Genomic DNA, 107599 nt, shown 5'->3' with positions numbered 1-107599 from the left:
GGAAATCCCGGGAATTAAATACTGACGAAACTACAAAGAAAACTAGTTAGAAAGCTATTTGTTCACCGAAAAAAGGTGAAATCTCGGCCCTGTCTATACTTGACAAATGTTTATCATAATAATTAATGACGTGTGTTATCAAGACAAAGTTGTCTGAGCAAAAGCACTTTGCCATTATGAAGCAATAATACTAATAAATGGAGACTATACCTGATAATTTTTTTATCTTGACAACCATTTTGAAGTTTATCATGATATAAATTTTGTCAGGTATAGACAGGGGCTAATATACCTCTTATTATTAATATTATTTATTTGGGGCTTTCCGAATAATAATAATTTTTCTAGAATAAACTTGTAGTCCAACTGGTCTGAATTTTTTTTATAGTGGTTTTAATTTTTTGATCGAAGGAGGGCGTTATAGTAACTGAAAAAAATGTTGTAAGTTAATGTCTGAGAGAATTTTTATTGTCGGGAGTTATTAGGGAGGGAAGGAGATATTTAGGTTTATTCATTTATTTTTTTAATTCTACTCGATATTTTTTTGGTTTTTTAGTTATAACGGGTCTATGGAGGGTAGAAATTTTCTTAAAATACCATCTATTTTTGCTATCAAATTCTTAATAAAATCAAAACAATTTTGGCAGAGGAACAGATCAACGCTTGCTACTATCATTTAAAGGAAATAATTTTAAAAAATATGGAAACTGCAAATGGGAATGTGAAAATAGGAATGTGATGTGAAAAAACAATATGTATGTATATGAAAATACTTCAGACACAGATATGTTCATGGTGTCATTTGTATTTATTGTAGGACACAAATAAAGGATATTTGGAAAAATCAAATTCAGCAGACCAATTAAATTTGAATTTAAGATGGAAAAACTCTTGATGCAATTAGATGATCGAATTAGAGATTGACAGCCAGACAACTGAAGTAAGCTACCACTTAGTGCTAACGATGACATATGGTAAAGTAGGCCAGTATTTGACTGACGCAAGTGATTCATTTAGCTGCATTATATGTTTATACAAATATGTGACCACAGATCCCAAAAGAGCATCAGAAATAAAAGGTGTTGATCTTATTTCAAGATTTAAAACAATTGCAATGAACAATCTGATGCTAGCAAATTTGGGAATTATTATAGGGAAAATGCACGAATATATCCAACCTAATTTCCATGGAGAAATATGTCTGCAATAGTTCACAAAATCCTTTATGTTGCAGAAGATGTCATTAATTATATTGAAAACGTTTTGTTCTGTTTTATTTTATTTTAATGTTCTGCGCATCTATAAAAAAACATGTGTGCGAAGATAAAATTAAATTTATTTAGCACAGACATAGACCACATTTTTTAGCACAGCCCATTTTGCAGTTAACAGAGCACTGTTAATCACTTAACTGTAATAATAGAGTACTTGAATTATAATAAACAAATTTATATCTACAATATCTGAAATAATTTCAGAATAAGAAAAAACAATAATAAAAATATTGATTTGAAATAATAGATGGATATTTGAACCCATCTTAATATCAGCTTTCCAATAAATTTTACTTTTTTGAAAAAATAAGTCTGGTGACGATTTGTGGCCATTATGGAAATTAGGAAAAGGGCTCTGATATGACACTATATAGAAATCGTATTCCAAGGGTCACTGGTGAAATAATGTTACAATAAATTTGAGTTTTCAAAAAAAATCTGGAGAAGATTTGTGGCCATTATGGAAATTAGGGCTCGGATATGACACTATAGAAATCACTGAACGGAACTGTATTAGTGGGATATCTGAAATAATTTTGGGATTCCAATAATTTTATCCAGCATTCATTATGGCTTTTTACTATTTATTGATCTCAAATCTTAATGATTACTTATTTTGTACTTTATTTACTATGTACTATACTTTAAATTTAAATATATAAATTTTTGTTAATTGTAGTTTTTATATATAGCTAGTAGCTTTTATTAACCATATAAGGCCGTTAAGGGCTCGGTTATGTAAATGAAGAAAAAATAAATCTGTAGAGGATTTTTTGGCCATTCCGGAAATTAGGAATTGGGCTCGTATATGACACTATATATAAATGGTAGTCCTAGGGTCACTGAGTGCAACCGTAGTACTGGGATATCTGAAATAGTCTTGGGATTTCAATAAATTTAAGTTTTTCTCGCACATCGAGAAACGATAAAATTTTTTGTTTCACACTTCATGTGAGAAGTTTTCCGATGCGAGAAATACAGAAACGAGCTACTGGAGAGGAATATTGAATACACATTTATATTAAACTGAGCTTGATCATTAATTTCGGCTGTGCCGAATCTTATATACCCTTCACCAAATTACACTTCAAAATAAAAATTCTAAATATTTTTAAAGTAATTTTTAAAATTTTTATAAATTCATTTCTTTTATTTATTTATTTTTATATTAAAATTTTCTTTAATAATAATTTCTGTAAAACATTAATTAAAATCAAACAAATGGCGTTATTCTAAAAATAAATCCTTTACAAATACTCACACAAACGAGTACGTTAAAGATTATTTGTCTTTTCTTTTTTGTTTTTTTGTTTTTGCTACAAAATTTCAATTGTATAAAAATATTAACATTAAAAAAAACTTAACGCTAAATCAGCTTGTAATACTTGATTTGAAGAAAATAATACAAGTTTTTTTTTTCATCTAACTAATAAATGTGTAAAGATATCTGGGTAATATGTATGTTGTCATATAAATTTAAAGTAAATATTAAAGTTATTTTTTATATAACTAAAAATATAATAATTTCAGTTATAAATTGAGAAGACTTAAAGCGATATATTTGTATGACATAGTCTCTATGCTACATTAAACTATAAATAGTAAAAAAAATGGAAGAACATTAATCACAATAAAATTTATTAAAAAAAAGTGTTTAGAAAATATGTATATTGTAAAAGATTCGTAATGTTTAACATTAATATAAAATGTTTTTTTTTTTTTTTTTTTTTGAAAAAATAAAATTAATCAATAATAATAAATGTACTTGAATGTATTGAACAATAGTTCCGGTGTTTGTTTAAAAATCTTAATTCAATTTGAAATTTAACAGAAGGCCTCAATGTGTTTTTTTTTAAATTTTATTTTGTAGTATTATTTACTAAACACTTTTAACTTTTATTGTTTCTGCTTGTTAAATTTATCCCTTAATGGAATTGTGTTTTTTGTGGATTTTATTGCTACGCTAAAATCTAGTCTTATTGCTCTAGTATATTATTATTTGTTTCTGTTGTTGTTGGTTTATTTAATTTTCCAATTCAGTTCATTTTAAAGTTTGAGTTGCTCAAACTGGTGGGTGTTGAAATGTGTTTGTGTATGATGGGGATGTGTAAAAAAATGTATGTGTCATTTGATTTAATGAATCGAGACATTGCACTCATTAGATGTTTGTTAGCAAAACTAAATTTAAATAAAGAATACAAAAAAAAAATAATACAAATTGAAAACAATGAAATGTTTAAATAAATAAATGAATTGAATGTCATTTAATCGGTAACACCCAAATGCACCAGCTGTTGCATGCAACGTTGCAAATAGGTGGGATCTGGAAACATATTAAATTGCGTCTTGTGATCAACACTATTCCAAATGACAACATCTTCCCGTCCCGTGGTCACCGAACGTCCAATCGAAAATAACAGTCTGCGATCAAAGGCGATTTTAAGAAATCGCAAAACCTTACGACCCAATGGACAGTCGGGCAAATAGCATACACGTGGAAATCCTACAGCAAAGAAAGCCCGTCCTGGATGTGGATGTTCTTGATTTTGTATGCCGGAAGCAATGCTAAAAGAGAAAATTAATGATATTAGGCATTTTTTGGGAGTTTTCTAAAAGTTTTTAATGCAAACTTACTCATAGACGATTTGTATGGTGTTTTGACCCTCATGACCGGGTAGATTTTTACTCAAAATACTCCATGACATTGTGCCGTTCGGTTGATTGCCAATTTTCTCACCATAAACAATGCCACAGACGGGACATTCGATAAAGAGATTCTGAAAATAGAAACAAATTTCTAGTGAAAACTTATTTTAGTTTAAACAAGCATCGTTCTACACTTACCTTGTTCAAATCATTTTGTTGTGCTATAATCATGCCATTCAAACACTGTAAATGCATTAAATGCTGGCATCGACTCAAAGCGATTGCCGGATTTTGGGCATTGTGAATCAGCTCCTCCATGCACATGGGACAGGGCTGAGCATTGGGCCACACAGGGGGCTCAACGACTTTAACGAAACGTGAGATCATATCACTGGCAGGATCCACACCAACAATCGAGCCAGCAATTGGCTGCTGTTGCAATTGATGATGCTGCTGCTGTTGTTGCTGTTGCTGCTGATTTGATGATGAGTGCTGAGAAGACGACGTACCAGACGCCGCCACAGTAATAGAACCACCAGCTGATGAGGGTATAGGTGGCGGCGCAGGGGCCCTTTCTGCTGTCATCATCGAGGAGGAAGACGAAATGGAAGACATGGTTGAGGAGGCGGGCAACGAAGGCACGAACACTTCGTCACTACCCAAGGAACAGTCTAACAGATCATTGACTGATATGGCAAAATTACGACTACGTAGACTTTCTTTACTCTCGTGACTGAGATAAGTGGAGACGGTGTCAACGCTGGGTCTACGATGCGATTTCATACTATTCGTATCGGTGTCTGAGGCCCGGGTGCGAGAACGTGAGCGATGCATACTCATGCGACTGCTGCGTTTCGATTGTAATGAACCCTCAGAACAACGACTATGATGGCTGCTCATAGAGGAGGTTAAAACATTGCTGGAATGTGAAAATGGCTGTAAATGATTTGTCTGCGTCTGAAGATGATTCGAGTTGTTGGATGCGTTTGTGGGCTGCGGTGAGATATTGTGGTGTTGTTGCTGCTGTTGTTGTTGTTGTTGGTGGTGATTTTTTGAACTACTGCTACCGAATATATTGAGGTTATTTAAAATTTGCCTTAAATTCGCAGTTGATAATTCACCATTACGTTTAGTGGTTTTACGATTGCTCTGTTGCTGCTGCTGTTGTTGTTGTACAGGTGCTGTATGAGATGAGTTTTGCTGCAGCTGCAGCTGCTGCTGCTGGTGGGTATGTTGGTTATGCGTATGAGTATGGCTGTGAGAATGTGGTAAAGATTGTGGTTGACGACTTGAGCTGCTATTATTAAGAGCAAAAGCCGCATTATTATTTAAACGTTGTAAGTGGGGCTGATGCTGTTGTTGCTGCTGTTTGTTATTGTTGTCAGTATGCGACTTGGCCGCTAATTTGGGTAAAGTGTTGTTTCTTTTGTGGCCATACTCGGAGTAATTTGTTTGTACTGAAAACGGGAGAAAAAAAAGTAGACAAATCTTTATGATTGTTATTCTGTATGTACTAACCACTTAATTGTTGAGCCTGTTGCGGGGTTAGCTTAACCAATGGATATGGAGCTTGTTGAGTACGTTTAATACTTCGTATGGGACCACTTGGTTGTCGTGTTTGTGTTAAATTGCAAAAATTTATGGTATAAGGAAGACTGGAGGTGCCATATAAATCAAGTATTTGTTCGCCCTGAAATATATAGGGAATTGTTTAATGTTATTTGGTTACACAGAATATAAATTTACAAATAATCCCAGTTTAAGAGAAATTAGCTTAATGTTTGTTTTCCAATTTACCTAGCACAGACAAAAACCAAATATTTTAACATTGATCATGTCACAGTCTACATAACGCTGTTAATCACTTAATAATCATGATATATTAATTATAATATATACAATATAGTATGTACAAATCGTAACCTAAAATGCAAAACAACGTATCATCAAAAAATTCGAAATTGATTTTATTATTGATTACGATTCACTACATCATATTACAGATGTGTACAAAATTTTAAACTTTTACTATCAAAAATAACCAAGTTATAACCTAAATTGGAACTAAATTATCATAAAGTACATGATTTTCTTAAACAAAATAACGTATACGCTTTGAGTAATTAACTAATAAATCGTTTTACCTTAATTTAGTATCCTATTTTTTTTTTTTAATAAATTAGTTGCAATTGAATATTCTTTGAAATCTTTATGACAATTTAAGATTAGTTTAAAAAAGTAGTTGTTAGTATTTAAAATAAAAAAAAAATATTTTTATTTAAGTTTTTCTTTTTTCATAAAAATTTATATTGATGATTGTTGTTTCAAAAAACAACAATTCAAAAAAACGTAAGCCACATATCTTAATGTGTGCTTTGAAAAAATTAGTATTTTTTATAAAATTTATTTCTAGTGTCATTGTAAATCAGATTTGAAAATTTTGTTTCAATATCTCAAGTAGTTTTCATTTTATATCGTTTTTTGCTTCTCCCCTATAAACTTATGAAAAGTGATGTTACGTTATTTTGCATTTTAAGTGACGATATGTTGTGAAGCTATCTGAAGTAATAATAGAATTCAAATTATTTGATTTTTTTTTTTAAAAATAGCTTGATTTGTGATCATTTTGGGAACTGGGTTTAATGGTTTGCCTGTATAGATATGTTGTTCCATAGGGTACTTGTTGAAACTGTAATAGTGGGATATCTGATATAATGTTTGGAATGTTTTAAATTTTTCAAAATCAAACCCCAGGTTTCATTTTCATCCGTTTTTTTTTGGAAACTCTACTGTAAAGTTGCAAAATGGGATGTGCTAAAAAATTAGGTTTTTGTCTGTGCTAGTTAAATTTTAATTTATCTTCAAACATATATTATAGTATTCGTATTACATATGTATGTATATTTATTAAACTTACCTTAGACCAGGCATCTTCAATGATACACTGAACATGCATATTGTAGGGATGCCAATCGCCCGAAGCCGTCCCAGCCCATTCCCATTTTGTCCCCTTACCGGCCGGTGATGTGGGTGTATAAAACATACGCCGCACACCCGCCATAGAACGGCTTGAACCATCTTCAGTCTCTTGCGTCATTGTCCTAACATTGACATAGTACTTATCCAATTCGGGATCGGCATCGCTGAGTAAAACACGCGTCAATTTCTTGGCATGAGCACGTTCCAAATGTTGTGATACGGCAGGCGTATAGGGCAACCATTTGCCACCGCGTGATTCAAATTCCCATACCACAACGGCATGAGTATTAAGATTAGATGGAATACCTGCACCACCTCCGCCACTACTAACGCCACCTCCTACGCCTGAGCTACCACCACCTGTAGCCATAGCACCACTATTAACATGTGCCATATTTTAGCCATAGACCATAAAAGGATCTATTTAAAAGCTTTACCAACACAAATGCACTCAAATCATTATCACTAGTTCTGTTTAAGTTTCGTTGTTTTTAATTCTTCATGTTTTTCTATCACAATTAATTGGTATAATTAGAATTTAATACGTTTTCTTTCACCAGATTTCTTTGTTTCTTGCTTTCGATTGCTTTTATAATATTTCAATTCTAGTTTATTTTTTTATTCTTTTCAATTTACCCCATTCACAAAGTGCAACACAGCAAATTTGTGTTATTTGACTTTTTCCCCGTCTTCTGTTTTATTTTTGTACGACGAATGTCCAACAGAAAAAGTAAACAAAAATAAGATGAAAATAAAAAATGGTGGATGTATCTATGATGTATCATATAAAAAATTTCACAATTTTATTAATTTCTTTCAACTTCTAGGCATTTTTCTATCTGGTTCGTGCAAACTCTGCCGTTTTTGCATTGCAATTTGTTGTTTGGCACTTTAATGAACTTTTAACTTAGTTTTATTATGGCCAATTTGTTTAATTGAAAAATTACAATTCTATTCACACACACTCTGGCTCCCGATAAAAAAATCTCGACATACAACACACATACATACAAAATACGAACGAGAAGATGATAAAAGAAGTCAATCTAATTAAACAGAAAGTTCACAAGAAAAAGGAAAATGAAAAAAAATATCTACTAGGGAGAATGTAGGTGTAAAAAAGGGAATGTCAAAAATTTAATTTATGTTAACAGAGTTGTATTTCAGTGTAGAACTTTTAGCCGGTATATGAGATTATTTGTTAAAATTTATATTTATTGCAACAATTTTAAAACAAAAATAAACAGCTTGTATTTTAATAATTTTGTTGGGAATTATACGTCAAAATTTGTGTCTGCTCTCTATTAGTTTAGGCGTTACTTCACTTTGAAGTCGTTATATATAATGTTATATATTTAACTAGCTGGCCGTCCCGACTTCGATCGGTCGCTATTAATAAATATTTACTTCGTATGGGAGGTGCCACACCCATTGAACCTATAACAAAATTTCATCAAAATCGGCCCAGCCGTTAAGGAGGAGTTCAGTTACTAACACACGCACAGAAGTATTATATATACTAGGATCGCCTGGTGGCCGAAATTCGACCAATTTTTAAAAGCTTTTTACAACATTTATTGAAAGAATTTTGAAACTATTTTTTATATTGTGAATATATAGAGCAAATAATCTTTTAAACCATATATGTTTCATCAATATTGGTGGACAATAACATACTTAAAAGTGTACCACAAAAAAACGTGTAGCCTATTAATCTTGATTATTCATATCCCAATTAATTGAATAATTTTGATTGTTGAAGGCAAATAATAATTGATTTGTAGCAAAATTTTAATAATTTCAAATAAATTATTGGAATTTTGTGTAACTTTTGTTTCTTTAACTTTTCTGAAAAAAAAATATTCAAATTTGAAAAATTCTAATTGATTCATTAATCATAGTTTTGATTAATCAATTAAAATTGTTTCGACATTTTTTTACTTTTTGACGCAAATAAATTGTCACTTCATGAGCAGGGGTGCTATGTTATTTAATGGGCTGAGGTGCTAAGTTATGAATATTTTTAATTTTAAAGTGAAGTCTAACAGGATTTCAATTGAATATACGTTTTGAAAACTATATTCCGTAACTTCAGCTTTAAAAAAGATTACCTTTTACCCGATATATACGTATATTTCTAATATAAATTAAAATTGACTGGGGTTTCTATTAAATTATAGTAAATTTCTGCGTTTTTAATCATTAAAGTTTAACAAAAATGCATTTATAAGAAGTACCTATATCCTCTTAGCATTGGCTAAACAACGGAAACATTTAAAATTCTACAAGAAATAAGACAAACTAAAATAATATTTAGAAAACGATGTAAAATCCATTATTTTTTTCCGTTTTTTTCAATACTTGTTATATTTTGATATTTTATTTTTGACATTTCTTTACGCACAATCGAGTTAAGATTTCCGAAAAATTAAAAACCTTAATAATTAACAATTTTAATGCTGGATAATCTGTGATAAATATTTAATTAAGAAATCAGCAGTTTAAAAATTATAAACAAAATTCGTGAGTGAGGTACTGTAGAAACTCAACATTTGGCAGCAGGAGTCGTAAAACTACTAAAACACAATGTAAATTTTCAAAAGTAGCAAGCAAACGAACAAACTAAATTTTTCTATTATTATTAAGCTCTAAATGTGAAAGAAATTTTTTTTATATTATAAATTTATGTTAAAAACAAAATTACAAAAAATATATATTTATTAAATGCTATAATTGTTATCATTTATGCTACATACATATTACACAGAGTTGCTTCTGTTTATATTCCAAAGTGTCACATCAAAAACGACACTAGGTGTCGCCCATGTGGAAGAAAATACAACCCTGTCGCAAGTTTGACATCGGTAATATTTCCGTTTTGCTCAACTCCTTTCCTTTTTGACAAGCAGACATAAAAGCTGGTCTTTTTTTTGACCTGCCGTAAAAATCTGCTTTTTTCATTAACATCTTTTAAAAGAAATAATCCATAATGGTTGTTAAGAAGGTACGTGAAAACCAAATAGTGCATGAATACAGTGTTTCCATTAAATAACAAAGAAAAACTTTTGGAATTTGTGTTTCAATGTTTACAAAATTTTAAGTGAATCTAAACAGATTGATTGAACTGCGTTGTGTTGTTTTTTTTTAGCCCAAGCCAAAGAAGAAGCCAGTGACCAAGAAGGTTGCCCCAGCTCCTTTGGCCGTCAAGAAGCCAGTCGTCAAGAAAGTTGTTAACCAACTTTTCGAAAAGCGCCCCAAGAACTTTGGCATTGGTAAGTAAAAAATAATCGTAAGCCGAGTTGTTAGATGTCCGTACTAAGTTCTAAATTTTTATTTTAGGACAAAACGTTCAACACAAACGCGATTTATCTCGCTTCGTAAGATGGCCCAAGTACATTCGCGTCCAACGCCAAAAGGCTGTTTTGCAAAAACGTTTGAAGGTGCCCCCACCAATTCATCAATTCAGCCAAACTTTGGACAAGACCACCGCCGTCAAAATGTTCAAGTTGTTGGAGAAATACCGTCCTGAATCCGCCATTGCCAAGAAGCAACGCTTGAAGAAGATTGCTGAAGCCAAGGCTGCCGGTAAGGATGTCCAGCCCAAGAAGAAGCCCTCTTTCATCCGTGCTGGTACCAACACCGTCACCAAGTTGGTAGAACAAAAGAAAGCTCAATTGGTCGTCATCGCTCACGATGTTGATCCCCTTGAGGTAAGTGTCAAATGTAAACAATACAAAAATGAAATATATTCGTAAAGCCGGCATGTAATACCAAAATATTAAATGATGTAAAACATGAATTTCTTCAACTGAAGTTGTATTTAATGCCCTCTTGAGGGATAAATAACAATCTTGTGGAAACTTGACAATCTGACTAAATACTGCCAAAAATACGTTTTATTATTTTTATTTTTTTTTAGATATTGAACACTGCTTTTATTATTGAAAATTAATATAATTTTTTGTTTATTCTTTTAGTTGGTATTGTTCTTGCCTGCCTTGTGCCGCAAAATGGGTGTCCCATACTGCATTGTCAAGGGTAAAGCCCGTCTCGGTATGTTGGTCCGTCGCAAGACCTGCACCGCTTTGGCTTTGACCAACGTCGAAGCTAACGACAAGGCCAACTTCAGCAAGGTTGTTGAAGCCATCAAGACCAACTACAACGATCGTCATGATGAAATCCGCAGACACTGGGGAGGTGGTATTTTGGGTTCAAAGAGTTTGGCTCGCATCGCTAAATTGGAACGCGCCAAGGCTCGCGAACTCGCCCAAAAGCAAGGTTAAGACGCTGACTTTGTGTTATGTTTTATTAAAATACACATTTTTTATTTGATAACAATGGCTTAAATCAAACGGCTATATGCAAGAGGAAGAACTGTTTTAAAGTTTGATTCTTAAAAAAAAGTAATAAAACTAAAACTTAGTTTGATATAAACTTTAAATTGCAAGTGTTTTCATTTTCTAAACTGGTTATGTTCCATGGGTTTGATAAAGGAAATCTACAGAAGTTATTTTATTAATTAGCAATTCATTAAAAATGTGTGTTGAAAATGTAACAAGTTTTCAAATCTAATATAGACATAAATGCGTCTATGCTAAAAAGCTATTGTTAACTTTTACAATCGTTTTAGAAAAACAATTCTGCAATATAATTGGAATGTTCTGAAATTCAATTGGAATTTTCTGAAACATTATTAGGTTTTTATATACTTACACATACCACATATACCAATAAAATAATAACGACATTAAGGTTTTATAAAAAATACAAATTTATTATAAAGAAATATTTAACAAAAAAAACTTTTAAATAATAGTTAAATAACTATTATTTAAATGTTTAGTAAAAAAAAGGATAAAATAAAATATAACAACAATTTAATAAAAACAAAATTAAACTAGTTTATTCGCTATGTTTGGTAAAACGAATATATTTTACACCGAAACAAAACATATTCTTCAATATCGAAATCTCGAATATTGAAAAATTGTTATATAAGTTATTTTCATTAATTTTATTTCGGTTAAATAACTCTTTCGAAATAAAATTAATGAAAAATCTATTCGTTTTACAATACATAAGCAAATATTACAAATTAAAAACAGTAAATTTAATAAACATTTTTAAACAAAGCCGAAGATGAACAAAATTTTATAAATTATATTATCATTATGATTTTGAAAGTTTCATCGGCTACAGAAGTCAATACTAATTGTATCGAAAGCCGCAAAATGTAAATAAAACCATAGAGTATGTTGCATGCTATTAGAAACGGCAACATAAACAGTTTTGATCGCACTTCAATGATTTGATTAACATCAACATACAGAAACGTCCATATATTGAGGTTCCCCATAAGGTTATTGCGTTTCTCTAATATTTTGGGAAGAAACCAACCTAAAAGTAAATCCAAATAATGTAGACAGATACAAAAAATGCGACCCATGATTATTGTGAACAGCAAAACATAATTCGCATTCAATTTACGATTAGGAGCTGAATATTTTGATATTGATGAACTTACTTCAGCTATTTTATTTTCACAGTTGTAATTGTTTGAATCATGTTGATGTTGATTTGAATCTAACAATGTTTCAGAATCGCTAGCTTCTGCAAAGTTGGAATTATTTTTATCTTGTTGGCTGGCTTCTTTCATAGTGTTGGAGTTCATTTGAATTGGTTGCATTTGTTTTAATTTGACTTGCTTTTTGTTTCTTGTTTAATAGCTGAAATTATTTGTTTAGTTAATTTTATTCGTCTATTTTAATAATTCTTACCTTTATTTGAATTATATTCTTCTTTATTTTTATTTAAATGTATTCAATACGTCCTCTCAGATTATTATTAATTTTTGAACAATTCTCAGCCTTTATTTGAATTATATTATTTTCTTTAATAATTATTTGGTTTGAAAAACGTCTTCTCAGTTTGTTTATTTATTTTTATTTGAAAATTATTGACATTTGTTTTGACATAAAAAGCAAAGGTTGCTTTTGGTATTTTGTATAATTTATTTTCATAATATTTTCAGAGTCTTCAAGTTTTTTTATTTTTTGATTAAATATAATAAATTGAACAAATCTTTTTCGATTTTTTGTAAATATTTATAACCAATAACTATTATTTCAAATGGAAATCATGGAAATATTGATCGTGGTTTAAATAAGCATTTAACCATGATTTTCATTTTGTAGTAAATGCTATCGCGAGCGGTATCTGAGTATAACAAGAATATATGATGTTACTGCTGATTCTTTCGTTTGGGCCCTATCATGTTTTCAACAGACAGATATACATATCGATGGCTTAATATAAAAAGGCCCTAACTCGTGTTTTTTTAAGTCGAGATTTTTTTGGTTAATTATGATATATAATCGGACCATTTATCGAAATAAACCAAAATCTGGACTTACAAAAAAACACGAGTTAGGGCCTTTTTATATTAAGCCATCGATATATACTTTTTGGTTGTGCGTCAAATATTTTTATATGTTACAAAGGGAATGAAAAAATCAATATACCCCCCATCTTTTTTGATGGTGGGTATAAAAATCAACGAGAACATTAAAATTTATGTAAAACATATAAACAAATCTGATAATTCTGTAATATAATTGGAAATTTCTGAAATTCAATTGGAATTTTCTGAAACGTTATTAGGTTTTTATATACTTACACATACCACATATACCAATAAAATAATAACGACATTATATTTAAGGTTTTATAAAAAGTACAAATTTATTAAAAAGAAATATTAACAAAAAAACTTTTAAATAATAGCTAAATAACTATTATTTAAATGTTTAGTAAAAAAAAGTATAAAATAAAATTTAACAACAATTTAATAAAAACAAAATTAAAATAATAATCTATTCGCTAAGTTTGGTAAAACGAATATATTTTACACTGAAACAAAACTATTCTTCAATATCGAAATCTCGAATATTGAAAAATTGTTATATAAGTTATTTTCATTAATTTTATTTCGGTTAAATAACTCTTTCGAAATAAAATTAATGAAAAATCCATTCGTTTTACAATACATAAGCAAATATAACAAATTAAAAACAGGAAATTTAATAGACATTTTTAAACAAATCCGAAGATGAAAAAATTATATAAATTATTATATTATCATTATGATTTTGAAAGTTTCATCGGCTACAGAAGTCAATACTAATTGTATCGAAAGCCGCAAAATGTAAATAAAACCATAGAGTATGTTGCATGCTATTAGAAACGGCAACATAAACACTTTTGATCGCACTTCAATGATTTGATTAACATCAACATACAGAAACGTCCATATATTGAGATTCCCCATAAGGTTATCGCGTTTCTCTAATATTTTGGGAAGAAACCAACCTAAAAGTAAATCCAAATAATGTAGACAGATACAAAAAATACGACCCATGATTATTGTCAACAGCATAACATAATTCGCATTCAGTTTACGATTAGGATCTGAATATTTTGATATTGATGAACTTACTTCTGCTTTTTTATTTTCACAGTTGGAATTATTTGCATCATGTTGATGTTGATTTGAATCTAACAATGTTTCAGAATCGCTGGCTTCTGCAAAGTTGGAATTATTTTTATCTTGTTGGCTGGCTTCTTTCATCGTGTTGAAGTTCATTTGAATTGGTTGCATTTGTTTTAATTTGACTTGCTTTTTGTTTCTTGTTTAATAGCTGAAATTATTTGTTTAATTAATTTTATTCGTATTTTTTAATAATTCTTACCCTTTATTTGAATTATATTCTTCTTTATTTTTATTTAAATGTATTCAATACGTCCTCTTAGATTATTATTTATTTTTGAACAATTCTCAGCCTTTATTTGAATTATATTATTTTCTTTAATAATTATTTGGTTTGAAAAACGTCTTCTCAGTTTGTTTATTTATTTTTATTTGAAAATTATTGACATTTGTTTTGACATACAAAACAAAGGTTGCTTTGGTATTTTGTATAATTTATTTTCATAATATTTTCAGAGTTTTCAAGTTTTTTTATTTTTTGATTAAATATAATAAATTGAACAAATCTTTTACGATTTTTTGTAAATATTTATAATCAATAACTATTATTTCAAATGGAAATCATGGAAATATTGATCGTGGTTTAAATAAGCATTTAACAATGATTTTAATTTTGTAGTAAATGCTATCGCAAGCGGTATCTGAGGATAACAAGATTATATTATGTTACTGCTGACTCTTTTCGTTTGGGCCCTATCGTGTTTTCAACAGACCTATCGTGCGTCAAATATTTTTATATGTTACAAAGGGAATGAAAAAATCAATATACCCCCATCTTCTTTGATGGTGGGTATAAAAATCAACGAGAACATTAAAATTTATGTAAAACATATAAACAAATCTGATAATTCTGTAATATAATTGCAAATTTCTGAAATTCAATTGGAATTTTCTGAAACGTTTTTAGGTTTTTATATACTTACACATACCACATATACCAATAAAATAATAATAACATTATATTTAAGGTTTTATAAAAAGTACAAATTTATTAAAAAGAAATATTTAACAAAAAACCTTTAAATAATAGCTAAATAACTATTATTTAAATGTTTAGTAAAAAAAGGATAAAATAAAATATAACAACAATTTAATAAAAACAAAATTAAAATAGTTTATTCGCTATGTTTGGTAAAACGAATATATTTTACACTGAAACAAAACATATTCTTCAATATCGAAATCTCGAATATTGAAAAATTGTTATATAAGTTATTTTCATTAATTTTATTTCGGTTAAATAACTCTTTCGAAATAAAATTAATGAAAAATCCATTCGTTTTACAATACATAAGCAAATATTACAAATTAAAAACAGTAAATTTAATAATAAACATTTTTAAACAAATCCGAAGATGAAAAAAATTATATAAATTATTATATTATCATTATGATTTTGAAAGTTTCATCGGCTACTGAAGTCAATACTAATTGTATCGAAAGCCGCAAAATGTAAATAAAACCATAGAGTATGTTGCATGCTATTAGAAAAGGCAACATAAACACTTTTGATCGCACTTCAATGATTTGATTAACATCAACATACAGAAACGTCCATATATTGAGGTTCCCCATAAGGTTATTGCGTTTCTCTAATATTTTGGGAAGAAACCAACCTAAAAGTAAATCCAAATAATGTAGACAGATACAAAAAATACGACCCATGATTATTGTCAACAGCATAACATAATTCGCATTCAGTTTACGATTAGGATCTGAATATTTTGATATTGATGAACTTACTTCTGCTTTTTTATTTTCACAGTTGGAATTATTTGCATCATGTTGATGTTGATTTGAATCTAACAATGTTTCAGAATCGCTGGCTTCTGCAAAGTTGGAATTATTTTTATCTTGTTGGCTGGCTTCTTTCATCGTGTTGGAGTTCATTTGAATTGGTTGCATTTGTTTTAATTTGACTTGCTTTTTGTTTCTTGTTTAATAGCTGAAATTATTTGTTTAATTAATTTTATTCGTAATTTTTAATAATTCTTACCCTTTATTTGAATTATATTCTTCTTTATTTTTATTTAAATGTATTCAATACGTCCTCTTAGATTATTATTTATTTTTGAACAATTCTCAGCCTTTATTTGAATTATATTATTTTCTTTAATAATTATTTGGTTTGAAAAACGTCTTCTCAGTTTGTTTATTTATTTTTATTTGAAAATTATTGACATTTGTTTTGACATAAAAAGCAAAGGTTGCTTTTGTTATTTTGTGGAATTTATTTTCATAATATTTTCAGAGTTTTCAAGTTTTTTTATTTTTTGATTAAATATAATAAATTGAACAAATCTTTTTCGATTTTTTGTAAATATTTATAACCAATAACTATTATTTCAAATGGAAATCATGGAAATATTGATCGTGGTTTAAATAAGCATTTAACCATGATTCTGATTCTGAGTATAACAAGAATATATGATGTTACTTCTGACTCTTTTCGTTTGGGCCCTATCATGTTTTCAACAGACAGATATACATATCGATGGCTTAATATAAAAAGGCACTAACTCGTGTTTTTTTAAGTCGAGATTTTTTTGGTTAATTATGATATATAATCGGACCATTTATCGAAATAAACGAAAATCTGGACTTACAAAAAAAAACACGAGTTAGGGCCTTTTTATATTAAGCCATCGATATATACTTTTTGGTTGTGCGTCAAATATTTTTATATGTTACAAAGGGAATGAAAAAATCAATATACCCCCCATCTTTTTTGATGGTGGGTATAAAAATCAACGAGAACATTAAAATTTATGTAAAACATATAAACAAATCTGATAATTCTGTAATATAATTGGAAATTTCTGAAATTCAATTGGAATTTTCTGAAACGTTATTAGGTTTTTATATACTTACACATACCACATATACCAATAATAAATAATAACGACATTATATTTAAGGTTTTATAAAAAGTACAAATTTATTAAAAAGAAATATTTAACAAAAAAACTTTTAAATAATAGCTAAATAACTATTATTTAAATGTTTAGTAAAAAAAAGTATAAAATAAAATATAACAACAATTTAATAAAAACAAAATTAAAATAATCTATTCGCTATGTTTGGTAAAACGAATATATTTTACACTGAAACAAAACATATTCTTCAATATCGAAATCTGAAATATTGAAAAATTGTTATATAAGTTATTTTCATTAATTTTATTTCGGTTAATTAACTCTTTCGAAATCGAATTAATGAAAAATACATTCGTTTTACAATACATAAGCAAATATAACAAATTAAAAACAGTAAATTTAATAAACATTTTTAAACAAATCCGAAGATGAAAAAAAATATATAAATTATTATATTATCATTATGATTTTGAAAGTTTCATCGGCTACTGAAGTCAATACTAATTGTATAGAAAGCCGCAAAATGTAAATAAAACCATAGAGTATGTTGCATGCTATTAGAAAAGGCAACATAAACACTTTTGATCGCACTTCAATGATTTGATTAACATCAACATACAGAAACGTCCATATATTGAGATTCCCCATAAGGTTATTGCGTTTCTCTAATATTTTGGGAAGAAACCAACCTAAAAGTAAATCCAAATAATGTAGACAGATACAGAAAATCCGACCCATGATTATTGTCAACAGCATAACATAATTCGCATTCAGTTTACGATTAGGATCCGTATATTTTGATATAGATGAACTTACTTCTTTTTTATTTTCACATTTGGAATTGTTTGCATCATGTTGATTTGAATCTAACAATGTTTCAGAATAGCTGGCTTCTGCAAAGTTGGAATTATTTTTATCTTGTTGGCTGGCTTCTTTCATCGTGTTGGAGTTCATTTGGATTGGTTGCATTTGATTTATGTTATTTGACTTGCTTTTGGTTCTTGTTTATTACCTGAAACTATTTGTTTAATTAATTTTATTCGTCTATTTTAATAATTCTTACCCTTTATTTGAATTATATTCTTCTTTATTTTTATTTGAATGTATTCAATACGTCCTCTCAGATTATTATTAATTTTTGAACAATTCTCAGCCTTTATTTGAATTATATTATTTTCTTTAATAATTATTTGGTTTGAAAAACGTCTTCTCAGTTTGTTTATTTATTTTTATTTGAAAATTATTGACACTTGTTTTGACATAAAAAGCAAAGGTTGCTTTTGGTATTTTGTGTAATTTATTTTCATAATATTTTCAGAGTCTTCAAGTTTTTTTATTTTTTGATTAAATATAATAAATTGAACAAATCTTTTTCGATTTTTTGTAAATATTTATAACCAATAACTATTATTTCAAATGGAAATCGTTGAAATATTGATCGTGGTTTAAATAAGCATTTAACCATGATTTTCATTTTGTAGTAAATGCGAGCGGTATCTGAGTATAACAAGAATATATGATGTTACTGCTGATTCTTTTCGTTTGAGCCCTATCATGTTTTCAACAGACAGATATACATATCGATGGCTTAATATAAAAAGGCCCTAACTCGTGTTTTTTTAAGTCGAGATTTTGTTGGTTAATTATGATATATAATCGGACCATTTATCGAAATAAACGAAAATCTGGACTTACAAAAAAAACACGAGTTGGGGCCTTTTTATATTAAGCCATCGATATATACTTTTTGGTTGTGCGTCAAATATTTTTATATGTTACAAAGGGAATGAAAAAATCAATATACCCCCCATCTTTTTTGATGGTGGGTATAAAAATCAACGAGAACATTAAAATTTATGTAAAACATATAAACAAATCTGATAATTCTGTAATATAATTGGAAATTTTTGAAATTCAATGGGAATTTTCTGAAATGTTTTTGGGTTTTTATATACTTACACATACCACATATACCAATAAAATAATAATAACATTATATTTAAGGTTTTATAAAAAGTATAAATTTATTAAAAAGAAATATTTAACAAAAAAACTTTTAAATAATAGCTAAATAACTATTATTTAAATGTTTAGTAAAAAAAAGTATAAAATAAAATTTAACAACAATTTAATAAAAACAAAATTAAAATAATAATCTATTCGCTAAGTTTGGTAAAACGAATATATTTTACACTGAAACAAAACTATTCTTCAATATCGAAATCTCGAATATTGAAAAATTGTTATATAAGTTATTTTCATTAATTTTATTTCGGTTAAATAACTCTTTCGAAATCGAATTAATGAAAAATACATTCGTTTTACAATACATAAGCAAATATAACAAATTAAAAACAGTAAATTTAATAAACATTTTTAAACATATCCGAAGATGAACAAAATTTTATAAATTATTATATTATCATTATGATTTTGAAAGTTTCATCGGCTACAGAAGTCAATACTAATTGTATCGAAAGCCGCAAAATGTAAATAAAACCATATAGTATGTTGCATGCTATTAGAAACGGCAACATAAACAGTTTTGATCGCACTTCAATGATTTGATTAACATCAACATACAGAAACGTCCATATATTGAGATTCCCCATAAGGTTATTGCGTTTCTCTAATATTTTGGGAAGAAACCAACCTAAAAGTAAATCCAAATAATGTAGACAGATACAGAAAATGCGACCCATGATTATTGTGAACAGCAAAACATAATTCGCATTCAGTTTACGATTAGGATCTGAATATTTTGTTATAGATGAACTTACTTCTGCTTTTTTATTTTCACAGTTTGAATTGTTCGAATCAAGTTGATTTGAATCTAACAATATTTCAGAATCGCTGGCTTCTGCAAAGTTGGAATTATTTTTATCTTGTTGGCTGGCTTCTTTCATCGTGTTGGTGTTCATTTGAATTTGTTGCATTTGATTTAATTTGACTTGCTTTTTGTTTCTTGTTTAATAGCTGAAATTATTTGTTTAATTAATTTTATTCGTCTATTTTAATAATTCTTACCCTTTATTTGAATTATATTCTTCTTTATTTTTATTTGAATGTATTCAATACGTCCTCTCAGATTATTATTAATTTTTGAACAATTCTCAGCCTTTATTTGAATTATATAATTTTCTTTAATAATTATTTGGTTTGAAAAACGTCTTCTCAGTTTGTTTATTTATTTTTATTTGAAAATTATTGACATTTGTTTTGACATAAAAAGCAAAGGTTGCTTTTGGTATTTTGTATAATTTATTTTCATAATATTTTCAGAGTTTCAAGTTTTTTTATTTTTTGATTAAATATAATAAATTGAACAAATCTTTTTCGATTTTTTGTAAATATTTATAACCAATAACTATTATTTCAAATGGAAATCATGGAAATATTGATCGTGGTTTAAATAAGCATTTAACCATGATTTTCATTTTGTAGTAAATGCTATCGCGAGCGGTATCTGAGGATAACAATATTATATTATGTTACTGCTGACTCTTTTCGTTTGGGCCCTATCGTGTTTTCAACAGACCTATCGTGCGTCAGATATTTTTATATGTTACAAAGGGAATGAAAAAATCAATATACCCCCATCTTCTTTGATGGTGGGTATAAAAATCAACGAGAACATTAAAATTTATGTAAAACATATAAACAAATTTGATAATTCTGTAATATAATTGGAAATTTCTGAAATTCAATTGGAATTTTCTGAAACGTTTTTAGGTTTTTATATACTTACACATACCACATATACCAATAAAATAATAATAACATTATATTTAAGGTTTTGTAAAAAGTACAAATTTATTAAAAAGAAATATTTAACAAAAAAAAAAAAACGTTTAAATAATAGCTAAATAACTATTATTTAAATGTTTAGTAAAAAAAGAATAAAATAAAATATAACAACAATTTAATAAAAACAAAATTAAAATAGTTTATTCGCTATGTTTGGTAAAACGAATATATTTTACACTGAAACTAAACATATTCTTCAATATCGAAATCTCGAATATTGAAAAATTGTTATATCAGTTATTTTCATTAATTTTATTTCGGTTAAACAACTCTTTCGAAATAAAATTAATGAAAAATCCATTCGTTTTACAATACATAAGCAAATATAACAAATTAAAAACAGGAAATTTAATAGACATTTTTAAACAAATCCGAAGATGAAAAAATTATATAAATTATTATATTATCATTATGATTTTGAAAGTTTCATCGGCTAGTGAAGTCAATACTAATTGTATCGAAAGCCGCAAAATGTAAATAAAACCATAGAGTATGTTGCATGCTATTAGAAAAGGCAACATAAACACTTTTGATCGCACTTCAATGATTTGATTAACATCAACATACAGAAACGTCCATATATTGAGATTCCCCATAAGGTTATTGCGTTTCTCTAATATTTTGGGAAGAAACCAACCTAAAAGTAAATCCAAATAATGTAGACATATACAAAAAATACGACCCATGATTATTGTCAACAGCATAACATAATTCGCATTCAGTTTACGATTAGGATCTGAATATTTTGATATAGATGAACTTACTTCTGCTTTTTTATTTTCACAGTTGGAATTGTTTGCATCATGTTGATTTGAATCTAACAATGTTTCAGAATCGCTGGCTTCTGCAAAGTTGGAATTATTTTTATCTTGTTGGCTGGCTTCTTTCATCGTGTTGGATTTCATTTGAATTTGTTGCATTTGATTTAATTTGACTTGCTTTTTGTTTCTTGTTTAATAACTGAAATTATTTGTTAAATTAATTTTATTCGTATTTTTTAATAATTCTTACCCTTTATTTGAATTATATTCTTCTTTATTTTTATTTGAATGTATTCAATACGTCCTCTCAGTTTATTATTAATTTTTGAACAATTCTCAGCCTTTATTTGAATTATATTATTTTCTTTAATAATTATTTGGTTTGAAAAACGTCTTCTCAGTTTGTTTATTTATTTTTATTTGAAAATGATTGACATTTGTTTTGACATACAAAACAAAGGTTGCTTTGGTATTTTGTATAATTTATTTTCATAATATTTTCAGAGTTTTCAAGTTTTTTTTATTTTTTGATTAAATATAATAAATTGAACAAATCTTTTACGATTTTTTGTAAATATTTATAATCAATAACTATTATTTCAAATGGAAATCATGGAAATATTGATCGTGGTTTAAATAAGCATTTAACCATGATTTTAATTTTGTAGTAAATGCTATCGCGAGCGGTATCTGAGGATAACAAGATTATATTATGTTACTGCTGACTCTTTTCGTTTGGGCCCTATCGTGTTTTCAACAGACCTATCGTGCGTCAAATATTTTTATATGTTACAAAGGGAATGAAAAAATCAATATACCCCCATCTTCTTTGATGGTGGGTATAAAAATCAACGAGAACATTAAAATTTATGTAAAACATATAAACAAATCTGATAATTCTGTAATATAATTGGAAATTTCTGAAATTCAATTAGAATTTTCTTAAACGTTTTTAGGTTTTTATATACTTACACATACCACATATACCAATAAAATAATAATAACATTATATTTAAGGTTTTATAAAAAGTACAAATTTATTAAAAAGAAATATTTAACAAAAAAAAAAAACGTTTAAATAATAGCTAAATAACTATTATTTAAATGTTTAGTAAAAAAAAGTATAAAATAAAATATAACAACAATTTAATAAAAACAAAATTAAAATAGTTTATTCGCTATGTTTGGTAAAACGAATATATTTTACACTGAAACAAAACATATTCTTCAATATCGAAATCTCGAATATTGAAAAATTGTTATATAAGTTATTTTCATTAATTTTATTTCGGTTAAATAACTCTTTCGAAATAAAATTAATGAAAAATCCATTCGTTTTACAATACATAAGCAAATATTACAAATTCAAAACAGTAAATTTAATAAACATTTTTAAACAAATCCGATGATGAAAAAAATTATATAAATTATTATATTATCATTATGATTTTGAAAGTTTCATCGGCTACTGAAGTCAATACTAATTGTATCGAAAGCCGCAAAATGTAAATAAAACCATAGAGTATGTTGCATGCTATTAGAAAAGGCAACATAAACACTTTTGATCGCACTTCAATGATTTGATTAACATCAACATACAGAAACGTCCATATATTGAGATTCCCCATAAGGTTATTGCGTTTCTCTAATATTTTGGGAAGAAACCAACCTAAAAGTAAATCCAAATAATGCAAACAGATACAGAAAATGCGACCCATGATTATTGTGAACAGCAAAACATAATTCGCATTCAGTTTACGATTAGGATCTGAATATTTTGTTATAGATGAACTTACTTCTGCTTTTTTATTTTCACAGTTTGAATTGTTCGAATCATGTTGATTTGAATCTAACAATATTTCAGAATCGCTGGCTTCTGCAAAGTTGGAATTATTTTTATCTTGGTGGCTGGCTTCTTTCATCGTGTTGGATTTCATTTGAATTTGTTGCATTTGATTTATGTTATTTGACTTGCTTTTGGTTCTTGTTTAATAGCTGAAATTATTTGTTAAATTAATTTTATTCGTATTTTTTAATAATTCTTACCCTTTATTTGAATTATATTCTTCTTTATTTTTATTTGAATGTATTCAATACGTCCTCTCAGATTATTATTAATTTTTGAACAATTCTCAGCCTTTATTTGAATTATATTATTTTCTTTAATAATTATTTGGTTTGAAAAACGTCTTCTCAGTTTGTTTATTTATTTTTATTTGAAAATTATTGACATTTTTTTTGACATAAAAAGCAAAGGTTGCTTTTGTTATTTTGTGGAATTTATTTTCATAATAGTTTCAGAGTTTTCAAGTTTTCTTTATTAAATATAATAAAATACAAATGAACAAATCTTTTTCGATTTTTTGTAAATATTTAAAACCAATAACTATTATTTCAAATGGAAATCATGGAAATATTGATCGTGCTTTAAATTAGTATTTAAGTTGCAACTGATTTTCATTTTGTAATAAATGCTATCGCGAGTGGTATCTGAGAATATCAAGATTATATGATGTAATAGCTAACTCTTTTCGTATGGGTCCTATCGTGTTTTCAACAGACAGATGAACCTAGGATATTTAACTTTTTGGTTGTGCGACCAGTATTTCGATATGTTACAAAGGGAATGACAAAATCAATATACCGCCCATCTTTTTTGATGGTGGGTATAAAAATCAAGGTGAAAATTTATTAGGATATCATTTGCATTTAAAATATGATGAATGGATGAGCCTTTTACTGGTCTCGATGTCAAGATTAATAAACATAATGGTCTTTATTGATATATGAACAATTTCTCTTAATTCTTATGATCTTTTATTTCTTACAATTACATGCATAATTAATTAAATTTTAGATTTTTCATTAATATTATTTAACTTCGTACTTTGAATGGCTTCATGCAATACATTCAACACCAAATCGACACGTTCAACTGTAGCATTTTCACCCATAAGACCAATACGGAATACGTGCTCAACTGTTGGACCAAGACCACCACTTATCTCGAGATTATATCTGAATAATACATAAAGAAAACATATTGAGAACAAACAAATTTATAGTTTTTAAAAATTGTAACTTACTTTCTCATGGTATAGTCGGCAACTTTACGCCAGTCAATACCCACTGGCACTTTAACTGTATTAACAGTCGGTAATCTATCTCGGGAATTTGGCACAAACATTTCCAAACCTAGCTCCTTAATGCCCTGCTGCAAACGATACGAACATTGTTGATGGCGATGTATGACTTCCCTCAGACCTTGAGCACAAAATTGAGCTAACGCTTCCCTTAGGCCGTATAAGAGAGTAGAGGAAATTGTATGATGATAGATGCGCGGCGAACCAAAACAACTCCAATATTGGCCAATTAGGAGCACATCGAAATAGTAGACCTTTACTTTAGTCTTGCGTTCCACCACATGTTTAATGGCACGTTTGCTAAATGAAATGGGCGTAATGCCAGGCGGGGCACCGAGTACCTTTTGCGAGCCCGTATAGGCCACATCAATCAGCCACTCATCCATACAAAATTCAGTGCCACCCAATGAAGCCACCGTATCAACAACAAACAGACAATTGTGTTTACGACACAATTCTCCAATCTCTTTCAAGTTCGATTGCAAAATGCCGGTCGATGAATCACCTTGAGCTACAAATAATATCTGTGGTTTATGACCTTCCATGGCAAACTCTATCTCATCGATACTCAACGAACGACCAAAGCGTCCCTCAACATAACGTACATCACCACCATAACGTTTTGCCATTTCGGCGGCACGATGACCCCAAATACCAGTACTAGCCAGTAGAACAATATCACCATCCTCGATTAAGTTGCATAGAGCGGCCTCCATGCCGGCATGACCGGAACCGCTAATGCACATTGTGGCATCATTTAATGTCTGGAAAATATACTTGATGCCCTCTTTTATTTCATCCATTATCTGTTAACGACCGCAGACATAAAACAAAACAAAAATAAATCAATTAATTGAATACATATTTATTTATATAAAAAAAAAGAAAATATTGTACTGGACTTTGATATTGAATTGGACTATTAATTCGAAATGATGGATGCACAGTTTTGGTTCTACATTCGTACATACATACATATGTATGTATGTAAATATGTAGGAATAAAAGTTCAACATGAGTTTTAATTAAATTAAAAATCCTTCATCTAGATTTAAAAGTAAGTAAAAGTTGTACTTTAATTTCTAGAATAAACCGACAAATAAGTGTTTAATCTAAAGTAAGAAATCGAGGCTTAAATTCATCTCAATGTCTAACATTATCAGTGTTTAGTATTTTCACTCACACTGAGAATTTGGGGATATGTTCCTTTTCTTAACCGATTTGCCAATTATATGCCATTCGCAAATAAGAACAATCTTGCAAAAGTGAACTGGCCTGGTTTTAATTAGTTCATATTATCGCGGTTTTCTCGATTTTAAATAGCCACTAGAGAGCCCAAAAAACAGTCAAATATAAAAAACCGGTTCCCGGTTTAACCGAAAAAATGTGTTTTTGAAAAAACCGGTTTCGATTATTGTCTTTAAAAAAACCGGTTAAGCGGTTTCGGTTTTTGTCTTCAAAAAAATCGGTTAACCGGTTTATATTAAATTTTTATTTAATGAAAATTTATCATTTTTGAATTCTTTATGCAATTGCGTTATACATATCTTTTACGAAATGTTGTCAAATGCTACAATTTTCTATAAAATAAATCAATATTTTTAAAAATGGTATCAAAGTTTTTCATAAATATGTTTGAATGAGGCTTAGAAAATATATTTCATTAAAACCGGTTAACCGTCATACAAAAACCGGTTTGTCCAAAAACCGAAAAGTTAAAAAAAACTGAAACCGGTGGAGTTTACAAAGATGAAAAAACCGGTTGACCGGTTTTCGGTTTTGGATACTCTAATAGCAATGTTATAACAAGGTATATCTGATTGATGTATCAATCATGTTTGTAACCCCCCGTCTAGTGCTTTTGCTCAGACAACTTTGTCTTGACAACAAACGTCATTAATTGTTATGATAAATATTTGTCAAGTTTAGACAGAGGGTAAGTCACAAAGAATAACTTTCAATTCCGTAGTAACAAAACCGATCGATTTCATTTTAGGTTCTTCAGATTCCGTGTAATTTATTAATTCCAAAAAAATGTATGTGCTGTTTTTCTATAACGAACGAGTATGTACTTTGAGTGGAAATTGAACATGTGTTTTTTTATTGAAACAAAATACACGTAAAATTTCCACTCAAAGCACTCGTTCGCTATAGAAAAACAGCACATTAATAATTCTGTATTTCTGATTTTAATTTGACAGTATTTTTTATTAATTACAAATTTTTAAAAAAACTAATAATTAAAAGAAATATCAATTCCACTTTGAAAACTGAAAGTGGTTTCATTCCGAAAGAAATTTTCGTTTTATTTTTTCTGAAGAACGAAATATCGATCGGAATGGAATTCTGTGACAGGCCTGTATATTTTTCCAACTTCGTGAAATGTGGCACTATAGAACTTTTGCAGGAAAGTATCACATTGGGTAAATAATTCACAAAATACATATGTGTGACATTTAATTGTAATTTGTATTTTATTTCGGCAGATATATTCTCTATTATCTATAAACGTAGTTAACAGAGCCAGAGTAGATGTTTTGTTTAAAGAATTCTATTTGAAAAACTGAATGTTCATTAGTATGTATGTGGTATGCAAAACCACTAGTCATTCCGAGATAAGAAAGTTTTCTAATAACAATCATGCATAAAAGTGTAACAAAATTAAAAGATAATGCGATTTGAAATGATTTAAACCACAGAATACGTTGCATTGTAAAATAATCGGACTCAGAAAGTATTTTTCCAAAAAGATCTAACCAATATTTATTTCAAAAATAATTTAAAAATTTCGGAAGAGCTTGTGATATTATTTCATATAAAGCAAATTATAGATATGAAAAATATTTAATTAACCGTAATAGAACCTATTTGTACTTTAAAGTATCAATTGGGAATTCTCGCGAAATTTTTCCCGATTAGAAAGCCCATGTGAGTGTCATTTGCCTTTACAAAGTAAAGGATAAGAGTTAAAAAGCACCCAAAAAACTGTTTCCTCAAAACGCCTGAATAGTCCACAATTTAAAGTGCGTGCTCTAAAATTAAGATATCGAGGTTGGCGTATAAGTTTTACGCCTATGACAGTTTCGTACTAAATTAATTAAGCAGGTTACATTTTATATTTAATCTAGTACGAAACTGTGGTAGGCGTAAAACACACACATAAAATTGCTAAATGTCGATAGCCTTTTCAAATCATTTTGTAAATGATTAAAAACTAATTGAATGAAGAAAAAGTATTTTCATTAAATTTGGAATTCTATGGAATGAATTCTATTCATTCCATAGTTTGCATTGAAGCAAACAAATTTGTTTTGATGGCAATGTTGGTTTCAATTGCTGACATTTTTAAATCTAAATTAGGATCTTAATGAATTAAGCTTAAATTTAATTAATTAATTTGAAGATCTGGAGGCCTAATTACCACATTGTTTTTAACCTACACAAACTGTAGATACAGAGTCTGTGGCGGGAATGGAACCTGCAACCCTCAGATTGATAGTCGTCATCGAATCAGCTATCGTATTGAAAAAATAGTTCGATATCGAATTTAATAAAATGTACTTACTACATTTCCTATGTTTGTTATAGATTTGTATTGAAAAAATATGTTAGAATTCAATAAATTTTATAAAGCTAATTTGTAATGGATTTGAAAAAATTTTAGGTTTAAAAAACGAATTTATTCTATAATGAATGAATTATTACAGAAATGAAATAAAACAAAATTTAAAGTATTAAGGAATTGAGCATAATAATTCGTTATTGTCTTAGTAATTTATTATAAATCTATTTAAGAATAAAAATAATTCGTAATGAATAATTTAATGGAATCATTGGGAGGAAATTTAGTTTTTTTTTAACATTGGATTTTTGAATTTCGAAAACGAAACGAATTGAAAAATAATTAGATTGTTAACCCCCTGTCTATACTTGACAAATATTTATCATAACAACAAACGTTTATTGTCAAGACAAAGTTGTCTGATAATTTTTTATCTTGACAATCATTTTGAAGTTTATCATGATACAAATTTATCAGGTGTTATAATTTTATTCACATTTTTTGCCTAAATTATTTAAAATTAGTTGCTATTTGCCATCTGGGATTTATTTAATTGGATAAGAAAAAGCCATTGGATTTTTAGCAAAAATTTGAATTTGGAAGCATTTCTTTTAAAAGTATTATTTAAAATAATTTGTAACTTTTGCATATTTTTCATACAATGACATTTTCGTTTTTAAAATACTCGTCAGGTGGTAAGTTGGAGCAGGATATTATTTTGCAATATAATAGAGGAAATATTCGATTTACTGACATTGAAAAAATGTTCGTAGGATTCAAAAGTTATAGTGTGCTGTGCTTCAAAAACTATTTTTGAAATCGATCGTTTTTCTTTACGATTTGTTTTGACAAACTTTTGAATTAAATTCGAAATCCTTAAAGTAACAATATAATAAGGCGTTCGATTTTCGACTCAATCGATACCAATATCGAGTACCTTAAGCTAAATTATATTATTCAGACATTGAACTATGTATTAAATATTGTGTTGTATTTATATTTTTTTATAATGAATTTATTTTGCATTTAAATTTATTATCTGTATAAGCTGCTTTACTGTAGGTACCTTGCAAATTTACAAGATTTAGCAGCAAAATGAACAATTTTTATTTTTAAATCTAACGTAAACCTAATTTATGGAAACCAAAAATTATAATTGATAAATATTTTCTATTAGCTCACCTGTAAGCATTCCGGATGTAAATGTCCCAAAACTGGATTACTCAAAGAGGACAAAACTCTTTGTGAGCAATTTGAAGGACCTGGTCCCATCAAAGTCTTATTGGGCACATATAATGAACGTTTCAAAACTAATGGTGGTGGCACTTCCATTTTATCGTTTATGTATAATTTAATTTTCTTAAATAATTCTTATTACAGCACAAATTATATTCTACTATATGTATTTTTGACACCGAAATTTTAGTTCAATCACTTTTAAATACAAAATGAATTTAAACTGCACTTGAAATCCGAATATGTATTTATACTATGTTGGAAAAGACAGAGAATATTGTTTGGACAAAATTCTTATCACACACTTGTGTAAACCGCAAAAACCTCAAATAAAAAACTAAAATTTAAATGAACACTTCCACTAACTACTAGTATGTTCTTTAGTAAATGGTCGAGTTTGACTAAATGATTCGAAAACGTTGGGTGAGCCTACAACTTATAGCTTATTCTTATCTCTGTATTTAATCTAAAATGAAAAATAATAGACACACCATTTAAACTCAAAACCATAAAAGCAGACAATTTTTTTGTTGTTTTTAAATAAATATAAAACATAAACAAATTTATATTTGTGTAGTTTATACATCTGTATGAAATGTTATTTTTATTTAACCAGAGAAATTCTATATCATCTCTGGATTATCTCTATAGTCGGTAATTGCTAACATGGCATGTTACATGTTCAAGAGAGACTGATATTTTGAAAAAAAAAATTATATTTGCATATTTGTGCTTAAAACTGTTTAAACATAGAATGTCCATCATGTAATATAAAGGTGCTGCTATTGTAGCATTAAATGATTATCGGTTAATGTCAAAATTCAACAGTTTTTAATCCTATATCTGTACTTTTGTTATAATAAACTTCAAAATAGTTTGTCAAGACAAAATATTATAACCCCATGTCTATACCTGATAAATCTTTGTCATGATAAACTTCAAAATGGTTGTCAATATCATTTATTAGTATTATTGCTTCATTATAACAAAATTGTTAGTGATTTTGCTCAGACAACTTTGTCTTGACAACAAACGTCATTAATTGTTATGATAAATATTTGTCAGGAAGAATGGTATAGTCTCCATTTATTAGTGTTATTACATCGTTATGACAAAATTGTTAGTGCCTAACCCTATGTCTTGACAAGCCATCAATTTGTTTACTTAGCGGTAAATTTCTTGTTGACACATGAATTTTTCGCGTGTGGACAGGACCATAACATCGACAAATTAATATAAAGATGGTGGCAAATGTCAAGAAACCGCTGATTGGTTTATATGGACAATTTTAAAACTTAAAATAGTCTGGATATTTGAATATCCAAATTGCTTTGGATATTTTTTACATTGTACTTAACTTTTATTGATATCAAAACAATAGTTATTACGCCAAATGGCAAGTGGGCGTGCCCAAAATTGGGCTTGACTATATTAAAATTTCTTAGATACTTTATATCAATGAATTGTATGTATTTAATGTAAACAATTCATTAATATTAATAATAATATATAAATCTAGTGTTATTTACAATAAAAAAGATCAAAAGTTTAATTTATGCGATTATATGTACCTATGTACAATATATTTGATTAATTGTTGATTTACATTTTCTTAGAAGTCATCTTTAAGGACGTTTAAATGCACATATAATAAATATTCCGGCTTTAAATAATCTATAATTTAATGTCACAATTTCTTATCAGTTTTAACTGTTTACAACATGTGAGTTTTTGATTGCAAAATAAATGAATATAAAAACAATTGATACAGGTGGTACTCTTTATATATCTTTTTAACTTAATCAAAAAAAATAAACAAAAATTTAGTACCACCCTAACATACATGAGTTTATTATATATTTATATTTATTCACTCAACCTTTTAACATATTGAATCAGCAATTTTTTATCATTTCAAAAACATATTGAAATTAAAGGATTTTGAACTCTATAACCGATTAGAACTAGCTGAAAATAAAGTTTTTTACTGTAAAATTGTAAAAGTACAATTTTCTAAATTAAAATAAAAACATTATACGAGTTACCCCCATTAACACGAAGTCTGGTTATGTGTTAACTAATAGTTATACTGACAGTTTTCATACAAAAATATATAATATATAAATAACTATTAGTTAACACAAAACCAGACTTCGTGTTAATGGGGGTTAGAATTAATTTAGAGATTTTTTAACTTAAAAAATTACTAAGTTGAAACCATAGAGAAACATAGAGCGGAAACTAGAAAAAAACTCAAACAAAAAAATTACTCAAAATAATCACACATACGAGTGTTGTTTTTGTTTTCACATAGTTTTTTCTGCTAATACATTCTCACCACTTATGTTTCTGACAACTGAGATAGGTCTTTGACAGCAGAGTTTCCGCTCTATGTCTATTCTCTATGGTTGAAACAAATAATATGAAAAATCTAAAATCACTCATATATCGTTAATAAGAGGTCCTAGAGGAAAAACGACAATAATCTGTGATCACTCATATATCCCACCAAATATCGATTTTTATATGAAAAAAATCACTCATAAATCCTTAATAAGAGGTCCTAGAGGAAAAAGCTCAATAATCTGTGATCACTCTTATATCCCACCAAATATCGATTTTTATACGAAAAATCTAAAATCACTCATATATCGTTAATAAGAGGTCCTAGAGGAAAAAGCTCAATAATCTGTGATCACTCATATTTCCCACCAAATATCGATTTTTATATGAAAAATCCAAAATCACTCATATACCGTTAATAAGAGGTCCTAGAGGAAAAACGACAATAATCTGTGAACACTCATATATCCCACCAAATATCGATTTTTATATGAAAAAACTAAAATCACTCATAATTCGTTAATAAGAGGTTCTAGAGGAAAAACGACAAAAATCTGTGATCACTCTTATTTCCCACCAAATATCGATTTTTATATGAAAAAACTAAAATCACTCATATATCGTTAATAAGGGGTCCTAGAGGAAAAACGACAATAATCTGTGATCACTCATATATCCCACCAAATATCGATTTTTATATGAAAAATCTAAAATCACTCATATATCGTTAATAAGAGGTCCTAGAGGAAAAAGCTCAATAATCTGTGATCACTCTTATATCCCACCAAATATCGATTTTTATATGAAAAAACTAAAATCACTCATATACCGTTAATAAGAGGTTCTAGAGGAAAAACGACAATAATCTGTGAACACTCATATATCCCACCAAATATCGATTTTTATATGAAAAAACTAAAATCACTCATAATTCGTTAATAAGAGGTCCTAGGGGAAAAAGCTCAATAATCTGTGATCACTCTTATTTCCCACCAAATATCGATTTTTATATGAAAAAACTAAAATCACTCATATATCGTTAATAAGAGGTCCTAGAGGAAAAAGCTCAATAATCTGTGATCACTCATATTTCCCACCAAATATCGATTTTTATATGAAAAATCCAAAATCACTCATATACCGTTAAGAGGTCCTAGAGGAAAAACGACAATAATCTGTGAACACTCATATATCCCACCAAATATCGATTTTTATATGAAAAAACTAAAATCACTCATAATTCGTTAATAAGATGTTCTAGAGGAAAAACGACAATAATCTGTGATCACTCTTATATCCCACCAAATATCGATTTTTATATGAAAAAACTAAAATCACTCATAAATCTAAGATCACTCTTATTTCCCATTAATTATCGATTTTTATATGAAAAAACTAAAATCACTCATATATCGTTAATAAGAGGTCCTAGAGGAAAAACGACAATAATCTGCGATCACTCTTATTTCCCATAAATTATCGATTTTTATATGAAAAATCTAAAATCACTCATATATCGTTAATAAGAGGCCCTGAGGAAAAAGCTCAATAATCTGTGATCACTCATATTTCCCACCAAATATCGATTTTTATATGAAAAAACTAAATTCACTCATAATTCGTTAATAAGAGGTCCTAGAGGAAAAACGACAATAATCTGTGATCACTCTTATTTCCCACCAAATATCGATTTTTATATGAAAAAACTAAAATCACTCATAATTCATTAATAAGAGGTCCTAGAGGAAAAACGACAATAATCTGTGATCACTCATATTTCCCACCAAATATCGATTTTTATATGAAAAAACTAAAATCACTCATATATCGTTAATAAGAGGTCCTAGAGGAAAAACGACAATAATCTGTGATCACTCTTATATCCCACCAAATATCGATTTTTATATGAAAAAACTAAAATCACTCATATACCGTTAATAAGAGGTTCTAGAGGAAAAACGACAATAATCTGTGAACACTCATATATCCCACCAAATATCGATTTTTATATGAAAAAACTAAAATCACTCATAATTCGTTAATAAGAGGTCCTAGGGGAAAAAGCTCAATAATCTGTGATCACTCTTATTTCCCACCAAATATCGATTTTTATATGAAAAAACTAAAATCACTCATATATCGTTAATAAGAGGTCCTAGAGGAAAAAGCTCAATAATCTGTGATCACTCATATTTCCCACCAAATATCGATTTTTATATGAAAAATCCAAAATCACTCATATACCGTTAAGAGGTCCTAGAGGAAAAACGACAATAATCTGTGAACACTCATATATCCCACCAAATATCGATTTTTATATGAAAAAACTGAAATCACTCATAATTCGTTAATAAGATGTTCTAGAGGAAAAACGACAATAATCTGTGATCACTCTTATATCCCACCAAATATCGATTTTTATATGAAAAAACTAAAATCACTCATAAATCTAAGATCACTCTTATTTCCCATTAATTATCGATTTTTATATGAAAAAACTAAAATCACTCATATATCGTTAATAAGAGGTCCTAGAGGAAAAACGACAATAATCTGCGATCACTCTTATTTCCCATAAATTATCGATTTTTATATGAAAAATCTAAAATCACTCATATATCGTTAATAAGAGGCCCTGAGGAAAAAGCTCAATAATCTGTGATCACTCATATTTCCCACCAAATATCGATTTTTATATGAAAAAACTAAATTCACTCATAATTCGTTAATAAGAGGTCCTAGAGGAAAAACGACAATAATCTGTGATCACTCTTATTTCCCACCAAATATCGATTTTTATATGAAAAAACTAAAATCACTCATAATTCGTTAATAAGAGGTCCTAGGGGAAAAAGCTCAATAATCTGTGATCACTCTTATTTCCCACCAAATATCGATTTTTATATGAAAAAACTAAAATCACTCATATATCGTTAATAAGAGGTCCTAGAGGAAAAACGACAATAATCTGTGATCACTCATATTTCCCACCAAATATCGATTTTTATATGAAAAATCTAAAATCACTCATATATCGTTAATAAGAGGTCCTAGAGGAAAAACGACAATAATTTGTGATCACTCATATATCCCACCAAATATCGATTTTTATATGAAAAATCTAAAATCACTCATATATCGTTAATAAGAGGTCCTAGAGGAAAAAGCTCAATAATCTGTGATCACTCTTATCCCGCCAAATATCGATTTTTATATGAAAAAACTAAAATCACTCATATATCGTTAATAAGAGGTCCTAGAGGAAAAACGACAATAATCTGTGATCACTCATATATCCCACCAAATATCGATTTTTATATGAAAAATCTAAAATCACTCATATATCGTTAATAAGAGGTCCTAGAGGAAAAACGACAATAATTTGTGATCACTCATATATCCCACCAAATATCGATATTTATATGAAAAATCTAAAATCACTCATATATCGTTAATAAGAGGTCCTAGAGGAAAAACGACAATAATTTGTGATCACTCATATTTCCCACCAAATATCGATTTTTATATGAAAAAACTAAAATCACTCATATATCGTTAATAAGAGGTCCTAGAGGAAGAAGGACAATAATCTGTGGAAAAGCTAAATAGAGGATTAGTCTTAGTGTTTTAGTGATTAGTCTTATTTCTCATCAAATAATGAAAATCACTCATATATCGTTATTAATGTGCTGTTTTTCTATAGCGAATGAGCGTTTTGAGTGGACGTTTTACATGTATTTTGATTTTGTTACAATAACAGAACACATGTTAAATTTCCACTCAAAGTACTCGTTCGCTATAGAAAAACAGCACATAAGACGTCCTAGAGGAAAACGACAATAATCTGTGATCACTCTTATATCCCACCAAATATCGATTTTTATATGAAAAATCTAAAATCACTCATATATCGTTAATAAGAGGTCCTAGACGAAAAACGACAATTATCTATGATCACTCATATTTCCCACAAAATATCGATTTTTATATGATAAATCTAAAATCACTCATATATCTTTAATAAGAGGTCCTAGAGAAAAAAGCTCAATAATCTGTGATCACTCTTATTTCGCACCAAATATCGATTTTTATATGAAAAATCCAAAATCACTCATATATCGTTAATAAGAGGTCCTATAGAAAAAAGCTCAATAATCTGTGATCACTCTTATTTTCCACCAAATATCGATTTTTATATGAAAAAACTAAAATCACTATAATTCGTTAATAAGAGGTTCTAGAGGAAAAACGACAATAATCTGTGATCACTCTTATTTCCCATTAATTATCGATTTTTATATGAAAAATCTAAAATCACTCATATATCGTTAATAAGAGGTCCTAGAGGAAGAAGGACAATAATCTGTGATCACTCTTATTTCCCATCAATTATCGATTTTTATATGAAAAATCTAAAATCTTCCATAGGTCGTTAATAATAGGGATTATCGATTTTTATATGATAAATCTAAAATCACTCATATATCGTTAATAATAGGTTCTAGAAAAAAACGACAATAATCAGTGGTCACTCATATATCCCACCAAACATCGATTTTTATATGAAAAATCTAAAATAACTTATAGATCGTTAATAAGAGGTCCTAGAAGAAAAAGGACAAAAATCTGTGATCACTCATATTTCCCACCAAATATTGATTTTTATATGATAAATCTAAAATCACTCATATATCGTTAATAATAGGTTCTAGAAAAAAAACGACAATAATCAGTAATCACTCATATATCCCACCAAACATCGATTTTTATATGAAAAATCTAAAATCACTTATATATCGTTAATAGAGAGAAAATAGGACTATAATCTATATATAACTATAAGCAGTTATTAAATGGCAAATTAATCGTTATATTTGAAAATTTGTTTATCTCTTGCCAACATTTGCAACCCTCAACGTTGTAAAATTTAGTACTATTATTTTCCATACCTTTAGCATACAACTCTAAGCTAAAAAACCCACTTTGTTATCGATAGCAAACAAATAGTTACTTACCAACACTAACAAATGCATTTTATTAAAAAAAGAACTGTGTGTGCTTGTGTTGTGTTTTTTTCTCATTAAAAAAACATTGAAATTGCGAATAGAAAACGAAGAAAAATTTTATAGTTTAACAAAATATACAATTATAAAGAATAATACAAATAGTAAATACTTAAAAAATTGCAAGAAAATCAATGATGAATTATTGAAACCCAGAAAAAAGCCTACTACTACAGCTAGAGGAAAATTTCAAAAGAAAGGTGTGCCAGTGTCTGCTTTTCACTACACAAAAAAACCTTTAAAATCGAATTGGAAAGTGTTGTGTGTTTTGTGTGAATTAAGTATTCTTGTCTAGTTGGCGTAAAACTAAAAAAGTGTGAATTTCAAAGATACACAACATATCTATCTATCTGCATAGTATGAATTTGCAATAATAGGCAAACAGCAAGCAATACAAGTTAAAATCTTGAGTGGTTGGGCTGGTTGCTTGCAATCGCCACAGCAAATAAATTAAAATCGAACAATTTCTATTTGACATTTGACCACACGCACCGAATTGTTGATGTTTTCTAGGCAAAATACAACAACACTTTTTTTTCAGATTCGGATGCTGTAGTAGTGATGCAAGTGGGCGTTTAACGAAGGCAAACGAAAAATCTATGATTTGCATTTTATCTATTATATTTCGTTAAAAACTAAAATTGTTGTAGGGTATTTTAACTGAAGAAAAAATACAAAAAAGAAGAAAAAATTAAAAAGGCATTGTTTGATGACCTTGTAATTGCGCATACCATACACATTTTTAATACAACAACACATCATATGCGAGCATACGTACACATATGTATTAAATAATAAAACTAACTAAAAGTGGCCCGTGTTATTAATTTCACTTCTCGCATTTACAAAATCAAAAAAAAAAACAAGAAATAACAACCTTTAAAAGATATTTTTGCACTGTATATTATTCCAAATGCCATACGATGAACAAAAATACTGTGATGCATTAAAAATGTCTCATAAGAATACGTAAACAATTCACAAAAAAAGGGCTGAGAAGAGAGAGTGAGTGTGATACAGCGACTGACAGAGAAGGCAAAAAAAGCAAAACAGTGCGTGACAGCTTGTGTATTGTCAGTTTTTTATTTTTGTTATTGTTTATTATCAAATCAATCCAAATTATTACAAAAGAAAGAAAGAAAAAAATCTCGAATACTTCGAATAATAAATTAAACTAGAGTTAAAGAGACAATTTTTTGTTTAAAGAAATTGAATCAATATTAAAATGAGTGTCTTTAATGATTTTCAACGCTTGTGGATGGAACGTTTTCCCCAAAGCTCTCTATCAGATGCCTGGGAGCAAGATGTTCGTGCTAGTCTAGAACGTCACAAGTTAAAAATAGCTGAACTAACCAAAGAACTGGAACAGGAAACTTTATATGTGGAATACTTGGAACGTTTGTTGTCCGATGTGGAGAAATATCGTGAATCCGGTGGGGATCCCACTTCACTCTTCGAAGCAGCTACAAATTCTGAAGGTGCCAAAACATCAAATATTTCTACTGATTCTGCTGCTGATGGAGAAAATGGGGAAGGTCATACATCGACAGATCGTAACTCGGTAAGTTGTAACATTATATTAATGTGTACCTATAGTGAATATTTTAATTGCTAATAATAGTAAGTTAAATAGATGAAATTTACAATAAGACCTTGACAATGAAGATTGTTGATGACGCCCTTGGCAGGGTAGAAAATGCATTCCAATTTGTCAATTGTCTAAATTTTAGTATTCAGTGATATTCTTTGAAATATTACAAATAAATTATAATAAAATGAACTTTAGCCTAATTAAAAATTTACTTTCAGAAATTTTTTTATAAAATACATAGTAGCAAAACTATTTGTTTAATATACATAGGCCACATAATGCATTGAATTATTTTATATTGACTACAAAATACAGCACGATTTCCAACAACGAAGATGAAGTATATCATGTTATTTTTTTATATTACTTCACCAAATGTTGTCCATTTTTCGAAATACTGCATCTTTCGAAATATCAGCGTTAGAAATAGAAAATTTATTTTTTGTGAATGGTATGATTTTTTCTGCATTTTGTTTTAAAATTACAGATTTTTTCTAAATTATATTTTTTGTGAAAAAAACGAAAAAGTGAATGGTCTTTGCCTTTTTTGTTTATGATATTTGTGTGCACACAAATCATGTTTTTAAATTATAGTACGCCCTACATTTGAGCAACAGCCGATTAACCCAAATCTTTATTTTTATAGCAATATCGAAATTTGTAATTTGTCGCTCTAAAATGCAAATAACCAAATAAAATCGATATTTTATTTTGTTAAAGATTTCAAATATTCAAAAAGAAAAATATTACTTGTATTTTGCATCAACAGTACTTTTTCAATGGCCTTGGATTTTATTGCATTAACTGCTATTTTTTGTGAACTTTTAAACATATTTTCTGACAACAAATCAACAAAATGTTGGTATTATGTACTTCTAAATTGTTAAAAGTCCAATCCTTACTTATTTAGATTGAACTTAAAAACTAATGTAAATGGTATAATATAAATAATCAAACTATTTTGGAGCATTAGAGGTAGGGTTGCTAATTTCATAATCGGTCAATATTAAATTATACATTTATTAAAATATTTAAGAGGTCTGACTAAGTTATATTTGAAAGAAATGTAATAGTTTTGCTTGTGATGACCGAATTTATTGCTAATCGAATGATTCAGCCTAAATGACAGAATTTTTTTATTGTGGCTGAAAAATTTTAGCTGAGGTGACAAAAATTCATAAGTGTCAACTGATTTTCTGTTGCTAGTATTTAAAAAATATATGAATTTAATTGAATCATTCGATTGGCAATAAATAAAAATCTTTTATCTGTGAAGAAAAAATACCATAACTTTATGATAAAAATATCCCGGGAATTTCTAAATAAAAATATTCCGGAAAATTGACTGAACTCATAGACTTATGCAAATAGTACTTAAATGCATCTAAATTTCCCTCGTTTTTAATAAGCATTAGAGGTCATGAACCTCAACAAATTGCAAATAAGTAAAACTGTAACTTTTTAAGTAGAACACTAAATGTAATAATTTACTCTTAGGTCAGACATGATTTGTTGGCAATAATATAAAAGTTTTGAATTTATAGCTAGAAAATTTAGTTTAAAATAAAACTTTTCTCGTATAAATGTTTTAATTTGTTTTGATATACAAAAACTACATAAATAATCAAAATTAATTGATCCACCAAAATTAAATTAAAAGCAAATAATTTAAATTAAAAGTATATAAATTCAACTGTTATTTTTTCTTATGATTTATACATACAAATCATAGATTTTCACATTCAATCATTCATATTGTATCCTTAATGTTACTCAAATACATTGACATCATATGCAGTAGTCTGAAGTAGGATTTATGAGACAATAAAGTAGTTTATTGATAACGCTAGAATTCCTTTCATATTATACAAATGTGTGAATATATAATATTGATTTTTGTTTTTGCACAACTTCAATTACCAGGCCTTCAGCATTTCAAAACGGACGGAGTCTTTATCAATATGTATTGCCATAAGCAAATACCATCATACATATGAACACAACACATACATACATATGTGCATACATATCTACCATTCTGACTATCAACAGTATATAATACTATTTTACCGAATAATGATGGTATACTAAGTTCATGTTTTCATTTGTTTTTATTCGATAAGACTGTAAATTATGCAGTTATTGAATAAATGAATAAATAAAATATTAGTAATATGTTTATTAATAGCTAGTTTCTGGGATAAAGATAATCTACATTCTGCGTTTAAACCTAAATTAAACTAAAAATTGTGTTTCTCACTTATTGTTTATATGCTATATAATCTACGTTTAACTGAGCATCATTGGTGAGTTAAACTTAAGTATAAAATAGTAACATCAATATAATTTCATTTAATATACATTTTATATACTTTAATGTCACTCTTTCTTTTAAAAAGTTAAAATATAAAAAAAAGTAATGCTTTTTCTTATAAAATTTTAAGTATTTATGTGAAACATTTAACTGACAAGTTTAACTGACAAGTAAGAAACTAGCTCTAAGTATATTTTCTCAAGTTTAAACAAACTATTAAATTTTCCAGCTTTCAAATTGTACAACGATTTTTTATCAAAAATTACCCCAGTTCCACAAAAAAGTCTCAGTTAAACGTAGTTTAAACTTGAAATGCTGTTTTTCAATTACAAATTATCTGCTTTATAAACAAGGTTTAACTGAGCAGCATTGGTCAGTTAAACCTATGTAATAACTATTAAAACAAATATCGGTATATTTACAAAATTGCCAAGAGGTAACAAATATTTTACCAATATCCAATTTATATTTAATGTAAAAATGGTTAAAATAAATGTTTTGTACATGTTTCTGAATCCAGGTTCATTTTGTTGTACAAAATTTACACATTTTTAACAATTTAAGGGCTTAGGCATTAACTCGCTCAACCACAAAATTAAAATATTGGTAAAATCGACTTTAAAGGGTAAAAAATAGGATTTTATTTTTACAATTAATATTGTTACGTTTTACCTTTTAAAAACGGGATATTATTTCCATTAATAAATAGTTAAAACTGGTAACAAATCCAGTCAAAATGTATATCAGTACATGCGTCCATATAGGCTAATAGCCCCAGTATACCTTTACCTTCACTTCGTTTTCACTTCAAATATGTTGGTGTATTTTATAACATTTTTTATATTATCAACTGATTTTAGTCTATGATATCATAATATTTTATAAATTAGACCAAAATCAAAGACGATCGGTTTTAAATTTTTAAAAATCGAAATCACGGGTTTTAAATATTTCGGTTTTTGGAAAATCTAGGATAATACGATGTGAAATGTGATCTGTTTTATCTGATTAGTCTGTTTTAATTTCGTTAAGCCTTTCATTTCGAATTGTATTTATTTAATTTTTTATATTCAACGTGAAAACCAATTTAATATTAATCATCTATAAAAAGGTCAATGAACACTTTTTAAGGTTTCAAAGCCCCATAATTAGTAAGACCCCTTTCACACTAGGCAATTTAGTTGCGCAAGTCTCTTGTGTTTGTTGATGCTAGAGGTAATGTGAAACAATTTATTTTATTTAAAAATAAATATATCTACCAGATGTAGCAGAGTTGAAGGAAGTTATCAACGCAACTGGATTTAACATTGACTTTGTTCAAGGCCTAATGGCTTTAAGCAAATTTATTATTAATCATCTATAAAAAGGTCAATGAACATTATTAAATGTTTCAAAGCCCCATAACTCGTAAACCTATTCTAGCAGATGTAGCAGAGTTTTTAGGAAGTTATCACCGCAACTGGATTTAACATTGACTGTGTTTAAAGGTTTATTCTGTTTTTTTTATTATACTCATTCATATTCACACTTTTTTTTAATATTTATTTTTGTTTTTGTAGCTATGTAAATAGAATTATTATAGTAAAGAGTATTAATAAAATTCGGTAATAACATTTGTATAGATGTTATTTTTTTAACTTTATTGTTAATAGCGATTTTCTCTCGCCTGAGATGGGGAGAGTAACTTTTTGGGAATGTGGGAGGAGAAGGAGAGAGAATGTAAATTAAAAGAAAATTAAAATGAAAAACAATAACAATAACAAGTGCGAGTAACAATAATAATAACAATAATACAATGGTATAAAAACAACAAAAATTAACGTTTTATGTACAAATGTATGTAGTATATACTTAAGTATATAAATTTTATCTTATCAGGAATTTGGGTGTGTGAGAGTGTTTTTTTTTTTTTTTTGAAACTTGGACAATTATTGAGACTAGATATGACTATTATAGAGTTGCATATATAAGAAGAGCATAGTTACTCAAATTAAAAGAAAACTATGATATGCTCCCAATAACATACTCTTACTAGGCAGCATTGGCTCCTATATTTTTTGGACCCCAACTAAATAACTACTGGCATTAGAACATTATTCGTTCCTCTCTTGGTTGTTCCTTTTTGCATTTGAAATTGCACATTTCCTTGCTGTTTGTATGCGTGCTCGCGCTCCTCGTTGTTGTCTATACTTTTTATATATTTTTTTCATTCTAGTGTTGTTGTAGTATGTTATCTGCATTTTGTATTTTCCTCACACCAGCGCCACAACACAGAATCGCACGAAACAAATTCTCCAGTTCATATTTTTACTCTGTCGGGTTAACCCGCATAATAAATACGTTTACAAAATCATAACTATACGTTTCATAAATACATATGTAGCTAGTGCAATAAAAATACAAAAAAAAAATTACACAAAAATAAGAGAAATATTGAATATTTAATCAAAAGTTTAATAACTATTACAAAAAAAAAATAAATAATTTATTAACAACCATTCGAGTAAAACAGAGTTTTGAACATTCGCGTTACATTCGTGTTGTTTAAAACTTAAAAAAATGAACGCAATATAAAAAAAGTTTAAAAAAATATTGAAAAAAAAAGTTATTGAACACATGAAATGTTAACCATCTCATCATCAGGGTGGAGTAGTTTGTGTGTGTTTGTATTGACGTACAATTGTTGTACTCTCTTACTTACTTACACTCATACACATACACTTAACGAAATTCAATTAAAGGCTGTCCATTGTTTTTCTTTTCTCTCTTAATGGAATTTTTAAAAATTGAACAAAATTAAAAAAATTTACAAAAATATCTTAATCGGCTGAACTCCTTAAAACGTTTTCTTTAAAATTACCGTACGACATTTTAAATTATTTTTTTTTTATCATATTTGAAAACTTCGTTTTTTACAAAAACAAATCATTACATTTAAGGGAAAAAATAACAAAGAAACATTAAATATACAACAATTGTGGCACAAAGGAATAACAAAATACGATTATTGCTAACACATTCGTTTAAAATAGGTGGAGTAAATAGATCCTAACATAGTGTTGTTACTCCTAGCAGTTGCAGTTAAAATAATAGTAGTATTGTCTTCAATTATGTGAGAACATAATAAACAAACATTTAACTTTTGTATTTGTAAAATAACCCAATTAGATTCTGGTATTCATTACGAATTGCGCATGGTGGTTAGAAAAACTAAAATAAATTTGCCTAAAATTTTATTAAATTTTAAAACTTTAGATTTATTGGAACCCATGGCTTCGAAAGAATTAATTCTTAATTCAATATATGTATATAAACAAATAAAATTTTATTTCTTAGTCATTTCGTTAATGAATTCATTACGAATTAATTCGTAGGCTTAACTCTTTAGTAGTTCATTCTTTTGAAAATACATTTTCTTAGAATTAATTCATTATTGAATCATATATGATTTCTTAAATTCAAGTCCATTACAAAGAGCTATATTTAATTTATGGAATGATTAAATTTTTCTTCAATTCAAATCTATTACAGAAATGAAAACATAAACAAATTGAATGAAGAACAAATATTTTAATTCAATTTGGATAAAATTTTATTATGAATTAATTGCATTATAAATTAATTCAGCAATGAATGAATTCTATTGAAATGAAGATAAAGATTTTGTTTTCATAATTCTCAATTAAGCTAACATTTAAGTAATTATATCCGAAGCTCTGATTGGAATACAGTGTTATAACATGGTCTTAGAATGGAATAAAATTTCAGAAGAAATTCCCCATAACGAATTTATACCAATTGAAAAGAAAACTTTTATAAATTATTCTTAGTCACTATAACTAGTTTTATAGCCTTCACCATGAGTGGTAATATTTTGATTAGTTTTAAAAACTAAAACGTTATCCAGCATTCCTATACCTCGAACCAACTGTATGGACCCAAGTGAGCTGCACTATGATGATCATTATGATATTTAGCTAAGTATGCGATATAGATGTGACAGTTAAAGATTCCAAAAACCGATGTTTTCAGTTTTTTCGGCATTGAAACAAGAAATATTTGTTATTATATAAAAATATTATAAAAACGTAGCTCATATGTTGATTTTGAGACAGTCATAGCTCAATTTGAAATTTAAATGTCAAGATATATGATCAATATTATAAAATGAATAGATAATATTCTTTATTGGAAGCATTGGAAGGTTCATATGCAGCATAGGACTTGAAAAGTTTAAAGTATTTTTGTCCGTAAGTTAACTGGCAGCATCTATAACTGTTGTTATAGTTGTTTTAATAATTAATTCGTTCAATAGTATGATAAACAGGGTATAATTCGAAAATATTTTCTTTCTAATCCTCCGTCTTGTCAACAAATTTTATTCATCCCGAGTTGTACTCCAGTAAAGATTTTCAACTTAGCGGCAGTTGTATCAACAGCAGGCCTGTTTCAACATTCATAAATGTTAAATGCAAATAATGCACTTTCATATTGCAAATACAATGAATACTAAATCGCTTTAAAATATTGACTGACCATTTTTTTTATAATTTGTTAATTTGAATTTGAAACGGAATGTTTGTAAAAATCAACGTTTAAATATAAAATTTCAGATTCACTGCTAGCAATAATTGTAATTAAACCCCTAGCAATAATTGTAATTGTGTACCTTACCTATTCTATTCATTTGTTAATTATAAATACAGCTACAAACAATTTTATTTTCTTTATCTCACATTTTTAAAATAAAATAAAAAAGGCGTTTAAATAGAAACTACTCTACGCCTTTAATTGAATTTCACAAAGTGTTATTTGTTCGTGTGTTTATGTTTGGTGTTTTATAGGAGCAGTTCAATTGGAATTATTTTATTATCCCAGCATACCAGCTTTAAACAAACAACATATCTACCACTAACAGGGTGGACAAAAACATCCCAACAATTTGTTGTCAGATAAAAAATGTCATCATTTAAGGAAAAATTCAAACTGTGGCGCGGGGTAAAGTCTAACAACAACAAAAACACATTATTCTATTTCATTATTAAATTTTGCTATCATTTTTTTTATACATATTATTATTTATAAGTAATAGTTGTGTGGTACTCGAATGTTGGGCCAGCCATGGTGTTGTAGTGATAAAGAAGAGAAGAGAGTTGTAGTACCCCGTTTGTTTTTAAGTATTAGTTATTTGTTTTTTTATATTATTATTATTTATTTCCATTCCATTCATTTTGTAAGAAAATTGTGTTTAGTTGAATGTATGTATGAGTCATATTGAAAAAAAAAAGTTTTCGAAATGTTTGCCAGACAAATGCAATTTCTTTAACCCTTCTTCTTTCATTATTATTATTTGTTTTGTTTTATTTTTTTTTGAATTTCTCTCATTGACAACTTAGACCTGGGTTTCAATCATGATTACATTGGATGTTGACTTGTAGTAGTTGTTAATTAACTTTATTTTTTATTTTCAATTAAGTTAAAGAAAAGACAGAACAAAAAACAATTGACTTGATTCGTTTTAAAATATTGTATTCGTACATGTAAATATGAATAATATTTATTTATTTATTGTTAACATGTTGTTCTAATGGGTCAATGGTTTATTCGGTTGAATGCTCGCTCTTCTCTCTTCAGTAGTGTTGCATCATAGTGCTGGCAAATTCAGTTATAGCTAATTTTTTTTTATATTTATTTTTCAATAACACTTGATCATTTTCATTCGGTTACTTAAAGGAATAATAAATGGAAGCAAATAACATAATTTGTATTAATTTTAGTTAAATTTGTATCTTTAAGGAAATTTTTATAGATTTTATGAAATGAAAACTTAAATTCAAAAATCTATTTTTTGACTGAAAGTCTAAATCGCCTATAAGTTTGTTAATATGCATTACAATGGGAAAAATTATCACGTTATTTTGTGATCAATCATATTTTGCGCCAAAATCCATATGAAAATCTAAAATATCTAGCTTGTTTAATATGCGTTTAAATTGAAAAGGAAGTAATTTTGAGATCAAATTTTATACTAATAATCGATTTTCGATACAATGTTAAAACTTTGAAGTCGGCTTAAATGTTTTTAATTTTAAATTGTTAAAACCTTAAATCAGTCATTACTTTGTTAATATGCGTTTAAATGTATTAAATTGCCACCAATTTTTAGTGAAATCTGATATCGTTAGAAAAAACACGTTATTTTTGATCACCCATATTACCACAAAAATTTAGTGAAAATGGAAAAAAGGTCGTTATTTTTGTTTTTAATACTGGTTTTAATGCAAAATAGATGTTAATTTTCTAAGCTTTCAGAAAAATATAAAATTTTTTAATTTTATTTCCTTCATATTGTTGCCATAAAACGAATCACTGTGGGACGTGGTGAATAGGGAAAATTGATCCTGTACGCACTTCAGTATGCTCTCCTCGTATATATGTAGATCCTTTCTGACATGCCGGTGTAATCACAGAAGGAACTGTTCCGTCTACATGGCGTTGTGTTCCTTGACCGGGAGAAACGTATTCTCCTCGTGATGATGATTTTCGGAGGTTATTTGAAGACATCCTATTTCGGTTCTTAAGGCTCCACTGTGTATCACACAAGGTGACCACACTGACTGAAGCAGTAAAGTTGACCACTGATCAACCAAGCATCTTGTAGGTACCTAGCAAGGTTTCTTTATCTATACCCCAAATGCTGCCGGGTAGTGCCTTGGCGTGTGGTGAGGAGGTAAAAAGTCTATCAAAAGTGACACCCAATATTCTCGGTTCATCTTCGGAGGTTATTTGAAGACATCCTGTAGCGGTCCTTAAGGATCCACTGTGTATCACACAAGGTGACCCCACTGAAGCAGTAAAGTTGACCACTTTACCACTTTATCTATACCCCAAACACTGCCGAGTAATGTTGGTTCACTGTCGGAATTTATGCGCCGACGACCATAATGTGTTAATAGGGTTTTACCTATTTCGTCGAGGTGGCTGTTGTTGTAACAGCGTAAACGATTTTACAATAATCAATTTGAATGTTCTGGGGGTTTTGGATGTTCTGTCCAAGAAATTATGCTACTTCATAAATTAAGGACGGTAAGGTCTATGTACCAAAAGGCATTAAGTCTGTTGCTCCATCCTGATCTAAGTTGTGCCAGAACGACTCTTGCTCCATGCGGCAGAATCTTCTCGGCGTCTGCTATCGGTGGTGGGCGACCTCCAAGTACGACATTCATACGGTATCATGCTACCGCGGAATTAATGGCGTCTCTGTGAATGTCGTTCAAAGGTCCTGACTCCAACGGTGTGATGTTGAAGTTTGGATGATAATGCTAGATTTATAGACATATCTCATGTTCGCTGAAAACATAAATTTATTGTTTTGTGGGGATAGGGACTTTCTTGATTCACATGAGGCTAACCGATTGCGACCTAACCAGGATGGCAACCGAACTTCAGTTGCGTTGCCAGAGGGCAACCAGAAATTTGTGGTTGACAATTCGGCAACAGAAAATGAATGCCATCTCTAATACCATTTTGGAAACTGACAGCTTTAGTTCGGGTGCCATCCAAAATAGACTCATCAAATTAATTATGTATTGAGAAAAACTAGGTGCCATTAATAAATAAACTCAAATTTAATATGGGGAAATCAAAATTGACTTTTGGTTTTGGTACCGAGAATATTTGTTGACACATTGAAGTGCTAGGTGTAACATTCGGAGATTTCGGCAAAAGTGTATTCAGATACGCAATTAGTTCTTTTTTATCTCGTTCCTTACAAGATTTCATAAGTGTTCATGATTTGATAGTTATGTTGGACTGATGAGGACTAAATCACCCAGATTTAAAAACATACAAGGCTCACAAAGTTCATGACAAGGAACTCTTCTAAAAAGTCCAAAAATGTATGTTTCGCAGCTTCCGGGTCAATATTTTTATGTCGCTGATGCTCGAGGGAATGTTGGGAAAATTTATTGATATGGCAAGCAATATGCAGTATGGTTGTTGTGGCGAAAAATACAACAAACCTAAAAGCAAAAACAACAACAGGCAACTTTGACAGTTCACCTACTTTTTAACAAAAACAAAGTACCTGTTGTTTTGTATTGTAGTGATACAGTCACCTTTCTAAGTGTGTCCTGGTCTAGTGGTTTCATTTTTATTAACATTTATGTTAAGATTTTTTCGAACTTACTACTTGGAGACATATGGTTCTAGGCTGACTACAGGAAATTCATTAAACATTAAAATAATAGCATATTACTCGGTATTTATAAATTTATGTACACTTTTTCCGGAAATAAAAGGTTTTGTAGTTGCTTCCGCCACAAAAAAAATCTTTCCCGAATATTGTGAAAAATCTGCCAGTACATAGGATTCATCATTCATCACACTGATGTATTTTTTATACCCTTCACCTTCGTGAGAAGAGTATATACATGTAAGTTTGTCATTCCGTTTGTAATTTCCACAATATAATTTTCCGACCCTATAAAGTATATATGTATATTCTGGTTGCTTATAGATAGTGGAGTTGATTAAGCCATGTCCGTCTGTCTGTTGACATCAACTTTCCGAAGCCCCCAAATAACTTACATACACGATTCATACATCAATATCTCCGGAATCGGCTCGACTGCTATTTAAAATCGAGAAAATCGGTTCACAAATGGCTGAGATAAAAGGAAAAAACCAGGACAAGTCATTAATATAGACAATATGGATATCTAATGATAGATATTTCAAAGACCTTTGCAACAACGTATATAACACCATAGTAAGTTGGTCCTACAATGCACTATAGATTAAATGACTACTATTTCTGTGCTAAATTAATAACGACTACAAAATCATGGTATTTAAAGCAAAACCTGAAAGAATTTCGAAAGTAAGAATAATTCTATTAAAAAAATGGAATTTAACCCACTAACGACCAAAAATTAACCCATTTACAATCATTAATGCAAACTTAATACATTAATTTATTTTAATTATACCAAAACTTTTAGTAATTGCTTAAATCTAATTCATTTTGTAAATTTAAATCAAAAAGGTCCTCTTCGCTTTATTAATTTCAATGTCTTGGTGGCTAAAGTGAAATTCTTCTATGAGTTCACTGCAACATAACAGTTGAATTACTTCTGGTAGAAGTGTGGAACGTTTCCGGTTTTGTAAGCGCTATCTAAAAATTATGTGGAAATTAATGGATCTGAGGTACAGCTTAATATTAATTCGGAGCTTAAAAAATATGTCTTCTCCGCTTCCATTACAGCGTCTTTTTGCATCTCAAAAATTTTTCAGCAATATGAAGTAAAATAGATTGCAAAGAAACTTGGGCAAGAGTCTCATTTGCTTTTAAAATTTCAATAATTTATATTCGTGAGTGATTTTCGGAAGTGGGTTATATGGGAGCTATGACCAATTATGGACCGATCATCATTAAATTAGGTCGTGTGATTATTTTCTTTATGAGAGTTGTATAATTTGATGAAGGGTATATAAGATTCGGCACAGCCAAATATAGCTCTCTTACTTGTTTTTTTTTACCTCAATTTTTTCGCTCATTCTTTTGCTTCTAATTTCTTTACCTCATTGCGATCTGAAACTTTTGGAATTATATATGACTTCAACCCAGCATTATCTTTGGCTTTGCGCACAAATGAAACAGAGGATTTAACTTTACTAGTTAAAGATTTTTCCCTTTTTCACATTTTTCCTATTGAAATTCAGTGTTGAAAATGGGAAAAGAGAAAAAACTCCCTCGGAGTTTTTATTCATGATTGGGCTGAATATCTTACCTATTTTTTTAAAAAGCTAACGTGATTAAAAAAATATTAATTTGTTGGACCAAACAAGGACAAGTTTTGGCTGGAATGATGTGTATAAGTTTTTTCTGACTCACTCTTTATGTGATTTTTATGTACTCAATAAATAATTCAAGTAAATATTGGACAGTTTTTTTTTCTTTTTGTTTGTAATTTACAATTTCAAAATACATGTACACAAAAATATATGACAAATTTTAGAAATCTATTGTATGTTTTTCAAATATCATATTTTATTTATGAGACAATAAACGAGAGTACAGTTTCTCGGAAAAAAGATATATTTACAATATGAATACATATGTTTGCAAAACCTATGACTAGTAATTATAATTTTTTCTAAAAATATCTAAAGAATTTTTCACCAAACCACAACTATAAGATTAAATAAAATATAAATTCACAGTGAAGTAAATGCAATCCAAAAAAAAGTACAAGTTTATTTTCAATATGCCACTTTATGTGAAAGTTGTAATAACTACAATAAAAGTCTTGCAGGACAATGAAGTATAGATAGTTTTTAAAATTAAGAAGAAAATAAATAATAAAACTTATGCATGTGTATTTCTATATGGTTTATATTTACAGAAATCAAGCTTGAATTTAAGAGAATCTAAAAATGGAAATAAAGAACAACAAACTAATAGATTGTCACTGAATACCGATAATAAATATGCGGCTGCCGTTACAACCACCACCACCAGCACAACAACAGCGAATAGTCAATACGGCAATAATAATGGCAATAAATCGAGTGCGACGAAAAATAATCTTCCAGCAACAGCTTCCACAGAGGAGAGAAACAGCAACAGCGAGAAAGAAGACAAAGATGTTGGCACAGAAAAGGATAAACGTAACAGTGACAAGAATGGCGCTTTACATCAGTGCATTAGTGAATTGGCTGCATCCATAGCCTCGAATGAAGACAATTCCGATGGTGGTGTTATAACAAAATCGGTACCCGAAAGGCCACCAAAATCCACCACATCACATTTTGTAACAGTCATAGAAGTAAAGGAGAATAAAACAGAGCCGGGTAATAGTTCGTCTGTGTCTTTAGAACAAAATCAAGATAATGCCGGAGGTGATAGCGTAAATATGATCACAGCTTCCACATTTAGTAGTTTTGAGAGGAAACCATCGGCACCACCATTATCACCATCATTGGCCTCACCTTCACTTACGGCTTCTTCACATGCTCTATTAGACGCAAAGAAAAAAATGCCGCCAAGGTAAGTGGTTGCTAACTAGAGTTTCGAACTAATTAATTCACTAAAATCTTAATTCGTAATTAAAAAAAAAATCAGCCATTCATTCCATAAATACATTCCCAAAATTAAATTCTTTAGCTTCGTTTAAAGGCTTTAAATTGAATTCATTAATCGTATCCAAGTTTGGCAACATAAAATTTAAGTAAATATTTAAATATTTATGTTTTCTTTATTACAGACCCCCACCCAAAATCATACGGCGTGTTGAACCACCCACTGTGCCAGGTTCCATATTATCATCATCGCCCAAACGTGATTCACCATTCATGGGTAGCACCATCCCTTTGCCATCTGGCTCTGGTAGCCTGTCTACCTCAGATAGTCCGGCAAATTCTTTGGAACGCAATATTAAACCTTCAGATATATTGCGACAGAAATCATCAGAGTCTTTGGAGGGTAAATCTTTTACACAAAATCGCAAAACCACGCCAGAAATGAACAAATTTTTAAATAATTCAGAGTTTTTGGAAGAGCTGGGTAGTAAAATCAATAAAACTGAGAGTATGGAAAAAGCAAAGCGACCTGACCTAAATTACACACACAGCCCGACAGGCAGCTTGGGTCGGACACAACAAGCACCACCACCAAGTGGCACAATGGCAAGCGCAACAAATCGCTCACAACACATTTCACAATCGAGGCCAGTTATTAATCCCATCACTGGCTCTTCGCCAACCAGCAGTTTAAACAAAAATGTCAAACTCGCAGCTGCTGACAGCTCATCAACGGGTAGTTTAGATAAAAAGTCAAGAACATCCCTACAACCAGGTGATGCCGAAATTGTTGGACGTACAATTGGCTCTAAAGAGTCTTTATCTTCACAAGGCATATCCGAAATTGTATGTATATATTTCATACTAGTACGCTTTCATAATTTATTGTATTTAAACATAAATTTCAGATCAAAAGCTATGAATCAGTTTCTTCTCTAAGTTCAGATAGTGCTAGGGCCAATCAAATGGCTGATAACGAACAGGAGCACTTGTATGACACCGTGCCTCTAGACAATGGTGATGATGAATATGTCTACATTAAACCTGGCCGCACCGGTTCCTCTTCTAGTCGTGACGATTTATCAACACCAGGCAGTATCATACCCATGTCTTCTCATGGACATTTAAGTAGTCAAACAAGCGTTACAGATCCCGAATCTCCAGGACGCTCCTCCAATTATGCCAACATTAATTATTTTATACAGTATGTAGTAAAACTAGTTTTGTTTGTTTGTTTTATATTTATTAAAGTTTGTTTAAATGTTAACTTTTCTTATTTGTTATAGGAAAAATAATGAAACACGTTCAAGTTCAGTCGACAGCGATGGAGAGTACGAGAGCGGTATGCCCTTAATGCGTACAATATCACACGATGATCATAATACACAAACGCCTGGAGCATTAAGAAAGGTAAGATTTATGAGGCATGAGTAATAAAGAAATAATTAGGGAGTTTTTTTTAATTTATTTTTTTTTAACAATAACTCAAGTTAAAATAACAGATAAAAAGTTTGCAAGTAGATCTCAGTTTTGTGGGTTTAATGTTTCTGATATGTGTGATTGAAAACCACGCTTGCTTATATAAGTTTTTGTCATGGATTGTGATAGCACTTTTCATTATCTACATATATATTCTGGATCATTGTAGATAGCGGAGACGATATAGCTATGTCCGTCTGTATATTGAAATCAACTTTCCGGAAATCCCAAATAACTTACAAACATAATTGATATCTCAATATATCGGATATATAAAATCGGCCCACAAATAGCACGAGCTTTCATATAGAAAGGTTGTGTTGTACTTTCGTTAAAAAGTAGCTTTGAAAAGTATTGAGTGGTGAAAAGTATTTACATTTCACAACTCTAAGTCAGACACTCTTAATGATAATTTTGATTCCAAAAAAGGAATTAGAAATAGCAAAAATCTGAATTTTTCGTATATAATTTTAAAACACATAAAAGGAAATTAAAGAGATTTTAAACTACCGACCATAGATAAACCTGGGAATTATAAATATATTACATAGATCTGGATTTCTTGCAAACTTTTGATCAAAAGTAACAAATAATTTAACAATATAACAATAATTAAAAATGGTTTTGAACAAACAATAAAATAATAGTTGTAATTTAGATGAAAAACTGAAAATTTTTTTTTAACATAACTAACTGTATTATTTTCTCTTTTAATTTTTTTATATTTTGTTTTTCTAATATTTTGAAAATCATACATACCTGAATCAAAACAGAATCTAGTTTCAGCAATACTTGTGAGTACCACCTTGTCATCAAACAATTTAGCCTACCTACAATATTAAAAACATACAAAAATATATAAAATAAACAATACACTTAACAACTTTTTTTTTGCTTAGTCCTTGATTAAATTCTTTGCTTTTTCAATATGTAAATGGTGCTGGTGCTTGTTTAAGTTGAAATTATGTGTGCATTTGTCTATCTCATAAAGTTTACTTCATCCATTTATTATTCAGTAAATAAACTCATTTCTTTGTTTTATAAACATTTAGTTTACATAGAATTTTGAGTTGATTTAAACATACGAATGTACATATTGTTTGTGTCTGTTGTTGTTATGTCATCGTGTTCTTTGTAGTTTAAGAACTATTTTAATTATATTTCGAAATTTACAGGTTTCGGGTAGTCAGCGAGGTAATAAAATACGTTCTATATTGAGCACAATCATACAAAGTGAAGCGATTTATGTGGCTTGTCTAAATACCATGATTCAAGTAAGTTTCTCTTTTTTGCATAAAAATCTAAATATTATTAAGGTAATTTTTATTAATTGCAGTACAAAAAAGCCATACATGCTACATTGGGCACATCACAGCCAGTCATTAAGGAGGATGAAGAAAATACGATATTCTTTAAGATCGATGAGCTATACGATGCACACTCAGTGTTTTTGAGTGATTTAAAGTCTTTGGTAGCTCATGAGGGTGGCGATGTGCTTATTGGTGAAACATTTAAACGTTTGGCGGAAATGTTTGACCTGTACAGTGCATTTCTCCACAACTACAATCAGGCCATAGAGACAGTGAAGAAATGCAGTGCTAGTAATCCGCAATTCAAGAAGATTGTCTCGACAATTGTCTTGAACTTGCAGACTGAGCAATCGCTAACTCTCGAAGATCTACTGCACAAGCCAGTGGCACGCGTACAAATCAATGCTTTGGTCTTTAATGATCTTTTGGACTGTACACCACAAAATCATCCGGATCATCATCCTTTGAAGCAGGCCCACGATACCATCCATCGATTCCTCAAGCAATTCAATGTGGTCAATCAAAAATTCCCCTCGGAATCTAACAAGAACTTGCGACGCATGGTGAAGAATTCATTTATCGTTGAACTGGTAGATGGTCATCGTAAATTGCGCCATTTGTTTCTGTTCAATGATGTTATTGCATGTGCCAAATACAAGGCTTCTGGCCGCGATCGTATAGACTATGAACTGAAATGGTTTATTCCTTTAAAGGATGTGGCGGTTTTCGAAGAATCGGATTCCAGTGCCGAACTTAAGGAATCTAGTCCAGCCAATATATTGCAGCTAAAGACACAGGCTTGTACTGTACGTGATCAATTGCTAATGGAGGAGAAGGACGACAAAGCCCGTAAACCAAACGGCTTAAGAGGTGGTGAAAAATATCGTCGAAAATTGGCAGATCTAGAGTCACAGTTAGTGCTGGCTTCTCCCAATTTAGTGTTTCGCATTGGCAACAAGGCCAGCAATAAAACGGTTACTTTCTTTTTGAGTTCAGATTTTGAGCGTACTCACTGGATAGATTCGATTTTGAGTTTGCAAGTACATCTATATCTTAGTTATTGTTCTTTATGTATTTCGAAACTAAACATTTTATTTTTGTTCTAGCAACAATGTAATATACCCGGCTCCAATATCATAAATGCCCTTGAAATCCATGCCTTTATTGTGGCCATGCAAAAGAGCATGAAAACCGAAATGGGTTCTTATCTAATGCGTAACACAAACGATGAGAGTCTTTTAGTGGGAGATCTACACATGACAGTCAATAGTCTTAGTGGTCTAGACCATCCCGCTGATTTATATATTTCAATAGAAGTTGATTCATATGGTCATTATTTCCGTAAAGCTGCCACCAAAATGATATGTCGCTCCATGAATCCCATATGGAATGAAAGCTTTGTAGTGGAACTGGAGGGCAGCCAAAATGTACGCATACTATTGTATGCTCTGCAAGAACGACCCATTTTAAGAGCTAAATATGTTTTAAAGGTAATGTAATTAGATCAATATAAATTCACACATTTCAATAACAGGTAATATTTATTTACTTATTTATAGCTGAGTCGCAGTTGGTTGAAGGAATCACCACAAGGCCGTGCCATTAAATTGGGTGATAATTTAACATTAAATACCACATTACATTTTGTACCTGGCGAAGTGACATTGCGGCGAGTGCCTACCTCGAAACCGGGAGCTTTATTTGGTGCCAAAATGCAACAAGTTCTAAAGTACATCATTGATCTTTTTATTTTTGTTTAAATATTTAATAAATATTAATTTCAGACGCGAAAAACGTGACATTCCATTTATAATAAGTGCCTGTATACGAGAAGTGGAAAAACGTGGTATGTCTGAAGTGGGTATTTATCGTGTCAGTGGTTCAGCTTCCGATTTGGCTAAATTAAAGAAATCTTTTGAAACAAGTAAGTAATAATACAATTGCGTTTTAGATTTCCATATAATTTTTGTTTTTTTTTTACTCAAAAGATGCCTATGAAGCTGAACAATTACTGAAAGATGTTGATATTCACTCTGTTACCGGCATTTTAAAATCTTATTTGCGTGAATTACCCGAAGCCTTATTCACTGATAGTCTGTATCCGAAATTCTTTGAAACCTTCAGTCGTTTTAGCAACAACAATGAAGTCGAGCGTATTACTGAACTTTTGCAAGTATTCGAAGAATTACCGCTGGCCAACAAAGCTTCTATTAATCACATTTTAGATCATTTAATAAGGTAAGTAAGTCTTTTTAATTTATTATTCATTATTTACAGAACAAATTCATATATCATTTAATGAAATTATATTTATAATTTTATTGTGTTAATGAATCAAAGTTGCGGTTTTATAAATTTATATTGAGTTTTCCTGAAATATTACATTAATAATGGCAAAATCCTATACATTCGAAAATAAGGCGACAAATAAAAGTCTATTACAGATTATTTAGACCAATTCGCCTTTTTTCAATTTCAAATTATTCATTCAAACTCCACAATATTTGGAAATATTCATATTACTCATACCACCAGTATGTATTGTAAATCGGTACGTATGTGAAATTATATATAAATAAAAATTACTCATACCACCCGTAACCCATATTGTTGGAAGAGAAGTAAAAGGAATATGATATTTAGCAATTCAAGTCAGACGTCCACAAACGCTGCTCCCTCTTTCCTCCCTCTCATAACTTTATTTCCTAACATCAACACAATGCACAGTGTTATAATAAAAACACAAGAATTATTAATATTTTATTGGATTTTTGCCATGGAAACGCGGCAGCAATCTTGCGGAAAGCTTTCACATACCCAAGTGATCATTCAAAATTGAAACCACACCGATTGTAATTTTTTTCAATTGCTTAGGGTGTAGAGACCTCAACTGGTCGTCCAGAATTTTCCAATTTCTCCTCAAGTCACGAGGTAGTCTGCCATCAATAGCTGTCAAACTCTAACTAAATTACGCAGCTTGTTCCAATTTTGACAGGAGCAGTGTTGCACTTTCAGTTAAGAGCTCAAAAAGTCTCAGACTTATTGACGCTCCCTCGTATATTATTTAATATCGAGCGATTATTTGTAAAAATTTACTGATTTTTGGCTTAATTTAGTATTAAAAAATTAACAGATTTTATTATTCCTTTCCGGGAATGGAAAAAGTCCGGTAAATTAGGAACCCTAATAAGCAATTGGTAAAACAATTATTGAGTGCAGTGAATTTTTCCATATACAAGGAAGTTTTATTACTGTTTAAAATGACTGAGCCCTAATAAATTTGAACAACTGTACTTTAAAAGCCCACTTCATCACCATACGTTTATAAATCTACATCATCATTATTGAAACTATTATTGTAGTAAATATTTAATAATATATTTTAAAAAAAAAATCCTTACTACAGAGTGCACAACAGAGAAGTCGATAATAAAATGTCTCTGCACAATCTAGCCATGGTATTTGGTCCCACTTTATTGAGGCCAGGAGCAACGCAAACCAAGCAAAAAGATTTGCTAGCGTCCGGCACGGTCGATGTGATGGCACAGGCCGGTATACTCTATTGTTTTCTACAGGCTCGTATGCAACATGAAAAAGATGCCGGAAATATGTAAAATTGTTACGTCGTTTAGTGTAAGACTGGAAAGTTCACTCTACAGCCACGAAACCAACCACCACAGAAAAGTGTAGGAAATTGGTTGCTGATTTTCGCTGGTTAACTGGTGAATGGTTAATGGGTCATATTTTGTTTATTAAATAATAATAATAAAAAATAATATAATTATTCCATAGCTCAAGTAATTCTAACAGGTTAATAATTATAGAAAATACGATATTTTTATATATATACACACATACATATATATTTTATGCATTTTATGTAAATATAACTAACACATATACATACATTTAAATATATAAATAATTATCTAAAAAAAAAAAAAAACATCATCATTTTGAATGTTGATGTTCATCAGTTAAGGTATCAATATAACCTAATGCTTTAAAACTGATTTCTCCTAAAATCTAATCAAAACAAAAATATATACAAGAAATTGATTTAACAACAATTTGGTAGTAAAACAAAAAAAAAAACAGCATAAATAGTAGTTTCCTGCTTTTTTCCTCAACTTGCAAGGTATAATTAAACTTATATTATTACAATGTATTACCGCCCTTTAATTATATTATATATATTCTATATATTATAAAATTTAATTATTATTATTATTATAAATATTATTAGTATTAATTTAATATACTGTACTGCTGATTTATGGTAGAGAGAGCCTACATAAATCAATACTCGTATTCGTTCGTTCGTATTGTATTGTATGTATTTTATTTCATCTCAAACCTAAAATAATACACAATACATACTACTACTATAGTATTGCTTACAGAAAAACAAAACAAAATATTATTAATATTAATGTAAAACAGTAAACAACACTTTATTGAATCTATGGCAAATGTTAAAAAAAAAATACGATATTCTTTAAAACACAATTATAAAAAAAACTATTATCACATTTAAATTTACCCAGCAACGGGATGATGAAATACATACAAACACACACAGATTTATTTAAAACTAAAAATAAAAGTATGAGAGCAATAATTGAATGGTTGCAAAACAACAAAAAACAGAAAAGAACAACAAATAATAAAAAATTGTATAAACATTTGTAAAATGATATATTAAAACAAAAAAACAAAAAAATTAGTTTACTACTTATTATTTATTAAACATTAAAAAGAATTACTGCCTTCCTTTATTAGTTTTTTTAATAGTCATCCATTTATACTAAGCATGATACAGTTTTCGCCATAAAACAACCACGAAATCTTAAAATATTTAAAATTATGTTTCAATTAAACGGCGATATTAAAATTTAGATGGTTTTATATACAATGTTTTCAGGCCTGTCAAACCTTGTGTTCGGTTTTGTTTTAGGTTTTTCAGATTCCGTGTAATTTATTAATTCCAAAAATATTTAATAATTCTGTATTTCTGATAATAATTTGACAGCGTTTTTTATGTTAAAACAAAAGTGAAGTTTTTGGTGCAGAAATTGATTAAAACCAAATAATTACAATCAAATATCCGATTTCACTTGATTTTATTAATTCCTAAAATATTTAATAATTTTAATTTGGCAACAAAACAGGGGCCGAATTACCGCATTCGATATCGTGTAAATTCGATCGTAATTTTCTGATTTGAGATTACGGCATTCGATATCGAGCATTAAATTTAGTACATTTTGTTATAATTACGATATCGAAATCATTTTTCGATACGATAGTTCATTCGATCGCGAGTGCGGTAATTCGGCCCCAGTACTCATTTGGCTGTGCCGAATCTTATATATTTTGTTTCTTTCTCCATTACCCCTCTTTGGAGTATTTGGCTTCCACAAAGCATCTCGATCTTATACGATTAGTCATTTTTCGTCCTAAAAATATTTTTCAAACTTTTTATCTTATGACTCGATCGCCAATTTGTAATAATATTCGCCAATATTTAAGCTGTTAAGCTCAAAATTAAAAAAAAAAATCCTTTAAAATAATGCTTTTCCTTAAGAGATTTTAAAATGGTGCCGATGCATAGACCTCTCTCGGAACTGTCAGCGTATGGTTAAATTATTGAAAAGAAAAAATTGTAGAAGTTCATGAATAGAAATAAATTTTTAAAAAATTTGTTGCTATGATTTGTGGAAAAATTAAGTAAGACCCCTTTCACACTAGGAAATTTAGTTGCGCAAGTCTCTTGGCCAACAACAAAACAGTATGCAGTATGCAACGATGTATATAAGGCTATAATAGTAAGTTGGACGTACAATGGGTCAAAATCGGGAAAAATATTTTTAAACCCGAATTTATTTTTTTTAACAAAAAAATTTTTTTTGTCATAAATTTGTTTCACAAATAAATTTAAAAAAAAAAAATTTTAAATTAGATAAAAAAATTAAATTTTGTTTACCTAAAAATATTTTTATTTTCAAGTATAATTTGGTGAAGGGTATATAAGAGTTGTTGTTGTTGTAGCAGCAGTGACTGCTGGGTTGACAGTCCTTGGCCGAATGAACTCGGGTCATTCCAGTGTGTAGATCTGGCTGTCGTGGGAATGGTATATAAGAGTCGGCACATTCGGCTGTGCTCACTTACTTGTTATAATACATGCGAGCGAGTACTTTGAGTGGAAATGTTAAATATGTTTTGTTATTATAACAAAAATACATGTACAATTTTTTACATAAATTGTGAATAAAAATTAAATTTCCACTCGTAAAAATTTTGTGCGGATCGATTCATAGTAGACCATAGCTCCCATTAAAGCACCTCTTCCATAAAATACTTTAACGAGCATAAAACTCTTAAAAGTTTGTATCCAGAAAAAAATTCCCATAGTCCCACTTACCAAAGTCACTTGCGAAAATAAATTATTGAAATTTTAAAAGAAAAATGTTTGCTCATTTACTCAGTGTAGGGTATTATGTGGTCGGGCTTGGCCGACTATACTTTCTTACTGGTTTTCTATAGGCACGAGTGATTTAAACTCTTAACAATCTATATACATTTGTTTAGGAACTGTTCATCCTTAAAGCTCAGAAAAAACAATTTCTATATGATTTTGAATTAATATGTAAAAGAAAAGGACATGTATTTATTTTAATATATAACTCTTCGTCTTCGTTAAATAAATGTATATATATTTACATATATTTTGCGTAATTAACATATATGGAGTAAAACAATGCATACAAAAAATATTTAAAAAATAGAATTTACACTAATCTAATGTAACAATATTTTCTAATCTTCGCCTTCGTCGTTTGCTATACTTTTAGCATTACTCTCAGCATCAAATATTGCTCGTTTGCTACGCTTTGAAGCATCACTCTGATATGAATTATTAAATTGATCAGCAGCTCTTTTTCGCAATGCATCTACATCTTCGTCAGCCGTAGAAGCCCATTCGAGTACAATACGTCTACCGTATAAATGAGTACTTTGACTCAAGGCTTCAAATGCCTTTTTGGCATCACTTTTTGTTATAAAATCGACAAAACCAAAGCCACGATGACATTCTTCGCCAGGTGTCATCTTTTTCGGCAAACGTACTGAACGTAATTCTCCAAAGGCTCTAAAAAAGTTTGAAAACTTATAGTAATTAAGGTAATTTAATTTATGAATTACTTAGTTACTCACTTGAAAATATCACGAACTTCTTTAACATTGGCTTGGAAGGGTATATTGCGCACAAGCATCTTTGTACCAGTTTGCTTAGTTAACTCTACCCTTTTGCGTTGACCCTGATTGTTGATGGCTGATCTATATGAATATAAAAACAGATCGATATATGAAAGCAGACATAATAATGTAAATAAAAATCTAACATACTTAAGCACACGATCACTGCGTTTGAGTTCCACTTGATTGCCATCGATGTTGGTAAATTGCATATTCTTTAGAGCATATTCCGCTGTGGCAGATTTCTTAAATTGTATAAAACCATAGCCGAGAGACGAAAAGCTTTTGGGATTTGTGGGATCTTTGCGTTTGGCAATTTCCACTGTGTGTATAGTACCCAAAGATTTAAAATGTTTGTATACAGTTTCCTGTTCCGTTATGAAATTCAAATTTCGCAAGAAAAGCGTGGTGTTAGGTTCAGGCAATTCATCACTATCTTCCGGTTCATTATCATCATTAATAGCTTCTTCATTAACTTGAGCATTTGCGTCTGATTTAGTTTCATTGTCATTTTCTGCTGTGTCCTTTGTTTCTGTAGGTTCAGTTTCAATTTTGGCTACCAAAGGTTCACCCGAAAGGCTAGTACTAAAGGTATCTTCTGGTCCCCATTCCAAATACAAAGGAACATTTTTGAATTTACTGTAGGCTAACTTTTTAAAGGCTTGTCTTGCTTCTGAAGAATCACAATATTCAATAATGGCAGTAACGCCACTGGGTGGCAATACAATTCTACCGATTGGTCCAAATTTACCGAAAATGGGTGTTAAGTCTTGAATGCTGGTATCAGGTGGTAAATTTTTTGCTAAAATTATTGTTTTCGAACGTTTAGCGTTCTGCGAGTCAAAAGCATTTATGCGCACACCATTTTCCTCCAAAAACTTTTTCATTTCTACAACAATTTGTGTTTCTCCCAAAGCAATGCGTACTGCAGCACTTGAACCTCCATCATCGGTGTCCAAAATACGTTGCTTGGAAGTGTCAAACTTTTTAGCTAAAATTTCGGCAACCGCATTTGAGCCCAAGAACAAGGTATTCCAACTCACCGAGTTTTGAGCGGTTTTCTTTAATTTCAAAGCTTTTTTCTGTTTAAAAGTTAGGCTACTATCATTTTCATCGTCTTGCTCTTCGTCATCCTTACTACTCTTGCCGGGAATTAAATGCAGCAAACGACCCTGAAATGTGGTACCATCCAGCTGATTGAAAGCCTGAACCGCATGTTCGGGCATCAAAAAAGTTACAGTACCAAAGCCTTTAATTTTTCGTGTCACAGTATCCACTGGAAGGTTTATCTCTGCTACTGGACCAAATTGTTCAAATAATTTTTGTAAATCATCCTCTGTGGTAGCATAAGCCAGATTGCGAAAGAATATTTTTCCAGATTCCGATATATCTTCTTCATTACTTAAGCTTGATTCTTGGGTTTTCCATTTCGAGTTCTTGTCTGGCATGGCATTGGTTCCATCATCTCCTTTTCCCGCCTGTTTGGCTTTGGTAATTTTATTTTTCTCCGTAAAGTCGGAGAAAAACACCTGCTTACCTTTAATGAAACTCTTATCCTTCAACATGCCCTTGATCATGTCTTTTTCAGTCTTAAAACCCACATAACAAAATCCATGCACATTTTGAGGTAGACGCACAGAGTATGGCTTCAAAGGTTTGAAAAACTTGATAATATCCTGACGTTTGGCTTTATAGGGGACATTATGTATTTTGATAGTAAATAAATCAACGTTGGCTTTTTTAGCTTTTGCTGAATCTGAAGAAACCATCAAGGATTTCATATATTCTAAATCACTTATAGGTTTTTCTGCTATTTTTGTTTCCTCTTCTTCCGGTTCACTATTTTCATCACCACTATCTCCCCTCGCTGATGTGACATCATCCTTAATATTGAATTTTTTGTCAGAGTCCATTTCCTGCTCGTTGATTTCACTTGGTACAGCCTCAGCCGCATCGTTGGCCCATAATGAACGTTTGGTCTCGTGAGCCTTCATAAACTCCTGAAATTCGGGATCATCTTTGTGTTTTCCAATAATTTCATCCAGTTTGGATTGTGTCTTTTCCTTGTGTTTATCTTCCAACGATGTTCCCTTGACTTTTTTCACCAAATCCATTTCCTTTTTATTGTCTTTAGCATATTTACTCCATGATTGCGGTTTATCCTCACTTCCTAAGTTGGCACACATTTCAACGCGTATACGATTGGTTTGTATGCAGGTGTTGTTGAAAAATTGAATAGCCTGTTGGGCTTCATCTTCGGTTTGATAGCCAATAAAGCAAAACTGTCGAAATTTACCATCTGGAGTATATTTTAACTGCATATCGGTGATGTTGCCTTTAGCACCAAAAAGATTTCGCAGTTTATCCTCCGTAATCTAAAGAACATAAACGATTTTAGTGAATTTAAAGGAATTCATCGCAAATACTCTACTTACATTTTTCGGCAACTGTTTAACAATAATCCTCGACATTTTTATTTATTTGTAGCGTGTATTTTTAAGATAAATATTTTAATTTTTTTAACACAGTTTATGCAAAGTTACATTGTTTATGTAGTAAGAAAAGATACACGTGAAATATTCCAGAGATGCCACATTATTCGATTTACATCTGTTTTGATGTTCTCAACCAATGTTACCAACTCTAAAGTGTTCCTTAGGAAAGGTTTGTCGAAAATCGCTAGAAAAATACATGGTAAATATAGCGATATATAAATTCAGTTAAATATAAATAGGTTAACCCTGATTTATTAACAGTATGAAAAAACGACATTCAGTAACAGTTATATGCATAGGGAATTATACGAGACGAGACACTCCGATTTGTCAAACAAAAATACAACAAATCATATGTCTGATACAACAACAAAATACATGCCAGAGATAGGTTTTTGAAAACAGACTTAGGTTTTTGACAATTACGTCTCGTCTCTATGTTACCCTATGGTTATATGGCTTGTATGTTGAAAAATATGTAAGAGAACGATATTAAAAGTATCTGTTACTTGCTCCAGTTGTTACCAGTGATTTTTCAAAAACTTTACCAGTGGATGTTGAAAAATATGAAAAAAGGACTTAAATGTACCTGTTACTTGCTGTATTCAGTAATACTTGTTACCAGTGATTTTTCAACCACGGTAATTAAATCACAGGTATGAAAATAACGCACATCTCTAATCTAGACCCGGTAAATAGTCATCATAAAACGTAATAAATCGACAGGAAAACAGCAACATTTTGTTTAAGTATAGCAACTAGAGCATTGGTAGGCGTTCATATTGTTGAGATTACGAACATTTTCGTGAATTTACACCAGTAATGCGCAGCCCATAGCACAATTGTGCAGAATCAAATCACACGTATTCTTATGCTCTTACATTTTAGTAGTCGTTGTCCACTCAACGAGACAACTAGGAATACGCATGAGCACTGGTGTATGACTTTTTCTTTATTTTTTCAGTTTTTGTGTTTGTAGGTGCACTGAATAAAATAAAGAATTGAATGTGTTGGTGAGAGTAATTGTATTGGTGAGAGGATTTATTTTTGCGAACCTCTGATTTACACGTACACAACCCGAAAGTAAGCAAAACACACAGCAAGAGCGTAAAACATACAAATAACTCATTTAGTTGCAAACAATAGAGCGTAATAATACAAATATCTCATTCTGTTGCTTGATGTTGTTGCGGATTTTTATTTTTAACCCATACATGCACACAAACTACAATTTCTCTTTTTGCGCTTCCCTGAACTAGAGTTTCATATTTGAAACGAATTTCGTAATAGATTCCACTGATTTTTTTCAATTTATTTCAATACATACCTTCTCGGCCAATAATTTATTTTAATTATACTTCAGTTAAAACAAGTCTTTTTAACTTAACCGGTCCTTTATACATCCGAAAGGGGAAATGGCGGTGAATTTTGTCCATCAGTGTAAATGTCCAAAATATGAAATCGTTCGAAAAATGCTATGCTGTTTTAAAATAAATTATTAAAAACGACTAACTCGATCTTCAGAACAGGGGAAATAAATATAAATTTCGAATATATAAATAATTATAGTTCATGATGAACGTAGAAATTCTAAAATCATCATATACAACGCTACGACATTGATTGTGAGTTGGACAAGTAATTACACCATTGTCTTGTTGAAATATGCAATCTTCATTAATTTGTTCATCAATAAATGAAATAAGTTGCTCTTCTAAAATTAATTATAAATTGTACTGTTACTGTTGCTGGAACAAAACACATCCTTGTTTTCCAACAGCAGAAAAAGCTGAAGAAACTTAACACTCCATCCAACGAAATTCCATTTGGCAATCGAATCTCATTTGATCTCATATCATTCCAATAGTAAGACTACGATAGGATTATAACCAAAAATATTGAATTATTTCTTTAGCTAAAATACCCTGTCTGTGTAAAAGGTTAACAATACTGTGGTATGCAAAAGAGCTAAGTCCATTTATAACAATAGCGTCAAACTTGTTAAATTCATAAAATGTCAACCAAAAATGGTAAATCATAAATTTGTTAAAGAAATATTGGATCATTTCGACTCCTGATATCAAAAACGTGCTCTATTGTCTTTTGAGAGCCACTTCAGTGACAATAGAGACTTTAAATCCAACAACAGATTTAAAACGATAAAAATAAAGAAAAAAACTTATAAGAAAATGAGCTAGTACACTAAAAAATAAAATACAACTACAGTAATACAAAATGTGAAAAAAAGGATCTTCAATACTGTTAAAAAGGATGACAGATTTCAAAAATATTAAAATTCAAGGATTTTAGAACGTTTTTTGTGTTTCGAGTAAAATTTGTAAAATGGATCTTAGCACGTTTGCATACTTAGCTAATGTTCTACAATATAAAAAACATTCGGTAAGGTTCAGTTAGCAATTGATTTCTAAAACCCCCATCAAAACTAATTTTGAATTGTGACGCACGGACTTGCACTGAGTCAGCTATATATTTGTGTAAGATTCATCGCATCCGAATATAGCACTCTAATTGGTTTTTCTGCTTCGGCCTATTTTTGTATTTAATAAACAAATTGTTATTCAATGATAAGAAAACGATTTTGTTTGTTATTTATTTATATTTGTTTATTTTAAATACATATATAACTACATGTGTATTTTATTTCATCTGAAGATGGATGCTTAATACAAACTACATTTAATTTTTTTTAATATTTATTTTGTAATTCTCTTCTTTGCCAATATATTATTATTTATAATATTTATGCCAAATCGTTTAATATTTATCGGAATTTTGCTGTAATTCTGTTATGGAGTAGAAGTTAAGGAGATACCCTTTATTTTTGTTTTCTATTATTGCGAGTGTTGTTTTAAATTTAAATGTTGTTCGAGTTGTTTTTTTTTTTTTTTTGTTTAACACAATGTATTTATTTGTATAATGAATCAAGCTCGTCCAATAGTTCTTTGAACTATCAGATCATTACATTAAAGCAATTTCGGACCTAATGAGATTTTGGATTTAAGCAAGGATTATATGTTATACAAAAGTTAATTATTATTCTTAGTTTTTACATATAAAAGATACTTTAACTTTAATATTCTTGTTATAAACCTAGCATTTTGGTATATTATTTTTTACTTGTTTTGTTTCAGTTTCTTTTAATTATGCCTACTTATTAAAATTAATATAAACCTAGAAGTTTAAATAAATTAAATCATACGAAGGATGATAGATATAAAGGTTAGTACTAGGTAGAATAGAACATAGAATAACAATTGGAAAAATTATTTTTATTTACAAAAGATTTTTAAACAATTTTAAGGAAAACGAATTTTTAGAAAAAGAAGAAAATACAATACGCGTTTAAATACTTCCATATCGAATAGTTAAAGAATACTGTCTAATTATCTTCGGTAATCTAACCTTTGTATCTGCCATCTCAATCGGCGAATCATACTATACATTAACGATGATTTGACGAAAAATGCTAATTCGTATGGTGTATGTTGTACCCAAGAATAGGTAGGTAATATTATGTCCAAATGAGTAAACCTTATGCTACGATGTTATTAAGAGACGTTTGGTACTTGGATTTGAATTGGAATCATTTGTATCTGGCAGTTCATAGGCAACTCCTCCCCATTGTAGTTTGTAGGTGCGAGTGCGCCATCGTATAGCTGGATTCCATAAGGCATGCAAGAACAGATAAGGTCCACTCAACTCACGAAACAGCCAACCAATAACGAATTCGAACTTATGAAATGGCAACGAACCATTTTGAACAATTGACAGCATTACCCAGTCAGATAGAAACCATGTTAAAATGTGTACCAAATAGAATACCAAGGGATCCCATTTAAAAATTAGTGATGCCGACCATGAGGCTAATGCTCCTAGTACCATGCATTCGGATAGAGGCTCCAGTAGAATAGTTGTAGGTACCATGGCCACCCTCAATTTGGCCCAACGTATAAGACGCGCCTGGAAACTGCTGATGTCACAAAAGCCACTGTTTTGTAATGCAGGCTGGTTGCTAATACGCATTTTCCATCCTTGTTCTGTTATGGCTTTAGCAATGAAAAAGTCTTCGGCCAAATAGCATCCGAATGCCTTCAAGCCCCCCAAGTAGTCCATGACCGACTTGCGTAACAGACACGACATACCAGTATGGCAATTGATACCCAACAAATCGGCTGATAAGTAAATTCTTGATTGTACCGTGCCAAAGAAAATCTTTTCAAAAGTTGCCGCAAAACCTTCACGGTCGCAAGTAAATGGCATTTGGTGCACTAATGCGTATTTCTCACCCATGTTATGCACCATATCCAACAACGTATCATTTTTCATCTTGATGCCACTATCGGAAATCATGACAAATTCGTATTTGGCGGCCTCATAGCCCGGCTGCATATTATTGATTTTTGGATTCACGCCCACATTCGAAGCGCCCAAGAAGAGTGAAGCCTCCACTGTAGGATATTTCGAAATCAGACTTTCTACCAATTTAACAGCTGGGTCCGATTTGTCTTCGATGCAAAATAAAAGCTCATACACTGGATAATCCATGGTAAAGAATGTTTCAAGATTATGCTCCAAATTTGGATCAACGCCCATTAGGGGTTTTATAATTGACACTCCAGGCAGCGGTGTCTCATTTGGAAACATGCACGACTTTTTATGCAGTTTAAATTTCCCATAACATATCGCCATTAGATGGACACACCATGTACCACACCAAAACAACAAAAAGAATATTGCGAATCCATACACAGGTGTTGGTATAGGTGACATTATTTCACTGCGTATACTTTGTTTTGATACAGATTTGTTCTCTTCTGCTCTAATCAGCTCAGCTTTCCTCTGCACTGTATTTAATATGCTTAATTATTTTATGAATCACTGCACTGTCTTATGATAATTGTGATAATTCTTCTGGTATTTATTTCCTTTATCTGTATTTTTTCTTGGCGTTGTCACTTGGACAAGACATAATACTTGTCAAGCTTAGTCATTATTATATTGTTTGCACTTTACATATGTTTCATTTTCTTTTCTCAACTATATGTGTAATTTTATTTTGTTAATAAATTTTAACAAATTAAAAGAAAAAAACTAAAAAATCCATTATTTTTCGCGAAAGATTTAGCCACAAATTTCTATTAAACTGCTGTTTTTTATCTATTTTATGTCTAACAAATAGTTGGCAATGCAGGGCGATTTATAGGGATGAAACTTTTACGAAAAGTGATGTGAAGGGAATGAGTAAAAAAATCAAAACAAATATTTATGTATGTTGTCAGGGCTGCCAAGCAAATTGAATGAAAAATCGGCCAAACTTTCGAAAAATATTGGCATAATCAGCACTTCGTTTTAAAAAATTAATTATTAATTTATATCCACAAAGGAATAATTTTTCAACAAATATATAGAAGAAGCATTTTTCGTTATATCGTATATAGAATATACATTAGGGTGGGTCCGTCGATTTTTTTTCGCGAAAAATCGTATAGCAGAAACGCATTCTATTGAAAATTCTAAGAAATTTTCCCCAAGAAACCATAGGTCTAAAATCAAATCCAACTTGTGCATTTCGTCTTTTATCCAATGATATTTCAATATAAATTTTTTTTTAATAGTTTTTTTTGTTGGATAAAAGACGAAATGCGTAAGATAGGATTTGATTTTGGACCTATGGTTTCTTGAAGAAACTTTCTTAGAATTTTCCGTAGATTGCGTTTCTGCTATACGATTTTTTATTTTTTGATCCTCCATACAAATCGACCTGGCCTAATATTAATAATTTCATTAAATCGTCCTTGACTCTTTTTTTTATTATTGTTAAATAAATTAAAATTATACTAAAATATATCAAGTACACAATATCAATAGAAAATACACACAATTTTCTATAGAAAAGACTGTTATAGACACAATTTTGCATAGAAAGTACTGTTATACACAAATTTTCTTTAGAAATACATAAGTTATACATAAGATTTTCTATAGAAAATACTGTTATATCAACAGATTTAACAAAAAATAATATTGTTATACACAAAATGTTCTACACTATAGAAAATAAATAAACTGTTATATACACAATTGTTTGGAAGTGCCAAATAAGTCAAACAAGTAGCGGCAGTACTACGATAGTTTTTAATATGAAATAGTATAGAAAAAGTAAATTCTTATTAACTTTTCCATCTCTGAGTACAACACACACCTTCCCAACAGCTGGAGCTTATAACAGGATGTTTCATATACAATTTTTTCTAATACAACTGTCAGCTGTTGACAAATAGATATTTTTTCTGACAACTCAGTAAAATAATAAGACGAAATACGAGAATAACAGAAATTATATATAACATCTGGAAAAGTTAGAAATATTCAAAATTTGTATAATTATTTATAACAGTAGTGAAAATTATAGTGTAAAAATAAGAAAATCAATCTAATAATACCAAAGTTAAAGATATAAACCCATTTCAAAGCGCGAATGAGTTATTTAGATTAAAGATATAAACAAGTATAAAATAAAATGTCATATACTTTATTACGAAGTCTCAATCGCAGTGGAGGATCTTTGCGCAATGCTACCGTATATTGTCTAAATACAAATACTCCTTTGACCTTGTATCTATTGGCGGTACAACCAAATAATTATTGTATTGTGGCACAATACTCCAGACGCAGCGATTCTAAAAACCTTGAAAGCGCTTTCAAGGTTGTCAAATCAAAAGTTCGTGTAGAAGGTAGGCTATATTATCAAGCAGGCAGACCGAGACACACACATCCATATAAAAACAAAAAATAGCATAGTACATAATTGGTTTGTTTTTACAAAAATTATCTATCCACACATGATAAAAACAACGTTAGACAATTATCACAATACGCCTGATATGATTTGACAAATTTTGTTTTTGTGTTAGCGTGGTGTGTGTGTTTTGCGTTTGTTTATTTTTGTATGATGTAAATTGTTATTATAATACATGCATACCTACATACAAAATATGTGTTTAATGTTCTCAAGGCAATTCAGACTTTTTGGGCGGAGAATGTGGACCGAATTGGGAATTATTATCACCGCGTGGAAATCGTTTTTATTTTCCAAATGCTGTAGGACCTGCGTGGCAAGGAGCCACAACTACAATAACACTTGAGGTTCCCTTAGAATCGCTGGTAGATTTTGATGGCAAAGTGAGTACTAAATTTCTATATTGCAATTAAATAAATAAACAAATTAAATTATGTAATTTTTCTTTTTTGTACTTTCTTCTCTTTCTATTAACATTTTGTTGGCACTAGAACTCAGAGAAAAAGCCTATGCTAAAATTTAGTGTAAATGAGTGTCCTTCATTGATTAAAAAATCCCTGCATGAATTATTTCCAGCACCAGAAGTGGTATCTAGTGAAAAGTTAGCTATAATGACATTACGTTTCAGTGGAGATACCGAGATTGGAGCAAGAAAGGTTAGTACAATAATTTCTTTATTGGTCCTTTAATAAATTTAGTACAATAATTTCCTTATTGGTTCTTTAATAAATTTATGAACTATTTTTGAGATTTCTTATAGGAATATTATACATCAAAAGTATGTATAGGTATTTTAAATAAGATTTTGCGCAGTATTTATTTTTTTTATAATTCTTATTGATTTTTCACGAAAATTTTAATTGATAATTTTTTACATATGAAATATTTTTAAAAATCCTTAACTTTTGTTTAAAGTACCTATATGTGTCAAAATACTTTTAAACTATATAATGATACAATCAAAGCTAATAAAACCTGTGGATTTTATTAAACAAACACTCGTCGATTAAAAAAATATTAAATGACCTTACACTACAGAGTTTAAGATATAGAGGTCAGTTGGAAATCTAGTAGGCACTGCAGTAAAGTTTATAATTAAAAAACTTAAATTTTAATAATTATTTTTCAAGAGAAATTGTTTCATTGCAAAATAAAAAATTAATGTTGAGTTTTACTTTTTGTTCAAAAAATATAAATTATTGCAGTTTTATTTATTGTTCAAAAAATAATTAATATTTCATAAGATTTATTTTAGTGTTTTACCTTTACGCTTACATATTATATATATCAATAATAATGAGCATTTATATATCGATGGCTTAATATAGAAAGATCGTATCTCGTTTTTTTTTCAAAATCGGGTTTTTACATATTCTGGTAGACCAAACTCAAATAGACTAATTTAAAGTTGAATGCATATTTTTTGGTTTATATTAAAATAAAGACAAAATTGTATGATTTAAAATATAATTTAATTATAATTTTCTGAGTTTTAAATAAATCATTAAATAACATTGATGTAATCAATTATTTGATCCTGTGATTTAGAAAACAAACACTAGTTTGTAGACTGCAAAAAAATTGTATGAAATATGTTTGTGATTACAAGTCACAGCTACAGAGATTGCATTCAAAACTAATTAGGCTGTTTAAACCCTTTTTATATTGCAATTTGATTATTATTTAAAAATGTATGTAAACATGAGAATTTTGGATTTCATTACTATGTAGTGCAATTTAATTGTTTTGGTCTGGAAAGCTTCGTATTGGTATACTGAATTTAACATAAATAGTTAAAGTTGCCAAAATAAGTACGCATATAATAATTTATCTTTACTTTTAGTTCGTATTAGCCGCCCGTGAAATCACTGCCCGCCTAAGACTGCACGGATATTGGGCAGATTTTATGAATCCATTTAGTGGTAAACCATTTTATTCTTGGTCCAGTGGTAAAAATCTTTACAAGATTGATAATCGCTTTCGAGGTCTTAATATGAAGCTAAATAAACACAATGAATGTGTTGTAATTAGTTCCGATGCCGAGGCTAATGCAGAAAATGCATTTTCTGGATCCATCTACAGTAATGCTCCACCAGAGTTAACGCAGCTGAAATCTTTGCTAGATTCACAAGTTTAGTGGCAGTTCCTTCCTTATCATGTGAACTAATCATACTACCAAATGATTTACCTCCTAATTATCTTTTTTGTTGATATTGTTATAGTCAAATAAATTAATTGTTTTCTTTTTAATTTTAAACAAAACTTACGTATTAGATAAACAAGAATATTGTAAAATTTTATTTAACTAAATGTGTTTTTATTATTCCAATGTTTCTTTGCAACAATGACGTTCAATTTCCTTAAGTTTATTTATTAACAATTGCAATTCTTCGGTGTTGCACACAAATTCAACAATGGTTTCTCTTTCACCTCCCTTCTGTTTGTAACGACCTAAATTGATGTGAAAACCTACCTCTTTGCTACTATGATCCGAAGTTGAGGACTTGACATCGGCAACTATACGCCACTGGAGATCCGTTATGTGAGGAAATGAGTGACTTACTTGTAGTTGGCGTAAAAATAAATGTTTACGTTGTTCCTCGTAAGTTCGCGTTAATTCTTCAATAACTGCCGGATTCAGGTGCCGTTCTTCCATAACTTGCCTAACAGCCATAACATCCAAGTTGTGCTTTATAGCCAAGCTGTATAGAGTGACTATAGCATATTCGCTTTGTTTTGCTTTTCCACTGTTGGTAGCATATATTTCGGGTACTGGAGGTATAGCTAACAAGAACAATTTTTGGATATTATAATAGTTGTTTCACACATTGCAGAATTAACTTACTGGCTTCAGGATGTAAAGTTAATTTAACACTATTAGCAATGATTTTCTTTGTAGTATCTAATGGTATTGTTGTTCCCAAGTGGCCGAGGCCTTCAACAACCAAATTGGATAAAGTTATGGGTGTTTTAGTTGGAACACTCATCTTCATCGCAGTGCATTTTAGAGATGGTCAGCAAAGTACTTTTTCGATAACACAACAGTAAACAAAGTAACATTGCGATACATTGTGCTACCAGACAGTACCGATTTCTTACCCAATAAACATTTTGGCTTATGTTGAAAGCATACATTTTTCAATTTTCTTCACCATTAATATAATTTTTAACACTGAAAATAGTTTTTAGTGTACGTTCATACTATAGAACTTATATAGCCTGGATATGAATTTTTTTGTTTGGAAAGCCAATTTTATTATACACCATAATAAATGTAAAATATTATACAAATATTTTTTAAATTTGAAATACATTCGCAAACAAAGAACAAAAAGAGGGAAAAAGCTTCCAAGAATACATACAATAGTTTTTGAATTTTTTTTGGTTTAAAAATTTAAAAAAGAATCGCAAATTAGAAAGTCGACTTTTAAAAATCGAACTATTCTATAGTTCTATTCAACTATAGAACCCTACACATTTGTAGTTTTCATCTTTATTGTCATCTCTAAATTATGAAATATATACAATCTAAAAGTCTGGCAACTCAAGTAGTTTGTTTATATTTTGCATTTTATTCATCTGCACGTGTTTTCATTCATAATATCTGCGTATTTCGTCCAACACAAACATGACTTCAAATCCTTTTAAATTAAATGAAACTAAAGATGTTGAAATGGAGGAAAGCAATGAAACACATACGGTACAGGCACGACTTGTATCGGATACTGGAGAAGAGGCGGGTCCACCAATCGATTTGCCTTCTGGAGTTACCGTTGAACAATTGGGGCTTATCTGCAATGCATTGCTAAAAAACGAAGAGTCAACACCGTACATATTCTTTGTGGGTGATGATGAAATTAAGAAAACACTGGACCAAACTTTAGATCTTAAAACTGTCGATACTGAAAATGTTATTAGTATTGTATATCAGCCACAATCAGTGTTTAAAGTGCGTGCGGTTACACGTTGTACCAGCTCCATGCCCGGTCATGCCGAGGCAGTTATTTCGATATGTTTTAGCCCGGACGGTACTCATTTGGCTAGTGGTTCCGGTGATACGACGGTAAGATTTTGGGATTTAAATACAGAAACACCACAGTTCACCTGCACAGGACTTAAGCAATGGGTAATGTGTGTATCCTGGTCGCCTGATGGTAAGAAACTAGCTAGTGCTTGCAAAGCTGGTAACATTATTGTTTGGGATCCAGAAACAGGAAAACAATTGGGACGCACTATGAGTGGCCATAAAAAGTGGGTACATGGTTTAAGTTGGGAGCCATATCATAAAAATCCCGAGTGCCGCAAACTGGCTAGTGCGGGAAGCGATGGCGATTGCCGTATTTGGGATACTGTATTGGGACAATGCATTATGGTGATAGCAGGTAAGTTTAAAAACTAATATACTCGAGCGTATCAAGCCCTAAAATGTTCAATTTTATTTAGGTCATACCGCTGCTGTCACTGCAGTTCGTTGGGGTGGTGCTGGCTTAATATATACCTCCTCTAAAGATCGTACAGTTAAGATATGGCGAGCAGCAGATGGCATATTATGTAGAACATTTACAGGTCATGCCCATTGGGTTAACAATATTGCCCTTAACACAGACTATGTCTTACGAACGGGACCTTTTCATCCAGTGCAAGACAGAAATAAAAAGTATGCCGATTTAAGCAGTAAGTTATTCCATAAATTGTTGCAAAAGATTTGTTTATATCATACAATTTTGCAGAAGAGAAACTACAAGAAATGGCTTTGCAACGTTATAAGCAAGTATGTCCGGATGATATTGAATCATTGGTATCGTGTTCTGATGATTACACCTTATATTTGTGGTTGTCAAATCAAAACAAATGTATACAACGTATGACAGGCCATCAAAATGTTGTCAATGATGTCAAATATTCACCAGATGTTAAACTGATCGCATCGGCTTCGTTTGACAAATCTGTTCGTCTGTGGCGTGCCAAAGACGGTCAATTTCTGAACACATTTAGAGGTCATGTACAAGCTGTATATACATTAGCTTGGTCGGCAGATTCGCGTTTAATTGTTAGCGGCAGTAAGGATTCCACTTTGAAAGGTAGGCACATGAATAAAATCATAGTATTACGTATTATGCACCCATAGACTAAAATCTAGTTTATATTATACAAAGCTTAAGCTTCACCACGAGTCATACATTTTTCATTTCCGACCCCATAAAGGATTACTTAGTAATCCAGATAACAAACAACGTATATAATACCATACAATTTCTGACCAACGAATTTGTATTCTATTTTTTTTTTCGTTAAAAATTTGTTTAAAGAATAATGCATAGAGACGAGACACTCGGATTTGTCAAACAGAAATAAAACAAATCATATGTATGTCTGATTCAACACCAAAAGACATTTGGGGTATTCACACGGTCTACTATTTGGTCATATTGTCATAATGTCCTAATATATTATGATAGTTTAAAAAAATGTTTGTAGTGTTTCAAACAAAAAAGTTCTAAACTAATATGACTATTTGAACTATGCATGTTTATTGTTTTGTCATAAAATAATACTTTTTTTTGTTTAAAACACAACAACAACTATTATAATAAATTAGGACATTATAACAATATGACTAATAGCAGACCGTGTGAATACCCCAATTGTCTAGCATGTATTTTGTTGTTGTAAGAGTTAGGCAAGGTAAATTTATTTACAGGTATACCCAACAAATACAACTTTACCAAAAACAACATGTACTTTGTTTTGTAAAATTATTTGCTAGCTGTCAAACAACTAAACGACAGCAGACTGCAAAATTCAAAAACAGGGGTGAAAATAAATACGTGAAATTTACTTACAATAAGTAGTCCATTCACTTTTATATTATCAATTAATCACTTTTCTATTATTTTTATTTTTATTAAAAGAAACAAAAACGTTAATTTTAATTGATAAAGAAATGTAAACAAACTTTGACTGATAGAAGTGAAAAAACATCGAGCAAAAAATAGTCATCTGGCTTATTAAAGTCACCTGTAGTAAATTCGCCTTGAAGTTAGGTTTTTGACTTATGTTTTTGCCAATTACGCCTCGTATCTATGTTACCATATAGCACAGATTATTACAGATATGAAACAAATGACAGTTCTCATAAAAAGTAAAAGTAGACGTTTTACAGCCACTTGAAAATACAATTTTCAATAGGCAACGATTGTCTAAATTGAAATTTTCTTTTGTTGTTTTCTATTTCCATTTTACTGGAAACAGCTGATTCATATCTATGTAATGTGTGCCCTATGGTTTAATCTGTTTTTTATATAAATAATCCCCTATGCTTGACAAATATTTATCATAACAATTAATGTCGTTTGTTGTCAAGACAAAGTTGTCTGTGCAAAAGCACTAACAATTTTGTCATAACGAAGCTATAATATTAATAAATGGGGAATATACCTGAAAATTTTTTATCTTGGCAACCATTTTGAAGTTTATCATGATACAAATTTATCTGGTATAGACAAGGGGTTATAATTTTGACGTATATCATGACCAAAATCTATCAGGTATAGACATATCAAGGTACTGAAGCTACTAATCGTCCGAAATAAATATTATTCATTCTGATCGGAATTTTCTGAACCAACCTTTTTTTCAATATACTGGCAAATATTATGTAATTCGAAATCGAGAAGAGTTTAACCGAATGCTTTATTATTAATACATATTTGTATATATTAGTTCACAAATATCGAGTAAAATAAAGCGAACAAATTTAAAATTTGTCGATGGAGTGAACATTGATATTTTTGACAAATCTTGGACAAAAGGTTTTTGAGATTTTTTAGTATGCTAATACATTTTACAGGAGAGACAAAATACGATTTAAAATCATTTGTTTTAAATTTTTCAGAAACTAGTTAATGCAGTATGCGTTGACAACTTTTCTTTTACTTATTTTGAATTTTTAGTGGACTTTTACATATTTGTTTTAAAATCTAAATTTTCATTAAAGTGTCTTTAGTATCTAGGGCAAACATGTCAATCAGTGACTATGATCTGATTGTCCAGTTTTCTCCTAAATGTTATAATTGTTTCATATGCATAAATACGTACCCATATTAGAAACAGTCGGTGGAGCCAGCTTATTTTTTGCAAATTTGGGTGGTCTATACATACATGTTATTTTTATAACTGTTTATAATTTTTTTTTTTAGTGTGGAGTGTGCAAACTAAAAGGCTGGCACAAGAATTACCTGGTCATGCTGATGAAGTATTTGGCGTGGATTGGGCTCCTGATGGTTCCAAAGTGGCGTCTGGTGGAAAGGACAAAGTAATAAAATTGTAAGTTCGAAGTGGTGTATTAGGGAATGTAATCTTTAAATTTATTTTATATTTTTTCAATTTATTTACAGATGGGCTTATTAATAAAGTTATTAAAACATGAAAAAATAAAAATGCATTCTTTATTTATTTAAATTCATATAAATTTCATATTATATATTTTTGTACTTTAATGCAGCAATCTCATTGCTCAAAAGTTCTTGCTCTTCCTGGGTATTTTCGAAATATTGTTCAGGCACGGCAGAGTTCGATTGCAAAGATCGTTTAGCGGCAAGAAACCCGAAAGCGATGCTCTCATTGAGAGTTAAACCACGTATTAAACCAGTTATAAAACCACTCGATAAACTATCACCGGCACCCGAGACATTTACAATATTCTCAACAGACGGAGCAGCATACATGCGTGAAGTAAACTGATTTGTTTTGTTATTAATATAGGCACCAGTCGTTGGTTCAAACATTTTTTGTTCAAAACTACCACCACGTAAATTAACCAAGACACCATGGGCTCCCAAAGTGACGACAATACAGTCAAATTTATTTTCAATTAACTTTAACAAATCCTTACATTCCTTGAGTAGTAGATCAAGCGATGAGAGGGATCTATTTGGGTCCCAACTAATCGTTTTGCCAGTTATTGATTCTACAATTGCTTTGAGTTCAAAAACATTGGGTGTGACAATACGTATTTGCTGCGTAAGCGTTGTGTCCAGTTCAAAAGGTTTTCCAGCGATTAACATGTCAGTGGGCTCAAAAAATACCGGTTTATTGTATTGCAAAGATAATTCCAATATTTTTTCAATAGTGTTTATGCCTAAATTACCGTCTATTATTACCAATGGTGTACGTTTGAATAGTTCCTTTTGTTGTTTTATAACCTGTGGTGTTATAGATTTGTGTATTTCCATGTTGGCTAAACACATCTTACAATTTCCAGATTTATCAAATATTATAGAACAAATAGAAGTAGTTTTTTCCTGGTCAATCAGAACGCCTTTGCGCACAGATTCTGGTATTAACTGCAATAAACTTTGGCCCATATGATCTTTACCTACGACCGAAACAAAATTGGCCGCACCATAAAGTTTATAAATGGCCTCGGCAAGATTTCGACCCACACCACCGCCCGATTCCTTGGCATGTGTATGATATGTAGCTCCGTCTAAAGTCAAGGGTATGTCGTCCAGCATGGTAAGGCAAAGATCCAACATTGAGGCACCAATTATTAAGGGTTTTTTCGCAGACACTTCCAAGTTATTGTTTAAATGTTCGGACCATGCATGATTATTATTTTTAACAGTATTGCTTAATTCACAAGCAATTTGGGCAGCAATATTAGCATTGTTTTTAATTAAAGCTATATTTGATTTAAGACTAGAACCTCCTGTTATTTTCGCTATAGCAGCCAATAAAAATGGAGTAACTTCTTTGCCCTCTACTTCATTCTCGACAGCATCCTTGTAGGCTTGATTTATAGCAGCGGTAATTAAATCCTTGTCTGCTGCATATTCGTGGGGTATGGGTACACCAATTAATATGCCTGACTGCAACTGTAACTGATGCAAAGCATTAATAAGTTTAGCTGCTTCTTGGGGATTCTGTAGGTTGTAAGGGGCTTTGCAACCACTGTCTCGAGTATAGAAATCGGGAAATTTACCCCCTTCGCTGTTAAATGCAGCCACACAGACACCTTGCGTCTCCAGATATTCCAATGTACGTGGTATGTCCAATATGGATTTTACACCACTGCTAACTACTGTTACTGGAGTTCGTCCCAATTCCACCAAATCAGCCGATACATCCATTGTGATGTGGCCATCACGATGAACACCTCCCACACCACCTGTAGCAAATATTTTTATACCCGCCATATGAGCCACAATCATAGTTGCGGCTACCGTTGTGCCACCACATTTCGCATTGGCTATTACATAAGGCAAATCTCTGCGTGAAGACTTTATAACTTCTTCTCTATCCATTTTCGCCAATTGGACAATGTCATCTTTAGATAGGCCCACCTTAAGTCGACCATCTATAAGGGCTATAGTTGCGGGTGTAGCACCAACGGATCTCACTATATCCTCAACTTCAAAGGCAGTTTCCAAGTTTTGTGGATAAGGCATGCCATGTGTAATAATAGTGGATTCTAAGGCCACTACCGGCTCATGTTGCTGCAAGGCATTTTTAACACTAGGATGAATATCAAGCAAGTTCTGGAAGCCGGACAAATTCCTTCTGGAAAGATTTTTAATATTTTTTAAATTTCTTAAAATCATGACGAGTCGTATTACTATCACTGAATCTTTACTTTTAAAACAACAAAAATAAATTAAAAAATATAAAGATCAAAACCACTTATCACAATGCAAATGTTTCTTCGTACAAATCCCGCAACGATATTTTTAATACCCAGTACAACAAATTCCCTTTGTTTCTTATAAAAATCGTTAAAATTGTTCTCATGTTTACCTTAATTATTTATATTTTAAATTTATATAGAACAGTTTTATTTACTATTTTCTTACTAATTAAACAAATTATACAAATAAATTACAAATATAATTAATTAATAAAAAACGCAAAGTTAGCATTATCTTTACATATGGTCATGCCATTTCATTTGACATTTTAAGATAAGTCGCATTTTAGCTTGGCAATACCATTACAAACTATAAACAAACATTCCGAGCGGCTAAATAAATCTTGAAATATTTTGTAAATTTTACGTTTTCTGTGAAAAAAATGGATAGAGAATGTGAACTTGAGCATTTCGGGTTTACAGCAGAACATTGTTCCCTGGAAAGTAAGTGTTATACCAATGTAAATTATTTTAATTGTAAGACATTTTCAATTCAAAGGAAAATACTTTCTGCACAAAATTTTACGAAGTGCTTTGGATGCCATGTTAAATAAATTTAATGTAAACGAGGAAACCTCTGAGCTTTTGCGCAACGCTAAGGAGGAAGTTTTTGAAAATATATGGAAGTCCATGTCTGACGAAATAGAGACTGCAAATAATTTAGATAGAAAATATTTCACAATACCAGATCATGTTCTATTGCCTCCATATTTTGATCATGTTAAACAATACACTGAACAAAATGAACAGGAATTGGATGCACAATTAGATATGTTAAAGAAAAGTTTTCTAGAGGTATGTAAAAACAAATTATAAGCTTTTATACTAACGTTGATTATGAAAATTGTAAAAATTACTAGAATTCCATTATGCTGGCTTCTCTCAATTTGGAAAATTCTCAATACAAAAACTTCTCAACGTTTGTCGATAATGAAGTTAAAATACAAGAACAATTAAAGGAAGCCTTCAATAGCGTTAATATGAAACAAATGTATGAATTAGTTGATAAAACTAACAATTTAACAACTAATGAAAGTAATTTAGTTGATAAAACTAAAAATTTAAAATTATAAAGGAATATATGTTACAAATTAAAAATTTTATAAAATTTTGAAATCTTTTTCAGTTCTTTATTTTTCTATACATACTGATTTATTAGACAATTTATTAAATTGTATATTGGAACTGATTTTACTCTTTAAAAAATCGGATTTTTAAATAATTTTATTTAATTGACAGTGTTAAAAAGATTTCGGATCAAATCAAAATTCTTAACACAGCTTGAAATACTTATTACAGTCATAAACTTTTTTTTGCACATTCACTTATTTTTGTTATCTAAACACATATTGTTTAGATAACATTCAATTCATTTTATCAAACTAATTTGTAATGGATTTGAGTTAAAGAAAACTGAATTATTCAATAAGGAACTAATTTCATTTATTCAAGTTTTATTCAATACGTTTGGTACTTAAGAATAAATACAACGAATTCGTGCTGACTGCTCTAATAAAATTATTAAGAAATATTATGTGTACAAAATGGTCTCAAAATGCAGTTTGAACATAAAACAGGTCTACCGCTTGAAGTCAAATAAAATCGCCAATAACTTATAAAAACGCTCGAAACTTCTAATATTTTTTTAAATAGGCAATATTGTAAATTCTTATTTTTCAGTTTTCACTAAACATACCCCTTGGAAAAAAGTATTTACAGTATTTATATCTTTTTGTGTAATTTGTTTTAATTAAAATAATGTAAAGAAAAACTTAAAAGCCTAAGGAAAATGTCTTCAAGGAATTTAACGGAAGTTTTTAATATAATGCGAAATAATGCTTCAAAAAATCGAACATTATATTCCGATGACAGAGTAAGTTTAAAAGTTGAACATATTTTGGGTGTCATATTGATTTATTGCATTTTTCATTTGTCTAAACAATTAATAAACAAACACCTGTAGAATGCTGATGGTGATGCAGAGCTACTCCTGAGACGTTCTGTACATGATGCAGAAGAAGGTTTAGAATTACGTGACGAATATGGTTCCCAACCGACCTGGATTGACAAGTTGGAGGAGGCTCAATACATAATGTCAAAGTAAAAAAGATAACATATTTGGGATTTTGTTGAACATTGTTTTTTTATTCTAGAATCAAACCAAAGTTGGACGAACTCGGCTCTCTTCATGCTCGCCATTTGTTACGTCCAGCTTTTGATGAAAGCAAAGAAGATGAACTTGAAATGGAGTCATTGAGCCAAGAAATTGCTAAACTAATCACATCTACACACCGACACATACAGTGTATACGTTCTAGTTTAGGCATGGGTGGCAAATGGGAACAACGTCTAACCGCTAATGTTGTCACTTATTTAATGCTCAGTCTGCAAGAGTTGACCTTAAAGTTTCGTTATAGTCAAAATTCCTACCTCAGGCAATTGAATTCGCGTGAAGAACGGTCCCAAAAGTTCTTTGATGACTTTACAAACCCCAACGGCATGGAAAGGGACAATTATGTAGATTCGTTTGATAACTTTTTGCAACCCACACCTTCCGGTGCTAATAAATACAATTTTTACGATGACGATGAATCGAAACAAAACGAATTAGATGAAAATTTCCAACGTCCTATGGGAAATCGTTTAACACAACAACAACTACTCCTGTTCGAAGAGGAAAACACTCGTCTAGCTTTAAATAGAGATGAAGAGGTTTCTAAAGTTGTCAAGACTATCTACGATTTGAATGACATTTTCAAAGATCTCAGCCAAATGGTGCAAGAACAAGGAACGATTCTTGATCGCATCGATTATTCTATTGAACAGACTCAAACGCGTGTATCGGAAGGTCTAAGGCAATTACAAAGAGCTGAAATGTATCAGCGTAAAAATCGTAAAATGTGTGCAATTTTGGTTTTGGCTGGCATAACAATGTTTATGCTTATTTTGCTTATATTTACAAAATTATAGACGAGTTCCAAATTGGTGAACATTATAAAATATTCCATATCTTGTTTCATTATGTGTATTAAACTTACTGTAAAAATATTTATTATATTTAACTTCAAAATTCAGAACTTATAACTAAATTAAAATTTCCTTTTGTGTTTACATTCTTTCGCTAACGCGCGAAGCCACCGAACGTAGATTACCATACACTTTACTAGGTGGAGATCCCAAAATCAAATTACAAATTGCTCTACGGGCCAATTGAATATTTTGATAACTGCCCAATATATGGATTTTACTATCGGCCAAAACAATACGTGTTTTTGTAACATTTTCAATGGTGAATTTGGTGCGACCACCTTTGCCAGCAAGACGACCAATAGCACGACTCATGTGGTCACCTCTTAGAGTTTTGACATCCTTTACTTCAAAAGACTCCACGAACAAATCATCCAAACGTAGTAAGGCTAAAGCGTCATCAACTTCGAAGCCGCAAAGAAAAGCTTTAACAAAATCTGCACCTTTTTGAAGATTTGAAATATCTGGTGTCTCTGGACTTATACGAACTTCCACCTAAATAAAAAAAAACAAATTAACCATATATAAATTGATTTGATAGAAGTGCAAATTATGCTTAATAATCTATGGCCCTAGCTTTAGTATTTTTAAATATTTTATTAACACTGAGTATATTAATAATAACAGAAACTAGCGAGCAAACGAAGCCTGTATTGACCTGTTATTACAACAGTCAGCTTGAAAAACTTCGCATTTATTTTCACAATCATTTTTAACAAAATTTTAATCTACTAACTTCATTCAAAAAATTAAACACACAAAATTACATACTTTCTTCATGATAATATTCATTAATAGTATGAACTAAGAAAATGTAAAAACTGGTATACACCCGTCACAGTTTTGCATTCTGATTGAAAAGGAATTCCGTATTATGATTCTTCAGAGAAAGTATTTTTTTTTTCGGAATTTAACCACTTTCAATTTTCTAATTAAATTTATATTTGTAATTATTTGTTTTTCTAAAATTTTTTATAAATTTCTATACAAGAGCGTAAAATTAAAAAAAAAATTATTAAAAAACAGAATTATTAAATTTGGGAATTAACAAATCAAACGGAATCGGAATAATTGTTTTAGCTTCGATAGGAATAACTACGTAATTAAAACCGTTCAATTTTATATTGCGCAGTCAAAACTTCATTAAATCTATAACATTTTTTCATTCATCTTAAGCCATATCTATAATTTGTTTTATAAATTTTAAATACCTTTCAGAATATTTACCTGTTTTGCTTTCATATTAAAACGTATCTGTAACTTCATGTGTTCCACAATAGGAGTAAAAATTTTCATCCAATGTTCTTTAAGCGAAGAATATCTAAAATTAAGTAATTTTATGTTTTAATAGCCAGTAATAGTAAAATGTTTAAAAAATATCACTTACCTATGTGGTGGCACGGCAATTTTACGCACTTCACTTTTAACTCGCTTAGCTCTAGGTGGAAGAGTTTTGCGTACGGCTCCTTCAATGCCTGTTGTTTCGTCAACTTGCATTTCACTGTCCTCATTGAGGGAACGCTTTTTAGCAGTACGCGTTGGTAAAATATCATCAACTTTTATGTTTTCTACTTCCATTTTGCGTTAATTTTAGTGAAAATTTGTTATAAAATTAAAACTCGGTCGAAGAATAGGAGAAAAATCAACACATGTGGTTTTGTTGGAAAAGAGCTGTCAAAACAAATACAACTGTCAGAACGACGATTTCTTAAGGTTACCGTATCATTGTTTTTTTGCGTTATACCTGGTTGAGGATATACAATTTAAAATTCAAGTAAAAATGTTTGTTCGTATGGATTTTTAGGATTTTTTTAATAAAGTTATGCGATATAAATCAAGATCAGCGAAACAGCTTGCATTTTTATAATTTTTTTGGTGTTGATAGCTCTCATAATTAGAAGCACAAAAACGTTAATATTTTTGCCTGCTCTCTCTTAGTTTAAGAGTTATAGGAATTTAAAGTCAATACATATAATAATACATTTCTCATATATTTGGAAAACAAACTGATCGTTATGGGTATCATTGAATAGTGCTTCACAATACCTTTAATATGATATATAATATGGTACATTTTATTAATTTTGTGAACCAAAAATTCATTTTTGAATTTATATGACAGTACTTCAGAAAATTTTGATATACAGAAAAGGTGATTTTAGCGAAGCCGGTGTTCGATACACCCTGTTGCGGGGGCAATTAGGCAGGCCTATTTCTACGCCTCTAGATACCCAAAAAAAAAATTTTGCGTGGCGGAACCTTAGATAACACGCGTCGGGATGAGGCTAAACATGCCTAAGGCCTCAAATCCCTCAATCATTTTTAAAAAGGGAGGGGCTAAACTACGATTGGAGCCACCACTCCATGCCCAAGTCCCAGTGGATTTTAGTATTTAATTTTTAAAAAAGGAAGGGGCTAAATTACGATTGGAGCCACCACTCCAAGCCCAAATCCCAGTGGATTTAACAAATTCATTTAAATGGGGAGGGGCATACGGCCAATGGAGACACTACCTCCTGCCCGAGTCCCAGTGTATGTATAAACTTTATTTGTTTTGTTAATAATGTTAGTAAAATTTGTTTTGATTGTTGGGGTTAGTAAGTTATTGTTAGTTCTGTTGATTTGTTTTTTTTGTACCTGAAAAGAAGAAAATAATATTAATAATAAAAGTCAAATAAACATTAGATATTGGATTGATACTATTTACCCTTAGTCAGTATTAATTTAAGACCTGAAATTAAAAAGAAAACAATATGAAAACAAATTAAATAATACTCACATGTGTCGGCCGTCTGACAATCAATGAATGCAATTATTAGTATATGCATGTATGTGTGTGTCAGAGTCATTGAATAACGTAAGAGTGGCAACGCGAACAAGTTGCGTAGAATTCTAAGAGTTGTATTTCATTCAGGAATGGGAATTTGCAATTGGCGGGAACATTTTAAAATAAGAAAATTAGTATTTGAATGAAACTTACTGAAATTCATGATAGCCTGGTATGATGGGTGGCAAATGTTTAGGAAAGTTTCACAAATAGGCCCACAAATAGAAATTTTGAATTGGCGGTTAAAATATCTGAATACCCGCGAAAATAAAATATTATGTTTGGATAAAATACATAAATAATAAATATAAATGTTGTGATCAAAAAAAAAAAACCACCAATCACAAGGGTGAATCATGTGAATGGAGGGAAAACATCTAGGTAATTTTGTTTATGTAGTTTTTTTTCAAATAAGTTTTGTTGGTGTAAGAGCAAATAGGCGCCAAGAAAACATATAAAATGTAGGGGAAAAACCGCGAAATAGTAAATAAAAAACGAGTATTTAAGCACTAACAGAACAGATTAGAGATTAATAGTAAACAAAGACTTAAAAGTGTGACACGTTATTTTTGTCAGTGATATCAGATTTCTATTTGGCGATAAGCAAGGAAAAGAAAGGACCTTTTTAAAAAGTGCAGGATTTAAATAAATATTTAAATCCTGATAAATAAATTAATTTTGTGAAAGTGAAATTTGTTATAAAAAAACGTAAGTTAGAGTGCAATAAATTTATGTGTATGATTATGACCAAATATTATAAGTAGTCTTATAATAAATATTTTATTTCCTACCCTAGCTGGCTATTTTCTTGGAGAGTCACATACAATTAAAAGGGCCTGGATGTATTTGGTCCCAAGCCACACTATAATAAATAGCCAGGTAACAACTTTCACTATCATTTGTTTAAATATTATAAAATTGTGCCAAGCATTATACGAATGAAAAAAGACGCCAGAAAAGATACTTATTCATCTCTTTAATCCGTAGTGCAGAAAAGTTAACATATTGGTAAATTTATAAATACAAACCAAATTAATTATAAATAAGAAACAGAAATTTTTAACAAATAATAAGTGAAAGAAAAGAAAATTTTATTAAAGAAATTAAGTTGCTTCATTGAAATAAGTAACGAAGATTACATTTGATTAAATAAATAGGAGATGATTCGAATATAAGAATTGTTAAATATAAAATTAAAAAAAAAAAAAAAAAATAATTACAAAAGAATAATAAATTAAAACAATATTAAGTAACAATAATTATTAAGATAAGTTAGTTTAAGTTGTGTGTTTGTGAATAATAATGTGTGAATTTCGAGAGTGTGTAGTTAGATGTATGTGTTTTGTTTAAGTACAGTATTCCCTAGAAATAGCCGAAAAAGAAAAATAATATAGTAAAAGAAAAAATACATATATATACATATCTTGTGGAAATTATAAAAATCCAAAGGTAAAAGAAAACAGAATTCTTAAAAAGAGCTTAAGCGAAAAAGAAAAAGATTATTGTTTTACACGCCTGTAGAGTGACAGGAAAAAGTTATAGCCTCAGGGAGCTCCTTTAGGTGATAAAATTCAAAAGTATTTACATTCTCGGTATTAGAGAAATAGTAGCTTGAGCCCTATAAAAGAAAAGAAAGAAATACGATTAATATGAGCATCTATATAAAAAATTAATAACAGCTATATATATTTTCTTTGTTTGTGATTTTTGAAATCATAGAAAAAGTAACGGCTAGTAAAAAGATAATAAAAAAAATAAGAATACGATAATTTAATCTATTAAGAAAATAAGTTCAATTTGTAGTAGCAATAGCCAAATTAGTATTAAGTATAAGTTATATTTTATATTTTGGTTTTCATTATTGTTAATTATAGTTCAATAAAAATATGTTTTGAATAATCTAAATTCATAACTTATCATGTTGGAATAATTTGTTGAAGGTTATGGCAGTGATGAACTGGTAAGTGGAAGAGTTCGGTCGTGTGGATATTGGGTCGTAGATTTAAATGCTCCGGAAGTTTCTACGACAAGGTTGGGAGGGCTGATATCGGGACAAACAGCAGTCTCGAGATTCGTGTGTGGTATCGTTGTGTTTTGTGTAGGTTTTGTAGAATGTACTTCTTTTTGTGTTATAGTTGACAACCTAACGACAGGGTTGGGACCTCCTGAGAGTCGGGAGCTAGTCGGAAAACTCGTTAGGCCCAAGCAGACCGTAACATAAATGGCGCCCAAATTAGAATGTAACAACTTGGAATACTTATCAAATCCATGAGATGGTATCACAAGCTGTATGAGAAACATGTAGTAACAGCAACACATGTAACAATATCCCACTAAAATGAAAAACAATAGCCCAATTAGAAATCCGAGATGCTAAATGTAAATTTTGTAGCCTCTGAAAAGTAAATGAAAACAGAGATGTATAAGAATATCATTTAGTGAGCGAATTTCTAAATAAATACTTACGAAAGAGATTGACAATATCTTGATAGCATTTTTTGGTGCTGTTGTTAAATGTATTGTAGCTGTTTCTAAGAAAAAGTGATTTTCAATAGTTTTTTCCAATATTTTAATGAAATATCGATGGGGATGTTTGGATATTAAATAGCCTCTCTTGTAATAATTATTCAAGGGGAATGTTGTATTTAACTTCATACAGTCCATCGTAATCTCGTTCAGTCATCTTATATTTGTAGAATGATGTACGATGTACCTTCGATGTTGACATTAAAATGTTTTTTTTTTTTGGTAGTTTGAATACGTACCACATAACGAATCAATCATTATATTTTTTGAAACCGCAGCGACCTCCACGTCCGTTCATCATTGCCAGACTACAAAAGAAAATATTGAAATCTATAATTAACAAAAGTAAACAACAATAGTATATAGTTTATTTATTAAAGTATTTGAATTATAAGTATTATATAAAATATTTTTATTTATTTATTTAGAATTTTTTTACGTCTTATTGTTTTAGTAATTATATTAGAGTCTTAGTTATTTACGTATTATAATTGTTTTAAAAGTTTTACATTATTATTTTTTTATTTTTTTATTATTATTTTTATATTTTATTATTATTTTATATTTTCATTTTTATTTTTTTTATTTTATTAGATTTTGTTTAATTTTTTTTTATATTATTTGATTCTATATTATATATTTTATCAATCTATTTATAATTTTCGTTTAATATTATTATTTCATATTATATTTTATATTCAATTTTATTAGTTTTTACCTAGTGCATCATAACTTTTCTGGTTTTTTATAACATTCCAAAATAACACATAGTGCATTGGTTTTCATATATATTTTTTTGAAACAATCAATTCCTTTTTGTATTCTCACCGAGAGATTATGAATATTGAAACCCGGTCGAAAACGCAAAATAGAAAAAGAAATAGACAGCCAATTTTCGACCTTAACAGATCTATACCCCACGCGTTGCCAAAAGTCAGAAAAAGAGATATTCCAAACAGCAAAATGTCGAATCCTGTAAATACGAATAAGAATCAATTTATAGATTTATCTAACACGATTACCGCTGGAACACATGTCACACCTTTAGATAATATTAGGTCTAGTGTAGCAGGAAATACGATTCCGGAGGAAAATATCGCTCCTGAAGTTAGAGAAATGGTGGCTGATGAGGCAATGATAGTACAAAGGTCACTAGAGGACAAAGTCAGGAAAATGGTACAAGAGGAAATGACAGACATTAGGAAAAGTTTAACTGAATTAACAAAGTCAGTAGTTGATCTTTCAAGAATAACATCACAAAATCAACAATCAATAATAACTCATCAAAATACATCCAATCCGGCGACGAGTGAAAATTCTTCCGAAGGAAATGGGAGATTAAATACTAGACTAGCATCTGAGAATAGTTCAGAGAATAATACTTTGAACGGTAGAAATTTGGCACTAAATTATCCAAGAATGCATGTGCCTGGTCCAAGTATGCAGAGTGTAGAACAAGTCCGCATACGAGTGGATAAATTGGGGGTAATCTTCGATGGTAACCCGGCTCATTTGAGCATTGATGACTTTGTGTTTCGTCTGGAACACCTGCAGGCTCATTACCAAATACCTTGGACAGAAGTTCTAAGAGATTTTCACCTTTTGGTCTCAGGAACTGCCAGAGAATGGTATTGGCTGTTCATTCGCACTCACGGAGTCATAGATTGGCCTGGCCTGAGGCATGCCCTGATGAGCCAATATCAAACCACACGTTCTAACTTTGAGATTATGAGAGACTTGGTAGAGCGTAAACAGCAAAACGGTGAGACGGTGGACAGTTATTTCCACGCAATTTGCCAAATTAGGTCACGACTGATTCAACCAATACCGGAATATGATTTAATTAAAATAATAAAAAGGAACATTAAAGAGAGCATAGGCAGAATAGTCTATCCAATTTCCGTATCTTCGGTGGAACAGTTGAGGGTGGAATGTAACGAGGCAGAGAGGAATTTTCCTAGGAGAGACGTACGAAGCATTCAAACCACATCTAGACCACTCAGATATGTGAATGAGATTGACTTTGATAACGAGGAGACAGAAATGGAAAACCAAATTGCAAGCTATGAAGAAGTTGCTGCTGTCAGTAACTATCCGCAACTTAGGAAGCCACAGTTATTGTGTTGGAATTGCAGACAACCGGGACATGTGTTCATGGAATGCACGGCAGTAGAGAGAACCTTATTTTGCTACAAATGTGGCAAACCGAATGTCATTACACCGAGATGTCCCAATTGTCAATCGGGAAACCAATCCCGGAGCTTGGGAGCGAAGGGAGACCCACGCTCATCGGAAAATGCCTCCCCACAAAAAAATTAGAAGCTAAAAACCCGATATTAGACTCCAATGCCTTAAATCAAAAAGAAAGATCAAATTGCTTGCCAATGATAAGACATTATTTGTCCATAGACTTAAGACAAAAACATTACGATGCAGTCAGAGCTCGAATATTTAGTTGTGAAGATTATACGAGAAAAGTTTCTAACCGAATTCGTAAGGTTCGGCAGAAGTTTGCAGAACGACGTAAGATGAGGCGACTAATGATTGAATCAGTTAATAGGGCAATAAAAGGGAATACAGATAGTAGGATTTTTGCAGAAGTGTCAATAGAAGGAAAAATAATGAAAGGTTTGTTAGATACTGGTGCCTCAGTTAGCATATTAGGAAAAGGATGCAGGGAACTTATCCATGAATTAGACCTTGATATATTGCCGATATTGTCCAATGTGAAAACTGCCAGTGGACAATATCATCGCATATTAGGAAAAATAAAAGTATCCATTAGGTACAAAGATCAGGAGAATAATATACTTCTGTATCTTTGCCCCGATTTGGAACAATCATTGTATTTAGGCATAGATTTTTGGAAGGTTTTCAAACTGGCACCAGATATAGTTGGAGTAGAGGAAATAGATGCAGATATGATAAGAAAAGATTTCGTGTCTAAGGACAATGAATATAAAATCAAACCACATGAGTTGAGCGTGGAGCAAAAGCTGACATTGGAAAAAGTGGTTCGTCAATTTGATACATATGAAGAAAAGGGGTTAGGAATGACAAAATTAGAGAAACACTCAATTAAATTAGTTGAAGGTGCTGAGCCGGTGAAGGATCGGTACTATCCTATTTCCCCGGCAGTTCAGGAGATTACATACCAAGAAATAGACAATATGCTGAAACTGAATGTTATAGAATTAAGCGACAGCCCGTGGTCTAATCGCACAACAGTGGTAAGAAAACCAGGGAAAAATCGGTTCTGCCTAGATGCCCGAAAGCTTAACAAGTTGACGGTGAAAGATGCTTACCCTCTTCAAAATATCGATGGGATTTTGAGCAGGATTGACGAAACTCATTTTATTAGTAGCGTCGATTTAAAGTATGCCTTCTGGCAAATAGAGTTAGATGAGAATAGTAAACAATACACAGCATTTACCGTAGCTGGCAGACCTCTCTACCAGTTCAGAGTAATGCCATTCGGCCTTTGCAATGCCGCTCAACGACTCTGCCGGTTAATGGATAAGGTCATTCCGAACAGCTTGAGGGATAATGTCTTCATATATCTCGATGACTTATTGGTTATTTCTAGTACCTTTGAAGAACATGTTGCTTTATTAACTGAAGTAGCTAAATGTCTCAGGGATGCTAATTTGACAATAGGTTTGAAGAAATCACACTTTTGTTTTCAGGAATTGAGATATTTAGGCTTTATCGTAGGAGGTGGATTACTTAAAACTGATCCTGACAAAGTGCAAGCAATACGCGATATAAAGTTGCCTAGGACGGTTAGGGAAGTGAGAAGTTTTCTCGGTACTGCAGGGTGGTATAGGCGATTTATTAGAGATTTTGCCACAATATCTGCGCCCCTAACGGATACTCTGAAAAAATGTAAAAAGTTTCACATGACACCTGAAGCAATTGAGGCTTTCGAGAGATTGAAAAAAGCATTAACATCGGCCCCCGTACTTCGACATGCTGATTTTACTAAACATTTCTACATTCAATGTGACGCATCAGATTATGGAATTGGAGCTGTGTTATATCAATTAAATAACAACAATGAAGAACATCCAATAGCTTTTTATTCTCAAAAGCTAAATCCTTGCCAGAAAAATTATACTGTCACCGAGAAAGAATGTTTGGCGGCAGTAATGGCTGTGAAAAAGTTCAGACCCTATGTCGAAATGATGCCATTTTCGATCATAACGGATCACGCAAGTCTCAAATGGTTAATGACCCTCAAAGATTTGAGTGGAAGACTTGCCAGATGGTCTTTACAACTACAAGCTTTCGACTTCAATATTGAACATAGAAAAGGTTCAGAAAATATTGTAGCTGACATGCTTTCTCGTCTGCCACAACAACATGATTTGGAAGAAGTTCAAACAGAAGATCTATTGGATTTCGAAACTACAGAATTTGAATCCGAAGAATATACAGATTTAATAGATCAAATTACTCAAAATAAACATAAGCTACCGGATCTAAAAGTAGTAGATGGAAAAATCTTTAAACGAACTAGTTGTGATCAAAATGTGGAAGAACAGTACCAATGGAAGTTATGGATACCCCCAAACCTAACACATACAATAATTGAAAAAGCCCACACAACAAATGTTTCAGCTCATGGTGGAACGGCGAAAACAATGGAAAAAGTCAAGAGATACTTTTATTGGCCTAAAATGACTATTCAAATCAAAGAGTTTGTAAAAAATTGTCAAGTGTGCAAAGAGACCAAACCATCAAATATAAACTTAATGCCAGAAATAGGTAAAGAAGTAGTTACCGAAAGGCCTTTTCAGAAATTGTATATTGATTTCTTAGGAAAGTATCCGAGATCCAAAAGTGGCAATAGTTATATATTTATTGTCATGGATCATTTCTCAAAATTCATTTTCTTAAAGGCCATGAGGGAAGCTACCACTACTAACGTCATCAAATTTTTGACACAAGAAATTTTTTATAAGTTTGGCGTGCCCGAAATTATTCATAGCGACAATGGCTCACAATTTGTGGCCAAAGGTTTTCAAGATTTGTTAAACACTTTTGGGATAAGACATATGAAAACGGCAGTTTATTCTCCCCAGTCAAACGCGTCTGAGAGAGTGAATCAGTCAGTTTTAGCAGCAATTAGGGCTTACTTAAATGAAGACCATAGGGACTGGGACTTATATTTATCGGAAATTGAGTGCGCTCTGAGAAATTCAGTTCATTCGGCCACTGGTTTTACACCATTTTTCGCGTTATTCGGTTTCCATATGTTCTCAAATGGTTCTGATTATAGACTTGCTCGAAAATTGATGTCTCTTTCAGATCACGAGATTGCGAATATGGCAAATAATGAAAGACTTGAACTTATCAGGGAAAAGATTAGAGAAAACATGCATGTTGCTTATGAGAAGAGTGCAGCCAGGTATAATAAGAGAGCAAGACATGTAAAGCTGGTACCCGGTCAAGAGGTCTTTAGAAGAAATACTATTCTTAGCGACTTTAGTAAGAATAGAAATGCTAAGTTTTGTAGGAAATTCCTAAAATGCCGTATAGTTAAGCCAATTGGAAATAACATGTATGAGCTCGAAGATTTACAAGGGAAATCTATAGGCATATATCATGTAAAAGACATTAAAATGTAAAAAAGTAAACAGTAAAGTTTTTGTAATCTGTGATAAGATCTATACCAAGTGCAATATTAGGATAATCAACACAAAAAATTTATACAATTTATTATTTTTAGCCTTTATTTTATGTAATGTGTTGTCTTAATATTCCATTTTGTACCTGATATATTTATAGATTTAGAAACTAACTGTGATAACAAGAATATGTGCAATATTAGGATAAGTGACAAATTTTTTTTAATAACATGACAATATGTATGAAATGCAATCTTAAAATGTTCGTATTGTCCTAACATTTCACAATATTCTTAACATTTAATGAACCTACATTGGCGTAAAAAACTCTCTTTCATAAGATTCTATTATGTTTCCTCTAACGTCAATTCTTCTTAGATTAATTATTAATGACATAGGTGATCAAATAGAAGATATTACTTACTTGATTCATTCATAAGGCTGACCTCGTATATGCCCGTAACTTTCCAATTAATCCATTGTTTTGTTACCTGAAAAAAAAGATCAAATTTCACAAAGTAAAATTATTATATATTAAATGTAGGAGAATACTTCCCGTAATATGTTGTAGACATCTTCAAATAACATCTTTAGTCTGGTCACATATTGAAAACAATCTGTAAAAGAAGAGAATTAATAATGATTTTGAATAGTAATCGATTGTAATGAAAATAACCTAAATAATAGGAAAGTAATCTATAAAAAGTTAGGATATTCTAGCTAGATATGACATTTCTTTATATAACTATACATATATAGCGAAAATAACTAGTTACGGTGTATGATCTGATACCACCCATTTGCAATTAATTACATTGGCAACAAAATAACTCACACAAAGTTTTGCGAATGTTCTGCAAATGTCCAAAATGACTATATATGCTGTATACTAATCCACGAATACAATTCAGCACATTTTCAGCCAACTGTGTGCCAAGTTTTACGACTTTTTCTATTACAGTTCAGCAAATAGGTATATGATATTATATAAATATAATTTGCATGTGGGGTTCCACATCCACCAATAATAACCCACACATTTTCAGACAAATTACGTAAGATTATATATTTGGACATAACTATTTACTATATGTCAAGTCCACTTGAAATTTCGAACTAAAAAGTAGCACAATTTTCCGTACGGATATAGAAGAATATGCAGTAGAAGTTTCAAGAATATTGGATCAGTGAATTAGGCTCAACAAACAGGCAAAAGGCATAAACGAACAATCAAAATAACAGATATACATTAATATTTATATCTAGAGTAGAAACTAACCTTGAATTGTAGCCCGGCTAAATCCTGGATGAGACTCTGGTCAGGGTGTGGGAGTTCCCCACGTAGGTTGTCATACCCGCACACCGTCCCCTCTGACGATCGCCAGCGAGCCCGGAGTTTTGTTGCGGGGGCAATTAGGCAGGCCTATTTCTACGCCTCTAGATACCCAAAAAAAAAATTTTGCGTGGCGGAACCTTAGATAACACGCGTCGGGATGAGGCTAAACATGCCTAAGGCCTCAAATCCCTCAATCATTTTTAAAAAGGGAGGGGCTAAACTACGATTGGAGCCACCACTCCATGCCCAAGTCCCAGTGGATTTTAGTATTTAATTTTTAAAAAAGGAAGGGGCTAAATTACGATTGGAGCCACCACTCCAAGCCCAAATCCCAGTGGATTTAACAAATTCATTTAAATGGGGAGGGGCATACGGCCAATGGAGACACTACCTCCTGCCCGAGTCCCAGTGTATGTATAAACTTTATTTGTTTTGTTAATAATGTTAGTAAAATTTGTTTTGATTGTTGGGGTTAGTAAGTTATTGTTAGTTCTGTTGATTTGTTTTTTTTGTACCTGAAAAGAAGAAAATAATATTAATAATAAAAGTCAAATAAACATTAGATATTGGATTGATACTATTTACCCTTAGTCAGTATTAATTTAAGACCTGAAATTAAAAAGAAAACAATATGAAAACAAATTAAATAATACTCACATGTGTCGGCCGTCTGACAATCAATGAATGCAATTATTAGTATATGCATGTATGTGTGTGTCAGAGTCATTGAATAACGTAAGAGTGGCAACGCGAACAAGTTGCGTAGAATTCTAAGAGTTGTATTTCATTCAGGAATGGGAATTTGCAATTGGCGGGAACATTTTAAAATAAGAAAATTAGTATTTGAATGAAACTTACTGAAATTCATGATAGCCTGGTATGATGGGTGGCAAATGTTTAGGAAAGTTTCACAAATAGGCCCACAAATAGAAATTTTGAATTGGCGGTTAAAATATCTGAATACCCGCGAAAATAAAATATTATGTTTGGATAAAATACATAAATAATAAATATAAATGTTGTGATCAAAAAAAAAAAACCACCAATCACAAGGGTGAATCATGTGAATGGAGGGAAAACATCTAGGTAATTTTGTTTATGTAGTTTTTTTTCAAATAAGTTTTGTTGGTGTAAGAGCAAATAGGCGCCAAGAAAACATATAAAATGTAGGGGAAAAACCGCGAAATAGTAAATAAAAAACGAGTATTTAAGCACTAACAGAACAGATTAGAGATTAATAGTAAACAAAGACTTAAAAGTGTGACACGTTATTTTTGTCAGTGATATCAGATTTCTATTTGGCGATAAGCAAGGAAAAGAAAGGACCTTTTTAAAAAGTGCAGGATTTAAATAAATATTTAAATCCTGATAAATAAATTAATTTTGTGAAAGTGAAATTTGTTATAAAAAAACGTAAGTTAGAGTGCAATAAATTTATGTGTATGATTATGACCAAATATTATAAGTAGTCTTATAATAAATATTTTATTTCCTACCCTAGCTGGCTATTTTCTTGGAGAGTCACATACAATTAAAAGGGCCTGGATGTATTTGGTCCCAAGCCACACTATAATAAATAGCCAGGTAACAACTTTCACTATCATTTGTTTAAATATTATAAAATTGTGCCAAGCATTATACGAATGAAAAAAGACGCCAGAAAAGATACTTATTCATCTCTTTAATCCGTAGTGCAGAAAAGTTAACATATTGGTAAATTTATAAATACAAACCAAATTAATTATAAATAAGAAACAGAAATTTTTAACAAATAATAAGTGAAAGAAAAGAAAATTTTATTAAAGAAATTAAGTTGCTTCATTGAAATAAGTAACGAAGATTACATTTGATTAAATAAATAGGAGATGATTCGAATATAAGAATTGTTAAATATAAAATTAAAAAAAAAAAAAAAAAATAATTACAAAAGAATAATAAATTAAAACAATATTAAGTAACAATAATTATTAAGATAAGTTAGTTTAAGTTGTGTGTTTGTGAATAATAATGTGTGAATTTCGAGAGTGTGTAGTTAGATGTATGTGTTTTGTTTAAGTACAGTATTCCCTAGAAATAGCCGAAAAAGAAAAATAATATAGTAAAAGAAAAAATACATATATATACATATCTTGTGGAAATTATAAAAATCCAAAGGTAAAAGAAAACAGAATTCTTAAAAAGAGCTTAAGCGAAAAAGAAAAAGATTATTGTTTTACACGCCTGTAGAGTGACAGGAAAAAGTTATAGCCTCAGGGAGCTCCTTTAGGTGATAAAATTCAAAAGTATTTACATTCTCGGTATTAGAGAAATAGTAGCTTGAGCCCTATAAAAGAAAAGAAAGAAATACGATTAATATGAGCATCTATATAAAAAATTAATAACAGCTATATATATTTTCTTTGTTTGTGATTTTTGAAATCATAGAAAAAGTAACGGCTAGTAAAAAGATAATAAAAAAAATAAGAATACGATAATTTAATCTATTAATAAAATAAGTTCAATTTGTAGTAGCAATAGCCAAATTAGTATTAAGTATAAGTTATATTTTATATTTTGGTTTTCATTATTGTTAATTATAGTTCAATAAAAATATGTTTTGAATAATCTAAATTCATAACTTATCATGTTGGAATAATTTGTTGAAGGTTATGGCAGTGATGAACTGGTAAGTGGAAGAGTTCGGTCGTGTGGATATTGGGTCGTAGATTTAAATGCTCCGGAAGTTTCTACGACAAGGTTGGGAGGGCTGATATCGGGACAAACAGCAGTCTCGAGATTCGTGTGTGGTATCGTTGTGTTTTGTGTAGGTTTTGTAGAATGTACTTCTTTTTGTGTTATAGTTGACAACCTAACGACAGGGTTGGGACCTCCTGAGAGTCGGGAGCTAGTCGGAAAACTCGTTAGGCCCAAGCAGACCGTAACAACCCCAGAGTTAAAATTCACTTCACCCGGCCAAAGACCGACAATACAGAATATGTGAATATTAACAGAAAAAAAATTATGAAAATATAAACTGTTACGGAGATCTATATTTGTTCCAAAAATTTAAAAATTGAAATTCCAAAGATTTTATTAAATTACTAAAGAACTTTAATCAAAAAAAGGCGGATATTTTTAAGACTTTAGCAGAAACAAAATTCGGCGGTAGCAGCGGCTTTTAAAATTATCGACGGCTCAGCTCAGCCTGCTTACAGCCGTTGGACGCAGGTCTCTGGCTTAGTGTTGTAAAATGTCGGTACTTTTGACTACTCAATAATTTTTTTGGGTACTCGACACTACTCAATACTTTTTAAATCTGAATTTAACATTTAGAAATTCCTACTTCAAAAACGAAGTTGCATTTTTCACCTACAATATTGATGTTTTTCCTTATTGATTTAAGAAATACAACTCCGAAAGTATCGAGTAGTTGCTTTTAGGTACTGAGTGCCGGAAAAAATAGACAGTGTTGAGTACTGAGTACCCAAATACTCAATACTTTTACACCACTACTCTGGCTTGTGGTAGCGCTAAAATATTCGCAAATTTATTAAATTTTAAATATGAGTGATGAGATTATTTTAACAAAAATTGCTAAATTAGCAGATGAACAACAAATAACTTGTGATAATAACACTACAGCATTCCAGTTTAATCATAAGAAATGGATTCTTTTAGACAACTTCAAGGATGACGCAAATAATATATTCCAGCTTATAAGACAATGTAAATACATAATTTAAATATTTAAGTTTATGCAAATATGTAATAATCCTGAATTTTATTTCTAGGTGAATTACACACACCAAAAGATTTTGCATTTGTTTCTGCAGATGAAGAACAGCATCTTGTAATTGTCTACAGGAATTATGCCCGTTTAAGAAAAAATGATTTTAATGACAATTTAACTAATCACCTTTTTGCTACGGTGTACCCAAATTTCAAAAAATCATCTTCCTCGGAATCTAAAAATAAGGTATTGAAGACCTATGTGACCACTAGACTTTTTGAAGCCTTACGGCTTAAACATAATGAGAATATTCCGGATATAACAAATGATATGCAGCATAAATTATCACTGCCACCTAAGTTCTTGCCCAGTCTATGTGAATATCAGAAAAAAAGTGTTTTATGGCTGCTAAAAAGAGAACGACATCAAAAACCATTTCCAGCTTTTTTTGAAAAGCTTACAGCCAAAGATAACGAGACAATCGTATATAAACATTTATACTCCCGATTTATACAGGCAGAGACCCCAGAAGAATTAGTATTACCACCCGGTGGCATTTTAGCTGATGAAATGGGTTTAGGTAAAACTGTTGAAATGCTGGCATTGATTTTATTAAATCCTTGCCACGAAGTAAATTTAAACCCGAGAATGGAAACATTCCTTTCAATCGTAATATCAAAACGCAGATGTGTTGAGTATAAATTATTTTGTATTTGCAATTCCAATTCAAAGATAAATATTGTACAATGTAGCAAATGCAACCTTTGGCAACATCAAAAGTGTGTCAATTTCTATGATTCAGAAGCAGACAATGATGAGGTCAATTCACCATACTTGTGTCCTAGCTGCTGGCAGCACGTAATACAGGAGTATGGTTTGTTGAAGACTAAAGCAACTTTTATAGTTTCACCCAATACCATTAAATTACAATGGCTTTCGGAAATAAAACGTCATGTACAGCCATCATTACGTGTTCTTATATATGAGGGTGTTTTATCAGGAAAATGGATAAGTCCTCGTCAGTTAGGTGAATACGATATAGTTTTAACGGATTATAATGTATTACGGGCAGAAATTTATTACACTCAAGATAATGTTAGTGAACGTACAACGCGTAATAAACCACGTTCTATGAGGGCAAGTACGCCCATACTAATGTTGGACTGGTGGAGAGTACTACTAGATGAAGCTCAAATGGTTGAATCAAAAACCTCAAGAGTTGCTTCACTAGTTCGTATGATACCAGGTATGGTTTTATGTTATTAGACTACACTATATTCTAATAATTATATTTTAATAATACACTTTAGCTATTAATCGTTGGGCAGTCACTGGCACTCCCATACAGCATTCGCTCAATGATTTACAACCTTTACTACAGTTTATTGGCTTTGAAGCCGCCAGTGAAAATTTCATCTGGCATCAGTTAGTCAACGATTTCGTGCTGCAGCAGCAGACAGATCTTGAGAATAGCAATACAAATGCGTCCTGTCCTGCATTGATAGACATTTTACAAAAATGCATGTGGCGCACATGTAAGACGCAAATAGCATCAGAATTGGAAATACCACCACAACGAGAGGTTGTACATAGCATACAATTCGATAACCTGGAAAAACTGTTTTATAACGAACAACATGAGGAATGTCGTAGTAAATTTTTGGAAAATGTCCTGAAGTATAGTAAGATAATGTCAACGATATCTCCACAAGTTATGAATATGGTAAGAGGAGCTGCATTGCATTTGCAATTAAAAGTAAAACATAATTTTAATTTGTTTATATGTAGATTTTACAGCCCTTTTTAAAAATTCGTCAATCGTGCACCATGCCTATGGTGTTGGCAACTTCTAACGCAAACAACAATTTCAATTCGCATCAACAAAAACAGTTTTTGCAGCCACAAGAGTTGCACGATTATTTAAAGTCTGCAAATGAACTTTCTTGCAAATCGGAACTGCGTGCAGTGGCATCATCTCACAATGGTAAGTTCACATTTTAATTGTAATTTCTACATTTTTCATTTGCGACGTTATAGACAGCGGAGTCGATATAGTCATGTCCGGCTGGCCGTCTGTATGATTAAATAAACTTTCGGAAGTCCCAAATCACTTACATATGTGACCAATATATCCGCTATAAATCGGCCCACAAATGGCTGAGATATAAGGACAAAACTTAGACAACCACGATTTTTGGCCTATTTTTGATTATTAAGTAACAATATGGATATCTAATGATAGATATTTCAAAGGCATTTGCAACGACACATATAAGGTCAAAATAGGGAAAAATATTTTCTAACCCGCATTTTTTTCTACCAAACTATTTTTGGTCATACATTACATACATACATTACATTACATACATACATGATACTTTTACAAAAAAAAAAAAAAATCCATAATTACAGGTTTGGCTGCTCTATATTTTTTGCAAAAAAAATACGATGAGGCTATCAAAAACTATGAAGCGGTATTAAAGTTGTCTAAAGATTACACTGACATGAATATAGTGTAAGATTTAAAAAATTCTTTATAAATACAATATTCCTAATACTTATTACGAAATTTGATCCATATAGTGTTGATAGCTTGCTGCAAATTCATGCTCTACACAATACAATGCAAATTAAAATTGTACAATCCGAGATGTCTACAATAAATTTAGAAAATTATGAAAATCAATACAACCAATTAGAATGGAAGTATTTAAGTACATATGCTAGCAACTTAGCAACGGTTAAGAATGCCTATGAAGCTACACTTGAGAAGTTGAACACGGAGATAACAGAAAGTTTCATTATCACTATGGCAGAGGGCCTTGAAGTTCTCTCAGCCAATGATGAATTAATACTGATGCAAAAAATACATGATGATTGTACGCCTAGATTTGGATCGACTAATGCAAAACTAGCTGAACTTCAGTCTACACGTACACTGTTGTACGTTGTACAATTGTGGTTCAATAAAGTGAAAAGCATTTCAAAAACACTACAAACTGACATTCAGGATCTTAAATACTTTAGTGAGAATGTACGTTCACGTAATCAAGTAAGTCCGGCCATCTGGAGAAAAATAATGCATTTGGTGAATTCTGTTTATGATTGTCATTTAAGTGAAATAAGAGTAAGTTAGCAGGAAAACTATATCCTTAGTAATTTAATTAATAATTGTTGAAATTGAATCTTCATTTAGGAAGTACAGAAATCTAAAAAAGATATTGAAAAACAAAAAAAGTCACAAAAGAAAGACAAAACACTGTGCAAAATGTGCTGCATACGAGATGCTGTAAATACTTTTGAATGTCTTTTATTTGATAAAGTCATTGATAAGAATACACATGATACTGAAGGCATGGAAATTCCATCCTTTGAAATGTATCTGTGTAAATGTAAGTTTAATTTATTTTAACAATCAAACTTAAGCTAAGTTATTTTTTGTTTTTGCTTTTCGTAATTACAGTAACATTTCATTTTATTAAAAACAAACATCGTCGTTTAAATTCTATTATGGAAAAGAATTGGTTGTATTTGGAAAATCTTCAGTTGGTTTGTAAACGTTTAATAAAATTTTGGATCGAAATGGAATATACGATTAAGGCTTATGATGAACTGAATATGTGCAAAATGCGCATCACTTTAACCGACGAAGCCGATGATAAATCTATTTTTAAGATAATGGAAAATGAAATAGATGGACGGATTGCGGAACAACAAAATGAACTAATGAGTGCTCAAAGGCAATTTATTGTAAAGTTGGCTAGGCTAAGATATATAAAGCATTTAGAAGGCAATGATGATCCAGGGCCCTGTCCCATATGCCACCTAACCGAGAATGATAGAGTAAGAGATTATATTTATGTATACCGTTAGCTCAGTGTGCAAACGTACTAAGTCCAGATTTTATGAAAATTTACAATTTAATGCAAAACATTAGAAAAATAAGTTTTTTCTCCTTGTTATAATAGACTGGTATGCAAAAGTGCTAAGTCCATTTTGTGGTATGCAAACAGCTAAATTTTATTCATTTAACTTATCTTTTACGCGCAACTGTAGTGACAATAAAGACTTTAAATGAATTGCTTTAACAGTTTAACGTTCGGGAAAGTATATCGCAATATCGAAAAGATTTAAATTTGTAAAAATGTACTTAGCACGTTTGCAGACTAAGCTAACGATATAATTCATAAAAAAAGCAAGGTATATGTATGAATGTATTTAATTATGTGTGTGAATATATTTTTAGTATGCTGTTCTGGAATGCGGTCATCATATATGTTTTCCTTGTTTGAAATCGATACGTTCATATGTTAAAGGGTCCCATTTTAAATGTTCCATATGTCGTAATTTACAACAAAATCAAAAGTAAATAATTTTCAAAATACTAATAGTTATAGGAATAGTTCACAAATTTGAATAGTTTTTCGAATTCTTCATAGAAATTGTCAAAAGTTAATCATAAATTACTTAAGTATTTATTATTTGTAATAAAATAGTTCTAAAATTTTTTTTAATTGTAACATTGAGACACATGACATAATTGTCAAAAACCTAACTCTTGCAACAACAAATTAAATTTTAGTATATTTATTTTGTTGTTGTATGAGACATATGAGTTGTTGTTTTTTTTTTTTTTGTTTCACAAAACGAAGTGTCTCGTCTCTATGTATAATTCTCAATGAATTGTAGTCTAACCAATTTAGGACCTAAGGGATCAAAAGTTAATTAAATATTTTGGTTTAATTGTTTCTAGCAGTAGCACGTATAAAATGTCATTATAAAATAAAAATAATTTTCCTCCTGGTACTTTAGACAATTTGTATTAAGGTTGTCGAAATCATTTTGTGGATATGTGTAGTAATCAGAGTTTCGAATTAATTAATTATATTTTAGCTTAATTCAAAATTATAATTCCATAAAACCATTCCGGATAAAACAAATTCGTTGGCTTATTTTATTTATTTGAATAGAATTCATTAATTGTTGAATTAATTCATAATAAAATTCACTTTACCTTTGAATGATTAAATTTTTGTTAATTTAAATCTAATACAAATTGAATTAAAATATTTTTCTTAATTTAATTTGTTTTTCATCATGAATTGAAAAAAATTGTATAAAGCATTTTTTTATTGAATTGATGAAAAATTTAATCAAGCAATCAATTTTATTAAGCTATTTTGTAATGGATATGAATTGAAGAAAACTTGAATCATTCAATAAGGAATTAATTTTATAAATTACATATTCAATACGTTTGAAGTACTATGGAATTAATCCAATGAATTAATTCGTAATGGCTTAATTTGATTTTGAAAATTGATTTAAGATAAATATTAACTCTTTCGAAATTTTGGTAGTAAGTAATAATAGTTTTTTTTTAAAAAATTTTTAGTTTGAGTTGGTTATATTGAAAAATGCATTTCTTCTAAATATTTTGTCTTTGTTTTTCCTTTAGAATATATTACGTAAGTCGTGCAAAAAATAAATACGCAGATATGGAAAAAATAAAAGGTAACTATTCTTCGAAAATCACATATATGGTGGGTCTAATTTTGAAATTGCAAAGTCATCAAATCGAAGAATTTGAACAACCTCAATCTACAATTGAAACGAATGCCGAAGAGAATAATGTTAAAATATTAATATTTTCGCAATGGGAACCAATAATACAAGCAATTGCGTTAGCACTCAAAGCAAATTCTATAACATATCGATCGCAATGTACACCAAAAACCATCGAAGAATTTAAGGTATGTATGTTGTATTTTCAATGATACTTAAGAAATGTAAAAACTTTGTTTTCAGAACCCAAATCTTGGTATTACATGCCTACTGATGCCATTCGTAAGAGGTTCGAAAGGTTTAAATTTAGTAGAAGCCACTCATGTTTTTCTAGTGGAACCAATTCTCAATCCTGCCGAAGAATTACAGGCTATAGGACGAGTTCATCGTTTTGGACAACATAGGTAAATTCGAAACAAATTTGCATAAATTCGCAGATATGTAGAATTAATTCAATAGCTAAATTCCTTAGTACGTTAGAATTAATTCCTTATTGAATCATTTAAGTTTTTTTTAATTCAAATGCATTACAAAATTGCTTAATAAAAATTACTAAACGATTCAATTTGTCTTCGGGCCAGATTCAGAAACACGAAAGGAAAACAATTTTAAAATATTTGTATGAAAATCACTCAGTTTTGAAATAATTTTTGTGTGTTTTTCATACAACTATTTGAAAATTGTTTTCCTTTACTGGTTCTTAAATTCAGATCTTATGGAATGAATTATTTAATTAAATAATTCTAATCTCTGTTTCAGACAAACTACCGTGCATCGTTTTATTGTAAGTGAATCAATCGAGGAAAATATTTACAATTTCATTAATTCATCTTCGTCAACCTCGAGTGACATGACGGGTCCACAACGTAGGTGGAAATTTGACAATATATCTTTAAATGATTTTGAAAATTTATTTTCTTTCCAAACTGATGAAAGCGAATAAATAAAGATGTAAAGTATGTGTATCTAGTTTACATACATATACATTGTCCATTAGAACAAATTTCTATAGGAATAGCACTCATAATCGAATGCGAATTGATGAGCTGAATACGGAAAAAACAGAATAAAATTGTTAATGGTTTTCAGTTCCTGAATTTTTTTAGTTTTCGAATTTTTCGTTCGTAAACATTTCGTAGTTATATATTTATTAAAAGTATTAAAAACAAATTTCGAGTATTATAGAATAATCATTGGTTATTTTTTTGCATTAAACTAATTTTAATTTATTTTTTATTTATAAAGATTTAGTAGTCTAGCCTCTTGGCCATATAATCGGTTATAATTATTTTTTGTAATGTACGTGTATGTGCAACTATTTATTTTTTCCTTTGGTAGGGAACGTTTTTTTCCTGATGTTTCCATATTCAGTACATTAGTACACATCGTTTTATATTCCACATTATATTAATATAATTTTTAATAAAAAAGCATTTTCTATTATGTATTTGTGTTTTTTTTAAGATGGTTTAAAATAGTAAAAGTACTAAACGCACTAGAACAAACAAATTTAAATCCACTTTAGTTAAATGTATTGAATTCTCCTCTGGTGTACAAACAAGTCTTCTTCAGCCTCTGCATACATCTACAACAGATTGGATGGAAATTAATATTCACTGATGGTTCAAAATCATGGTAAAGTTAAAAATGTTAAACTAATTTTTGGTAAACAAATATTGTGAACAAATCGAGCTAGTCGCGGTTTTTTGC

At 30.3% G+C, this 107599-nt stretch overlaps 14 protein-coding genes and 6 long non-coding RNA genes across 22 annotated transcripts; 7 read left to right on the top strand and 13 right to left on the bottom strand.

The window, feature by feature from the left end:
* Positions 1–3121: 3121 nt before the first annotated feature.
* On the bottom strand, positions 3122–7888 carry dx (deltex). The gene is made up of 5 exons (XM_065507977.1): positions 6838–7888; positions 5439–5610; positions 4119–5377; positions 3909–4051; positions 3122–3839 (listed from the first exon to the last, which is right to left on the bottom strand). The coding sequence occupies exons 1-5, from the start codon at positions 7291–7293 to the stop codon at positions 3539–3541; spliced, it is 2331 nt and encodes a 776-aa protein (XP_065364049.1). The 5' UTR covers positions 7294–7888; the 3' UTR covers positions 3122–3538.
* Positions 7889–9743: 1855 nt separating this feature from the next.
* RpL7A (ribosomal protein L7A) lies at positions 9744–11340 on the top strand. Its single transcript, XM_065506808.1, has 4 exons — positions 9744–9903; positions 10048–10171; positions 10239–10609; positions 10877–11340. Exons 1-4 carry the CDS (start codon positions 9889–9891, stop codon positions 11180–11182), a joined length of 816 nt encoding a protein of 271 aa, XP_065362880.1. The 5' UTR covers positions 9744–9888; the 3' UTR covers positions 11183–11340.
* Positions 11341–11935: 595 nt separating this feature from the next.
* LOC135959303 (uncharacterized) lies at positions 11936–12881 on the bottom strand. The gene is made up of 3 exons (XR_010576521.1): positions 12677–12881; positions 12424–12625; positions 11936–12296 (listed from the first exon to the last, which is right to left on the bottom strand). It is a non-coding gene; the product is annotated as an uncharacterized LOC135959303 (long non-coding RNA).
* A 1094-nt stretch (positions 12882–13975) lies between these two features.
* Positions 13976–14960, bottom strand: LOC135956256 (uncharacterized). Its single transcript, XR_010576368.1, has 3 exons — positions 14648–14960; positions 14395–14596; positions 13976–14267 (listed from the first exon to the last, which is right to left on the bottom strand). It is a non-coding gene; the product is annotated as an uncharacterized LOC135956256 (long non-coding RNA).
* An 882-nt stretch (positions 14961–15842) lies between these two features.
* LOC135959308 (uncharacterized) lies at positions 15843–16796 on the bottom strand. The gene is made up of 3 exons (XR_010576522.1): positions 16442–16796; positions 16189–16390; positions 15843–16061 (listed from the first exon to the last, which is right to left on the bottom strand). It is a non-coding gene; the product is annotated as an uncharacterized LOC135959308 (long non-coding RNA).
* A 969-nt stretch (positions 16797–17765) lies between these two features.
* Positions 17766–18550, bottom strand: LOC135956477 (uncharacterized). The gene is made up of 3 exons (XR_010576377.1): positions 18385–18550; positions 18138–18333; positions 17766–18010 (listed from the first exon to the last, which is right to left on the bottom strand). It is a non-coding gene; the product is annotated as an uncharacterized LOC135956477 (long non-coding RNA).
* A 1093-nt stretch (positions 18551–19643) lies between these two features.
* On the bottom strand, positions 19644–20702 carry LOC135959114 (uncharacterized). Its single transcript, XR_010576501.1, has 3 exons — positions 20349–20702; positions 20102–20297; positions 19644–19974 (listed from the first exon to the last, which is right to left on the bottom strand). It is a non-coding gene; the product is annotated as an uncharacterized LOC135959114 (long non-coding RNA).
* Positions 20703–21481: 779 nt separating this feature from the next.
* LOC135956814 (uncharacterized) lies at positions 21482–22290 on the bottom strand. The gene is made up of 3 exons (XR_010576387.1): positions 22140–22290; positions 21893–22088; positions 21482–21765 (listed from the first exon to the last, which is right to left on the bottom strand). It is a non-coding gene; the product is annotated as an uncharacterized LOC135956814 (long non-coding RNA).
* Positions 22291–24683: 2393 nt separating this feature from the next.
* On the bottom strand, positions 24684–30233 carry Agxt (Alanine-glyoxylate aminotransferase). Its single transcript, XM_065507631.1, has 3 exons — positions 29777–30233; positions 24976–25838; positions 24684–24907 (listed from the first exon to the last, which is right to left on the bottom strand). The coding sequence occupies exons 1-3, from the start codon at positions 29924–29926 to the stop codon at positions 24736–24738; spliced, it is 1185 nt and encodes a 394-aa protein (XP_065363703.1). The 5' UTR covers positions 29927–30233; the 3' UTR covers positions 24684–24735.
* Positions 30234–37221: 6988 nt separating this feature from the next.
* Positions 37222–59774, top strand: LOC135957512 (active breakpoint cluster region-related protein). Of its 2 annotated transcripts, XM_065508273.1 has the most exons (13): positions 37223–38797; positions 51548–52191; positions 52409–53069; positions 53132–53427; positions 53510–53633; positions 54476–54496; positions 54878–54976; positions 55039–56052; positions 56119–56502; positions 56572–56741; positions 56797–56936; positions 57001–57250; positions 58419–59774. In XM_065508273.1, the coding sequence occupies exons 1-13, from the start codon at positions 38462–38464 to the stop codon at positions 58624–58626; spliced, it is 4347 nt and encodes a 1448-aa protein (XP_065364345.1). In that variant the 5' UTR covers positions 37223–38461; the 3' UTR covers positions 58627–59774. The 2 variants fall into 2 exon arrangements, with proteins under 2 accessions (XP_065364346.1, XP_065364345.1); XM_065508274.1 differs by lacking the exon at positions 54476–54496 and having other exon boundaries at positions 37222–38797.
* Positions 59775–61636: 1862 nt separating this feature from the next.
* On the bottom strand, positions 61637–64852 carry LOC135957889 (probable RNA-binding protein 19). Its single transcript, XM_065508720.1, has 4 exons — positions 64705–64852; positions 62420–64644; positions 62228–62350; positions 61637–62162 (listed from the first exon to the last, which is right to left on the bottom strand). Exons 1-4 carry the CDS (start codon positions 64738–64740, stop codon positions 61832–61834), a joined length of 2715 nt encoding a protein of 904 aa, XP_065364792.1. The 5' UTR covers positions 64741–64852; the 3' UTR covers positions 61637–61831.
* Positions 64853–67361: 2509 nt separating this feature from the next.
* GlcT (ceramide glucosyltransferase) lies at positions 67362–69947 on the bottom strand. Its single transcript, XM_065507290.1, has one exon. It carries the CDS (start codon positions 69553–69555, stop codon positions 68323–68325), a length of 1233 nt encoding a protein of 410 aa, XP_065363362.1. The 5' UTR covers positions 69556–69947; the 3' UTR covers positions 67362–68322.
* A 1156-nt stretch (positions 69948–71103) lies between these two features.
* Positions 71104–73894, top strand: LOC135957597 (uncharacterized). 2 transcript variants are annotated; one of them, XM_065508374.1, is made up of 4 exons: positions 71104–71519; positions 71810–71967; positions 72076–72240; positions 73428–73894. In XM_065508374.1, exons 1-4 carry the CDS (start codon positions 71306–71308, stop codon positions 73719–73721), a joined length of 831 nt encoding a protein of 276 aa, XP_065364446.1. In that variant the 5' UTR covers positions 71104–71305; the 3' UTR covers positions 73722–73894. The 2 variants fall into 2 exon arrangements, with proteins under 2 accessions (XP_065364446.1, XP_065364445.1); XM_065508373.1 differs by having other exon boundaries at positions 71801–71967.
* LOC135957598 (COMM domain-containing protein 3) lies at positions 73880–74617 on the bottom strand. Its single transcript, XM_065508375.1, has 2 exons — positions 74430–74617; positions 73880–74368 (listed from the first exon to the last, which is right to left on the bottom strand). The coding sequence occupies exons 1-2, from the start codon at positions 74575–74577 to the stop codon at positions 73905–73907; spliced, it is 612 nt and encodes a 203-aa protein (XP_065364447.1). The 5' UTR covers positions 74578–74617; the 3' UTR covers positions 73880–73904.
* Positions 74618–75174: 557 nt separating this feature from the next.
* On the top strand, positions 75175–79024 carry Nle (notchless). The gene is made up of 5 exons (XM_065506773.1): positions 75175–75966; positions 76028–76258; positions 76315–76665; positions 78784–78910; positions 78982–79024. The coding sequence occupies exons 1-5, from the start codon at positions 75213–75215 to the stop codon at positions 78992–78994; spliced, it is 1476 nt and encodes a 491-aa protein (XP_065362845.1). The 5' UTR covers positions 75175–75212; the 3' UTR covers positions 78995–79024.
* On the bottom strand, positions 78930–81224 carry LOC135956320 (uncharacterized). Its single transcript, XM_065506772.1, has one exon. It carries the CDS (start codon positions 81184–81186, stop codon positions 79063–79065), a length of 2124 nt encoding a protein of 707 aa, XP_065362844.1. The 5' UTR covers positions 81187–81224; the 3' UTR covers positions 78930–79062.
* Positions 81225–81556: 332 nt separating this feature from the next.
* LOC135957635 (uncharacterized) lies at positions 81557–82385 on the top strand. Its single transcript, XM_065508420.1, has 3 exons — positions 81557–81713; positions 81769–82064; positions 82130–82385. The coding sequence occupies exons 1-3, from the start codon at positions 81653–81655 to the stop codon at positions 82340–82342; spliced, it is 570 nt and encodes a 189-aa protein (XP_065364492.1). The 5' UTR covers positions 81557–81652; the 3' UTR covers positions 82343–82385.
* A 577-nt stretch (positions 82386–82962) lies between these two features.
* Syx16 (syntaxin 16) lies at positions 82963–84364 on the top strand. Its single transcript, XM_065507142.1, has 3 exons — positions 82963–83142; positions 83233–83369; positions 83423–84364. Exons 1-3 carry the CDS (start codon positions 83059–83061, stop codon positions 84237–84239), a joined length of 1038 nt encoding a protein of 345 aa, XP_065363214.1. The 5' UTR covers positions 82963–83058; the 3' UTR covers positions 84240–84364.
* Positions 84252–85957, bottom strand: l(1)G0004 (lethal (1) G0004). Its single transcript, XM_065507145.1, has 3 exons — positions 85684–85957; positions 85524–85617; positions 84252–84791 (listed from the first exon to the last, which is right to left on the bottom strand). Exons 1-3 carry the CDS (start codon positions 85872–85874, stop codon positions 84378–84380), a joined length of 699 nt encoding a protein of 232 aa, XP_065363217.1. The 5' UTR covers positions 85875–85957; the 3' UTR covers positions 84252–84377.
* A 14160-nt stretch (positions 85958–100117) lies between these two features.
* LOC135958830 (E3 ubiquitin-protein ligase SHPRH) lies at positions 100118–106930 on the top strand. The gene is made up of 12 exons (XM_065509743.1): positions 100118–100320; positions 100386–101570; positions 101635–102047; positions 102113–102308; positions 102737–102839; positions 102908–103451; positions 103521–103716; positions 103788–104167; positions 104571–104689; positions 105783–106077; positions 106133–106293; positions 106649–106930. The coding sequence occupies exons 1-12, from the start codon at positions 100158–100160 to the stop codon at positions 106830–106832; spliced, it is 3939 nt and encodes a 1312-aa protein (XP_065365815.1). The 5' UTR covers positions 100118–100157; the 3' UTR covers positions 106833–106930.
* The last annotated feature ends 669 nt before the right edge of the window (positions 106931–107599 follow it).

This window comes from Calliphora vicina, chromosome 4, assembly GCF_958450345.1.
Source record: "Calliphora vicina chromosome 4, idCalVici1.1, whole genome shotgun sequence".
Lineage (NCBI taxonomy): Eukaryota > Metazoa > Arthropoda > Insecta > Diptera > Calliphoridae > Calliphora > Calliphora vicina.
This window is presented reverse-complemented; position numbering and strand designations above follow the sequence as displayed.

What these genes read in the sequence shown, in the direction of transcription:
- RpL7A (XM_065506808.1), top strand. An exon ending in CCCCAAGAACTTTGGCATTG is followed by an intron (nt 10,172 to 10,238) that starts GTAAGTAAAAAA and finishes TTTTTATTTTAG; the next exon opens with GACAAAACGTTCAACACAAA. An exon ending in ACGATGTTGATCCCCTTGAG is followed by an intron (nt 10,610 to 10,876) that starts GTAAGTGTCAAA and finishes TTATTCTTTTAG; the next exon opens with TTGGTATTGTTCTTGCCTGC.
- LOC135957635 (XM_065508420.1), top strand. Translation starts at nt 81,653, where the DNA reads ATGGATAGAGAATGTGAACTTGAGCATTTCGGGTTTACAGCAGAACAT. An exon ending in AGAACATTGTTCCCTGGAAA is followed by an intron (nt 81,714 to 81,768) that starts GTAAGTGTTATA and finishes TTCAATTCAAAG; the next exon opens with GAAAATACTTTCTGCACAAA. An exon ending in TAAAGAAAAGTTTTCTAGAG is followed by an intron (nt 82,065 to 82,129) that starts GTATGTAAAAAC and finishes AAAAATTACTAG; the next exon opens with AATTCCATTATGCTGGCTTC.
- LOC135957597 (XM_065508373.1), top strand. Translation starts at nt 71,306, where the DNA reads ATGTCATATACTTTATTACGAAGTCTCAATCGCAGTGGAGGATCTTTG. An exon ending in ATCAAAAGTTCGTGTAGAAG is followed by an intron (nt 71,520 to 71,800) that starts GTAGGCTATATT and finishes AATGTTCTCAAG; the next exon opens with GCAATTCAGACTTTTTGGGC. An exon ending in TGGTAGATTTTGATGGCAAA is followed by an intron (nt 71,968 to 72,075) that starts GTGAGTACTAAA and finishes TGTTGGCACTAG; the next exon opens with AACTCAGAGAAAAAGCCTAT.
- LOC135958830 (XM_065509743.1), top strand. Translation starts at nt 100,158, where the DNA reads ATGAGTGATGAGATTATTTTAACAAAAATTGCTAAATTAGCAGATGAA. An exon ending in CTCCACAAGTTATGAATATG is followed by an intron (nt 102,048 to 102,112) that starts GTAAGAGGAGCT and finishes GTTTATATGTAG; the next exon opens with ATTTTACAGCCCTTTTTAAA. An exon ending in AGTGGCATCATCTCACAATG is followed by an intron (nt 102,309 to 102,736) that starts GTAAGTTCACAT and finishes CCATAATTACAG; the next exon opens with GTTTGGCTGCTCTATATTTT.
- LOC135956320 (XM_065506772.1), bottom strand. Translation starts at nt 81,186, where the DNA reads ATGATTTTAAGAAATTTAAAAAATATTAAAAATCTTTCCAGAAGGAAT.
- LOC135957889 (XM_065508720.1), bottom strand. Translation starts at nt 64,740, where the DNA reads ATGTCGAGGATTATTGTTAAACAGTTGCCGAAAAAT. An exon ending in TTAAACAGTTGCCGAAAAAT is followed by an intron (nt 64,645 to 64,704) that starts GTAAGTAGAGTA and finishes TATGTTCTTTAG; the next exon opens with ATTACGGAGGATAAACTGCG. An exon ending in GAAGTTCGTGATATTTTCAA is followed by an intron (nt 62,163 to 62,227) that starts GTGAGTAACTAA and finishes AAACTTTTTTAG; the next exon opens with AGCCTTTGGAGAATTACGTT.
- Nle (XM_065506773.1), top strand. Translation starts at nt 75,213, where the DNA reads ATGACTTCAAATCCTTTTAAATTAAATGAAACTAAAGATGTTGAAATG. An exon ending in AAAGTATGCCGATTTAAGCA is followed by an intron (nt 76,259 to 76,314) that starts GTAAGTTATTCC and finishes ACAATTTTGCAG; the next exon opens with AAGAGAAACTACAAGAAATG. An exon ending in TAAGGATTCCACTTTGAAAG is followed by an intron (nt 76,666 to 78,783) that starts GTAGGCACATGA and finishes TTTTTTTTTTAG; the next exon opens with TGTGGAGTGTGCAAACTAAA.
- dx (XM_065507977.1), bottom strand. Translation starts at nt 7,293, where the DNA reads ATGGCACATGTTAATAGTGGTGCTATGGCTACAGGTGGTGGTAGCTCA. An exon ending in AACAAAATGATTTGAACAAG is followed by an intron (nt 4,052 to 4,118) that starts GTAAGTGTAGAA and finishes TTCTATTTTCAG; the next exon opens with AATCTCTTTATCGAATGTCC. An exon ending in ACCATACAAATCGTCTATGA is followed by an intron (nt 3,840 to 3,908) that starts GTAAGTTTGCAT and finishes TTTCTCTTTTAG; the next exon opens with CATTGCTTCCGGCATACAAA.
- LOC135957598 (XM_065508375.1), bottom strand. Translation starts at nt 74,577, where the DNA reads ATGAAGATGAGTGTTCCAACTAAAACACCCATAACTTTATCCAATTTG. An exon ending in AACTTTACATCCTGAAGCCA is followed by an intron (nt 74,369 to 74,429) that starts GTAAGTTAATTC and finishes TGTTCTTGTTAG; the next exon opens with CTATACCTCCAGTACCCGAA.
- GlcT (XM_065507290.1), bottom strand. Translation starts at nt 69,555, where the DNA reads ATGTCACCTATACCAACACCTGTGTATGGATTCGCAATATTCTTTTTG.
- Syx16 (XM_065507142.1), top strand. Translation starts at nt 83,059, where the DNA reads ATGTCTTCAAGGAATTTAACGGAAGTTTTTAATATAATGCGAAATAAT. An exon ending in CATTATATTCCGATGACAGA is followed by an intron (nt 83,143 to 83,232) that starts GTAAGTTTAAAA and finishes AAACACCTGTAG; the next exon opens with AATGCTGATGGTGATGCAGA. An exon ending in GCTCAATACATAATGTCAAA is followed by an intron (nt 83,370 to 83,422) that starts GTAAAAAAGATA and finishes TTTTTATTCTAG; the next exon opens with AATCAAACCAAAGTTGGACG.
- Agxt (XM_065507631.1), bottom strand. Translation starts at nt 29,926, where the DNA reads ATGGAAGTGCCACCACCATTAGTTTTGAAACGTTCATTATATGTGCCC. An exon ending in TACATCCGGAATGCTTACAG is followed by an intron (nt 25,839 to 29,776) that starts GTGAGCTAATAG and finishes GGTCGTTAACAG; the next exon opens with ATAATGGATGAAATAAAAGA. An exon ending in GCCGACTATACCATGAGAAA is followed by an intron (nt 24,908 to 24,975) that starts GTAAGTTACAAT and finishes TGTATTATTCAG; the next exon opens with ATATAATCTCGAGATAAGTG.
- LOC135957512 (XM_065508273.1), top strand. Translation starts at nt 38,462, where the DNA reads ATGAGTGTCTTTAATGATTTTCAACGCTTGTGGATGGAACGTTTTCCC. An exon ending in GTCTAAATACCATGATTCAA is followed by an intron (nt 54,977 to 55,038) that starts GTAAGTTTCTCT and finishes TATTAATTGCAG; the next exon opens with TACAAAAAAGCCATACATGC. An exon ending in ATTTTAGATCATTTAATAAG is followed by an intron (nt 57,251 to 58,418) that starts GTAAGTAAGTCT and finishes TCCTTACTACAG; the next exon opens with AGTGCACAACAGAGAAGTCG.